The sequence below is a fragment of the Anguilla rostrata genome, chromosome 4 (genome assembly GCF_018555375.3).
Source record: "Anguilla rostrata isolate EN2019 chromosome 4, ASM1855537v3, whole genome shotgun sequence".
Classification (NCBI taxonomy): Eukaryota; Metazoa; Chordata; class Actinopteri; order Anguilliformes; family Anguillidae; genus Anguilla; species Anguilla rostrata.
The window spans coordinates 33,844,230-33,988,408 of NC_057936.1; the positions used below are offsets into that span (position 1 = coordinate 33,844,230).

The following is a 144,179-nucleotide window of genomic DNA, read 5'->3' on the forward strand; positions in this document are numbered from 1 at the left end:
GATGTGAGTAGTGTGTGGTCAATTTATTAAGCAATGGCAAAGTTAAGAAATACAAATAAATAATGTAGTGAATATGAGCAAATTACTTCAGAACAGAACTGAACCAATGTAACAAAACACCTTAAGAAAAATTGATTGACTTATCCTGTTACTCCGCCCCTGCCGTTCAATGATTAGACAACCAGGCGTGGGGGAGTGACTCCACCGCCTCCTCTATAAATATTCAAAGACCCGTTCTACAGCAGACCGTTTCGTTGGGAAGTAGTAAGATAGAAGCGCGCCGAGAATCTAGTGTAATTAAGCGGCGTCGGGTACCAACTTTAGACTTCCATCTCATCTGAAACGGACTAAATGAATCCACAGAAAAGCAAGCGGCTGTTCGAGGATTCTGTTTATCACACCAATTTAAAGGAAAGTAATCAGTACTCCGAGTCGCCAGCGTTTCCTCAGCCATTTTGACTGCACGCCTGGAGGCTATTTTTTCTCCTGCTCGTCCTCCGTGAGTATACACGGTTTGCAAATTTGTTGCAACTCCGTGCCAAATAAGTACAGCGAAATGGGTTCGCTGTCCAGAATCTAACTGGACTGGGCTCCTTAGCGAAACAAACAAAAGAGACTAAGCGTTGTTTCTTTGACAGAGGAGAGACCAGTCTCTCTTTAAGGATGGAGTGCTACCTGTTGGGGATATACCTGCTTCTTGCACTCGTTGTGTTACAGAGATCGAGCTGCACCACAGCCAAGGAGATAACATGCCAGGAGATATCCGTACCTCTTTGCAAAGGAATCGGCTACAACTACACCTACATGCCGAACCAGTTCAATCACGACACGCAGGACGAAGCTGGCCTGGAGGTGCATCAGTTCTGGCCTCTGGTGGAAATCCAGTGTTCTCCGGACCTGAAGTTCTTTCTCTGTAGCATGTATACTCCTATTTGCTTGGAGGACTACAAGAAGCCGCTGCCGCCTTGCCGAAGTGTGTGCGAGAGAGCTCGAGCAGGCTGTGCGCCTCTAATGAGACAGTACGGCTTTCCCTGGCCCGACAGGATGAAATGCGACTTGCTGCCAGTGCAAGGCACCCCAGACACACTTTGTATGGACTACAACAGAACCGATTCAACGACAGTTTCTCCGGTCCTATCAAAGCCCACAAATTATCCGGTTAAGCCATTTAATCCTCACAGAAACAAAAATGAACATGGTAGACCTGGTGTACCTGGTAGTAAACACAGACCGGCGGTTTCTCCTTGTGAGCCGGGCTGCCAGTGCCGCGAGCCCATGGTACAGGTAAACAGTGACCGACACCCGCTTTACAACCGAGTGAAGACCGGACAGATTCCGAACTGCGCAATGCCGTGCCATAACCCATATTTTACCCAGGACGAAAGAACGTTCACTGTTTTCTGGATTGGACTGTGGTCTGTGTTGTGTTTTGTCTCCACGTTCGCGACAGTGGCCACTTTTTTAATCGACATGGAGAGATTCAAGTACCCGGAGAGGCCCATCATTTTTCTCTCCGCTTGCTACATGTTTGTTTCTGTTGGTTATATTGTGCGACTAATTGCCGGTCACGAAAAGGTGGCATGCAACCGAGAGTATGACGTGGAGCATATTCACTACGAGACCACTGGCCCCGCGCTTTGTACCGTTGTTTTTCTCCTGATATACTTTTTCGGCATGGCAAGTTCTATCTGGTGGGTGATTTTGTCACTGACTTGGTTCCTGGCCGCCGGTATGAAGTGGGGTAACGAGGCTATTGCAAGTTACTCTCAGTATTTTCACCTGGCTGCATGGCTTATCCCGAGCATGAAATCCATTGCGGTTTTGGCACTGAGCTCAGTGGATGGGGACCCTGTGGCTGGAATCTGCTATGTTGGCAATCAGAATTTGGACAATCTTAGAGGTTTCGTCTTGGCGCCATTGGTCATCTATTTGTTTATCGGCACAATGTTCCTTTTAGCGGGATTTGTTTCACTGTTTAGGATCCGGAGTGTCATCAAGCAAGGAGGGACGAAAACGGACAAGCTTGAAAAACTGATGATTAGGATAGGGATTTTTACAGTGCTTTACACTGTACCTGCAACAATCATAGTTGCGTGTTACTTTTATGAACAGCACAACAGGCAGACTTGGGAGATTACACACAACTGCCACTGCCTGTTGGAACAGGGGCTCAATAAACCGGACTACGCTGTCTTCATGTTGAAGTACTTTATGTGCCTTCTCGTGGGCATCACATCGGGGGTGTGGATTTGGTCTGGGAAAACGCTGGAGTCCTGGCGAACCTTTTGCACAAGGTGTTGCTGGGGCAGCAAAGGCACGAGCGGGTCCATGTACAGTGACGTTAGTACAGGACTGACTTGGAGATCGGGTACAGCGAGCTCAGTGTCTTGCCCCAAACAGATGCCATTGTCGCAGGTTTGAAGAAAGCCCGTGGGCGGCGAATTGCGCTGAGAATTTCTGTCCTGCTAATTACCACACTAATAAACTTTCTCCAGGAGTTCTATTAGACAGGAGTATAGGAACCGGTTTGATCAATTAGCAACACTGAATTCAACCCATTTATATGCACATGACTAGCAATGGGTCGCTCATTGGAAAGTACAGGGCATTGTCATTTCCTGGCTTCGAGCACAGAAGCAGTTGTTTTTACTTGGTGTTCCTCTCAGCAAACGTGGTATTGTTTAACCCTAAAAAGTGTCAACAATCATTATCAAAGATGGTCGAATTAAGCCTTAATGTCTTAGTACCCAAATATTATACGGGTTTTTATTGCAAAATGTATTTATATAATTATTATGTACAAACTTGTAAATTGTGTATAGATTGAAATTTATAGGATATTGTAAATATGTATAAAGTGTAGATGTCACTTTGTGAGAACAAATATGACTTTATTTTGACAATAAAACCATTTTTGATAAATGTACATTCACGTGTAAATTATTTGTTTTAGAAAATTCATAACTTCTGTCACATGGTTGGGGTTTTTTTATTTTAAGAAGGAATTCTGCAATCTTGGGAATAACACCAATTGTTTGCGAGTATAACTTGTTTTTTTATCGAAAACCTTGACCTGCCTTTTTGGCGGTGGCTCAGCACTAATCGGGAGTGGTCTTTGACAAGTACCATTTAGTTGACAAAAGAGAGATTATTTGGTTTAACCGTTTTATACACCAACTGTTCTCTGCAAAATTTAATGCTCAATATTATGTCCAGTCTGCGCCTTTGAACCTTCGTTAAAGTTAATTTATTAAAGAATCCGTTTGACCCATGTGTGTTTTTAGAAGTTTTCAAGGGCTACTTTCGGAAGATTTCAGCGGCTGTCTTTATATTGTCGACGGAGCTGCAAGGGTTCGGGCAGAAACAATATTGCAATGGCCATTAAAGCCCCATTAAAGGTCTGGTTCGCGTAATCCCCCTTAAGAAGAACCGTTTTGTAAGACAATTGTTTTAAAAGCTGTGGTCTTGTCCCCTAATTGTTCTGAAATACTGTGGTGCGTTTTTTTTAATTTTTGTTTAAAACAAACACCTGTTTGCGTTTTCATCTCCTTGCATTGTACATTATCCTGGATCGTAAGGGTTCAAGTTTTAAACTGAGTAATTTGGAGGGCGGTATATGTAGGCATGGTTATTAAGATGTCAGTCAAATGTAGTGGACAACTGCCTACTCAGTTCAAGATAATAACCCCCGTTCGGCCTGGCTACTGTTTCGAAGTCGCACGTGTCAACCACTGCACTTAAATCCCAGTAATCAAGCATGGGCAATGGCCAAAACCAATAGCCTCCAATCAAGTTTATAGTGCATCTAAAAATGTCAATAAGCTCAAACCAATAATACAAACCAATTGTAGGCTACTCAAAAAGCTTGATCCTCCTTCAGCTCTGTGTCTTTTGGTTAACAAATAAATTGTTTACTGCGATATTGTCGATGGTCAGTATCTTCGTAATAGGTAGGATTATACAAGTTGATTACATTTTATTATTATTAGCCTATTATTTTTATTTTGCAGTAGCTTTATAATATTATATGTACCAGGGCTTATTAGATCTTATCCAGTTTTCATTTCGTTAGAGTAAGGTTGTCCACAGTTCTGCACATCAGAGTATTTGGAAACAGTCAAACAGACTTGAAGTCCAAATCCCCACAAGCCACAATTTGCATTATCCTTTGCTTTGTGACCATGAATTTTAAACGGAATAAAATTGCAGAACCAAGGTAGAAATGTGCAATTAGTCAAGGCTATGCTTGTTTTCAACAACACATTTTTTGCAATATGCGATGACCTCCAAGAACAAAGTCGGGTGTTACTGTTTAACCAACTTGATGTGGGGGTACGAATAATTTCTGTCACGTATTTTAAGATCGCGTGTTAACGCAGATTTAGAGAACACTATGTCTTAGAATTTCTACACGCATATTCACTTTTTGCAGTAACTTGTTTACTTTACGTTTACTTTACTTTGCGTCCGTTACACTTGCATTTGCAATGCATTTGAGACTTGGTGGAGAATGTAATTTTTATCATTCACAATGCTGTGAAACTTTCGCAGGGGAAATGTGGAATTTAACTTGAATACCGGGGTTAATTTGCTCCCTGTGTTACAATCCAAATACATCTGTGCAGGTCGCCTTGAGGTAGCCTAGAGGCAGATTTGCTGAAAAGGTTTGAATTACTACTGCCATCTGGTGGCTACAATAAGCTGTTTGTCGTCCTATCAGGTTTTTGTTAGACAAGTTACCACGATTAAGATAGGGAAACGGAAATCGTGTAGGTATAACAGTAAAAAAAAAAAAACTGCGAACGTAAGGTTCGGCATGGACATGTAATTTGTCAGGGCCAAAGTTACTGCTGGCTGGACTAAGTAAAGTGTCACCACGCCAAAGATTTAATGAACAAAGGAAATGCACGAGGATGTAAAGCACTATCCCGACCTGTGGTAAACGTGTTTTCTATTTGACGATGCCAGTCTGTACACAATCTCACGGTTGTTTATATTGGGGTCTTAAATAAACCAGTGTTGTTAATTGATTTCTTGTGTCATCAATTCCTGCAGCATTTGTATTTCACTGATGTATGTACTGTTTAATTCAGGTATGAAATGCAGGTGAATGAACACTTGGTACCCCTGTACCTTTACATCGTTTGACACACTCAAGCAGCAGTGGCTACCGTCAAAATTATTTTAGGCTCACGATCATCCAAATGTGAGAACTTTGCTTTCTACTGTCAATACCCTTGTATTACACCATCAATAGATTGTCGATTGAGAGCTCAACTAAAGGAATTTCCCACATGTTCAACAAGCCGAAAACACTTTTTTAATATACTGGCGTGATTGACCCGCAGTAAAGTACATTCTATCCACACACTCGCGGACGAATTCTGACAGCCAACAGCCATCAAATATTAATCGGCCCGATGGAGTGAAACAAGGCAAGGCTGCCGGGCGATGGATGGGGTCATGCCTATTCATGCCATCGATCCAGCGGCAGCGTGTGGTTTTCATCCTTGCATTCGGCAACGAAAGCCAGCCCTGCCCCGTCCCTGTTCAGAAGGGGGTGCTGCTCTTAGTTCTCCGCATAGCCTGCATCTGTTCACATCCCTGCACACCCGAGACGATACGATTCAGACCAGATTTCCCCTGAAGCAGGGCCAGATGAATAACCCTCTTTCAAGCACCCTGGAAAAGGTTATTATTCTGCATACGAGATACTTCCATTTATACTGGTGACTGATAACAGTATGCCTGTCGCATGTCAGTTTCAGTTTATTAGTTCAGATTTTAGACAGGCTAAAATGCGTGCAAGCGTCACTCCTGATTTTATCATTGGTTGTAATGGTCGATATCCAGAACAGAGCACAAATTGTCATGATTTTCTGATTTTATGTTAATTTGTTTTTTTGTGTGTGTGCATGCGTGTGTGTGTGCATGTTTCTGAAGAGAAGCTATGAAATTCTTTCAGAAGCTAGCATTGCTGGAACATTATTATTCATGCATTATTTTTAATTTACACTATAATGGAGAGCAAACTGAATTTCATGAACATGACCAGTGTTCTGACTGTAGTACATCTCTAGATATAGACTTTGGGTGTTAATGTTGTAAAAGGTTGATCGAGGCCACAGAAATCAAGGATATCATCAGTTGCAAAACTTCAGTGGTCTATTTTAATACTTAGGGATATGCTTTTCATTGCAGAGGAAACTGTTTTACATTATTTTCAAGTCAATCAAATAGGGATGTGAGAAAATAAACAGAAGTAAAATGTAAAAATGTATTGCAATATAAAGCTATCACTTAAGGCATAAAAGTTTGAAACCTGTCCCTGCCTATCATGCATAGTCCCTTTATCCACACACCAGAATGTATGGGTGAGACGTAGTTAAAACACTGTCTACCCTGCACAAACCTTGCAGGCTGGTAAAGTTCTTAGCTGTTTTGTGGTGGGACCCTACACCTCTTGGGTGGGTGGTGAGTTGGGGGAGGTGAGTTGGGGGATGCTGCTGCTGGTGGTAGGCAGCGTTGGTGTTGTTGGTCAAATCAAAACTAATTGCCATCCCTGTAAACTGCTTTGTCAAGCAAATGGGTTATTAGGAACCAGTGGGGTGGTGCAAAACCAGTTGGCCTGCCAGAACAATAGCAATCTGACTGATTTCCAGGCCAATAGAATTTCCTTTGAATAAATGTCAATACAAATGACGGGCCTCCGACTGCTCGGCAACAATGAACCTGCCGTGGACAAGGGCTGAATGGTGTACTGCCTCTTTTCAGGGTTCCCATGCTATACCACATCCCTCCCCCAACCCCCCCTCCCCCCGTGCACAAGGAACACTGCGTTCTGTCTGTCTGTGGGTGACTCACTGATACAGACAAAAGAATCATGTTTCCTTTTGAGGAAGCCTTCACTTTTTATCTCCTGACTGAGCTGTTTCCCAGCCACTGCCACTGCACTTCAGGCTTTGTGACACCAGGGGGCACCGTGTGCTCTGCACTGTGTGGCGTGGGAAGGCACTCCTCTCCTCGGTGTTCCACTGTGCCCTGTAAAGTTCTCCTTTCATGACAGCTGATCTGAGATCAGTGGGGAGAAGAGTGGAGGGTCCCTAACAGAAGAGGAAAAGGAACAGTCTTAAACAGTGATTGGGCTGCCTGTTGGTTGAGGGATAGCTGCTTCATCTATTAACAGACAATAATATGCTTATTGTTACAGTATACTTGCCATAAGGACACATAAAGTGTGATGTAATTTGAACAATGTCATTTGTTTATGGTTTTATAAGAGTGCTTCAGAGCTGTAAGATTCATTTTATGAAGTGTACCATAAATTGTGTTTTCTGCTTTAGTCATGTTTAGTCCAATCTTGGGGGAAAGTGATATTGAATACAATTTTGACAAATAATGTGGATAAAATACTGGTATCTTATTGTGATCAAAGTGCTGTTGATAGGCTGTTAACAACCCTGAGTCACAGGAAGGTTACCAATCATTCTGCCCTAAATGCTCCTTTACACAATTGTGCCACTAGAGGGGAGTGTATCTTTTTAGTTATTTAGTTAGTTTTGCTATTTTTCACAATTGGTAAAACATATTGCACTCAGAAACTGAGAACTATAAAAAACAGACCTTATCTATGTGTATATAAAAAAGGAAACTTAACTGTTAAATGTATTGTCTTGCATTTTACTAACATTAAAAGCTATGAACACAAAACTTATATTAGTACCTGCAAAAAGAAAGTTATGGGCTCATAGACATAAAACAGAAACACTTTGGACAGCATTGCTTAATTGAGTGATTGTGCTATTGAACAGTTGAGGATGAGACTGATTTAAATTTTGTTGTTGTTGTTTTTTAATTGTTGAAGATGTTTTATATCATTGGATGACTATTGTGTACTGCCTCAGATAAGATGGCATGGGAATCTATATTTTCACGGCATTATTATTATTTTATTAAAACAGCATTATGCCTTATATTATTATAATTGTCTAACTTTATATTATTGTTGGATTTTCACAAAGTACACCATATAAATTGCAATGCCTTTCTCAAAAAATATTAAAAATGCAACAAAGAAATTAAATATAGGTACATCACAGAAACATAAACAATCACGTATCTGTTTTATGAGCAATAGCTTGCGGTCTTATTTAGTGAATATGCATTATATACTAGAGATTAAAAAAAGAAAAATTATAAAATAGGTTATCATACCATAATAATTCCAAAATAAACTAGAAAACATTTGAACCCAGAAAGGTCTTGCAAGATTGAAACAAGTGTTATCAAGGCAGCCTGGCTCCTGTATAAATTGCTATTTAAGACAACCACCATTTTAAAAGAATTCAATGAACAAAGCATTTTCCTTCACATAATATACAGTACCGGCCAAAAGTATTAGGACATCTGGAGTTAAAAAAAAAAAAAGTCAAACTGTAACTATAATCTTCTGGTCTAAAAGGATGTTTATCTGCAAAAAAGCCCTTGCTATGTGCTGTTAACAAAAAAAGTCTGCAGTTGGCCAAGAACCATCATTGTTGCTGTTTCACTGTAGTTAGGGCAACTGGTTTCTCTTTAGCTGCATTGAGTTCTTCCTGTAGTTGTGGAGCAATTTTACAATGGTTTCTTTTGTTAGACACCACAAGATATTTATCTACTGTTACTTGATCTTCTTGGTCTTCTCCTGTTTATATTATTGCTCATCAGTTGGATTTTTCTGAATGTATACTGAACACTGCACCTGGACATCTTGAGCTTTTTTGCAATATCTCACAGGGAATTACCTTGCCACAACATATTTACTTGGCTAAGGCCTTCTTCTTTGTCATATTTCTTGCAGCTTTAGTGCCTATTTTACTCACACTGCAGGCCAATGGTATTAGGCTACCTGTGGTAATGTAGATAAGATTTCAGTTTAATTACCCATTGTCGGACCTCCCATTATCCATTTGCAAAACGATTGGATAGACTTCCAATAATTTGTTTAATTGAAATTAAAGCCAAAGGAAGCATCAGATTATTTTTCAGTCAAACTGTTATTGTAGGTAGAAATAGAAAAAATGTTTATACTTTTTGTTATTCAATACATGCACATATATCAACTGAATTCTTCTGTACCTAAGGTTTTTTAAAAGAAAATCACTGGTGGCCCAATACTTTTGGTCTGTACTGTATATCTGATATCAAAAATTCTGTTTCCACCGGTCTGAACTGACAATAAACTGAAGACAGTGAAGAGAAACAGTACTTTGGCTGCAGCATCTGAAATCTTCTAGAAAACAACTAGTATGTTAACGAAGATAATGCTTCAGTGTTTTTAGAGACCTGACATTATCATGAATATAGCCCCTGTAATCTCAGCAGATGATGGTAATCATGTTTCTGCTGTTGAAAAGTAATGGAATACACATTGATACACAGTAATAATACAATTTGCTGATGATACAACTTCAGCCAATTGCACAAAAGTCCTTCCCCACAATAACAACTGCAATTTCTCATCATTTAAAACCTTGCCATTTTTGAAAATTAAGAAATTAAAATGATTAAGCGCAAGTAAAACATCTTCTTGAAACATTCATACTAGTACAATATTCATAAAATATTCATTGCTGTTTCTTCTGACTGACACAACTTTGACTCAAATAAAAAACAAAATTGTAGGGCATTCAGAAAGGTAATTTGGCAGAGGCGAAATGAATACCACGATGTCTGGCATCCCACAGCTTGAAGGGCAGATATCGAGGCAGTCTCCCCTTACAGCTGAACGGTTGCGCTCTATTTTCGTTGTCATATATGTCTAAAGCACACTCCTTAATCCCCCTGGGTCCTTAAAATAGTGTGACAAGCCAGCTCCATAAATACTGAGCATGCTCTGGCAGTAATTGCTTAGGGAGCTGGTGTCCACCAGGAGATGGCCTGTCCTTGATGGCAAAGGGCTCTGCTCAGTTCTGCGGGGCGCTAAGGCTGTGGAACAAGCCGTCCCTCACCCAGGACGCCTGCTTCACGCGAGGCTCAGCCCAGGTTCACAGGGTTCCGTGTGCTGGCCCTCGCCCCAGGGCCCGGGTCCACAGAACCGGTATGGGGCCTGGTGTCTGGGCAACAAGGGGCCCGACCTTGTTTGCTGACCCGGTGACAGAGCTGACCCGGGCTTATGACTCAGAGAACAGCTGAGGCTCATAACAGTTGCTATGGCGAAGGTCAGGACAGCCGTCTGTCACTCCAGGTAGCCATTTTCCGGGACGTACAGTACAGGACACTGCCTCAGAGGGGAATTCACCTCACGGCGCATACTTCCGTATTACTCCAGCCTCAGCACTGCAGGTTCTGGCTCAATGCACATGTTTCAACAACCCCCTGTTCAGTACTGAAACTCTGCATAGTACTGAGCCAGCAGTGCTGCTCACACCCACTCAGACCTCTTCTCCTGCATGTCGCTGCTGTTGGACTGCAGCTCTGAGGCCAGCTCCACCAGAGTGTACTGGCCCACCCTCCGACCGCACAGCTCCGGGGTGGGCGGGGCCGCGGCCTTGTCCCGCCGGGGGGGCGGGGGCGGCTTCAGGCGGCTGTGCTTGCAGACGCGGATGGACCGCGGCGTCCCCCTGGCGTCGGTCGGGCAGAGCGGGGCGTCGCTGCCCTCGCGTTCGGGCGCATCCTCCTGGGCCTGCACGTACACGTTGTTGCCGTTGGCGTTGGCGCCGTTGCCTGGCAGCGGCAGCGGCGGCGGTGGAGGCGGGAAACCGTCGCAGGCGGCGGTCTGGCGGCCGGGCGCCTCCAGGTGGACGGACGCCGCCTCGTCGGTGCTGGACTTGCTGGCCGCCCTCTTGCGGAAGGCGGCGGAGGTCACGAGGTCGCGGGCGAGCGGGAGCGGGAGCTCCGCCCCCACGCTCCTCCCGCTCGGGGGCGAGAGGTAGTACTGCTCCTCCTCGTACGGCTTCTCCACCACCGTCTTGCTCCCGCTCCTCTGCTGGACCGACCACTCGATGGCGCAGACGAGGTCGGCGAAGTTGAGCAGGAAGGACAGGGCGCTCACCGCCAGCATGAAGTTGAGCATGACCGTCTTCTCCGTGGGCCGGGAGATGTAGCAGTCCACGGTGGTGGTGCAGGGCGCCTGCTGGCACAGGAACTGCTTGGGGATGTGGAAGCCGAACAGGTAGTAGTGCGCCACGCCGAAGCCGGCCTCCAGCACCATGCGCAGCAGCAGGTGGACCACGTAGGCGGCCGTGAAGCTGCGGGCCCCGTCCCTCTCCGTCCCGCTCGGAGAGGCGGCCTTCCCGCCAGGCTCCTGCCGGGCCTTGTACGGGGGCGCGGCTTTGGCCCTGCCGGGGGCGCGGCCCTCCGCGGCGAGGCCCCGGGACACTTTGTGGACGACGTGGACCACGAACACCAGGTAGGGCAGGCAGAGCGTGGTGAGCTGCACCAGCCAGAACCTGAAGAGGGAGAGCGGGGAGAAGACGTCGTAGCACACGTTGGCGCAGCCCGGCTGGATGGTGTTGCAGACGAAGCGCTCCTGCTCGTCCTGGTACAGGGGGTACCCCGCCAGCAGGAGCACCAGGACCCTCAGCAGGACCATCAGCACCAGCCAGATCTTCCCTATCCGACCCAATCACAAATAGAGATATTCAGGCACACTCCCATGGTCAGTCGATAACACGCACGTGGACATTCAGTTACACATTTCCCTATCTGAGCCAATCACGGACATAGTGACATTCAGGTACACTTCCCTGACTGAGCCAATCACAGTCACAGAGACATTCAGGCGCACATGCTTCACACGCTTCAGAAGCATTTTCAAGGACAGAGACAGCGGCCAGCCAGGAAGCTCTTGGTTTAATGCCCCCCCCCCCCCCCCCCATACCCTGAGGATGTACAAAATGAAAGGCAACACACTGCGCCTCCCTTGAATTTCTTTTACTGTTAGTGACATGCCCCAACATTTGCATAGAGTGCTTCCCCAGACCGCCTTCGAGACACATCAAAGTCAAAGAGGAGTTCATTTTATCTTTTTCATGAGACCTACTTTAAAGGCAGATTCAGTCCAACAATCAGACCCCGTTGCTTTTTGTTAAATTTTAATTTCCCCCTCATTTGTGGCTGTTCAGATTGATTATGATCATGAACGTACAGAAATGATCGTTTTTGTCTCTGTTTAAACGAGTGAGTGCCCTTTAGCATAATGGCTGTTTGCCTTTGGGAACTTTTTACAATAAGCACCTTGCTGCGAGACTGCGGTTTTTTAAATGTTCCTTTGAAACAAAACACCTGACAGACTCGAACATTTTCAACTCAATATCTTGAAAGGAATGTTTCAAAAATATATGAAAGATTCTCCCTGGTGCATCACATGTTTAAAGTGGCCTTTTGAATTTTCACAGCAGACCTTTCGCAGTGGAGTCACTAAGCAATGTTTTTATGAGTATTGTAATTTCCCCTGTGTATTCTGTTAACTGAGTTTTCTTAAAATATTGATATATTTCATAGCGTCTAAAGAGAATGTTTTCTGGTAATCCTACTTTCCAAGCCTTATGCATTAAAACCATTTTTGTTAATAGCTAAAATATTAAGTACATTGAACTACCCTTTAAAACAAAAAGAGCCTTGACCTTAATCTTTAAAGTATCAACTAAGTCCAAGGATAATGGAATATTCCAAGAACTCCAAATTGCTATGCTATAGGTAGAGTATCTACTTAAGCTCAAACTTAATGCTGCACTAGGTAAGATTCAGTTTCTTCTTCACAAAGTGATATGGCAGAAAGACCCATGTAATTTCACTCTCCTTTGGGGTGTCAATTCAAAGCTACAACAGTCGTAATTGGGATTTTCTTTGGTGATGAGTGGGCTCATTGCAAACAGTAAATGTGTATCGTACTGACAAAAAAAGCAAGGCAAAATCATTCATGATGCAGTATGTACACCAGAACAGAAATGCCCATACACATACGTACTAGCTATGATCAAAAGTAATTTAATGTAGTGATGCAATTATCTTATTGTGGATTTCACATAATTACTGGGTGTCAGTATGACTGTTGCAAAATGTGAAATGACAGTCTCGTTTGATGTGCAGTGGCGTGTGGTCAGAATACGCACCCACAATGGTGATGTTGTGGTTCAGAGCGAGGAAGAGGACCTCAGCGGTGCTCTGTCTCCCCATGCTGCAGGCGCAGACCTCCAGGACAGCGGTAGCCGCGCCGCGGGCTAAGCTCTTAGGTTACCGGGACGGTGGCCGCCTGGGTCGAGCGAGAAGAGGCGGCAGGCTTACGGGAGCAGGTGATAAGTCAGGTGACACAAAGACCTCTGGGAACGAAAACCACGGACTCCGAGCCCTGTCGTACCGCCGCCCTTTTTTTCCGTAAGGTGTACCCAGGACTGAACCCCCAGTTCAGGAGAACACCCCCTCCCTCCGAAAAACTGCTCCCGTCTTAGCTCTCTGCTTCTTTGTCTCCCCTCTCTTCTAGTAACAACTGCTCTCAGACAACAGAAGACAGGAGACGTGAGCCCCATTGTGGCTATTCTTACTGTCCAACGGCATGTGAGCATCCTGGCATTGCTGAGATATTTTGGGGCCTGTTGTCCTTGCAGGAGAATAGCAAGCCTCCGGATTACTCATTAAATTCAGGTATTAAGTTCTCACAGACAATGGAAAATATTCAATGCTGAATGACTCAACGAGTGTCTGACACAAGCCTCTCTGTATAATTACAATCTTCATGTCTTTTGAAATATTTCCATGCAGCATTCGATTGATCAATAACAAAATCTGAAACACAGATGGATGCTTATAATATCAAGCAAATGTTGAAAAGTCTGGTCCTTAAAACCCACACCCCAAAAAATCCAATAATGTTTGGCAAGTTAGACACAGGCAGAGAAGTCATTAAAATGTCACTCAGCTAGTTTCATGGCTCAGGATTGGCAAACGGTATGGGCATTAAGCCATTGATATGCATTTAGCTGATGGCCACCGCAGCATCGCTAGGTTACAAGTGGACCAAGTGGCAGAGTGGGTGATTATCGGACCCAGAATTCCCTGTGGATGCCGCTTTTTGGAGAGACAACTGGGCATCCAAGTAAACATGCAGCGTGCCCCACTAATGTGCCGAGATTTATGGTTGTTGAAATGAGTAAATGCCCAGCAATAATCACTCAGGGAGCTTATAAAGGGCTCAAACAATATTACATAACCAAGCAACCTGCGCCGCTTAGCCAACAGCTGAATTGTAGGGATTGCTCATAGTGTGTAGCAGAACCTTGGTGCTAGCAGCACACGCAGCGCAACAGAAATGATTTATAAGTGAGAACTCTATTGTCACCAGGGTGAGCGCTTTAAAGCTATGGTTGACATCGCTGAAATGCACAGTGAATGAGGTCTCTTTGTGTGACACAATTACCAGTACCTTGATTGTGTAATTATGGTTGTCTAATGTGTGCATAGACTATCTGCTCAGGCTTGGTGATTTGTTGCTGATAGTCAATAGACGCAATTAGATTTGTTTTGACTAGCAGAGCCACATAGCTGTCGTGATTTACAGACCAGCGTTAGAGTATGCACTGTTAAAATACGAAATATCAGTCCCGCGGTTCCGTACACAGTTACTGGGCTGCACAAGTTATATGCGAACTGACAGGTGAATAAACCTCCTGTGTTATCCTGTATGTGGAGTGTCAGATTAGCCATTCAAGGCCAGAGTGGTGCTGGAGCTGTGGGTGGCTCTGAGACAGGAGTGTTGACAGATAACAACAACAACAGCACGCACAGAAAAATCACTTAATACGCTATCACCACCTACGCATACACAAACAATTATCCATGCATGCACACACCTATTGGGCCTTTTTTTATTAATCACTAATAGGAATGGTGCAAACTTAATATCTGGTATGTCATATTTCTAACCACACACTATACACACTTTATCTACAGAAAAGAGGTGTGAGGATGGTTTTGTTTCCATTAGACTACAAAAAATGACTCAGCCCTGTTAACAAAACAAAACGCTGGAGCTGAAAATCAACTGACGAGCAAGGTAATTACTACTTGAAATATTAAATGAAAAATCTGGGTTAATGCATCAGATTAAACATAGTCTTTAGAGCTAATATGGCAATGTGGATATAGCTAGAGGTTTCTTTTCTTTTTCTTTTTTGCTTTGTGTAGGCAGATCAAATCTGTATGATAGGGGAAAAAAACAACTAAGTAAAGCATTTTCACCCCGCCAGGCACCAGTGGAATAAAGTCGCTCCTTTTACAATAAGAACAGCAGTTTGGAGATGCAGGAGGGGACTACTGGGAACTCCTGTCCCAGGGAATTTAACTACATTTTACAGCAATAAGGTAAGCTTGAGGAACACTGAATAGTGTCACATTTGGTGGCTGTGTCCGCCAAATTAATCACACAATCTACATTTCATGTTTGTATATTTGTATGAAAGGTTTTTATATACATGTAGTATTGAATTCCTTCTGGTTCCCACTGTTTAATGTTGCCTCTTCAGAAGTCCTGTTGGATTACAATGCACTGCCTATTAACAGGTGTTAACCCAGAGCTGCCTGCTAATGAAGGCCCCTCCTCCTGTTGAGCATGACGGTGAGGACATTTCGCCCCTCCTCCAGGCATGTTACCTTAAAGGTACATTTAGAGGATGTGAGGAGCTGGCAGAGGGGGCTCTATTGGCAGTTAATCGCCTATTTAATGGGTAAATACCAGGTGAAATGGGCTTTTAAAGAAGCCTTCTACACCCAAACGCTAAAGGGCACTTCATGTGCTATTACTTGGATTCCAACCAATAAAGGTTGAACTTTTATTCTGATTTTGAATGCTTTGTTTAATGTTTTGTTTAATGTTCAAAAAATTAAATTTCTATGCTTGAATTGTATTAGGGTGTATTCAAAAACAATGTATGGTGTCTCCATCTCGCACATGTAAGTATACAGAATAGCTTAATATTCTCCATATACTCAGAAAAAAAGGTTTTGAAAGTATTTAAATTTTTGACATAATACAAGTGCCTTGAATGACAAAAACATTGTGGAAAAAACATTTTCAAAAACAGTATTTTCCTTTTATTGAATGTCCCTTGTAGTGTAGTTTTCAGCATAGTAGAATATACGGTTCTTGAGATTAAAACAAGAGACGCACGTCCCCTCCAGGGGACAAAAATGAATTGCTGGGTATTAGGATACCATAAAAAAATGAAAAGTAATGATTAGCAGCATCACTGCTCAAACAACAGTTCCCCATGATCTCTTCTTGAACACAGCCCCATATAAACATGTTTAACTGACTAAACATGCTTATCCAGACCAATCCTACACTGGAAATTACTGCCATACATAAAACATAAGACGCTCCTTCATTCGCGAGCAAGGCCGAAGGACATTCACACAAAATACAGATAGTTCTTCAATGAAAGCAGAGAAGGCCTTTTTATTGCAAGTTTGAAATGTTTATTTCTTGTGTAGTTTTCTAAACATCTTTTATGAAACTGGACTGTCAGTAAAATGATAGTTTAAAAAGGACAGCATGCAGCAACTCCCCAGTCCCAATGAAATGCAGGACCAAGACCACTATGCAAACAGACCAAGAAAGAAAGAAATAAAAGAGAGAGATACAATCAGAGAGAATACCCAAGAACCACTGCTCTGCATTTGGCAAACTGAGAACAGGAGCGGAGCGAAGGCTAGCATACAGATCGAACCCAGAGGAGTGAACAGAAAACTGAAGCAGAATAGCACAAGTAAGGATAGAAGGCTAAACAGAATCCACCTTTACAGCAGTCATTTTGTTAGCACAGGAAACCACAAATAGTATAAAGACATTAAAAATTTTAATTTGTAAATCCTAAATTTAAAAAAGAAAGGAAACGACTCTATGCAGAGGTAGAGTTCAGTGCACAATGCTATAACACCAATCACCAGTCTACCACAGGCTTAGCCCTGACGGACTGAGTTTACTTTAGTTCTGAGATTAACACCAGGCTGTATGTACACACATACGATAAATAAGATATACAATCTTCAAATAATTCAAACATTTCACAAGAATATCTCCACTTTTTCCCAAGGACAAATTCTTATGTCTTTCACAGCTTCATGCAGTTGTTTCATTTCCAGATTCTCAGTCATTCCAGATGGTGTGCAGAAAGGACCACAATGCACTGCAATTCTCCTCCACTCATTACCAGGGCCGGTCCTTCATTATATTTATACTCCAATACAGCACCATCACTTTTTACATATTGGCAATGAACATCATATTGTCTTTGTCCTGCCACTGACATATGCATGAGCTCAACAGTGTTTGAGGGTACAAACGTGACTAACCAAGCTAGACCATATTTCCAGTTCCTTCAGCTTCATTAGTACAAAAAACCAGGGACTGAATTCAACTTCAGCATAAATCCTTAATATAACTTGTGCAAGGGTGTCTTAATTTCAAATGTGTGTGTGTGTGTGTGTGTGTGTGTGTGTGTGTGAAAGAGAGTATGGGGGGTGAGTATGTGAGAGAAAGTAAGAGAGAGAGTGTAGGTTAAGACAACATAGGGACATGAATCAACATGTGGGCAATTGAAAATGTCCCTTTACTTGGATAACAACCACAGATGTAGAAACATGAGCCAAAATGCAAATATATCACCTAATTAAGTCTCAGTGTAAGCTTCAGTAACACCACCTCAGGCTGCTGACGTATTAATGATAACATGCAGTCATTAAATCACATTGCAAATGAAGCACAAATAATTAGGCCATGATTATATGAAACAATTATATGAAACGAGTTTGAAACGATATGGCTGTCCACAATGATTTCACCATTCATTTTGTAAATGCAATTATCTTCGACTGGACAAAGCAAGTGCATCAATTTTGAGTACAAGTGGTTTCCTTGCAATGTGAACTGAACTGACAACACTACTTTGAAATAAAATAATGGCAGCGCACCACTGTAGTTCAATTATATCAGCCTGGATTTTTATTGGAAGTACTTAGCTAATCAGCTAATTGGTTATTTTGTGTCAAAATCTTGAATTCAATGTACTAAAGTAATTTCTCTATGTTATATACATTTCTTTGGTCGTGAGAATATTTTTCAATTTTTTATAACTAATGATTTTATGATTCAGGTACAATAAGGGGCTTTATCATAATATTGCTCATTTAACAGGTGTAAGAGCAAAATGGTATCACATTATTTGTACATACTTTCCTTAGTCCTGATTCTATATTTCAATGCAAATCAGATGGTACAGTAAGTACCAATCACTGATTGTGCACGGAAGATGGGTTACAAGAATGAAAAATTGGGTTTAAAACTTAAAACACCTTTTGGACACTTTCATAAACATTTATGCATTTACTCTGAGCCAGATAATTCACCCTTCCTTATCATATTCAAGAATGTTTAGACTTACAGAAATGAAATGGAGAAATGTTCACAGAAAAATCAATGGAACCATTGCTCATAATGTGAAGTATAATAAAATACTGCTAATTCTTTTTTTTATCAAACAATAAATTACCAATATAAAACATTTTTGCTGAGTTTGTAATTTCTGTTCAATTCATTACAACTGATCCGGACTAAAATAAGGGGGAAAATGAAACCATCATCATTTTCCATCACATAAATACTGACCAGTTATTGGCTATAAATATTTCAATGTTTCAGCACATTTTTAAGTTATAGTCTCAACACCGAGATTTTATGTACACTGTACAAAATTAATTTCCAAAATACCTACTTTGTTCTATTTCATATCATTGTCTTTAATCTTAGGGGTTCGAGATTGGAGACCACTTATCTCTCTAGTGCTGCATGATGTACTCGGAAAATAAATATTTAAGAGAGCGGATGCTAATCGCACAGAGTGCTCCTTGTGTTCTGTCACATACGGAAGAACAGGATGCAACGGGATCTTAGTACAGGCATCAGCGAATTCAAAAGCTAAATAAGCCTGCCATCCCGTTCTCCTACAAGCGTGATCATTTATATTCTTCCTGATAGAATAAGAAATAAAACCGCATCTCTTGAGCATTTGAAAATGGAAAATTCCAGAGTCCAGCCAGTCAAAAATCCAGGAACATGTACGCAAACACTCCCAGGGGTTATTATTCTCTTTTTGGACTGCGTGTACTTCCTCTTACTCTAGATGCACCACATGCTATGATAACCAACATGCATATCTTTCAAGGGACAACCAAGCTTTTGGGCGTCAGGGTCATATTTGGATGTCATGGGTTGACTGGTGGTACTGAACCTCCACTGCTAGGTGAATGGCCACACTGTGCTTTCACAGCCTCTCCACACATGCTTCTTGTGGTTTACTTGATTGGCTAATTGTTACATTGTAAACATGGTTGTTGAGGGAGTATGTTAATTACTTTGGGTGACTGGTTCGGTTTAGGCTGAGAATCAGCTTATGAGAGCCAGGTTAAGAACAAATTAATCTCCCTCCCTCCCTCATAAAAAAAAACAAAAAAATGGAATAAATAAAAAGGATATTAAAATGCATAACAATAATCAAAGAGCAAATCATTTTTTAAAATAATTATAAAATAAAGCAATGGAAATTCAACATGACTTTTGGGCACATTGGATGGACCATTTTTTCCTTCGAAGTAGACAATTATTTCCTCTTCAAATTTAGCCTCTCTGTGCCTTTCGCCATCATTTGCCTTCTTTTCAAATTTACCTCTCTGACTCCACATCTCTTTTTTTATTCTCTTTCTCACCGAGTGCCCTCTCTCGTTCTGTCCGTCTGTAGCTCCTCGTCTCTCTCTCGGGTTCTCGGGGTTTCGGGTGCTGTTCCAGTGGCACTGTACGGGCGCGGCCCAGGAGAGACCCGCACTGATCAGGAACACAGGACGGCTGCCATGACCACACCCTGAGAGGGAGGCTGGTTCTGAAGGTGGTATACCGACCCTTTAAAGGGTCACCCGAGGGAGGATAGCTATCAGAAGCAGAGGAGGAGGGAATCTAACAGACTCCATACGGTCACCCTTTCTCCCCACCGATTCTTTCACAGCAACACTCACAATTCTCTTCCTGGAAACGCGTGTTTGTAAACAACCTGAGCAGGACGAACGACTGCGAAGGAAAGCCGGTCTGTTTAGGTAGGCAATGTCAGAGCTTCTCCCTCATTACTGTCCATTCTCGTCAGTGGTCTGCCATATCTGAAGGTCCGATTCTCATAAGACAAGCCATACTCAAGTAATAAGAACATTGCAGCGATGATGAAATAATCTATACAGGAAACTGTTAGGTCCTCTTCCCTAGTCTCAAGGCCCGTGGTTCTCGGAGGTAAGAAAAGTCGCTGTCCAAAGGGCGTTCTTCGTCATCTTCCACAGAAACGCTCTTGGTTTTCTGCATTACGGCAAGAGCTCAGCTGCGCGAAGAATGGAAATAGACATTAAATATAAACTTGGCATGTTGGGGGCGTGTCAGCCCAAGAAACCGCAGCACCGTCCATTGGTCGCAGCCATTGTTTGAGAGCGGTAGAGGGAAAATATTAGGAATGTACAAAGGGAAACATTGCACATTTTATCTCATTTGTGCTTGGGAGAGGAATTTCTTCAAATCAATTAGTACTAAAACCATAGGAATGTACAAAATGTATCTGCCAAACATAAGAAACCATTGTAAATGTCTGCAAATCATTTTCTTTTCTTTTCTTTTTAAATACCAGCCATACAAGTCAGAGAAATAGGAATAAAAGTCTGGCAAAGAATGTTCTTTGCCGCCACGGCAATTCTTTGTTGTCATTTTGCTTTTTTTCTTTTCGAACGGTGCCCTCTGTTCGTGGGTCTGCAGATGCACCATCTCCTGTCTGACTGTCCTTGGCCCAGCGACTTCACAGCCACAGATTCATACTTGTGCCAACAGGAGAGAAATCTGTACAGCAACAACAGCGGTAATAACAATGCACAGACACACACACACACACGCACGCACGCACACACACACACACACACACACAAATGAAAAGGTGGTCTTTTGTGCTGCAGCACACACAGGCACTGTGAAGGCATCTAGCTGAGTTTGAAAAGTTCCCCGGGGTGGACGACCCCTTCTCCTGACCCCCCCCAGGGCCTGTTAGGATATGATGGCGGGCGCCCATCGCACCGTGGTCAGATTGTCCGCGCTCACCGACCGCTTTTTGGCGGCTTTTCTCAAGTCCTTATATTTGTCGTCACACAATCTGGAGATTGCCTGAAAAAAAAGGATGAAGGCAATTATTTTACGATCCACACAAATCACACAAACTGATGACACATACCGCATGTTAAACTTTTATGAGGCCAAGCTGCTCATGTATGTAACGGCAAACTGTTCTTTTGCAAAGGGGGAGGGGTTACATTGATCAAATGAACCTGCAACTGCCAGGCCTCAGTGTCTCTTTGATGTTTCACTTCAGATAGCCCGGCAGTTTTATATACAAGACTGCAATCACTGACAGTGCACCCAAAGATCACAGGCCCTGGTAAGACAGAAGGACATTTACTGTGTCTCTGATACAAAACTGAAAAAACATCATTATCGTTGGAGTCCAGTACAGTCTATAATTACCTATGGTACAGGCAGAACAACAGTGGGGGGTGTGGGGGGGCTGCTGCTTTTGGGACATAATTATACAGAATTTATATTTTCATCCAGCACTACACTTCAGAGCTGGCCTTGTTACCAAAAGGTTGCAAGTAAACAGGTCAGAAAAACTTAAATAAATATAATTTCCACTAAAATGACTGAATTCAGCATCTTAAATTTGGTCTGCGACAGCCTTAAGCAAATTGGTAGTGCAATGTCTTTTTCTGCCCATGTACTGCCACAATTTTTAATTCCTAAACATTACATTTTAATAAAGTTTAATTCCTTCAATGCAGAAAGACTTTTGTCTCCTCATTGGTCCAGAAGTGATTGCTGCAACATTTCTACAATAAACTATCTGGCTGACACCCAAGACACCTTGTGAAAGCATTTGCAGACCATGTTTAAGAGTTATAAATGGAATCACATAGTTTGGTAGTTTTCATTTTCAGATTATTATCAGCATATTCAGCCTACGTTATTCAGATTTTCATATTCAAAATAAGACCAGAACCAGGTTTTGCAGTTTGGAATAAGGCCTTTACATGGGCTGTATCGTAACCGGAATACTGCAGTATTCCAAATAAGATCGGAATAATGACGTGTATGTAAATGTGCTCAATGATGTCCCACTGCTACCACAGTATCACCCCTTAAACCTAAGCTGTGAAACTGCAGAGGTAACAGTGTACATTGTTTTATGAAGAGAAGCCATTTTAATCCTGTCAGAGGCGCGTAAAATAATATTGTTACAGTTTGTTTTAATCGACATCACAACGCGCATACGTCACTGTTTCGACTTTACTCAAACAATATATGGCATGTCATGAGGATTGTAGCCCCCTGAGTAGTGCCGATTTGCTGTGTCAGGGCAGATGGCGTTCGGGCCGCACCTCCAGTTTCTGGGCCTTCTCCCGACTGAGCGGCTCCAGGGGGAAGCTCAGGTTGTTGGCCTCGGACAGGGACCGCAGGTCAAAGTAGTATTTGGCGTAAACACTCGACGGCACGTTGATATTGAACTGCAACAGCTCAAGGAACTGCCGCTCCAGTTCATTCCTATGGAAACCAAAAGAAAAACATCGGAAAACAAATGAAATCCATCCCATTATACTTAAAGGGGCAGTTCACCCAAAAATGAAATAAAGCATAATGTTTTCACTTAGTTTCCCTGGGATTTGACGAGTTCTAGATATCTGCCGCAGCTCACCCCGATACAATAGACCTCAAAGGGATTTTTTGTGGCACTCAAAGCACCAAAAATCTACATTTGAAAAACTCATCAGCAACATCCCTTTGCAAATATAATTACATGGGTACTCACGAACATCCACTGACCCTGTTGTGCAGTTTTATCAAAAACTACTTTCTACCAAAGTACAAAAACTGTATATCCACACAATCTCATCCAAAGTAAGGCAGTATTCTGGAGCGCACTTTTTTTTAAAAATTTTTTCAAAGTTTTTTTATATCAGGGTGAGCTGCAGGTGATAACTAGAAAACTTCAAAGCTCAGCAATACTATCTGAATGGATAGACAGCACTCCGGGTAAGTGGAAGCATAGGGTTATTTCATTTTTGGATAAAATGCCCCTATAATACAAGCCTTCTCACAAAGAGCTGCAGAGCACTTTGTTGGATGCAATACATAAAATTCAGTGCAGGGTACAAGGGATATAATATGAACTGTACAAAAAAAGTAGAGCAATCATAAAATCACAACTACTTCCCTACCCTACTACATACAGTGACAACTACCTCACGTCTTTATGGAATATCTCATTTTTCTTGTAAGGTCCTGTACACATTATTTTATAAAACTTTATAAAACTTTGCATGTGGCATAAATTAGGTAAACGTGATGAAAAGAATATGACAAACCAATAGGCCCATATCTTTTTTCTGGACTCAGACAATACAAGCATGTGAAATCCTTAGCATCAACAAATTTTGTGATTTCATTCAGCCATTTCACTCAATAGCCAGTCATTAATAGTATTGATAAGATTTAGCAAAATCAAAACTGTATGATGTTGCATCAGCAAATCTGACAAACTGAACAAAATGATTCCAAGAATCTTCACAATACATTTAGGATGTCAGAATATTGTAAATTTGTCAGTTAGACACACGCAATCACCCCAGGGTTGTAGAACACAATTGTAGAGCACTGAAAAACTGTAGGATCGTCAGCAGATGCTCGCTTACAGGACTGTTGCGTTTGAAAGCCGTGATATTCATTGCAGTAGGTGAAGGTTTAAACTCCATCAACAAGGTCCACCTTTCTGCCAGAAGCCTCTTTGACTTGGAAGGTTAAACAGAGCAAGCCAGAACACAAAGCTGTTTTTCTGCCTACACAGATATTCAAATTCCTGTAGCAACAGACCAGCTAAATTTAGCCAGCAGGGGAGGCACTGAAAAAACTTCCTCCGACGGGAGAATCTCACACATTCGGTTTACTGTTGTGGTGTGTCACCCGAGCTAAGAATGCCGCGAAGACAACTGCTCCTGATGCTAACTGCACGCGCGGAGCGAGCCAAAGGGCTTGTGGGAAATGCCCTAGTCATGCTGCGCATCGCCCCTTCCAGCCGGATCATTCCTGGTTTCGATGACTCGTGCGAGCAGGAGCAGCTGGCCCATTTCCCCGGTTTGACCGTTCCCCTGGGCACCGGTGCAGATTGTTCGGAACAGCGGCGAAGGCGGAGCTTCCCGGGCCCTGCTCTGTACGCCCGGCCACACTGCCGGCAGTTGCTACGGCAACGGGGGCTGCGTTGGCAGGCTCCCCCAGACCGCCCCGTGTCACAGCTGACTCTCACATGGACCTCAGCCATAACGTCCAATCTACTTAGCCTAATACCATATCCTTGTGTATGAGAATAGCATCTGTACTATCTCATAGTAAGCATTCCCATTCCACAAAATGCGTCAGTGAGCCTTAAGGCCAAGGGACAGATCATGGAGGCTTGATAGAAGCAAATAATAAGAGGAGCTTCCATGGGCTGTCCACTGCTGACCTGCGAGAATTTTCATTGGTCCAAATCAGCAAGTCATCAGTAGAACCTCAGACCCCCACCCATTTTGAGTTGAGCCTTTGGCTGCAGAATCCTTGTTCCCCCATACTTGTTTGGAGCTGCTGAGGTAACTCAAACGCAGACTCACATGTCCTCCACGGTGATGTCTTTAAGGATCTGGCAGTAGTCCACGTTCCACACGGCCTGGTCGTCCCACACCTTGGAGGCCAGCAGGATGGCACCGAGGACGATCCGCTTCCAGTTGGCGGGACAGATGTCGATCTCTGCGTACGTTAAAAGCCTTTCAAGGTACACCTACGAAACGAGGCGAGAGCACGGCGTTGTTAAGGGACAAAAAAATCAATAATAAAAATCAATGCAAACCAACAGCAAACCAAGATGATTGTTTTTACAGTACAGTGAACAAGCGCCATGTGGAAAGGTTAAAATCATGGTGCAGTTTCATTTTAACATTACCTTTAACTTTTACCTTTAACTTCATTTGCAAACTCTATTCTTTTTGTACTGGTGGAGAATACAAGGGACTGTGTAGCCAATCAGAGGCAGTTTTTTAAATAATTTGGCCAAGTCCCTGGGATGCACACCCGTATTCTTTCAATAATAGTCCTGGGATCTTTAATGACCATGTTGAGACAAAAAACAAAAACTTCTCCCAAGGACTTTAATTTCTCGCATAAAAGATGGCACCTTCGACAGCATAGTGCTCCCCCTTTTTTAGAGGAACCACAGAATGCCATTCATTGTCAAATAACAGCAAAATAAAGGACTGGATACCTAGAAGATTTTAAACAAAGAGAACAGCTTAAAGTCTTCTAAAACTCTGACAATTACAGTTGCCTTGTCTTTGAAAGTGTTTCGAATAACACCGTGCTGTGCTGATTTTGCCCTTGAAAAGAGTAGAACCAGGACTATGACAAACCAATTCTTTTGTACATGAAAAATACCTTCAAGAAACATGTAGCTACAAGAATGTTTCTGAAGGGTAAATGGCTCTATTAGTAAATTACACAGAATCCTCATCTGATAGAAGTAAAGCAACAAGGTAAAAATATAGCATCTAAAATATTCATTCCTTTTCAAACGAGGCTGGACTGGATTGTTTCAACGCACATAATTCTGCACTGAAAAAACTGGAAGTGCAGGGGATTAGGTGAGGTAATGGAGCAAGAGGGAAAGTGGTCAGGGGGGAAACTAAATACTGCAGAGCTGACGTAATTAGGAGCCTTTTGTGTCCTTAAAAACATAAAAGCCATTCACCACATCAATGGCAAACCTTAAGCTGAAGGAATCTTCCAAAAGGCCAGTGTAGAGCTCCACCTTTTCCACAGTGAAATAAAATAAGACACTGACACCTGTCAGAATACAACCACCGAGCTTTCACAATGCCCGTGTTCAATTAAAAAAACCTCCCATTCCTGCCTACTTCTGTATTCACCCTTTCGTATGACTGCTAAACCAGAAGCTGGATTTAAAAAATGTAGAAAATAAAAATGTATTTCTTGGCTGCAGCACATGGCATTCTAATCATTGTGTTGTATTTAATCAAGACTGATTTGGAACAGGCTATGTGCGACACCAACATAGATACAGGTTTGAACGACACAACAGCTACCTCTGGCCTGATATAAAGCATTACATTACATTACAGACATTTAGCAAATGCTCCAGAGTGACTTACACAACTTATTTTTACATTGCATCCATTTATACAGCTGGATATGTACTGAAGCAGGTTAAATACCTTGCTTAAGGGTACAATGGCAGTGTCCAAACTGGGAATCGAACCGGTGACCTTTAGGATACAAGACCAGTTCCTTACCCATTATACTACACTGCCGCACATTTCCCCTCCTTATATGTGTTACACGTATTCTGTAAGTGTGCATTAAGTGGGTGTCAGCAGGTCACGCTGTCTCCACAGGCTGCTAATAATATGCACCTGGAGCTGTGAGCCAAACCCAGCCCTCACATTCACACATCTGCTGACACGAACAAGGCTGTGTTATCCAGCTTCATTTAAATAACTGCTTATGCAACAGAGCCAGCAGGTACAACAGTGCAGTCGTTTTCCAACTTCCATCTATTGACCCGTTCCTCCCCATTCCTTCTTTAGAGGGTAGTATTTACTGCACATCAGGCCTTATGGGAATGGGCCCTCCCACTGCGTAGACCTGTTATCACCCGTCAGCTTTTCCCCTGCTGGCCCCTCTGAAAGTGAGGGACTAGTGGTGGTAGTAGGTATTACCACAAGTTAGCTGGATTAAGATACTTCAAATGCTATGCTCTCCGATAGCCCTGTGTGAATTTTATTTTACTAACTGAACTGCGCCTTGCTTTAGCATATTTTAGGGGTGCACATTACAGAATATCAATAACCGAGATGTGCAAAGATGCCAACTTATTAAGGAAATCATATTTGATTATTATAACAAAAATTATTTAACACAGGGCATGAGTCTAGAGAACCGAGTCTATAGCTATAGCTGTATAGCTTTGCTTATGAGTTTGACTAGTAAAAATGATTCAATAAAAAATGATAAAAATAAAAGAGGTCCAGATGAGCATGAACAGGCTACTTTTTGAGGCAAAACATTTTCACTTAATTTACAGCCTCAGCAGTGCATCACATGCATCACCCCACTGGTGTTCGAGTCGCATCATCCTATCAGCCCATCATATTATCACATCAAGACTGCTATGGAGAAACGAAACTGGTGAGATGATTGTTTTCGCACATTGGCACAGAAAGTGATGGCGGTGGGGCGGAGGGGAGCACTCTATCCTCTGGCAGAAATTAAACTATTGTCCCAGTGTAGTGATGGAGACACTGATGGAGGCCACTGTTCTTTCTATGAGATGTTAAACCAAAGTCCTGTCACTAGCCGTTACTTATCCCCAACATATTTCCCCAAGACACCATTAGTCAACCTACCCGGATGAAACGAACCTAAATAAATATATAGTGCATATAATCCATTTATTTACTGCATATTTCCATTGCACAATAACAAATACGTTACAGAGGGATCACACAAGTCACCACAGTACAAAGTAGGAAGTAATGCTGTATGCACTAACACAGTGAAACAACAGGAGCAATTACTTTCTTGGACAGAGAGAAATGTCAACACTAAAGAGGACAGCGTGTAGTTTGCTGCAGTTCTGTCGCAGAGGCCTGGTTACCGGTTAGTGGCATTCGCATGCTGTTCAGCTGGTTAATTGGACGGCACACGCCAGGAACGACAGGACGTCTCTCAGCCTCTATAAATGAACATTGTGTGCGCCTTTGCTACAGCAGCTTTTTCAGAAGCGCTGCCAAAGGAAGGCAGCAGGGGGCCTTCACACACACAAAGGCAAATTTGCCATGAGGAAAACACCCACAGCCAGCCACGTATTATTATTCAAATATAAATACAAGTAAGGCCTTATACAAGACTTCTACTGAAGTTCTACTAACTGCGCAAAGAAGTGGAATTCGCTTGTGAGCTAGATTCTGGATAACAATGTGAACACATGAAAACAAAGCAGCTGTACATTTGGTACCGAGGATTTATGGATCTCTATCATTTGTCTGGGTTTATCAGTATGGAGATTTGTCTTGAGGTGTAATATATCAGGTAAGATGTCTGTCTTCAGGTGTGTTAAGTTCATCAGGTTAGTAGATGTCTTTTTAGATGTATTGTGTTTATAAGGTAAGTAGGTCAGTCAACAGGTGTATTCTGTTTATCAAGTCCACAGGTCAGTCTGTAGATGCTTCGGATTTATTAGGCAAGCGGAGCTATCTTTAAGTGAGTTGAGTTTATCAAATGAGCTGGCTAAGAGAGCCCCGCTTTCAAATGACAGATAATAAAACGGTCAACTGAAAAGAGATACCGCAACTCTGAATTCATTTCATTTTACACTGGTATTAAAATTGCTGTTCAGGACTGCAGGATCCCTCCGGACTCATTAAGGCTTTCCTCGAACACCAAGTGATTCATTCTGGGTACATATCCAGCTGACAGTCCTGCTGTAAAGGGATCTTCGCTGTTACTAAGAGACATTAGAAAGTATTAAGCACTGTCGAGCATATAAGAACAAGCCTATGGCTGAGGTGGCGCTGTCCTCAACACCACTGACGTTCCAGCCCCGGCTCGGACACATGGCCTTCCAATACACATTTGGCTGTGGAGTTGCTGATTATTACCCTGAGCTAAATCTCTTTCAGGTAAATTATCTTCACCAAATAACTAGGCCCTGCTCCCAGCAATTAGCCACAATCCCTCTCTTTCGGTTATTGAGCTTCAACATACGTTTCCAACAAAGGAGTACGTTTACAAGAAGACCGTGTTTCCACAACAGGAGTATGTTTACAAAAGCGTTTACAACAGGAGTATGTTTACAAAAGACTTTACAACAGGAATATGTTTACAACAGGAACATGTTTACAAGGAGAGTATGTTTACAACGGGAGTATGTTTAAGGAGTTTGTTTACAAGAGGAGTAAGTTCACAACAAGGCTACACTTCCAACACAGTTTCTTACTTCCTAGTTTAAACTAATTTCCAAATTAAATACTAAATGTTGACAATACTGGTCCTATACCTGACTGCATTCGTGTTTGACATACAGAAAAACATATTTTCTTTCAGTTTTTCAAATTTCAATATGAATATTATTCTAGATAAAACTACATCCATCTCTGGACAGCAGCACAAAGAGGAGTTTGGCCTTGTGCAGGGGCTCCGTATGAAATGTCACGCTCCTGAATGTGCCGTGGCGACAGCGGTGGCAGGGGGCGGGCACCAGGGAAACCGGCGGGAATCTCCACGTCACACTGCTGCTACCCTCCCAGAGCAGCGCCGAGGTGCCCACCCAGACGGCTCCCATAATGAGGGCCACGGCGCAGTGACAGACACGCAGCGCGAGACGGGCTCCGCCCAGGCATGAGGCGCGGCCCTCAGCACCTCCGCACTCCCCATCACCGCCACCGCCGCCCAGGGGGATGGACCAGACGCGCTCAGGGACCTGCCAGTCTCACAAACTCATCTCCCGAATGCCAAGTCTCCCCAAAGGCAGTACACAACCACACACTGCACACCACTCGCAAAGAAAAGGTCAGCGACAGAGTGCTGGGGGGAGTGAAGGAAGTTAAAGATTTTTAACACCTCCAGGGCACACCACACAGGCATTAGACCCGAAAGCATCGATAGTAACAAACACACCAGAGGCAAATGGTGCCACTTGTCCATCCAAAGACCCATACTGAGAAAGAATTCATGAAAAGCGTCAGACAAAAGAGCCATGTCGACATCCTGTTATAGATAAGAATGGGAATAAGGACGGAGTGTAGCACAGTGGGTAAGGAACTAGACTTGTAACCGAAAGGTCGCAGGTTCGATTCCCGGGTAAGGACACTGCCGTTGTACCCTTGAGCAAGGTACTTAACCTGCATTGCTTCAGCATATATCCAGCTGTATAAATGGATACAATGTAAAAAATGCTTTGTAAAAGTTCTGTAAGTCGCTCTGGATAAGAGCGTCTGCTAAATGCCTGTAATGTAATGTAATGTAATGAATAAGCTCTCTTCTGTCAATGAGCTGTCGTGCCATCAAATGCCGTGCAAATGCAAAAGTTTGGAAGGAAGAGAGGGAGATTTCTGGCACGGCAGACACAGGGCCCTAATGAGAGAGGAGGGAGGACGAACAGGAAGCCCGAAACTCGTCACTATAATTAGCCTCGGGGCGCGCGCACGTCGCCAGCATTCCCCAGCTGTATTCAATTACAGACGGCATTTGGCCACCCGGGGAGTCCCCGGGGCGCTCGGACAATACGCCGGGCCAGATTACAGCCACTCAGACACACCTGTGCATCTGTCGGGGTCGTTCCGCGGCGGTGGCCGCAGATACGCAGCCGCCTCAGCCGGGGACATCCGAGCGCGGGGCCAGCTGGAGCGGCGGCGAGGCCAGGCTCCCTCCGGACCTGCAGCTAATCTGTGACTGCGGAGGCGCTGACGCCAGGGCCCTCCGCAACGACGAGGCGCACGACTCAACAGCAGTGCGTGCGCCGCTTCCCCCCGCAGCCCAAAACCCCGTCCTGGGTCCCCTGCTTCTCAGGAGACTGAGGAGGAGAGCGAACTGCACACGCTCACTGCTCAGTACAAGACCAAAACCGCCATTCAATATGAACCGGTGCGGAACAGAAGCCTTTAAATTCATAGTTTTTGGCTACCAAGCTTTTTCCTCATCTCTCATCCTTCTCACATCACCCGCTCTCACCCCAGCAGTTCCCTTCTTTCACTCATTACCGCTCTTCTCTGAAGACCAGGCCAGACTAACCAGACATCGCAGTGGCATAGTATGAATGAATAAATGAATGAATGAATCGTTGCATTTATATAGTGCTTTTCCGAACACTCAAAGTGCTTTACAGTGATGAGTGGGAACTCACCTCACCCACCATCAAGTAATCACCAGATCGTCACAGCTGTGGGACCAGAGACTCAAACTGCCCCTGCCTGGCCCGCACTGAGATCTTATGGAGGGCTTGCCATTTCCAAGCCACAGGAGAGACCTGAAGTGTGACAAATCTGACGGCTCCAGGGAACACTGAAGGGAAGGACCGCCGGCTGAGGAAGGCTATCGATTGATAATTACAAAACACTGACAAACTGCGCAAACAGCCGTTGGCAACTGAAGTGGCGGCTGCAGTGAGTCACTAAACACTCCTCAAGCACTCCGTATGAAAGAGGCAGACTGTTTGAGCCAGGTGCTGCAATGAGATGATAAATCTGTTCCCCCGACCCCCCCCCGCTCCCTCACCAGTGTTACGATGGCACATTCCGCAGTCAGCTGGGCCGCGCTGAAGAGGGTTCGAACGAAGCGGTAGATCTGCTTCTGCTCCGGGTCGTGCTTATCGTAGTCCGATGGAACTTCAGACTTCTGAGGAACGGAGGAGGGAGGTTCGAACAGGGTTCGCGTGTGTTATCACAGCATGCGCGCAACAACAACCGTCCTTTTATATGCCCCCATACAATCCAATGCACAATACACTGGTACATCCAGATGAGCTCATAACACTGAAAGATTGAGGGAATTACACTAATGACTCAAATATTAGTTTATTAACTAATAAAGACATCCACCAGTATTAAGTCATCATAAACTGCAAACAGACAATGTAAAAAATATTTACCGAAAGTGGATGAAGTTTCTCATCGAAAATATCTAACAACATTCTTCCTTCTGTATCTCTGAAAAGGAAATACACAGAAAGATCAGAAAGATATTGCTGTTGAGGCACTGCAAGCATTTACTAAGCATTTATACTGATGCAATTACAGCACTACTGCAGTAACTCTGAGCAGACCCAGTTTTAATTAATTACACTCATTGTTGATTGAGTTGGAGGTAACAAGTCACACTGTGCAGGAAACACTGCCAAGAGTACACCCTGAGCTCTTGGGGAATGAGGCCAAACCTTGTAGAATAGAGGAGAGGGGTGCCTATCACCCAAATGGCCAAAAGCCAAGTGCTAGCTGGCACTTTTTGCTATGCTATCAGCGCCTTAAATCATCTCACCACTGGTATTGAATGGCGGACTATCGATTGTCCAGGGTTTGGTTAACCTCCATGTCAGGGTTCAAAGGAGCATGACATTTTGAACTTGGTCTGTGTGTACGTGTGTGTGTGTGTGTGTGTCTGTGTCTCAGTGTGGGGGAGAGGGGTTGCTATGGACGCCTTTGATGTCCCCCAGCACTGCTGCCTTTTCTCCAAACTCCATGAGGCAGTGAAAACCACAGCCAGCCTTTTTCATGAGTTTAACACATGGAGGAAAATTCTACAGATGTTTCAAGAGAACACAGAATGTTCAACTGAAAATTCACAGCAACCCAAAAATAATTCAGCAAGTTTCATTTACAAATTTTACAAAAAATGCAGTCCATTTACCATTACCATTTACAAATCGAATTGATCTTCTTACAATTAGCATACATTTCAGTCCACACACACACACACACACACATACTGTTCTAATTATATTTTGGGGATACATGACTGGCCACTAAGGCTGTCAAAAGTGTCATGAAATTAAGTTTGAATATTAGCTTTTGTAATTAGTTAGAACTTAGTAAAACCAGACGAATTAGTAAAACCAGACGACCCACTTGCCCTGGGTCCAGGGCAGAACATTTTTTGTTGACAGAGGAAGTAACGTTAGCACAGGAAATGAACTTTGCATGCATGAACATGATTCGCCGCATGAAATTAAAGCCTGCATGTTAATTACAATACACGGGATCCAAAACTAATATTCGAGTGCTCAAATTTAACTTCGAACTTTAAAACAAGAAAGATTTTCGAATAGTTTTCGAACTTCAAATATTTTTTGACAGCCCTACCGGCCACCCACACACACGCACACACGCGCACACATGGACACGCACAGACACACAGACGGCTGTCCTAACCAGTCAAGGGTTAACACAGAATATCACTTACCTCTTCTTTATGTGGTAATATATTGCAAGTGATACACTGTAAAGAGAAAAGGTTGTTAGTGACTGATTGCCGACCTCTGTATTAGTGTGCTCAACTTTGTTATGCTTCAAATTGATTCAAAAATAAAGAAAAATTATTATTATTCAATAATTATTAAAGGCAATCATTTTAAGTACAATTAAGTGAAAAGACCAACTCTCCTGAAGACACACTAAATGTAATTTTTATTTTTTTCTGGTGGCCCAAGTGTTATAGATGCAGCACTCACCACTTAATGGTGTACTTAAGGTTGGGCTGGCTGACTGTGCTGTCATCTAAGAATATGGTTGAGCAGGAGCTGTACTTCCGTCTTGTTTGCCCAGGCGGATGCTGAAACACAGGAACATTAGACACCATTACACTCGCTCCATCTCACATTAAGGCTGAGAAGAAGACACTGAAAACTGGGCTACAGTGCCGTGAAAAAGTAACTGCCCCCTTCCTGTTTTCCTTGGGGATCTTACAGGTGCATTTTTGAAAATGTGAGACAGCCATTGATGTTTCTCTTGGTTAGTAGAGGTTTCTGTCTTGCTACAATCTCGCGAATCCCATTTTTGCCAAATATCTTTCATGAACACTGAGCTCAGCTGAGTCTAGAGTTGCCAGCAGTTCTTTGGATGTTCTTCTAGGATCTTTTTTGACTACCTGGATGAGTTGTCGAGGCAGCCTTGGAGGAACTTTGGCAGGCAAGCCACTCCTGAGAATATTCACCACTGTTTCAAGTGTTCTCCATTTGGAGATAATGGCTCTCACTGTGGTTCAGTGGAGTCCCGGAGCCTTAGAAATGGCTTTGTTAGTAAATAAATGAAATAATTTTTAAAACATGCTTTGTGTTTCCCTTTGTTTAATATTCCACGTGGCTAAAGATCTGAAACCATTTTGTGTGATAAATATGCAATAATGGAGGAAATCAGAAAGAGGGCAAATACTTTTTCATGACACTGTGCCTTCCACAGCTACAAGTTATTTATTGCTCTTTTAGACCTCACCTACTCCAGATGGCTTTCCAAAATTAAGTACCATCAGCAGAAATGCTCTTCCAAATGTTTTTGTTCTATAATACCTTACTATTCTGCACTTTTTATGTGGCTATTTCGACTCCCAACAGCAAATCACCTGCCACAATTTATGCCCAATAATAATCTCCCTCAGCAAGGAAGTGGCAAAGCCAAGCCTGGGAGCTCTGGTAAGGTGAGGGACTTCTCACCTCTCTCCCCAGCTGGGTGATGTATAACCAGCTATGTTAGATCATTAAAGCTGAACCCCCTGGACACGGGACACCTGGTGAATCGTGGCAGCAAATTGTGATGTGCTCAGGTGGGCAGTGGCCTTCCCTTTCCACAGCCCTAATTTGTCCTGACAGTGCTGAGAGGGAGGGAGGGGCCGGGGCGAGAGTGAGAGCAAGACAAGGAGAGCGCGAGAGAGAGGGAGGGAGAGAGGGAGAGACAGGGAGGGAGAGGGAAAGGGATGGAGGGAGGGGAGAGAGAGAGAGAGAGAGAGAGAGAGAGAGAGGGAGGATATCCCAGAAGGCAGCTACTTTCTCTATTACTCATCATTAGCTTGTCTTGGCTAAAATAAGGTTGGAAGGGGAGTGTCAGAGTGAGAGAGATTCACTCTGACAGCTCACAGTTCTCTGCTGCTCCACCACACAGCCATGATTTATTTAGGCCTGCTCTGGGAATGGAATTCCTGGCTCAGAGCTGATTTCTCAGTTCACAATGTGCTCAGGGCAGGCGTCGAATTGACAAAAGCTAGAGAACTGGATTATAATGAGCACCTGCATCCTAACCATTGCATGAACTTGCAAAAATGATATAAGGGCATACAAATGTTAATCTTTTTTTCCTAACGCACTTAAAATACTGATCATTTCAGATGGTACTGATGTTTTGTATTTCTTTATCCTTTATTTACCCAGGAAAACTCCATTGAGATTTGCACCTCATTTTCAAGGGGGACCTGACATATACACACAATTAATGAATATATTTTTTGCACAGCCATATAAAAAATAAAATGAAAATCATGACGCTATTCACAAACACGTATTTAATTAAATTCAGAAATTCAGAACTGTCAAAAAAGGATAATGGTTCATGCAATTCACACATATTAAAGTAAATACCTTGGACTTACATGGTTAATGTAGAGGCTCTTGCGTTTTTCTCTCACTGTAAAGACAGACCTGGTGTCAGTGTAACAAAATAACATGAAAAACTGAGGAAAACTGCTTTCATGCAAAACAAGAGTAGAACACAGAAACAGCAGACACAAGCGGGGGGGGGGCATGCCTGCCCTCTCCACAAATCAGAGAAAAGAGAGGGACTGGCTTCTCCAGAATGGTAGGTGTAAGTCAAGCCAGCAGCATGGACACAATCACAAAGACAAACCCTGATGATGACTCCATCTCGGCAAGGTGCAGACTCGTGCTCTTCAAGACCATGGGCAAATATCAGTGGACTATCAGCTACCCATTTCAAGGTAAAGCTTTTCTACCTCTGTTCACCCCACGAGGCTATTTCCGGACTATTGCCGATTTTCACCAGATTTAACATCCTTAACAGGAAAAATGACACACAAGCCATCTGCTCTTTCTCACCAAAGAGCTGGCCCCAGTCATATACACACCAGTCAAAATCACTCAACTACATCAATCAGCTATGACTGAATGATTAATCAAACCAATGGTACATTTTATTTTATTTTATTAATCAATACATAAAAATGTATGCTTAATTCTTCTCAAACAATGCAATAGAGGTGTATGGGTCTTATTACAACCAATGTGTACAACAGAAAATGTATAAAATGGTGTAACATTAAAAAAATTTCAGAAAAAATCTGACATTGGGCAACAACCATAGCACTGCTCTATACTAATACAAATACAATCTGGGTGCACATAATTCATTCTAAATGAATTCATTTGAGTGTTATTGTGCCAAAACACAAATGTATGGTTAATGAAATCGGTGTTACCCCATAAAACTTTTGCATTAATGGATTAAAAGGGGTTTTTTCATGTCAAAACAGACAGTATGTTTCATTCACCAGTGCACATTCACTACCTCCCAGAATCATGCTGTTACAGAATGTCAATAATTTTCCCTGGAAGTTACAGCAACACTTTTGTATTATTCATACACACAATGGCTCTGAAATAGATCTCAGAAGACAGCTGCAAATACTGCATAAAGGTGATGTCATCCGAGACATAAAATCTTACAAAACAAGTAACAGCTTGCAGGATCATTATTTACACACCCTACTGGCACCATTACGGTGGCTTTCACTGTGACCAATGCCAAGTGGTCTTAGAAAAGGCACGGACTCAGCCAATAGGCTAAGGGACAGAATAAGAGCCTGACTCCGCCCAAGGAAACGGTGTTACCTTCATTTTACCACTAGATGGCAAACAAGACACTAATGAAGCATGGGCAGTCTGAACAGGGCCTGTTCCTGTTCTACAGGACAGCGGCAGTGGAAGCCGGAGGACGCTTACGTAGCCAGCGCTAACGTTACAGGATAATTACTCCCATTGATTGCTGAAGTCCGGGGCCACGGGCGGGCACAAATGGCAGGACTCCCTGGCACTGTGCCAGTGACGCGGCGGCGTGTAGGCATGGCAACCGGTGAGCCAACACGAGCTCAGGCACACTACCCTGACAGTCCCGCCCCTCCCCCCACCCCGTCTGACACCTTTCTGCCTCGCTCCGAAAGCGATGCGTCCGCTCGAGCATTAACAAGATTCGTGGGAACCGCGATTCCACCTACCACTAGCCGGTTAGCGCACAGTTCAGCGCAGTCGTCGGCAAATGAACTCCGACGCTACTCACGTCCACCTGTTTCTGCAGCCTAGCGAGGAAGACGAGCCACGTATCTGCTTGTCAGCGCATAATCTCCCTCATTAATAACACAGAAAATGCAGCTGAGGGCCTGGTCGCAGACACCTACACACCTGTTAATATGCACGCCGGAAACGGCTCACGTTTAAATTCAGATCGATTGCCACACCTTCGAAAGCACGTAAAAGTTGAAAGGCCCTTCACGGAAGAACATGGCGAACTGCTAAAGCTGTGCACAAATAACATGTAAAGCGCAAACATGTACTCCAGAGCTGAGGTTCAGCCCCCTGACACGGACGCGTGACACTGGAAACACTGGACTCTGAGAAGCGGGCTGTGGGAAACAAACGGCGGCCAGCGCTCACAGGAGACCGTCCACAGCTGCGGAAGCAGAGCTACCGTACGATGGGGGACCCACTCACACGGCTGCACCCACTGAAACAAAGACTCTTACCTTTCTTCTTGGGAACGGCAACTGGAAAAAGAGTTACATCTGTTTTTGCCCAGTACTTGAAATCGACACCAAAAAAAAATTAATCTCAGCAGGTACTGAACATCACAGTCGTTAAAGGCCTTGCACAGGTGCTCGTGTTGAAATATTAGGCAGCAAAGTCCGTGATTTAAATTATTTTTAATTAAATGAAAAGATCTCTTGCAACCGAAGTAAAACCACAAATAGGAAGAGGAAGTAGGAGAGCTTAGTGAGTTTCCTGCCGCAAAACAATTCAGGGCTGGCCGAACCAGGCCCGTGCGTTTTCCTGCCAAGCTGGTTCTGAGATTGTTTGCAAACTATAAATACAGCATATGTGCTAAATTGTGAAAAGTTATCAAATGCCTTGACACAGGAAATGGAGACTCAATTCTGCTTGTGATATAACAGCCAATCAGAAAGGACTGTGTTTACATCTGAACCACCTGTTTTCAATGAGGAGAAGGACAGTCATTTTTCAGTTAAGAGTTCATTGAAAATAAGTAATATTTACAAAATTTAATAAATAAGTAATAGGACATTTAAAATAAATAAACAAGCCCAGTTCTTGGGCGTGACATTAAATACTATACAAGACAACATTTCACAAAAACTGTAGCAATATACTTTAAGGCAGGACTTGATGCAAAAAAATAAAAATACTTCTCTCCTGAAAATATCCGAGGTCTTATTCTCCCTTACATTTCAGACGTGATGCAGCTGGAAGCGAACGTGAGAAGCATGATTCAACACCGTTGCCACGTAAACTCAGGAAAAACTCACCATCGGTCTGAGACTTGCTGAGGAATATTGTGCTGGCTCGCGGGTGGTCCGAGGGGTTGTATTCCATATTCAGATCTGCGAACAAAAGCAAAATAAAATCAGGTTCACACAGGAACGCTACAGTAAGTATGGCAGCGCCGTGAGGGAATCGGACCTCTCAATCCGATTGGGCAGAAAAACACGAGTCACGCATACACCAATAGGATTTTTCACATAAAAACCTCAGAAACTGGTGGACCTTCACCCTGACCCTTCCGTTGGAATGGTGGACATGACACGTGTCTTTCCTATAGTTCTCTCTGAGGAAAATAACAGATCACACTCACAGTTTATCTGCGCTGTTACCACGGTAATGCACTCACGCGGTCAGAGCGCACCATATAGGCCTAATGCACCTGTGAAGGAGGCTGTACCCCTAATGCACCTGTGAAGGAGGCTGTACCCCACTATACAAAATGTCATGACTGACATATAAACTTAGTACACACTCATACTGTCCATTGAAGATGACTTAATCCATGCTAATCCATTCTGACAAATATTATAATACATTTTCCCTGGGAGACGGCATAGTTTAAGGGAAAAACTGTAGCTTGCCTGTTTCCCAAAGCAGTGGCTTGCACCAAAAGCCAAAGCTTCTTTGCTGCGAGTGACAATTACAGGTCAATACACAGTAAATATGTGGAACAACAGTGTTAAAATGTGAATTATGGATCTGCTTTTTCACAGTACACAGTATTGAACCACAGCAGGCCAAGCACGCATGCTGGCACAACTGTATGGCACTGCTGATGATTCCAACCAGCAGGAAGATAGAACATGTTTTCAACCAGGTGCAGTTGCGCTTTTCCAACACCAGGTGGAACATGCTCTGCTCTCTGGCTTCTGCACTGTTACAGCAAAGGTGATGGAAATATGTACTAACACAAATCTAAAGCTTATATTAAAAGACAGCCAATTAAATGTCCACTCTAGTTCCGGAGCAGTGTTGACAGGTGGTATGGGTGTAGTTTGGAAAGACGGACCCCTGAAGTTAACAAGAATAGACTGTGGCGACTTCATTCTTGCTTTAATTTGTACTGGACACACAGGATTTATGTTAAAGCATTGCACTGATATTACTTCTAAAGCACTGCAGAAGAGCTGAATTAATAAAATGCACAGTAACTGTTATAATTCTAATTATTACAACTATTAAATAAGTATTATATAGCTATTACATCAGCCAAGAACAGAATGATTAACTGAAATGTGGAACATGGTCTTGCTTTCATTTATTTAAAGGGATACAATGTGTAGAAACACATTTTACTTCCCCACCACTCTTTTTCACACATGAGGGTATTTACTGTCCTAATGCCTGCAGCCTGACTATTTTAATAGCACTAGGCCTATATGCACGGTGCTGTATGGGCCAGGGTGCACAGCCAGATTGCTGCAGAACCTTTGAACCTGCTTCATCCCTCGTGCCCCCAAAAAAACCTTCGGTGTGCATTAACGTGCTGTAATGAGCACTATAAATGTCACAATAGCTTATATAACTGCATAATAGGGTGTTGCTCACAACTCAGGAACAATACGCATCGCCAGCGAGTGACAATACATCCACATTTTAAAACCTGTCCGTACAGGTCTCCTGACCACACGCACGTGTAACTGCAAACTGATTCCCGTGCGTACGTGCGTGTGTGTGTGTGTGTGTGTGTGTGTGTGTCTGCACATGCGCAGATTCTCCCGTGTGCTTGTGTGCGTGCACGTGCGTACGACTGTGTGTACGCACGTCATATCTTAATCTCGGAGGACGGCGGCACCCCTTCCACGGGGCGGGAGGCGGTGGATAAACAATCGAGTTTACCCTCGGCGTAAGAGAGAGCTCCAGACACGCCGATTAAGAATCGGAGGAAGCCGCTGGGTCCCTGAGACAATCCCTCCCTCTGACGGGCCCTAACCTGCCCTCCCGCCATCCTGATTTACGACACTTTCCTCTGGAACGGCCCGCTTCCTCCGGCTCCTTCGCCCTGCTCCGGCACCGGCTCCCAGGGAGGGGGGAGAGCCAGAGGGGCTTGGCTTCCTCCCAATCAGGAAACTCAGCAGGAAGAGCCAGGCACCATTACGTCAGCGTCCCCACGAAAGGCGGGCAGAGTCTCCATTGTTTCTCCACGCCAACGAGAGCCGGCCCTTTTCCTCCCGGTTCAAAGTGTTCGGCTTTGGCTGCTAATCTGGAGCCATCAGACACCACTTCACAGCCAGCAGAGCAGCCACCCACCCACCGAATAGCCACTACCCCTATCACTACTGGGGATTTATGAGGCTTAGCTAACCCATCGCTAATCATACACTAATCTAACTCCCATACCTGTCTGTTTGCTGCTGTCATTCATAGTTCATTTTTCTTTTCAGCCACTGGAAGGAACTCAAAGTCTTTGGTATTAATAATAATAATAATAATAATAATAATAATAATAATGCTGTCTTTTCGCTGTGACTGTGACTAAGTGAGGCCCATGTGAAGGTGCCTCCTCTCTTCACGTTGGTCTGCCATGTAGTACTGCTGCACTGGCAGCACTGCTCTGTCCTCCGTCCTCATATCACTTCATCAGCGCAGGGGCTGGCACCAGAGAGCGGCGCTGTCTGCCCGACGGCCTGGCGCTCCGCCACGGCAGCCCCGCCGCGGCCAGGGCCCATTCATCAGCGCCGCGGCCAGAGCCGCCGTCCAGGAACTCGCCGTGGGGCTTGTAAAGAGATCTGCATGCGGGGAGGGAGACACCTCGCTCAGCGCATCACACCCAAAAACTGATGGGCTCAAATGGCATTAGGAGTGTTCATGATGTGCATACGCATTCTCTCTCCTTTTCTTTCTCTCCCTTACTTCCTTCCAATCCATCTCTCTATCCAGGGATTACATGAAATGAAGACATACATTAAAAACGATATTCACCACTGAACGGTATTCACCATGAGGAACAACAGAGGATTATGGGGGAAACTGTCTTTAATGTTACCCCTCTCACCGTAACACCAATTTCACCTCCACTCCATCTCATATAATGAATCCCTGAGCTACAGTAACTTTTATAGTAAAGCTTTTGAACTTAAATGCTTTTTTAAAAGTACCATTCAATCAGAATTGCCAGGTTCTGTATGGTTGGAAATCACAAACAGTTCTGTGTCATTGACATCTCAGTTTCAGCTACAATAAATTTGCTGTAAAAGGACATTTTTAGCAACCAAGACTTAAAGACGAAGATCTGGTTTTATCCAGGGAGCTCACTGCTCATTTGCATGAGTGCTATTTGTAATAGCTTCTCAGAGCTGAGAAGCAATAACACGGTTGCCTACAGCCACAGTTTCACCTCCAGTTTTCTGACACCTCTTAAAAATAAAACGATTAATGCTCACCTTCTCAAATGCCTAAATGGGAAAAAATGAGGAATGAGGGGGCATGTTCCATCTCTAATGAATATTCACAAGTTTGCTCTTGACAGACAGCCCACTAAATGGATTCACACTAGCAGTTTGTTAGCCAGCTAGGTGAACATGGAAAACTATATGGAAAACACCAAAACCAACCATATAAGCGGTATAGCTAATCGAAGCAAGTCAGCCAAAAGTGCATGAGCCAATAGGAGTCAACCTCAGTGATGGGAACATTGCCACTACTGAAGCTCTGAGGCTGTCGGTCTGGTAAATCAAAATGGTAACTAACCTCCATTAGCCTAACCTCCACTGTTTGTGCAGCCAGCTATCAAGCTTAGCAAGCTACCAACAGCTGGCAAATAAGTTTGCCATCAAGTCTTCCAGCAAATTTTCAGTCGAAAGACTGAGATGCTAGATAGCTCATTAAATGTCTAGTATCTGTTAACATAAAACCTTATCATCTGTTTCGATCTCTTTTTGAAGGTAATTTCACTGCTCAGACTTAGCTAGTTACTCAACTTGACCAACAATCATTCCTCTCTGCACGGCTGCTATACAACAAGTCATGATGCCCATACAGTCCCTATGGTGCAGTCAGTACTGGCAAAGGGACAAGCAGGCACACCAACACATTCCTATAATGAGCCGGTTTTCTGTCACTGCTCCCTGGTGAAACATTTTATGCAAATTTACTTGACATTTACTTTATTTAAACAAGGCCATATACTAACAAATACTCCAGCAGTGGGCAGTGTAACAACATTTCTACTAGGCTATTTCCAGGATAAAAAATCTAAATCCAAAAAGAACATCCACCCATCCATCCAACATCTATACACGCTCATTTAGTTCAGAGTGCTACAGCCTATCCCAGCATGCATTGGGCAAGAGGCAGGAATACATCCTGGACAGGTCGCCAATCTATTACAAGGCACACACACCATTCCCTCACCATTCACTCACACATCCAAACAGAATAACAACAGCATAATATCATAGTATTTATTTTATTTGTTCTTTTTTATTTTATAGCCATTTAAAATGTATTTTGATTGCAGCACTATGGTAGAAGGACTGCATTTCTCCCTTCATCTGCCCACATGAGAAGCAAGAGATTTACACATTTCCATCCAGTAAGACCCCATATTAGGTTCCTTCAATTACGTTTGATTGAGACAGATGAGGGTTTGATAAGATCATGTCATTTCCAAAGAGACAAGTGCTGAATCAATCCCGCGGTCACGTATCTCTGGTTTATTCCACGAAAAAATAAATGACTAACAATTTCCTTTTTCCATGACTTCAGCAAAAGACGCCTCGGTAAGTGATAAATTCATCGCTGTATGCTTTTCACTGTGGTACGAGTCCGGAGTCAAACGGTCTCGATTGAAGCCCTGTTCATAGCAAGATTAAACACACCGTTGTTCACTTCGCAATGAAGGTTTGTGTTATTGATTCGGAGAAAGTCTTACAAATAGCTGTAGCTGTCTGCGACACGAGGGTGTGAGCGATGTTTCATTTTCCCAGCGCAACTGCAGTCCGCGTGGGAACCTTTCAATGGGCAAACTGAGAGATCCAACGAATGCTGCAGCAGTGTACTGGTTTGACAGCTCGCCATGTAAAAGAAGGGGGTCAGATTTGAATGTTCCCGTCAGAGAGGAATCACTTGAGTGATTGGCCAGCCGTTATGCTCGATACGCAAGCACCACAGCACCTTTTAGACAAATAAATAATGTGACACAGCTTCATTCAGGTATCAAACCAGCACACGAGATGATCTTAATACAAAGACGGCCATTCTGATTAACAGAAGCAACCTACAATGAACACAAACCACAGCCAAACTGAAATGCAATATGAAGTACCAAGTTTGTACACCCAATCAGAATATCACTGCAATGTTTTCATAGCATGCTGTTTTCCTTGTAACACTGGATATTTGATTGAATCCACAAAGTCAGCAGTATGGTGGAAATAAAAGCGAAACACGTGGACTATACAGTTTGGAATTGCAGTCTAGTGTGAGATAACAAACAGAGCTCAAAGAAAAAGAGGCGTTTTTGTCAAGATTGTGGACTAGGACTGACAAGATGGTCCCTGCCCAGAACTGCCGGGTCACTCATTTGGTTAAGGCCTCACGCTGTGCATAACTGCTTCTGCTAAGTAAACAGATTTTTTAAATAGGAAAATAGCAATGGTTTATTTATTTGTGATGAATTATTCTGGCTGAGTCGTTACAATTTTAGATGTGAAGTAGGCTGCTCCAGGCCAGCAGGAAAGAGCACGACATGGTAGTGACGTTCAAAGCGTTGCTGCAAGAACGCAAGTGGATCTTGCAGCTGACGCATCAACTGGAGATGTGTGAAATTGTGTTGGGAATTTATGTGTTGTGTGTGCCCTGCCTTGTGAAGAATTGCACATGTCGGGGAAGGTTGCTGTTCACTAATTTGGGAAACGAAGGCAAGCAATTATGTGTTTGTTTTACCGTTGCTTTTCTTGTGTAGTTCGAGTTGTATTTTTAAATCCATTAGGACTGTTTAAAAGGGGCAAAGTCTATTTTTAAAATTTCCATACATCTTTGCTAATCACATGCTAAAAACAGTCAGGGCTTATACAAAACCTAAAAAATTTTCAACAATCTGCCACAATTTCATGAAAAGGTTTGCAATGCTTTTCTTCGAACAGAATGAAATACTATTGCGTACAAACTGCCAAATTTGTGATCACTCCACAAAATGTGGCAGTTATGCAGCACAAATGCTAAGGATCTCACAAGGGAGAAACTTCAACACATTTACAACTCAAGCCCAATACGTATGCAAGCTCTCAGGCGGAAGGGCCCGATTCTGCTTTCGTGAGCCTTTTCATTTTAAGAGCACAGTTCAGAACAGTGAGAAATAAAGTGTGGCTTGCGACAGACGGGGCTGCTTAGTTTCGGCTGAGGGGCCGTGCGCATTCTCTCCATGCAGTGAGGCAGGGAGTCACGGGTCTGTCAGGAAGCAGCCTGAAGCTGGAGGCTAATCCTGGTCGACATCACCTCCGCTGCCCCTGATGGGCCACGCCCAAGAGAAGGTCAGCGCCCAGCTCCCTAAGAACAATGGGCACCCAGCACAGCCAACCGCAGGAAAAACACTTCAGCGGCGGGCGTGGTTTCTACTTCCCCAGGCCAGTATGGCTGGCCCATCTGCTGTTCAGTGTGCCACAGCTAGACCAAAATTATCAGCAGGTCATTAGCCCCACAGGTCACATGATGAACACGGTTACCATGAAAACCATGGCACTACTATCAAAAATTACAAGTTGAGTATACTCAAGATTTCTCTGAATGCATCCGGGAGTTACTGTATATTTTATCTTCAAAATGTCTGTTTTGACACGTTTTCACAAAATGCATCTTGGATGTCAGTGTACAACTAGCAGAGAAACAGATCCTTAGCTTTCATTAAATTATCCAAAATACAAAAAGCACACAAAAGAGACTATAGAATCTCTAACCATCCACTACAACAACTATGAAAATGACTGGCAGTGACAAGCTGAAATCAATTAGCACACTTTTCGGTTTTGACTATAAACATAGCTACTGCATGTCAATCAGATGAAAGCTGATCACTGCCATGGGGAAACGTGATTTTGCGATTGGATTCCAGAAACACGTGCTGAGAGTTAGCTAGCTACCACATTACAGAATATTTGGAAATCTAACAAGCATAAAGCTTACCTAACTTTCCAAAATGGAGGCTTCCACATAACTGCCAATGTGTTCATTCTTCACTGTTACCTCATATTACTAATGCACAAAAAAGGAAATGGTTGCTGCTCTAAGCCATTCTGGTGTGTAGGCCTATTAAAAAAACTACCAAGGTCATGAACACAGTGTCCTCAATGGTAGTTTTGGTGTTGCTGACCTAAATTAGCAAATCTCAGGATATGACCAAAAACTGGTTGCTGGTCGCTGTGCTCCACAGTAGATCAGTGCAATGTTCCAGTCTAAGTTTGACATGGTTTGTGTTTCTTGAGAGGGAATATGAACATTTTAAAATCAAAAGTAAGTCTTTTTGTCAACTTGAACAGCTACTGTCATATCAACTCAAGCCGATCCATCTTTGAAGAGGTAAAATGTGCATGCTGTTTCTTAAGATTCAACCTTACTGATAAATTACTGATACATTAGTTAGATGAATACAGAATTGCATTACGGTAAACGTCCCTATTAAGCCCACGTACCATATAAGCCCACTTGCAACTTCTGAGTTAAATAAAAAAAAACTACATCATCATTTTTTGCTGTGTGATGTTTTTTCGAATGAAGCTGCTTGTTACGTAAATGACACTTTTTATTGTAAGTCAATCACATTTGTCGATATTGAGTTATCGAAGCATATGTGTGGCATGTGCCTGCTGATCCCAGAAGAAGTTGCAAAAAAACTTAGGTGATTTTGGTACCCTCAGAAAATAACATTTTTTGTATATTTCTACTCCTGTTTTTGGAAAGTACTCACTTGTTATCAAAATTTAAGAGATTAGTGTTTTGAATGAGACATATGTTAGAATATTACCTGAATTAGAAATATAGTGTCTTTTGAAATCAAAATATGAGTTTTAGCACACTAGCAAACAGACCACATGCTGCATCAATACAGTAGCTACATAGTATGGTTCATTGCAATGACATAAAGCATGATAAGCATGTATAGTTTATATTTTTGTATGCAGTTTATATTATTATACTGTTAAATAGACAATAAATGTGTATGTTTATCTTTATTTATTTTTTAATTAACATTTTTACCTGGTGGGCTTAAAGGGGACTCTAGCAAAAAAATCACACTGACTGAGGTGGATGTAAATGAGTATAGCTAATTACTTCTCTACATGATCAATTTATACTTTTCATATTATGTTAGTGCACCATATATAGATTTATTTCATACAGTTGTTTTTTAATGTCATGTGAGTAGAATCAAATATTCAGTCTTTAACCATAAATTCACTGATGTTCCCTTTAAGCCCACCTGTTCCCATTAAGCCCACTTTACTGTGTTTCAATGGGGATTTTCTCCCTTTTGACCTCTGAACCATTTTCCTCCCTAATTTTGACCTCACCTGATGAATCAGCTCCATAATTCAGATAATTAATACCCATATTTAAATATCAGTGATATTGCATAGGTCAATTCATTCTGGATAGGCCTGTGTTCTATCTTAACATTAGCAATAATTTTTAATCTTTACTTTTCAGATGAGTTTTAGTTTAAGATGACTAAAACACAAAGAACTACAGTTAATGCCCACGCATGATAGAAGCGCAAGTTCATCCTCTGCAAAGCAGGGCTGTAGGGACCTGGACCATTCTATTTGCGCAATCATGAGGTCATTGAAAATCTACAAAAATAAGATGAAAGCCATGAACGACTTTCTAGCGTAAGACTAAGACAACCACAACGTGGGCAAAAGATTGAAACAAACAAATAAAATAAAGCTTAGACCACCCTATAACCTGTTATGTTACACTACTAAGATGGAGCATGGAGCAAATAATAGCCTTACTAAAACGATACAATCACCTCAAAGAGCATAGGCCTATTGCAAATTGCAGAAATGTTGACATCTTTCTTGTTTATTTTGTTTAAGTTATAGGCTAATGATACATGAGCTTCAATATGTTATGACTGATGTCTCCTCATAATGAACTGTATGTTTTAATGTTACTCCACAATGAACTGAATGGTTTTAAAATGTGTTTTTACAATGTTTTCAAACTACTATCCTAAATCTGTTTAACATTTAAAAATGTATTGTTTAATTGTAAATCATGAAATTGACTCATTTACTATCCTTAGAACATTAGTATTGAACTTGAAATTGTTTTTCATTCAGTCAGTCGGTCTTCAGAAATCTTCATAAAAACACCTGCACTTTCAACCAGCTGACTGAACCAGAAATTATGACCAATTTCAAATGCCAACAGCACAACATAGGATAGAGATACAGACAAAATGACAACACATATTGAAAGATGAAGTATTGAAGAGTAATATCCACTATAGTTTTGATTTTGTTTGTAAATATTTTTTTGGCTACATTCCAAAGAAGACATGTTGTAAGTTTAACTTTTTCCGTGTTGACAACACAGCAAAAAGGCTGGTCATGCCTATTTCAAATGCCATTTACAGGCCATAGGATAGGAGTGGAGACAAAATGAAAATAGCTATTGAGAGCTAAGAGATTACAGATTTGAATAGAACACGTTTGTATTGTTAGGATTTTTTAAATATATATTTATTTATCAACAAATCATGAAGTGGGCTTATTTGGAACACCCATGGGCTTAAAGGGTACGTTAGGTACCCATTAAGCCCATGCCAGACTTTTGACATATTTTGACAAATTAAACAATAAAAACATTAGAAATTGGTATAAATGAATTATTGACACTTCAAGTGAGATTAGACTTTCATTATAACTAAAATGTTCTCACTTAAATTGGGGCAGTATACATGAAAAATGTCTGAAAAGCGGATTTGGTGGGCTTAATAGGGACGTTTACCCTAATTAAATTCATGAAGGAGAACCATAGGAACCTGCATAAAATAAAATAATTAACATTATTCATGAATGAGTCAGTGAATTCAGATCTTATTATATAGTCTACATAGCAAGAACAGGAGTTGTGCTTAAAAAATGATTCTGGGAGATTTGAAATAAATATTCAGTAGAAAAAGATAGGAAGGCCTAAATAAAGTATAACAAAATAACAGGCCAAGAAAAAGTTCTGTTAGATAAAAAAGGAATCTGATTATTTAGTTATAAAGATGCATTGCATTGCATATTTATATCAATAATACATGTAAAATAATGTTGTTGTTCTTAATAACATACTTTATAATGGTGGGAAGAATCTCATTGCAAGTACCACCAACAGTGTGGATAATGTACACTACATGGCCAAAAGTATGTGGATCACCCCTCCAATAAGTGGGTTCAGCTACTTCAGCCACACCCACTTCTAACAGGTGAATAAAATCAAGCATACAGCCATGCTATCTCCATAGGCAAACATTGGCAGCAGAATGGGCCATACTGAAGAGCTCAGTGACTTTCAACGAGGCACTGTGATAGGACGCCACCTTTCCAACAAGTCAAGTTCAACAAATTTCTGCCCTGCTAGATCTGCCCCAGTCAAGTACGAGTCCTGTTATTGTGAAGTGAGCAACAACAGCTCAGCCGTGAAGCGGTAGGCCACACAAGCTTGCAGAACGGGACCGCAGAGTGCTGAAGCATGTAGTGTGTTAAAATCATTTCTCCTCGGTTGAAACACTCACTACAGAGTTCCAGACTACCCCTGGAAGCAATGTCAGCAGAAGAACTGTTTGTCGGGAGCTTCATCAAATGGGTTTCCATGGCCGGCTGCCACACACAAGGCTAAGATCACCATGCGCAATGCCAAGTGTTGACTGCAGTGGTGTAAAGCACACCGCCATTGGACTCTGGAGCAGTGGAAACGCGTTCTTTGGAGTGATGAAGCACGCTTCACTATCTGGCAGTATGGCGGATGAATCTGTGTTTGGCGAATGCCAGAACTCTATCTGACAGAATGCATAGTGCCAACTGTAAAGTTTGCTGGGACTGTTTTTCATGGTTTGGGCTAGGCCCCTTAGTTCTAGTGAAGGGAAATCTTACAATGAAATTCTAGAGAACTGAGTGCTTCCAATTTTGTGGCAATGGCATGAAATCATAAGTCAATCAAATTCATCTCCCTAGCACTGTCTTGCTTTTTAAGTGGTGTGGTTATGTAGACATAACGTCTTTCTAAGACCCTCTGAAATGGGTTTTGAATGCCAGCTAGCTTTATGATAGGTTCGCCGTCACAAGGCAGCTGCTATGTGCCGGAGTTCCAGATACTCTTTCTCTCTGCCCGTGTAACGTTAGATAGAGGCTATGAGAACTCGACATGGAGCTGACTTTTTTCCCCAAATCCGAATAATAACAAGCAACTTCGGGTAGACGAATATCTGTTTCCATCACATTATTTGTGCTTTCCCGAATACCGTATTCGGATTTGGATACATCTCTACTCACTAATGCTTGTGTGGATGAATGGAAGCAAATCCCCACAGCCATGTTCCAAAATCTAGTGGAAAGCCTTCCCAGGAGAGTGGAGGCTGTTATACCACCAAAAGGGGGACCAACTCCATATTAATGCCCATGGTTTTGGAATGAGATGCTCAACAAGCACAAATGAGTGTCCGCATACTTTTGGCCATGTAGCGCGTGTCCTAATTGTGAATCAGGTTTCCTGTCAGCATGGATGAGCTAATGCTTCCCCCACAGTGACGTTTCCTGGGGTGAGCTAGTCGGCTGCTCTGCAGGGCACTGAGGGCGGGGAAGCTCACAGCCACACTGCCAAAAATACCCCCACCAAACGCTGTGACACACCAGCGCATGATACTGCTCTCTGGCCTTCCTGAACCCTGATGCAGATGCGATAACCCCACCGCAAGACTAGAAGAATTACCCCAAAATGTCACTGAAACTGATAACTAAGGCTACAAAAATGGTTCCATTCACCTTAAATTGTGGCTGTGAGAAGTCTACTGTAGTCATGAATTAACAGCTTTGATTGAATGTATGAACCACCATTTCCTGAAAAGAAAGAGGAAGAGGACAACTGAAAGAGACTGAACAAAGTCTTTAAGAGTCCAAGAATGTCAACAGCAAAAAGCAGTAGCTTGACTGCTACTTCTTTACTTCTTTAAAGCACCATGGGAAGTCACAAGGCAACTGTATTTGGAAATAGCCTGTAGCATTATTGAGACACATCCAAAAAAATACTCATTTTTACAGAGGCAAACTGAGGAATAACGAAAGCAGAGTGAGGACTGCACCAGAACATGATCAATTGAATGCCTCGTTCTTTGATAGAGACCTTTCTTTGATACGCTCTGGAGCTTCCCTCAAACAGCGTTCCAGGACACGCGTCTCATTCAAGGATACGGCAGCATGCCGATCCCCCGCAACTTTCTGGGTTCATTACGTACAATCGTTACGCCCGTATTTAAATCAAAATCTGCGCAACTGTGTCGGGGCAGGCTTTCATTTGTGTGCACGCGTGGCTGAGTGTGATGTGCTGACAGCAGTGTTATTTATAACAACGGACGCAACGCCAGGCATACTGACACAGTGTCAACAGCAGAGAGGCAGTCGCACATCCGAGGAGAAAACTGCTGCGAATCTGAGACGCTACGGCTGAGCCAGTGAATCTGGATCAACTGAAGGGTGGCATGTAGACTTATAAAGCCACGATATGATCGCATTTTTCATCAATTAATTCAAACCAAAAATTATTATTTTTGGCTGGGCCGCAACAGCGGGGCCAGCCCTACAAACGTGAATGCCTGTGAGTGACTGACTGACTGACTGAGTGGTGAAGTTACACCATTAGTCGGCCGGATCACATGTGTTAGGTCCAACCGTATACCAGAGGTTTCAACCTGGTCTTGTTTTTGAACATGCAGAAATAAACAATACAGGCTTGTGTGAAAGGGAAAACAAAATAAAACATAAAATAACACAAAAGCGCACTTATGAGTTCAGCAGCCCAGAATGCCGTGAATAAATCCCTTTTTTGCCAACAGTACTAGTTTGTCATTACATTTTTTTGGAGAGATCTGATATTATCTGCATGACATTTAAAAAGGTGCAGCACTTAATCTTGAAACATTTAGTGTAATGTTTAATTAAATGTACAAAATTCAGCGCGTGTTAGTCCCCTGAGTACATTTTTTAACATTTTAATAACATTTCAATTCATCACTAACAACTAATGCAAAAGCATAATTTACTTTTCTACTGCCATACAGAGAACCAACAGGGTAAACAAATTGATACAATTAGCCTCATAGCTAAAACAGTTAGAAGTATCCATTCACTGCTGGGTGCTGACAGCACCATGAAAATGCAGGATAATTAAGTATGCCAAAAAGGGCTCACAGACAGCAGAGTTCACAAGCAAACTGTCACAGAATCAAGCTAGCTATTAAATGATTTACATTTGAGATCCAAACCACTGATGAACTGCAAAGAGCCCTCCTAACATTTAAAATCATCGACTGGTTATACGTTTGTAAAAACAGAAAAACCCCACCAACTCTAAAATAAGAGTGATGCTTCAAACCCCTGTTCCCCCCCTCCCCCAAAAAAGCAATGGTTTACTACTAGTTTTAACCATTCACTACAGTAATGCAAAGAAAGAGCACAGAGGTCAGTGGCACATTATAGCTCGACCCATTATGTTTTTCTTAGATGAAGCCAAACTTTCTAAACTTCAGTCAGGAGTTCTGTCCTTTCCTGAAACTGGCAGGCATCTCAGGTCATCCAGCAAATGTAACAAGGTACTTAACATTCCTAATCATTTGTATTTTGGACAAAAAAAAAAGAGAATTCAAAGGTACTTCGCCAGTTTCTATCACAATTAAATAGCTTAAAAAAAGAGGACAATGGGCACATTAAACACATCAACAAAACAAAAAATGAAAGGGAAAAAAAGAGTTGTTAAGCATATTGGCTCATTTCAGAGAACAGACGTATTTGTGTTTCATCTATCTGTATTTCCTGCCCCACTCCTGATATGTTTATGCTACCTGGAAAAGCTTCATTGAATGAATCAATTACATGAATGGATGGTGCAGTTTACAGATCTCTGTTCTCCGGCCAGACCCATTTCATATTTCTGTAAAGCTGTTAGAATTGAATGAATGCTAGCATTCCCTGTTGAAAAGGGTACATAAAGCTGCTGGTTGGCTCTTTCAGCTAAGGCACCACGCTGTGGTGCATGGATGAGCCCCACAGTCTCAAAACAAATTAGACTGTGGACCATGCCAGTGTCGACTGTGGCCAGTAGCCCCATAGGGCGGCTAGTAATCGGCAACTACGCTGCCCAGGGTACGGGAGGGTTCAGATGGTTAGGGGTCTCCATTTCACCACTCTCTGGTCAGGTACGCGAGCCCGGCTGTGGGCTGGGACTGTGGCCCACTGCCAGAAAAGAAATAGACCAGTGGTACCGTGTGCTTCGGAGGAGAACCATGGATGTCATTACTGTCCTGAATCAGAAGTGAAGGGTCTTAGTCATAAGCTACTCATAATAGTGACTTCAGGAATATAAAAATTCACGTACAGATCCTTTGCTACCTTTGGTTTGCTTGCCATTAGCCTATACCAAACAATTATCTTGTGTTCCATTCAGATAGCATTAGAGAAGGCTGGCTTCGCAATGAACAAAAATGTTCCATTTTCTTGTGGCCTGGGAGTAACTGACAACTGCCTGTCTGACAGGACATGAGACTGGCCACTTCAGTGTTCTGGACTAATAGACTCAGCACTCACTATTCCAGCCCAGATCCAATTTTCTGACCGTTGTAACTAGGCAATCCGTCCAAAAATAGCAGCAGCTTCAAAGACGTCAAGATTTTTTAAAACTTTATACGGACGCACGAGCACACGCGTATACACACAGTGACATTCCATTGGAATCTGGTTTCAACATGGCGGAGAACATGAAAAACCTGCTGTCCAAATGCACAGCCGTCTTCCTCCTCAGATGGAGATGATGTCAACAGTCTCTGGTGCCCCGAACACACGCCATGATCTAATGCCAACACAGCTCTGAGGCACAGAGGCTGCTGGGAAAAGAGCAACCCTGTCAGTCAGTCAGCACAGCATGGGGGAGTATTACTAGGAGTGAGTGGGTGGCATGTTTTCCCAGAATGCACTGAGACTCACATCAGTGAACAGTTAAGGGTGAGGGGGGAGTTGTAATGAGGGGGTAAAGGTGCTGATACTTTTAACAGCCTGCCAATTACAGCCCCACCCTAACCATCAGACCAATAGTAAAGGAGGAATGCTTTACCAGAAACTGGCTTGAGCTAAGCACCTGCTCAGGATTTACAGGAAAGAAATCTTGTTTTCAAAGTCAGCATCAGAATGCTTAACCGGACCATGTGACATCATGCTCAGACACAAGATGAGGGTCTTGTAAGCTGTGAAAACATGTCCTTTAATGTACAAAATAATTGGGACTGAGGGAAAATGAGAAAATCGGAAGATCAATCGGTTAAGTTTCATCATTCATCATCACCATTTCTTCCAAACAGCCTTTGAACATGTTCCCTTATTGGGGCGTTTTCTGAGGGAGAAACAAAATTTACTCGCTTAAAATTAGGCCTAAGCACTGCAATGTGACTGGGTTCCTTGAGCAAAATAAAAACTTGAGTGCAGAGTTAAACAAAATCCGCGAGGCAATTTTTCCCCCAGTAACATGGGTGCTCCATATGTAGAAGCACAAAACATGCAACTAAATTCTGCTTTATTTACATATTCGTACAGAGCTTTTATTGGTTGGTATTCAACCAATAATTCCATTGTCATTTTCCACATTCATTCCCAATGTATTACAGTGCAAGACAGCCCTATTATCAGATTTCCTCCCTCATATCGTCCCTTTCCCCGTATGTCCAACCTCATTTAATCATGCCCTCATCAAAAATATAAGGATTTTGTCTCTCGTGTGATTACTGATACCTTTTTAAAATGCACAACTGAATAATGGTTCATTCTCCTCTCAGGTTAAAGAGCTGTCATCTGGAAACCTATTTGTAAGCTCTAAGTGGGGGCCCCAAAACCGTTTGAATGCGAAAGCAAGTGTAAATAATGCTCGCATTCACAGCAAGCAAACAAGGGGACGCAGACAGCACAGAAACTTAATGAGGCCCCAAAACCGCCTGCGATCAAAGAAACGGCAAGGAACGCGCATCAATTTCAAACGGCCCCCATGCCTTCAGAACCAGTCATGTAATCGGAAATGACAGCCGCATGCAGTCTGGGAGTTTTTGTCTGCCGTCACGGAAACCTGGTGTCTGATGATGGCCACTGACATGGCCTATATGGGTCTGCACACATTCTCTCTCTTCATCCTGTATGTGAAGGAAATGAGGTATGTATCCCAATTAAGACTTTTTCACAATAATGATGGTCAAAGATATATTTTGGCCAGGGGATAGTAGTTGAGAAACAGATGCCACTGTGCACAGATTCATTGCTCCTGTACCGTTCTGCTTATACAGATTCATTGCTCCTGTACAGTTCTGCTTGCACAGATTCATTGTTCCTGTACAGTTCTGCTTGTACAGGTTCATTGCTCATGTACAGTTACGGTTGTGCAGATTCATTGCTCCTGTACAGTTCTACTTGTGCAGATTCGTTGCTCGTGGACAGTTCTGTTGGACAGATTCATTGCTCATGTACAATTCTGTTGAGCAGATTCATTACTGACCTACAGTTCTGCTAGTGAAAATTCATTGATTCATCAATTTGATCTGAACAAGTTTACCCCGTCATAATAAAACACATTTATTAGAGATGAATCCCAGTTAAATCAGTTCATATAAATATTAGCTAGCATGTAATATCCACACTGGCCACATATTCATGAACTACAAAGATGGCTGCATTAAGCATTTTCAAGTCTTGCCATTTCCTATGAATGTATTGTAGAGACAAACCTCCACATGTTATTGTACATGTCCACAAAAGCGGAATACAAAGAGAGTACATCATTATTTATGATTTATACAGCAGATTGGCTAAACTGTATTGCACATACTATTTGCCATCTGTATTCTGCAGTGAAACCTCAAAGGCCAGTTTGGTCATTTTTAATAAACTATTCCAAATGTATTACTTATTAAATTATTCTTATAAATGTTTAGACTCCCTTTCTGAATTGACAGGGAAACTGCGAGACACCCCAGGTCCTGCCCTTGGCTGTGACTGTTCTTTACCATCACAGCGGTCCTGGAACGGGCTGCTCTGGGCTCACGCAGTGGAGAAGACCACGTTCAGCAGAGCAGCCATCTGTGGCAGGTCCACCTCTGACTGCGTGACATTTCTCCACAGAACACTCCACGCAAGCACACGCCGCCTGCACACATGCTCACAAGCACACACATACAAGCCCACACAAACATGCACATACACACACATACACATGCTCACAAGCACACACATACAAGCCCACACAAACATGCGCATACACATGCACACACACAAACATACACATACACATGCACACACACACATAAGCACACACAGACATACACATATACATTCACACACACACATAAGCACACACAAACATACACATATACACAGCATAAGCACACACACATATACACACATAAAAAACGCACACAAATACACACACAGACACGCATTGACACATGCACACACACACACATACATATGTAAACATCAGTGGAATTCTAAAAAGAGCTAGGACAGACGAGCATGGTACAGTCAGCCCTACACATAAGTACACATGTATACACATGCACACGTACACACAAGTACACACACACACACAGCTAAGGGCCCAATGACAGAGCAGAATGACGCTTGTGACTTGGGAATGATGTCAGTGGCTGCTCTGCAAGCTGTCACTTACGTGCTAAACCATGCTGCAGACCTAAAGATATCAAAATCTGTTGGCGGCGTGAACATTTCACTTCACTTGGGTGTTGACAGGAGGCCATGTTGCCTGGCCGACACAGTGTAAATTCAAGGTAGCAGGGGGACACTGACAAGCCAGATGGAAGACTTTAATATCCTTACTGTCCCTTGCCTATGCTTCATCACCAGGCTTTGTGACTGATGTTGTGCATTCATGTTGTGTGTCTGTGGAGACAAATCTACGTTCTAAATTCATGACCGGCTGGGAAATCTCGTAAAGTGGGGACCGACAGCCACGGAGTACAGAATGAGACATGGTGATACACTAGTGGAATAATTTATTTAAAGACATACTACGCAAGAGTTTTACCTTGAAAATATGATTAAATAGCATACTAAGGCACATCTATGATGCACTGGCAATCTGTGTCTTTATGCATTTTCACCAAATCTGTGCACCTTTGTGCATTTGTGATTCAAAATGTGTTCGGGATTTTTCTGGGTGTTGTGCTGTTTTCTGCAAGGGGTGGGGGGGAGGGGTGCTGCAGAGCTAGCTAGCGAAGAAGTATAGATAGATATAGAAAAGTAAAAAGACAAGCTGAGAGGGCTGGTTCAAGAGCTACAGCAAACCTTGGAATTGCTTTTCCTCTGGCGTCAGCTGAACTTTGCCAAGCGGATTAAAAGCATTGCGGAGTTGGCGTGTTTTCTGTTGGACCTATAAGTGAACGTTACCGGCAGTGTGAAACTGGGGACAATAAGGACTTTATTGCCCCAGTTGGGACAATAAGGGTCTGAAATTTTCAAATTTAAAGTTCCAACAATAAAGCCACCATTACGTTCAACAAAATGTAATTAATTAAGCTATAATCAAATCTGCCTTCTTACAGTTGCTCATTTAAAGGTACTAATGTTACCTCTAGCTATCCAGCTAGCTGCATTTAGGTGGGGTAACTTCCTTGGCATGAATGATGTTGAAGACAGAGGAGGAGACTTCTTTGATTGTAAACACATGCTGAGAAATCCTGCATAGTATGCCTTTAATACCCATCTAAGTAAATGTCCAACAGATTTAAAACAGGAGTAAATGTCTTTTCATTTAAATCAAGTACCATGCTGCACAATGGTATTTGAATAAAAAAACTACAGTCAAAGTATCTCACTGCCCTTGCCAAATGATCTGGAGCTGCTTAATAATGCCTGAACCTAATTACAGAGAATCACCGCAACGAAAGGGAGTCAGGTTGTCTGTCAACTACATCTGTCTTCGGAACACCACTGATGGCCATTTCAAAAAATCTCACTTTATTATTTATGTATAAGTGGTATCCTGAATAGTGCACTTAAAGTGCCCTTAGGGATACCCACCACCAGTTCATCCCTCCCTACCTTATTATTTCACATACGTATTTCAGTTTTAGCTTCGAAATGCCATCCGCAGACCCATTTACAATATACAGTCAAAAAAAGGATGAGATTAAATGCAACACACCAAAAACTGCCCAAATGCGCTTGGTCTTTACTGAGCTGATCTTTCGATGTAAAATTTGTCCATTTAAAAACTTTCCCTGGGGTTTTTCTCCCTTGCTGTCCATTAACTTTGCATATTTTCAGTGGGCGCTTGAGCTCAGCTCTTACACAGAGTGGAAAGTATTCTGTCGACGTATGCAATACTGGCTAACGGCGTGCCCACCACAGCAGCTGCAGACATGATGTCATGGGAATGCTCTCTTGTGGGCAGCTAGTAGCTGAATGTAAAAGAACGCTTGTTAGATGGCCCTCTCCCCCCCAACCCCCTCCAAAAATAAAAATAAAAGAAAAAAGACACTATGATGTCATTTCCTGTGAAAAGTCAGGGATGGGTGAGTAACATACATGGTCAGTTAAAGTTCTGCAGTGACATCATTAGCCACTCTATAGCAATGCTGTTAACTTGTCCACTGGTATATTCTGCCTTGTAGTCAAGGAAGCTCCCTACTCTATACAGCTAAGCATGCATAAGTAATTAAGAAAATAGAAAAAATTACCACAGGGAAGGATTAAAATCTGAACAGTAGATGACAAAAATTGCAGGTGGCAGCCCTGAATTTCCAAGCATATCTGCTGTTCAAAAGGAATTTAAAAAAGCCGGTCTGGTATGCAGCCCAACTAAGCCTAAAAGGTTTTATTACCATCTAATCATTTATGCTGTCTCTCTTTGCAGACGTAATCCCAGTGACTGCCATTACAATAGTCATTTGGCCTTGATTCCATCCCAATTACACCCTGCTAAATGTCTACATGTTACTGAAAAACTGAGGGAAAAATGTCAAGTTGGGTTGCACAATCAGGAAAATAACCAATCCAGCAGGAGAGGGGAGCTGATACCTAGGCCACAGTACATCTTCCTTGGACTGTTCAACTTCACTGATTGGACCAATGGAAATTTGGTTTGAAAGAATGATGAGGTGTTGAAGAACAGCCAACACAGAGAACACAGAGGGTCTGAAGATTTCGTGAATTCCATTGCCTGGAAAGACGTGGGCACAAAGGTGCAAACCTTATACGTTTGTTGAAATAAACAACTGATGACAAGCCTATCAGGGCCTTCACAGACATTGCCTGCAGTGGAGAACTTCCATCCACTCATTTGCTTTCAAATCCAAGCAAGGTAATAAATACAAACCGAAAAATAACTGTTCACACACACAACAAATTGAGCAATGAATAAACAAGGAGGCATAATGTCAGATATCCCCATTATGGTCCTACTAGCTTTGATTATCTTAATTCAAAGTGAGTTTGTTTCCATCCAGAGATGCAATATACTTGATGGACTATTTGATACTCGGCTCGCACTAATGAAACTGGAGAGCTTTTTAGAACTTGCGTATGATGTAATGACAATCAGCCCCAATGATGTCAGTGCTTCCAGGGAGTACTCTTCAGATGATTGCAGATCGAAAGCTTTACTTTCAAAAACCTCCCAAGCTGTAGGAGTCCATTGTGTCACTAAATTCATCTGCAATGCACTCCTCCATCTAGACAAGAGTTGCTTCAGAAAGGGGAGAAAAGATGCTAAGAATGAAAGAAAGAAAAAAAAGATGTAGTGGGCCAAAATCAAAGCAAAATTCACTCTTTGAAAAATGAGTCCTTATCTGTCTGATTATTGAATCTCCATTCCTCCTCTTAATGATTTACAAGGACTCAATTGGAAGAATCCATGCTCCATGCTCAACAACTGTGTTTGAAATTGTGCAGGTTATTTGTGGTGAGCCCTTTCTTGCACTCAGTGGCCTAATTTCAGAGACCAGAGAGAGAGAGAGCGCGCAAAGAGAGCAAGAGGGAGAAAGAGTGAGAGAGAAAGAGATTGAGTGAGGGAGAGAGTGAGAAAGAGAGGGAGTGAGAGAGTTAGGCAGTGAATGAAAGAGATAAATTGTTTTATACACTGGCAAAATATACTGTATGTACATCATGTCAATAAAGATTACTGAGCTGAACTAAACTGACAGAGACATAGAGTGAGTGAGAGAGAGAGAGAGAGAGAAAAAAAGAGAGCTAGAGTGTGAGAGATAGAGAGTGAGCAAGAGTGAGAGAGAGAGAGAGCTAGATGGCTTTTGTCGGCCTTTGAGGCGATACAGGAAGCGCTCTATTCTTTGCCACATGAAAAGCCTCCCAATTTCAGTGCGCCCAGCACTCCTCCAGCCTCGACTCCTTCGCCATGGGAACAATGGCATGGAAAACATCATGACAGAGCTTTTGATGCCTTGGTTGTCATCTGTTGCTTTTCATCTCATGGTTCCCTCATTAGCAACAATCTGTGGAATAAACCCGGCGCGGGTGTCAGGATTGCCTTAAGTGTACACCGCAAGGGACTTCAATAAACCACTTAAGAGCTGCAAAATGCTAAAGGTTGTGCACTCCTGTTGTTTCAGAAATGAAGCAGGCCACAAACAGATTTCAGTGGACAAATGAGCCAGCATGGGGGAAGGACAGATACACCTCAGACTAGCAGCTTCTACAGGGGCTTCAGCAAACCCCAAGTGTTACTAGTGCTAGGCCCAGCACCCAAAAAAGCATTTAAATAACACCTTTCACACATGTTGCCTTACCCTGAAAGGTTACAGAATTTTATGGTTTAGGGGTCAAGTATTAAAGGCATCTCAGCATGTTAAAATAACATATAGTCATTGGTTGTGAGAACAAGAGAAGTGCCTACAGTAGCATTGCTAGGAAAGTTAATACAGCAAGGTTAAGTGTTCCAAGTGTGAAAGCGACTAGAGAGTAGAAAGAGGAAAACCACAAGAGAACCAAGTGAGAGGTTTTTCATTTAACCTCTCACTAAAATATATCAGCATGAAGTGTATTTAAAGAGCCTATTTGGTACACAGCCCAATTAAATGACTTGCAAAACTGGAAAACAGTGATTAATTAACAATTCACTGTACCACAGGGTATTCAAGAGAAGACAGGACTGGGACTTAAAGAGAACATACATGGGACTGCAGATAAACCAGTTATGACAAATTGAATACGCTTCTACTTGTTTATTTTTTATTGCAGGGACTACTGGCATAGTTTTAAGACACTGTTTTGTTTATGTTACCTATTTGCATTTTAATTGCTCAATATTTTCATTATAACTGAATGAGTAAAATGACAAACTTTTCTTTTTTTAAAGGAGACCATTTAAAATCCTATGATCACTGTCCACAAAAACTACACACGATGATGCGGCAATCTTGTTTACTGTGTATGCTATATATCAAGCATAATAAACTTAGACGCACATTGGCACTCACTGGTCCATTTCAGCATCCTACAGTAGCTAGTGTAGAAGCCTTCCCAAGGAACAAATGTATGTTGGCTCAGATAGAGTGAGCCGTTGCACCCTTAACCTCAACTTCTTCAGTAAATATCCAGGTGCATGAATGGGTATCCAAAATGTAAGATGTGTAGGTCACCCCAGATAGGGGCTTCCACAGAGCAAACGCATGATATGACGACCTGCTTTTCAGAGATGCGGCCCCATGTTATCAGTTAGGCGTTGACTCAGTTACTCCCAGGGACAAGTATCAAGTGAGAGCTTTTTTTTAAACAGCACTATCCTAATATTTCTACACTCAAACCCTATGGGAGAACTGCAGCTGCAGCTCGGACCTGTTTTTCAGCACGCTGGGCAATCGACACGTGATTTTTAGCATCACGAAGCCTCCCGCCCACCATCTACATACCCCAGAGGCTGCCGCAGCAATCGGCCACTGACAAGGTAGCCGTACTTGCAACTGGAGGTTTACAGTTTTTAATCATGGACCGGGGAGCCTGTGACTGGTTTTGACCAAAATTGCTTCAAAAATTCACCCTCCAGTACAACTAGGGAAGAAAAGCTCAAATGAAAGCAAACTGTACTATAATGTTCCTAAGAACAATGTGTCTGAAAACATGCAGTGCTGGTATATCAGGTGTTCTTAAACCAACAATAGTACCAATTGCTCAACACATTAGACCTAGTTAGGTTGTCAGAACTTTAAGAGCAACTGACCTGTGTGTGTCAGGTGGCAGATCGCAGCAGTTTTGCTAGATCTCATTCACCAAAAGCATTCAAGAGAGGCAGAGCTCAGGTTTCCCATATCGGCTACAGGAGCTCATTCAACAGTATATTCAGTCTAGAGGTGCTGCCAATATGCACACTTTGTTACTATACCAATCTGTAAAAATCCATCAGTGAGGCCTGTCGCTAAATACAAAGATGGTACAGCTGCAACCTTTTGGTGCTGGTTGTTCACTGGTATAAATTACACACGGGTTAATTATAATGAGATGGGTTGCTCATCTACAACGCTGCCGTCACTGTTCCTAACAGAGGCCGGCAGTAATACCTTCAGAAAAACACCAGCCTTGGCGTTTTCCGTGCTCATCGTAGCGTTCTACAAACGCTAATTAATTATGCATTAACACGCGTTAATCAACAATGAGTAACGTAAGACAACCGTAAAGTCTACAGCCGAGTGGGTCGCGAGTGCGCCAGAGAGAATGTACAGTACAGTACACGTCTGCGTGACTGAATTTCCCAGGTCCTCTCTGAAAATAACTGCTCAACAGCTGTGTGAAAGCCGTAGAATCTCTCAAACGAATGAGAAAGAGTTTCCGTTTGTCCAATAAATAAAAGGGAGAATTCTAAATTGGTGAAAGTAGCCCGAGGTCGCTGTGACATCTCTCAGAAGGCAGCTGTCTGCGCTGCCCCGACATCGCAAAATCCCACCAATGCTTTTATGCTTCTCGCTTGGAGCGGAACACAAAGAACCGTGTCCAGACTGGCTTGATTAACCTCCTACCTGGGCCTTCCCCTTGAATTGGGGGCTAATCTCTCCCATACTCAATCACACAGGGGGACTATCCTCAGGTTGTTCCTGTTTCCACAAATGACCAGCATGAAGTCAGCTCCCCCTGAGGAAACCAAAAATTTGCTTAAGGTCAAAAGAGAGCCTTCTCAAGAGGTCGGGTTGATGACGAAAGGCTTCAAACAGGACAAAGCGCACAGACACAGAGACACACATATACACAGACACACACACACACAAAAACCTTCACACATATAAACACACACAGACACAGGCAGACACACACACAAAAATATTCACACACACACACACACACAAACACACACACACACTGACACCAACACACCCATACACACACACACACACACACAATGGACAGCCATGTAACTCTGGATTTCATTTCTACTTCTTGCGACGCATTTTGAGGTCTGCTTCTTCTTTATTTTTAAGGCCAAGGAAACTCATTACACTTACCACACCAAACATACCAAGGGGAACCGTTGTGGGATCTAGGGCAACCCTGAATCATTACTGTAGACAATGATTCAACAGACGTTTTCCATTGTTCTGTCAAGTATATAGGCTATATGCAACTGTTCAGTTGGGAATTGCTGTTTTATGGAATACAATCAATATTGCAGTGTTTAGTTTTTATATGAAAACTGAGATATATGACTGAGCCACATCGGCAGGATTTACAGCATCAGTTTTCAAGGCATGATATAGGCTACAGGAAGCCCATATCATTGCCCTAGCACACAATAAACTTGCTGGAGGCCAAGCAAAGTAAAGATGCAATTTTGCATCCAGGGACCCATTTCAAACCTTGGTCCAGTATAATACCAAGGTTTGTTTAAAAAAAAAAAAAACAATAATAATAATTTTTAAAAAACATTAAACCTTAAAAAAAGGCAGAAGATTTGTATTAAGTTGCTCTGAGTGTAACTGAAAATTGCATGTTTGTCAGTGATGTGGACAAGACTAGTTAAAAGCAAGCTTAGAAACAGGCTTCTCAAAGCAATTGTTTTTTGACACAGTGTTTCAGTTTTCAGCTTGCAATTTACCTTGGGTTCGTACAGGTGTTTATAAACTGAATGAAAGGGTCTTAAATTTAGGTGTCTTAATTAGTTTTCACACAAGTGAAACACATGTTAACATTAAGTTAGGATTCAGATCCAGAAGGTGCCCACAAGCTGTTGTACTGCTTGTGTATTAGCCTAAATGTTTTTTTTTTTTTTTTAAACCCTCGACAGCCAAGTCCCCAGGGTCAGACCATCATGCCCAATAACCAAACCACTGCACAGATGCCCTTGTTAAGCATTAGCCTACATTATTCTGATTACAAGCAAGAAATAAAGACAGCAACGTAAAAAGCAGACAGTTTTGCAGTTTTTGCTAAGTATGTGCTGTGCTACCATAAGACGATAAGAAAAATAAAAAGGGGGCATATTTCAAAGCCTGATACAATACAGTGAGTAAAAGATATTAATTTTTACCCATTCCATTTAACTGAGTTATGAAGCAGCGGATACTTCAAGAGCAGGGTCTACTTCTGACAAATAGTTTACCACACACAGCTATTATATACACATACATAGAGTACATTTTGCTGATATTCACAAATCCTAAACCTGCCAAACTATCCTGAATGTCCTCTCCATCATATCATAAAATCAAGCAGTTTAAAACTCTGATATAGGGGGTGTAGAGATAAAACCATCAGGGCTTCTTGTCAAAAGCAGACTGCATGTTTTCATGATAGTGATAAAACAAAGTTCAGTCAAAACAAAAAAAAAAAACTGTTTAAATGGCGACTTAATGCGGCACGCCAGATTGCTGGTCGTCCAAACGTCCATAATTTGCTCCTGAAAACCATATCCCTAGGAACGGCCTTCAAACATCAGCTCTACTCAGGGGCTCAACATTTTTTCAGCCTGAAGTTACACATTCCTAATTATTTACACAAGAGAAATGCCCTTATCATAGAATTTGAGCTAGCACGCTAGAACTTGAGTTCTAGTGCTGACAGAAGACGTGGGACCTACAATGAGTTTGGCACGCATTTTCCATCCTGCTCTAAAGGTCCTTCCCATTGACGAGAAACCAATACCATTCTGAACTTGACTGTGCAACTTATTTGGGTTCGGATTGGATACAAACTGCACAGATACAGAATGTAACACTGGATTTTACCAGAGGCAATATTCTTGCCACATCAGTGAGAGAGATATTGGAGCGTCTCTGCATGGCACACTTACGAAGTGCCTTAATAAAATGCCTGGTGCTTGAAATGACGATACCTGTTACATACACCCTATTACTGGCCAAGAGGCCAGTCAGACAAAGCAGTTTCTCTAAAAAGCATACCTGGACATAAGACACATCACAGGTTTACTAGTTATTATTTTATATAAGTCAACGTAGCTTGAAATCGATTTGGAGTTCCGTGGAGAAATACAAGACGCATTTGCAAAATGCGCCACAGGAAGAACTTATACAGTTCTGTGCTAACCGTACACAGCAGCCCCCATCGCATGTTATAAGGACTGCGATTCGCAGTGCGCTCCGCTTCTGAAACAGGCCTCATTATTGCAGGCGCCGGTCACAGCTTTGTCAAGGCGACACTGAAAATGATCAAGGGCGGCTGCCTCGGAAGTCTCTGTGCAGAAAATAAAACCCGGCACAGAAATGTTTGGTGGGGGATGGGTCTGGCTGTCTTTTGCAAAGGTTTGCTGGCTTGTTTTTGGAAAAAAAAAAAAATGTTTATCTTGCGCATACAAATCACTCAAATCATCTCTTTCCGCCCTCTTGGGGGACCTCTGCAGCACGATGTTAAATATTCATGCAGCGACAATTTACAGTCAATTGCTTTTATTTGGAAAGCTTGTGCACAAATGACTTCATTTCGTTCCGCGGAGAACACACACGCCCGAGACAGTTTCAGGCACATTTTTCCACCCCTCTACCTGATGTTATAACGAGATGGCTAATTGGTTATAATCAATTTTGCATTAGACTGCACGCAGTTGCTTGTTCCAGGCTGTAGAGTGACGACGATACGATGGTAACAACTCCCCAAGGTGCAACAGGTTATCCTTTTGGAGTCCTCAAAGGCCTATCGACATTACACGTCCTCCCAGTGCCTGTTGTGACTCTCACTCTCTCCACCTCTCACTCCCTCCGCCTCTCTCTTTCTCTGCCTCTCTCTCTCTCTCTCTCTCTCAAGAAGAACTCGACAAGCACTGCGATCATTAATATTCATCTCTTTCTTCCCTCCGTAAATTAGGTATGTAAAAGATTGATGCCGATTTGAGGGGTAATTGAGGTTTCTATTTAATATGCAGGGGCTCACAAAAACGAGGGGAACGGCAGCTGATAAAGTCCCATGTTGCAATGCGTGAAAAACATGCCTCAAAAAGGTGTTACAGGTCTAAAATGAGTGTGGAGGGTTGCAGGAAAGCTGCTGTCATGAGGAACAGTTTGGCACCCAATTTCCTGGGGACAACCACTGCATCTGTTTGACATTAAAGAAAACACAACACCCCCAATTTAAATAGTTGCAGCTTGAGCCCTGATGATTGGGCAAAGGCAACTAGACAGCGCCTAGTTACGAGAGAGATGGGGAGGTAAGTGGGCGTGGGTGGGTGGGTGGACTGGCATTAATATCTGGATGTAGCCATAGAAGATTAAAATGAGATCAAAGGGGTAGGGGCATGAAATCATAAAAGCAAAAACAGCACAGATGATTAGGTATTCATGAGCTTATTAAAATCCACTGAATTACAGGCCAGAAATAGAACAGTGAAGGCCTATGAAGGCTATCTACCCAAGTAAATAGCCCCAGAAATGTGTGCTTCTAACTGAATAACGTCTAAAACATCATTATGTCTATTATTATGACATCATTATGACAACAGACCCATTTTGTTCCCATGCCACCAGCATTCTACTACTGTGGGGGGGACTGTTATTGCAAAGGCATTCCATTCACTGTAATATAAAGATGAGAAGTCTCATCAGGAATCAGTAACACAGCATGGCAATGAACATGTGGGGCTGGTTTCCCAGACAGGGATTAAGTTTAAGGGATTAAGATTAAGATTAAAGGAAAAATTCAATCTCCATTTAAATAAAGTTTTAGTCAAGGACTAGACTTATCCAAGTATGGGAAACCAACCCATATAGTACTAACTGCTGTGGCAGTTGCTACCTGTTGATTGTAGGTTGTGTTGTAGGCTACTTACAGCACACATTATACAGCATATGTATAGGTAGTGGCAAAAAGGTGCATGCGCCAATATGACGTCATGCAAGTCTTTTTTTGATAATGACTTTCCATTGTCCATGTCGCCATCACCTTAAACACTGCCCTTTTGAAACATCAGCACAATACTCTGCTAGAGTAAAGCAGTGATCCTCTAATGTAGGCACCTCCCAGCCAATGGGTTTCTGCAGTCAAACACACAAAGCCTCATTAAACTCTCTCTCTCTCTCATCAGTATGAGGTATGGCTCAATAATAAGTCTGAGGTCTCCTTTACTTCACTCTCCTCCCACACAGTTCACGTTCATCCATGACCTGATTCTGCATCAGGAGGATCTTCCTATCTCACATGAAAGCTTATATAGAGGATTTATTAAATGGCTCCAGAGTTTTAACAATACGGTAGCAGGTCAGTTAAAAATAGCAAGTGGTTCGACTTCTTAGTTGGAAGCTTAGGGAAAGAATTCCTTCAAAACCAGGCTTGGGCTAATCATAATGCCCGGAGAAGAGCTTTCCCTCCATTGTCAACAAGTGAAGCCGGGTCATCCTTCCTGACAGTCATCAAATGGGGCTTCACTGTGAACTCCCCAAGAGCACCAAAGGGAAGTAAACACTCTTCGCAACACAGCACATGGGACAACACCATCAAACAAGCACATCTACTGTAATCAGTTTTACTGAATAGTTAATGTGTCCTTATTCCTAAAGTGCACAGTATAGGCTTTAATTGTGTAGCCTTTATGGTTTTTAAAATCTTTTTATCCTGTATACGCTGAAAAAGAACTATAAAAGGCACACATAAAATGTTCAACATTAAATCAATTCTTCCATATGAGTCCACTATGGCCAGAGTAGACTTATATAAACTCTGCTAGAGTTGAACTAACACTGGACATTTTACTGTGTACATATGTGTCTTGCTAAGTTTATGTAAGTCTACATTAAGGGTCCAGTTGACTTCTATATAATTGCTATTAGGCTATTTTTGGTAAGTTTATGGCCATTCACTTATGCCTTTACCCAAGAATATATGCTAATAATGCTCTTGTACTGTACATATGCATATTAATTATGCAGTATGCAAGGGACTATAAAGTAGGGTGGAAAAAAAACAGAAATGGAAGCCACAGACTGAAATTCAATCTGATCTCGTAAGACTGAAATCAAATTACAACGTAATTGCGTGACGGAGTGCTTATTGTTCAATCAGATTATTCTGCCACGTAGACATTTTAGCTAGTGGACGCCAGATTGATGGATAACACCATGTGTCCCGTGTCCAATCAGATATGATCATTAAAATTCTTGAGGGGTGCATGGGATAAATGTGCAACGCTCCAAGGAGTCCCCCTGACCTCTTTCAGAGCGACGGCCATCCCATTGCTTCAGCCCTAATGCCTAATTTGCTCCCAGTCACACGTCAGGGACATGGTTACATGTAGGCCTATTATAAACTGAAACCCAATAATCCAATCCAGACAGAGCTGATGCAAATTTCACCGTGGGCCCCATTCAGACCCATTCAAAGCTTCCGATCAAGGACCGACCTCCATTTCACACTCCACGAGCGGGAAGGAGTCGTGAATAAATGAACAGTCTCCCACAGTTCGCAATCTGTCAGAAGTCCAAATCGCGCTTTCATCATTCAAAATCTGAATCACAATGCCTTATGGGAAACCCAGAGCTGTCAATCTCAACACAGGTTGTGACTTGATATCTCTTTTCAAAAAGGCTCCAGCTGAGAGGGGGAGAAGACCAAAGGGCCACTCACCTTTACAGAAAGAGGCAGGCTTGACTGTTATTTTTCCCCACAAGCGTGGAAGCTAATGTTTTTCCCCATGTGCGGAAGTCAAGCTAGCATGCTTGAGAATGGCTATGCAAAATGGATGGGTGACAATAGCAACTTTGGAAAGATGACATACAATGTGATGGGTACAGCAATCACAAAAGCACAACTGACATGTGAGTAAACAGTATACAAAAAGGGGATGCCGAAAGTATATTAGTATTTGTTTACTATGACCACAAAGCATAGCCAAGAGAGCCATTTGTTTTCAGTTTGATAAAGCTACAAGCTTTCTTTTTGTGCTGTCACATCCAGGATAAAGCTCGCAATTCTGCCATGAACACCAGAGTTAAAGTGGCTGAGGCTTCCAATTCTGCATCATGATGGCCCCTTGACTTACTTTAAGATTGTCCAACTGTTGCCTTTGTGTTTGAGTTTACCTGTAAAACCACCTTTCTCACAGAATATTAAAATTCCTCACCCTGTCCTCTTCTGAGAAGGGTAGCAATCATCCCAGTAACTCTATAAATTGAGAAATCATAGAGGAAGGCTCTTCCCTAGTAGCTAAAACATGCTACTTGTTCATGGGGGTATTATTGTCTCAAAAATAAATAAATAAATAAATAAAACTGATCCACAAATATTTATCTGTGCATCCGCTACATTTATTTGTGGATTCACTGCATTTATTTGTGGATCGGCTGCATTTAATTGTGGATCCGCAGCATTTATTTATTTATTTATTTATTTTTGAGAGAATAAAACCCCTATTCATTCGCTGCTGGATGGCACGTAGCTGCTGCTACTGTTATTCCTGTCCCTAGCTAGATTTTGTACCTGACGGCAAAACAGTAGAGGCCAGAGTGGATTGAGCCATTCTTCCATCCACTACAACACCTGAGTCAATAAATCATGATTGAAATTCATCATTAGTTGAATCTGTTGTTTTAGTGTTAGGGCGGAAGCAAGAGCTTGCTTCCACATCAACCATTCTTAGATAAGTCTGGGCACCCCTGATTTAGAAGGTTTGCACAGCCAACCTTGATCTTATACTTTCAGATTATTCACTCTCTTAAAAAACTTTTTAAACTTGCATGTTATTTATTTTTCCAAGCAAGTTTGAAACTTGCTGAAATACTCTGTTCAAATGTTCAAGGTAGCTCCTCTTAGTTTAAGCTCAGAACTAGTTAACATTTTAACAGCTTAAAGTATGCAATTATGATAGCTAACAAAGTAAAAAATCTAAGTAATATTTTGGCACTTAAAACAATTCACACTTTAAAATAGGAGGCATAGTATTCATAGGTGTTTTTTTATTTAAATAAGCATGACAATTATGCTTACATTTGTCATATACTGACATTTATGAGTAAAAGCTGAAAATATAAGGTGAACAGATTAAATATAATTACGACAAGTTTTTATGTGCAGATATGTGGAAATGGTGTGGGTTGGCCTGCCTTGCATCAGCAGGTTTCAACATGTGAAGCCACTCATGCAGCACATCAGACAATGTTCTACTGTTGCAAGTGGCTAATTCCTCCGTTTCTGTTAATCCTTTCTTTATAGCACAGTCAGACACCCCTCCATCACTGCCTGCAGCGCTATGCCAGTTATTCTGCAGGCTGCTTAGCAAGTTGCTGACTGTCCATTCTGAGCAGAGCCAGTAACTTTCATCTCCGCCTTATTGCTATGCTTGATGCTGAGGCTGACAGAGAGAGCGGCTTCCCGACAGCTTTTTCTGTTGAAAATACCAGCACTGAGGTTCTTCAAGAGAAGCAGCCAGACACGCCTGTGCTGGTTTCCCACCCAGGAGATCAGCTGATATTAAAAAAGGCCAGAGCAGGCATCACGGGAGTGAGGAATATCCATCCCTTAGCTGGAGGAAGGAGTAGTTCCAGTATTCCTAAGTACAAAAGCCAAGCACCCCATAGCAATGGCATGATCCACCTACAGATCACATTTTTAGAGCCGTTCTGACAGTATGCAAGTTTGAATGATGCATATGGGCCTTTAGCCAAGTAGAGATGCAACGATATGATCATTTAAAACAGATAACGATTCCAATTATATGGGGGGGGGGGAACATCTGCCAATACCGATTGTTTGGTGGTTCTGTTTCCACAAGTTCCATAAGTAACTATTTAAAACCTTGCCATTCTAATAAACACAATCTGAATTGCACAACTTTAAAGTAATGCAACAAAGTTAACCATTTATTTTTTATGACCGGTCTTCACATTCATCCAACTTGAAATGCATTCTTCCCACCGGAAGATAATTCCTGAAATATAAGTGTTACCCCTAGAATTTTTCAGGCTTGGTGGCACGCACTGAAAAACCCCCTAAACAGACGCACTGAAAAACCCCCTAAACAGACACATTGAAAACCCCTCTAAACAGAGGTGGCACGTAGGGCAGTATATTGATGTGGTTGGATGATGCAGCACGCAGTCTGCAATTTATATTTGCTTTCAAATTTCTGTTTGCTCTGCATATTCAAGACTTAAAATGATCACAAGGAAAGGATAACTTAATATACTGCGTTTATTGCATAAACATAAGCTGTGTAACCTCTGCCACATTATAATGAAGACTTCAAAATTCCATACAGAGCATCTTTGGCAATGGTACACACTTGTGACAAAGAACATTCAGTAAAAAATATATTAGATTAATTAATTTGCATTATATTAAAGTGGCAGGGAGTTGGGTCAGAAGCATTGCTATTGGAGTAAAAAAAGAAATAGGGACACACCTGGCATTACTATGTAGGTTTACCCAGGTTTTATGCACCTTATGCATTAATTAGGCTAATCCTCGAACCTTTACAAAATATTAAGTACATCATGAACATGATTCAGATCAATCCTTCCAGCGTTGCTTGCATCAAAAACTGCTGCGAGGGGTAACAGCGAGAGATTCACTGGCAGTCACATCTGTCCACAATGCAAACAAGTGAGGGATTCTTCACTGTAAGAAGAAATTTAACATTCAACCATACCTACACAATGTGGTAACACTAGGTTGACAGTGAAAACAAGAGACATACAATGAGACTGCGGTTCCACAAGAAAATATGAAATATCAGAAACTTACTTTGACTTCGTTCAGCAGGGATAAGTAAAGTAAGGGGACTGTGACCACAGTTACAAGAACAAGTTATTATACAAGTTCTAATACAGTTAATTGACAGAACACTGCAGTGACGCTCTTATAGCATCAAGTTTCCCAGGCAAAAACAGAGGTCGTCATTTTTCAGAACAGCGCCCCGCAGAGGCTCCCAAGCCAAATGATTATTGATTTCCAATTTAGTAGATATTTGGTGTCATTTTTGACATTATAAAAAACATTTTGGTGCCTGGCAGCCCACCAGGTCTGTACAATTACAGGGGAAACATCGAATATGGAAAACGAAGTGAAATTACTTTGTATCTGACAGGCAAATTAAAACCACCATTTTAATTACAAATAAACAACAGACTTTTGATTGACAAGTCATAATCGGAACTGACCACCAGTTATTTTCAAACTATTAGCCGATGGCCGATGACAGATTGCTAGTATTATCGGCCGATAACAATCGGTGGTCAATCAATCGGTGCCTCCCTACAGCTAAGTTTCACCAATTTGTCCTAAATGATGCCATCATTGTGCCTCATGACACTCCTTGCAAAACCCTCTGACAGATTCCATACAAGGCTACACCTACACAGTCCACGTGAATAAGTACTACGCAATGTTCTCATTGTGGCACTTATTCAAAGTCTCAATGACACCCAGAGATGGGCTCTGAGCAGATGCATTGTTCAGATTAACTGAGAGAAGGTGTAGAGCACAAGATATATTTTACAGCGATATAGCCAAACCGATTTTAAGTGATTCAAGTCATTTCAGTGCACCTCTGCAGCTGTGATTCTGCACTGCAGACAGAAGCTCCGGAACACGGATAATCCTAGCTGGATTAACCTAAAGGTAAGAACAAAAATACAACCACAGACAAGGACACCAAAACAAATATCCTCTGGGTTAAGAGATTAATCACTTAAGAGGCCAGATATGACTACAGTAAAAGCTAAAAACAAATGGCCACAGATTTCAACTTAATGGTTCGACTTTAGGTCTTCTGGCTGGCTAGGAAAGGCCTCCCACTATGATAATTACTCAGACGCATCAGTGCAGGGCTCTATGCTGACATTTTCTCCATGGAGTTGTGTGCTCCTAAATTTAAAAAATTTAGGAGCACGATAATGCATCCCAATTAGTAGATGTGCTCCTAAATTATTTTTGCAGTTAGCACATGCCAGAGTTCAGGAGCAAATTCTCCTAAAATGAAAGCACTGTAAAGCCCCTGCAAACATTAGTATAACAGTAAAGTGCGGCTTCATAAAACCATAAGAACCTACGACGTTCAGTCAATCACCTGACTCATAACAACCAATGAAATGCTTTTGCTCCCGACATGAATAGCCATGAGTGATTTCTTCATACCATCGAGTCGCTGAAATGTACGATAGCTTCACCAATTTTGGGGTTCTTGAAGCCACACCCCAATCAGTAGTGCACATGCCTACGCTCCACTACGCTAATTTCTGTGTGTGGATTTGCAGTAAATTATTCAGGAGCCTGTAACCGCAGCTAACACCAAACGTACCAATAAAAAAACTGACAAGCACTGCTGTGTTCAAGTTCCACGAGATTTTAACACGCCCACTTTATATCACAGCATGTCAGTGTCCCCAGTGCCGTGCGTCTTATTCTACACACAAGCTGTGAACCACGAGGGGTTTGAGCATCTCCGGGTAAAAAACAGACAGTGGGACACATCTCGACAGCGCGTGGCCAGCGCGTGGACAGTGGTTTCCAACAAACAAACAGGTTAAGGCAGAGCTGTCTAAAAGCCGCGGTGTGCCCATCACTCAGTGCTCACTCAAGCAACAGCAATATAATATAGGGTTTCCTGTAACAAGCTTCTCCTTCCAGTGCTATAATCATGAGGCAGTTACTGTGACACCATCCGCATGCCATGCCTCTCATAAGAGTGGGTGTACTCAGTCCGTGCAGGGAATAACAGCTGTACCAACGGATGCAGTATCTCTACCTGCTCCCGAATAATTACAATGAACCGCACCATAAGAAAATATTACCAAAAATGATTTTGTAACTAAAAAAAACAACTAAAGAAAACGGAACAAAGGTTTACTGCAAACAGTTTACATTTATGGATCAAGCAATCAAACAAAAGTCCTGTGTTTCAATACAGGGAAATAAAAGATGTTTTCCCAGTTGGACCAAGGAAATATCTGCTTGTAATAGGTTTCTGCATTTGTGCTCCAGAAGGCCTGGGCCTCATGGTAAACAGATGCTACATTATTGAAACCTTGAAAGGAGAAGTTTAATAGAGAGTCTTTCTTTCCAGACAATGGTTCCTGTTATTGGGACTCCCTGTTGCGCTCACAATGACTGCGTTAATTCCCAGGGGTGACTCAGCACATGATCCAGCCCTGTCTGCCTCGGCTGGCTCCAGCTGAACACTGTGTGAACAGACCTCTGTCCAGACTGGTACAGCCTTCCAGAATCACATTTACATTAAGCATCTGCTTGGCAGACGTCCGTAACCAGAGGAAACTTACTGTATACAGATCACATTTTTTAAGAATTATCCATTCGTGCCTACGGATGTCTGCTGGAGCTACTTGGATTATGGACCTAACTCAAAAGTGCAATCGCCATACACCCATTCAGAGCTTGAAACTGTAACCTGCCAGTTGAGAGGTTGCAGATTCACTGTCATCCAAGTATAAGCATCGTCCCAATTTACTGATGATAAGGTTTTCACAGACTGGCCAAAACATCCCCCAGTCGATTACGAGAAGCAAAGCTGCCTCCATGCTAGTGTGACACAAACACAAAAACAATTACTCTCCCTTTTGCTCTCTTTTTTGATCACTCCCCCTCTCCTCTCCATCTCTCTGCATTAAATTGTCAAGCATAGGGAGGTACCCATAGACACATGACACTTCACACTTGTTGTTTCTCATCTTCCAGCTAAATTGAATTAGCAGAGGGGACGGCAGCACTTCTTTAAAATGCTAAGTTGCTTCACAACAAGCTGCCTGCATTGAGCTCTAGATTCTAGAAGGCCAATCCGGCATGCTCCTCAAAAAGAAAGAAAAAACGCCAAATGGGATGTGATGGTTGTTGTCCTTTACCACCCAGTATGTCAGCCATGCTAAAGGATAGCGCACCTCCTTCTCAGGCTAAGACACGGACACAGACTACTGGGATATCACCTAGTGTAGCTGTAGCAGTGCTTCTTACTTCAAAGCAATGGCCACACATTGAGGGTGTTGGATTCACACACACATTGCACACAGAGGAAACATGATTCCTCACTCCTCACTCACACATAGATGAGTTACAGCTCCACTTGGCACAGTAGAGCCTTCTGCTTTCACAAGTGCATACAACAAAATAATTACACAGTACATACCGGGACTTCAAAAGAGGAGTAAATCAAAGATACGGGGTAGGCTCCAGGCTCTTCCAAAATCTCTCGGAAATATTACCTTCTTAATTCCATTCTCTCTCCAAGACAATCTCCACAAGCTTGCTACAGTTGTGGCTGCTAAAATTCATAGTAGCGTCTGTCCTCACACACTTGATTCCAGACAGAATTAAGACAACATCTATGAGGCAGACCAGTCCGAGTCTCAAAACACTCCACTCACATTCTGAGCTCAAGCAACCCTGTCACAGGCATGCTTATTTTGCATGTAATAGAAAAATAATTGGAAAAAAAAATTGATTCAGTGTCCAAAGGAGCTATGCATAAAACCTTAAGTCCATCAAGGACTAGAAATGCATCTAGCCTATGTCTTTCAGTTTCTCTCTGCTTAGCAAGTTAGCAGGTGCCAGAGCACAAGCTTTCCCAAATGGGCAGGTAAATTGAGAAATATACAAATACCAATATACCAATACCAATTTACCTTTACTTAATATCAGCGTTTCAGTTTATCAATTACTAAATTGAATGTACAACATTTTCTGGAACAATCTGACAATTATTCTAGAATGCTGCATAGCAACATAGAAATATTGTGTTCCTTATTGTTTAATTAGTTAGTCAGTAGTGTAGTACTGAAACCTGAAGTAAAGATTCCAGCTTAGAATTTTATGCGACTTTCCCTCTATTTCACAGTACGTCTTCCCAAGAGAATGCAAGATTAAAGCTTTGTTTATTTCCAGTAGAGTAGATGATACACTCTCAACAAAGTGTGCAATGATGGATTCTACTTTTATATTTAATTCCAAATCTTCTAATATTTTGAACCAGCTTGTAGCCACACAATTATCAGTCTTCATTATTTTCATGCTCTGAACCTTGCATTTTTTAAAATAATATGTGTTAGTATGGTTGTAATTATTTAATGCATGAGTTTCTTGCTAGTAGGCTTATTTATGGAGTGTCCAATCTTATCCAAAAAAGGCCGGTGTGGGTGCAGGTCTTTGTTATAGCCCAGTACTACAACATCTAATTCAAGTAGGCTAAATGAACTAATCATGGCTTTCAATCAAGGCCTTGACAATTAGAATCAAGTGTCGTAGTACTACTAGGCTAAAACAAAAACCTGCACCCGCACCGGCCCTTTTCGGATTGGCCACCCCTGGTCTATTTGATCCAAAAATGGTTCTTTCAAGCCTGGGTATTGAAACTCGGTCCTGGGGACCCTCTGTGTATGCAGTTTTTCATTCCAATCCGAATTTAAATTCCAGAATTTTAATAAGCTGTTAATTTATCTAAATTAGGTGCTTTTTGTGTTTAGAGGGATTACTTACCCGCTTAAGACACGTTATGTCATAAAAAGCTATGCATGCCATGAAGGATAAAAATCCATGTTCACATTCTGCTTATTGTGAATAACTGCATAATAACTGCAAGTTACAAAATGATTTAATGGATCAAGTTAAAGACTCATGTGAATCAACAGGCTCCTAATTGGCAAAAGTGGAGCCTGTGGCCACTAAAATGAACCATTTGGTAGATAATGAATTCAAAGACAGAGCAAATGATAACAAACCAAAGCAGCATTGTGTTAATAAGTGTTAATAAGTGTAAGAGAAAATGGATGTTTTTCTTTTTTTTTTTTTTTGCATTATTTAGTTAAACATGTGTTCAACAACCTAATTAGGAGCCTATTGGTTCCCCTCAGTCCGTAATTTGATAAGTTTGTTTTTGTTCACTTTTTTATACGGAGTTGTTTGCAATATAGCACAATGTGAACACAGGACTTTTATCTTAATAGCATGCATAGCTATTTCTGGCATAGTGTGGTTTACATTAAAATGGCATATAATCCCCAAAAACATAAAAAGCATCTAATTAAGAGAAATTAACAGCTTGTTTAAATTCTGGGATTGCAATAGATAGATAGATCGTGGTTGGAACAAAAACCAGCATCACAGAGGCTCCAGAGGACCGAGTTTGAATGCCTAGGCTGTATAGAGCCCCAAATGTAGTCTGCTAATGCATTTTTATTCAGCATCCGCGATATGCAAAAGATACCGATTACTCCATATAGCCAGAGCGCATGTGCTTAAAACGCAGATACTCCAAGCACTTGAGTACACACAAAACAACCCACTTGCTCGCCTACTATTTGCATGGCCTTTGACCACTGGACGTCGCGGGAAAATAACAGGATCAAGAATAATTGTAGCTTGGTTTACCGAAACGCACTTCTTTCCCCCCACACAGCTGTTGGACACGCCCACGAACTCCTTGCCCCTCACGTAGCCTGTGGTAATCATGCAGGCTAATGGAGGAGATTTAACCTTTCGAAAACACTTAACTAGTTGTTACTGCGTCCTTCATTTAGCCACGCTTGTCGGTACATGTTTCTATACAACATCGGGCAATCTGTACAACATAGCCTTCCCCAGGCTAAGCCGCGCATGCATTAGTGAAAATAGGGTGCAGGAATACGCTCTCTAAATTTAAGTAGCCAGCTAGTAGCTAATGCTGTGAAATAGATTTGCTTCTGTATAGCCTATGTAAGATTTTCCCCTTGGCATTTCATCTACCTTGTCTTCAGGTTTTACTAGTAAAATGTTACAATTAAAACAACAGTGCTGCAATGTCTGTGTTTTATTTAACAAACAGTGCACATTTTTGATCAGCAAAAATATATTTTTAAAATGTAGCCTATAATGTACAGTTAGTAGGCTACCGGTGTAGTGTAGCCATGGTCATCTACTGTCCCCCCATTAGTTTCACAGTTACTTCACGTTTTACATGGTTTTACTGTAACGACATCAGCGATTAATCTCTTACCGTCAATATTCTCCCTGTCGCTGATGTGCTGTAGGTTACAGCCCGTATCCTCCCTGCTCAGCTCCGGCTCAGGGCGGTAGGGCTCAAGTCTGGAATGTGCGTTTCTCCGGAGCTTGGGGCTAGAGGATACGCAGCAAGAGGTCGTGTTCCCCATCTTTCAGTTTCTTTTTTTACGCAACCTGCAATATATCCACCTTCCTTTAGCGTACACACGGAGACACGTCCAATTCCGGCTGGAACGTCGCTAGCTAAAGACTTCAGCAGTGAGAGTGGAACTGCTATACCGAATGCCCGATCGGTTATACACCCTCGTCCGGTCCTAGCTTGCAGCGGTAGTAATGCAAAGCCATTTACAAACTGAGGGGGGAAAAAAACAAATCAGAAAGGTTTCCCCCTTCTCAATCGTCTCCCGGCTCTCCCAGGCTATTAGAGAGACGCTGAAGTGTGTTCAGCCACCCCACGCAGTAAGCTGGCTGTCGTTATTTCTCATAAAATGAAAGTGAAGGAAATCTGCTATTGTGTCCCCTTCATTTTGGCCCATAAACATGGGAATGACACTAACCTTAAATGTTAACGAAACATCGTGAGCAGCACCGCTCCTGTCACTGTAGAAGAGACAGAGGCTGCACTGTGTAAGCTGTTTGATTGAAAAGGTTCCGGTTCAAGTGGGTGGTAACACACTAGTTCACAGAATGAGGCTTTTTTTTTTTTTTTTTGGTCGCTATTTGGCTAAAAATTGCACCCATGGTCAGAAAATCATCATTTAGATGTGTTTTGTTTGAGGAACTGACGAGCCGATTGTTTGTTTTTCTTACAGTCTTTTAATTATAGGCCTCAATGGCTTAATGATTAAATGCTAGCTGGCTTAATCAAAAAGCCATGGCTTCATTCTGTGACCACCAAAGGCTGTATGCCATTACTGTTAATTATTTGAAGTTATTATTTTAGCTTAGACATGCAGATTTATTATTATTATTATTATTATGGGTGGATTACAACTAGATTGTCAACAATTGTCAGCAGTTGGCCCTCTCAAAAATGTAGTAGCAATGATTTTTATTTATTTAATGCTTTAATACTCATGTAGAATTTTCACAAAGCATTATAAATAATTTTAGCTATTGCTAAAAAATAATGAAAGGTACTCAGTTGTGCAGTTGTTGAAGCAAACCGTCATGTACTCAATGGAAAATAATAGTTCAGGTCTAACGGTGGCCCATTTGTGCTTTGTAACACACATTGTTTTACTTTACCCTTTAAGATGTAAGATCAAAAATGTGATACGAATGTTCTCAACTGAACATTCTAATTCTGATACAACAATTGATACTTTTAAAAGAAATGGAGTTCTAAAAGCACTGACTTATAATTTTGAAGAAAAAAAAAACATTCCAAAAACTACCCTTCAAAGGATTAAACCCCCAAAAATAAAAGTGGAACATTTAGGAAGAGATGTCAAATTAAATACAGCTGAACCGTCAAAATACAGACTTCTGAGTTGTGGACTGACCGGTCAACCAGAAAGGGCACAAATTTGGATGTAGAATAAGCAATTACGTATTTTCAAGCTCAAGCTAATAAGACAATATATAGATTTTTCTTTTATCACTGATGCCCAAAAGTGAACATTATATAGAACAGAAACAAGTCACACTTTCAGTTGATAAAAACCGGGAAAACACTCTTCCCTCTTATGACATTATTAATCCATCTGAAATAAGCACATTTCAAAGCAAGTAAGTTCTTTTGTAAAATATCACACATTTTAAATATGTTGCTCAAAGTTCACTTTGACACATGTATTTTATAGCCTAATACATTGATCTTGAAGCAGGTGAAATTGAGCTGGGTTGTCTGAAGCCACTTGCTCATCAGTAGATCACTACTCTTTCTGTGTTCACTCACTGATGGCTTGTCTTTTAGGGTACAATTAGAATCATCCATCATTTGATTTGAACTCTCAGCCTGGTCTGTCACCAGCTCTTCTCTTTGTCAGTAGTTTTCTCTGCAATTGTCACATTCATTCTTCATAACATTTCAGCTTAATTTGTCATGTTTTTCATCTTTTGGGACGGCAAAACATGTTTATAACAGCGGTCCACTACAAACAAACTATTATTCTGTGCTTTTGGAAAGTTGCCATGAAAAATCTTCTAATGACATCCTAAGAATTTTTATGTATTTCAGCTTAGTTTGTGGTGTTTGTTTTTGACAGTGCAGTGTCGTCATGAGTTTTTATCTCAGCGTCCTTATCACCATAGCACTCTCATGACCTTTCTACCAATGAAAGAACCTCCTTTTCCTCTCAATGAAATGAGCAACACAAAATACTACTACACTACTACATATGTTCTCCATTTACTCTTGATGTCTTCAACAGGAAGGGTCGGAAGGAAGGGTGGGTTGTCTGTTCTGTAGGATGCCCAAGCGATGCATTAAGCAGGGAGTCCTGCCGGAACACTGGCACCCGACTCCAAACAGGGTTTCAGTATGGCTCTTCATCAGTGACACTAGCAGCGTTCTTACTTCCAAATCTCCCACGTGTTTTGGCTTTTTTTCACTCCCAACAGCTGGACCTTGGGACTTCAGACAACCTCTTGGACAGACTCTGGACTTACAAGCTTCATTCTCTGACAAGCCCCTCACTTCAATGACTACAGCCCCCCCACTGACAACTGGTTAACGGTTGAGTGTGTTTGCAGTGGGTTACCATTCCGAGAAATGACTCGATCTTGGTAAACGAGGGTGTTTGCTCATCATTATCAATCAGGTCTTTTGCTGTGATGTCATTGATTGTGGATGCTTTTTCGAAGTCTGGAAATGCCCTCTGCAGTGATTGTGCAGGAGGCCCAGGAACTTTGCTGATGCCTAGTGCATAAAGATGTAACTTTCTTTCGGGTCCTAGTTTCAGATTCAGATGTCTGTTAGGAAAACATTATAGGACGCATAATCTGTTGCCCGCACCTGACTTATTAGCCGCTGCGTTCAGCTTCGTAGCGTTGCTACTGTGTGTCACCCTGCCCCTGTTGCTACCTCGGTACCATTTGGATGAACTGCTGGATCATCTTCATGCCCTCTCTGGACTTAAGAGCTCCTCTGTTCTTCCACTGCCTGCATGCATTTATGGGAATATCGAACCAAATCATTTGCCTCATGCTGAGCAGTCTATCCACAGCTGATTTTAAGTTAAGAAATGACCGTAGTCTTTTACAAATGAACATCAGAAGTCTCTTTCCAAAATTGGATTGAATTAATATTTAGCTCCCTACTGCTGATCCTGGTGTTCTCATCTTGCCTGGATATTGGATCAGTGAATCTACCCCCAATAATATTATTTAAATGGTTACAGAATGTTAGATAGGCCAAGAAACATAAAAAAGCCAAGACTAATTTGGTGGTGATAAAATTTTACACAATAGCCTACTGCAATTATGTGAGCTCCTTGCCATTAAAATTAGCTTAGCAAATTCTGTTCAGTGAGTTTAATGATACTGAATTTCTCTTAATGGGCCATTTTAACTGAGATTGGTTCACCTGATCTGTGGTCTCTTCAAATGTGGCTGTAACTCCCTCAACCTCTTCCAAATTGTCAGTTTGCTCACCCAACCAAATTCCCAGATAAATCATCTCGTCTCTTGTCCCAGTGATATTAGTTACCATTGTGCCATTGTGTTACAGAGACTTGTGTGGCCAGAACAAAGTCCCACTTTAATGCATTTTAAGAATTTTATTGAACAAGCATTTCTACTATGATTGACATGAGTGTGACATTCATCTAGTAAGTTTTATTCCCGATGTTCTTATTGCATGTGATTAGTTTAAAACACAATTTCCATCAGTCACTACTATACATGCTTCTATTAAGATAGAATAAAAGGAAATATAATCTGTGGTTTACCTCAGATCAGTTTTGCATGGGCTGAAGGTACGCAGTTCCATTTCCAATGGAATATATATATTTCAAAAGTTAGGAAATCAAAGTTTTATATAAACCAATTAATTGATAATCTAAATAACCCTGCTATATTCTGTAAAACTGTCCAGTCATTAGCAGCAAATAATGTGATCTTTGGCCTTCTGGAGGAATTAGATGTTTTGTTTTAGTCCTATTTCATCTGTTCTCAAAGCATAGACAAACTGAACCTAGACATCCAGATGTTTCTCGACTTCTAGTCCCTAGTCCACATAAGGCTCTAGGATTTAACTTCCAAAGCCCTCACCCACCTTTTAAACATGTCACTTTATCCAATATGAACCCTAATTACTGGAAAGTAGGCTATGTACTCCACCTATTAAAAGGTGGTGGCCCTTCCAAGCTCAAAAATCAACGTCAGATATCAAAACTTCCTATTTTGAAAGAATATGATAAGATTCTTTGGATTTTGGAATTCTGAATCAACACTCAGATTCAACTTTTTTACACAATAATATACTTGCAAGATGTAAGCAGAGTCTTGTTTCAGATCTGGTCATAGTACAATTGTTGCAGTCTCATTAGTAGTTAATGACATTGCCCAACCCCTTCATAATAAATAGCATTGCTCTACCATTTTATTGACCTTTCCAAGTCCCTCAGTTAACCAAACCTTCTTAATTAAAAGATTAAGTGAAACTGGTTTGGGTCTGCAGCATCCAGCTGGTTTTTCAATGATCTTTGGACAGAAATCAATGTGCATATGTAGACCGACATAGGTCCCCTTTTTGGGAATTATAAAAGGGGTCTGTCAAAGGTACATGGATTAAATAACTGTGATGTCTACTTTGTGTCATTTGCATCCACATGTGATTGACACAGTTCCTTACTGCTGTGCCCCTACCCTTGGCCAAGGGTTCCAGAATGCTTTTAATTCTATTCAGTCTGCTCTCCTTTGATTTCATTTAGTCCTCAGTGTAGGCAAAATTAAATGGAGTATTCAAGCTCTGTGATTCATTTAAAAATACACTTTTTTATGGCAAATGCATAGAAAGAGTGTCTTCTCACAAATATTTAATCTTACAAATGATTAGGGATTGATTGAAAAATTCTAATTGAAAATCGAATTTAAAATATTTAATTGATCATTTTCTTTTCCAAGTTTAATTTCTTTTAGTTTTGAGACTTGAAGAGATGACTCATGGTAGATGCATTTGGAAAGATTTCTTTTCTACACCATACAGCTGGAACAATTTACAAAAGACCCTTAAATGCACACGTCATGACCCAACAACTAAAATATGCTCCTGCTTTCAAATCCCTGTTGTTAATTCCTGTTTACACAACTCTCTCATGTATGTTTATTGTCCTTTAAATTGTTGACTTTGTCTTTGTAGTCATTGTTTGATGCCAGCCCCCCCTAATAAAACAGATTTTTATCTCAATGGATTTTTTAGTGGTATTATAAAGAATTAAAAAATGATTGTTTTTGTCTTTTCCAACACTAGCATCCCATTCAAGTAATACAGCAGTGATAGGTTGCTCAGGGCCCTGTTTGATGAAGCAGGGTTACTGAGTTAGCTGGGTGGCTGCAATGAGTAAAACCCAGAACAGATTTGGGAGGGTTCCAGGTTTTACTCAGAGCAGTCATCCAGGTAACTCAGTAATCCTGCTTTGTGATACAGGGCCCTGATCACCGACTATTGATGTCATCATCATGGGAAATATTACCATACTTTTAAACAAATCTTGCACTTGCCCAGCCCTGCAGGGGTCATGCATGTTGTGTTCTTATGACTCGGGATGCTTTAAATCCTAAAGTCTGTGGTGCTGAAATAACAGGTCTGTCCCAGAAGAGCCAGGGCATTGACCTGGTGGGATAGTAGTTATGCTCCACTCTCTGGTTCAGCTGTGTAAAGTCTGTGCTGATCCCCAGCTCCTCCAGTGGCTTCCAGGCCTGGATGATGGGCAATGCCCTTGTTGTCATCTAGTCTACGCTATATGACCAAAAGTCTTTGGACACCCCTCAGTCTGAGGCTGTTTTTCATGGTTTGGGCTAGGCCCCTTAGTTCCACAAAGGCAAATATTAATGCTACAGCATACAATGACATTATAGATGATTCTGTGCTTCCCCGACAGTTTGGGGAAGACCCTTTCCTGTTTCAGCATAACAATGCCCCCAGGCATGCGGCAAGGTCCATATAGAAATTATTTTGTTGAGAATAGTGTGGAAGAACTTGAGCCCTGACCTCAACCCCATCTAACACCTTTGAGATCAATTGGAAAGCTAACTGCGAGCCAGGCCTAATCACCAATCAGTGCCCGACCTCACTCATGCTCTTCTGGCTGAATGGAAGCAAATCCCTGCAGCAATGCTCCAACATCTACTACTAGGATGGCAGACCAGCACACAGGATAAATCTGAAAGGTCTTTCACCCTTGAGCCAGATCCTGTAGATGACATCTCTCAATCCCTTGCATGCTAATCTATTTTGAGAGATGATCTTGTACTAACCAATAAAATCAGTCAGTTTCTCCCTCCAGAAGTTCAACACTTCACATGACTTGGGGCGAACCTCTGATAATTCTAGTTTTCCCACGTTTGAGAGTACTCCGATTCTGCTTCCTCTTGGCAGGTTCTGGCTGCTCTGGGTAACCTTTGGAATAATATCTAGCAGCTTACTCTGGTAGTACTTCTGTTTAACAGGGGTACAACACATCATCATCATCATCATCATCATCTTCACTACAGCACAATCGGACAAGTTAATTTCTTCAATGGGGGCTCACCGTCCACTCCACAGTAGACACACTGTCCATCCTACTAGAGGTGGAAAAATCCAGGTTCACAAATTAAAAGTCCTTCCCAGTGCTACTGATTGGGACTGTATTCACACTTGACTCTCAGGTAAAGGGAGGATGGAAAACCAGCAGTTCTTGGACCTTGAGGGCCGTGATTTCAGTAACAGGGCACTAGATGCTTGCGCTCAGACATGAGGGGCACCCTCAGCTCCAGTACTACATTTCCCACCCTACCTGGTATCACTTCACCGGACAGGAGCGCTAACAGATATGCTAACATGCCTTGTGAAAGCCCCTATGCTTTTGCATTCCTCTTGCCTAGATGAGACAGGCTGTCCCAAAATAAACACTGTTCTTTTCAAATGCTGAATCATATGTATAACAGCTTTGGAATCCATGGTCCTTTTTCTGTTTGACCAGGCATGAATAAAACGGGTACAGAGATTAAACAGTTCAGAAAGACAATGTTATGTTTGTTCTCTTAATATTTGGGTCATACTGTACCTTGTTGCCACCACATGAATACATTGACTCTGTTAAATAATTGTATTATTGAAGGCTATTGCACACCCTTTTGCAACAAAAATACCAACAAACATTAGTTGAACTTTTGATAAGACTAAGTACTTTGTTCTCTGTCCCAGTTCTGGTTCAGCATCACTTCTCAGGAGAGACTCATCAGCCACCACCACAAATTGTGGGCTGCATTTTAGATTTTTATCTCTTTGTAGAGGTTTACTTCAGCGGTTCATGTGGTTGTACATTTACTGATGTTATAGCAATGTTACTCATTACTTTTTTTTTTTTTGTGTCTATGTTTGCTTCATCTAGCTTTATTGTTCACATTACTTTATAAGGTGCCTAGGATATGATGTTGAATAGATGTTGATGTAAATGTTTAAACGGATCATGAAAGGGAAGGGAAATAATGGAGACAGCTGAAAAATATCCCCTCTGACTTCTGTACCTGAACTGAACACACAGCAATTTTTTAGCAGTTAACATTTCAGCAGCACACAACATTTCACTGAATGGTTTGAGAAAGGTTTAGACTCCATCGTATCATAAAATGTCTAATGCAAAGAAAAAAGTAATTGTACTAAACACCTGCAGTTTTATCTGACAGGGAAATATCAAACATTATTTTAAAATTATATCTGAGAATGGACCTAAACTAATTTCTCATAACACCTTTCTCCTGGAAGATACATGTTTCATCCATAATCAGTAACACTGGTAGTACACTGGGCACAATATCTTCAGATTAACACACTCATTTGGAGGTTAAAAGACGGTGGCAAAGTCTGTACATCCCTAACAAGCAGCCAGTGCTTTGATTGCTATGGTAATTAATGTTTAAATTACAATGGTATTTTCAATGCAATAAGAAACACGTAAAAACTTCACCACATGGTGGAGACAAACACTCATATAAGTAATTTGCAAATAATAACCACACATATGAATTCTAGTTAATTTAAATGATTGCAGTGGTTACATATTTACACCAGTTCTTACTTTTAGGTAGCATATCCAGAATGGGAGTTTCAGACAGCACAAAATTAAATTTGTGTCTTGATTCACTCTGTTTATTGAACATTATTGACATAAAATGCATATAACAAAGAAGATACATGTATTTTGCGCTTGATAAGCGTTAATATGTTACGACCACTAGATGTCAGTGTTACAGAGACAAGGCCAAGGATTAACATTTCTTTCTGAGGCCGCCGGCTACTAAAGGCAGCTCACCACTTGAGGGCGCACTAGCCTGAAGCGGAAAATTCCACTTCAAGAGTGTTTTGGGCCAGAAATAGATGCATCCATGCAGCAAATCAAATATTAAACAAACACCCATATTCATTTCCTCAACTTCTCCTCCTTTTACAAAAGGTTTGATAAATGTGTTGAATACCAAACATTGTCATTGTGCGAGGATAAAGCCTGCTATTCTTTACCTGGGTATGAGTTACATTGTTCATCTATGTTTTCTCTGTCCTTGACATACATGCAGATGTTCAATACATCTGAAGAGGAACAATTTCAGTGTTTTTTAAGACAAGGTGATTGTTACGCAGTGTGCTTTTTCAAGGACATCAGTTATAAGCAGGCAGTGCACAGAGACTAAGCATTATATTGCACGGCAGTATTCGTCTCATCATATAGTTCATCGCATGCAACACACTCCAGTTAAAAACTGCGCATTCTTGTCTGCCACGCTGTCTGAAATATTTTCCCTACCTACCTTCTGTTTCCAGATCCTTATTATATAATATATCCAAGTAGATGTACATCTGATGTAACTTACATTAAGATCTAATGAGGGACTTATTGTCTTTGTGAATTTACTCCATTAGTTTCTATTTGTGTGTGCAGTGCTGTGTGGAAAACGCAACCAAAGCTGGCGCTGTAATTGACGTAAGTGACCAGGGATTCCAGAGCTAGGGCCCAGAGCGGGAGTCGAGTTGCCTCGGGCACGTGTGTGAAAAGCAGCCTCCCGGCAGCTGCGCCCGGCCGTCTGCGCAGCCGGGGGTATGGCACGCCTCAGATGGCTTCTCACTTTACACCCATCACTGCCCAATGCAGCGTTCTGCTGCGTTACCAACAACTGAGCTTTAGAGAAATGTAGAAGTGTGTACATTGACATTATGAGTACATTTTATTTGTGCCTTCAGATTTCAGATTGTAGGTTGGGGGGGGGGGGGGTGGTTGGCTCTGGGGGGAGGGAGCAGTTGTAGTAGGTGCAGTTAGAATCATAGCATTTCGAGGACAGAGTGAAAATGGCCAATCAGTCATTGAACTTTCTTACATAACTTTGAGATGGTTAAGAACAGTAGTTGCTTCAGATTAAGGGGAATGTTTCTGAAAGGAAACTGGTGAGAATCACTGACTGGCATGTACTATTGTCCAACAGATGGTTACACCCAACTGTTTTAATGAAGCAGCTGCAAGACAGTGCAGCTTGGAGGGATAATTATTTCTTTGCTTAGCTACTCATTTTAAGACATAAATTTGATCTGTCCTTGATACTGATAAAATTGGACAATTCAACTTTCACTGCTTTGTCTTATCCAACACCGATCCCCAATGGATCAATATGACATTGGTTTTAATCTGTTTAGGAAATGGTATTTTTCTCATTGCAATTGACCTTTCAGAGATATTGGCAAAATAGCCCAGTCTATTTTATTTACCTGGTTGTCCTTTGGTCCACAAAATTTCTAAAAGTATTAGGAGACCTGAACATCACACCCATATGTACTTGTTGAACCATCTCATTCCAGAACCATGGGCATTAATATATTAATATGGCATTGGATCAACACCCCCCCCCTCTTTTTTTTTTTTTTTTTTTTGTAATAGCCTCTGCTCTTCTGGGAAGGCTTTCCACTAGATTTTGGCTCTGTGCAGGCCAGTCAAGTTCTTCCCCACCAAACTCAGCAAACCATTTCTTCACGGACCTTGCTTTCTGCACGGGGGCATTGTCAAGCTGAAACAGGAAAGGGCCTTTCCCAGACTGTTGCCACAATTCTCTAGAATGTCATTATATGCTGCAGCATTAGGATTTCCCTTCACTAGAACTAAGGGGCCTAGCCCAAACCACAAAAAACAGCCATTCTTTATCCTCCATCAAACTTTACAGTTGGCACTATTCGAGCCAGTACAGTTGGCACTATGCATTCTGCCAAACCCAGATTCGCCCGTCAGACTGCCAGAAATTTGATTCATACCTCCAGAGAACACGTTTCCACTGCTTCAGAGTCCAATGGCGGTGTGCTTTACACCACTCCAGTCGACTTTTGGCATTGTGCATGGTGATCTTAGGTTGTGTATGGCTGCTTGGCCATGGAAACTCATTTAATGAAGCTTTTGGCAAACAGTTCTTGTGCTGACGTTTCCAGAGGTTGTTGGAAATCTGTAGTGAGTGCTGCAACCGAGGACAGAGGATTTTTACACATTACATGCTTCAGCACTCCGCGGTTCTGTGAGTTTGTGTGGCCTACCGCTTCACGACTGAGCTGTTGTTGCTCCTATATGTTTCCACTTCACAATAACAGCATTTGGAGTTGACTGGGGAAGCTCTAGCAAGGCAGAAATTTGACTAACTGACTCGTTGGGAAGGTGGCATTCTATGACAGTGCCACTTGCCAATGTTTGTCTATGGAGATTACATGGCTGTATGCTTGATGTTATGCCCCTGTTAGCAATGGGTGTGGCTGCTATAGCCAAAACCATTCATTAGAAGGGGAATCCACATACTTTTGGAAAGTGAGAACTTGATCCTTCTCATTATTTTTTACAGTACATATGTGCCACTGTGCATCTCAATACACCAATCAGGATTATTCATTATCCTTTGAGGAAATCACACATTTCCCATCAGTGCACTCACCAGAAACATGCTTCCTCCTGTAATCAGATCCATTAATTAAAATATTGAACCCACCAACAGGATTCTGGAAGATTTTTAAGTTGTATTTTTAAGAGCTCACTCGTTCAGAAAAAGACCTGTTTGGGTTAATATGGAAATCATAGTAACACGGATTATCAGAGAAACCAAAATACATCTGTTTACACAAATATAGATACATTTTTCAGAAGAATTCATTATTTTCTAATTGCCCCTTTGTACAGGATTTCTGGAACTGAAAGTGTCTTTATTTTATTACTACTGAGATACTTCAAATAAACATCAAACAATACATGCTACAGGCTTCTGAGTGTATTTGCAATTACATGAATAAAGACAGGCAATGAAAAGTATTATGAGAGACATATTGTTTAATCAACATTTTTTGCTCATTTGAAAGCACAAACCATTGAAAGTGGTTAAAACGTAAATATAAGATATAAGGGACACTTACCGCATACCTTTTTTTTTTTTTTTTTTGAGAGTTGTACAAATATATCTTCAGCGGTTTGTTAGAAAGACGTGTTCTAGACTTGACGAGGCAGCATTTTGGTGTGATGAGGTGCCAGGGAAGGGCAGCAGCGAGGGGCCGGCGGGTGTGGCGGGGGCGGGAGATGAACGTTCCATCCTCCGAAGACACGCTGGTTCTGCTGCCTCGCTCAAGAAGCGATCGCACATCCAAACCATGGTGTTTTGGGTTTCATTCGGTCAGAGCCCGCGAGGGCAAACGGAGCCGGCAGAACGAGTGTCCGAGTGCAAGTCAAAACTGGAAAGTACAGCGGCAACCTTAGATTGTGCGTATTCAGACGGTTCTGCGCGGTACAAGCGTGAAACTCTGCTTACTGGCAAAAAGCAACACATGCAAAACAACTACCGATTTCAAAGATGGCTTCAAATTAAGTCAGGGCTCTTGTTATGATTTTGAGGCTTACATATTTTTTCCCAGATCTGACATTCACCTACCGAGACAAATTAATGTCAGAAATGTTCCGCACAAATATGTGAAAATAAAACATGAAAATAAAACCACAAAATAACACTATTGTGACATAACAGTAGAACAAAGCATTTTACATGACAGGCACAATGTGATGCATTTTACACCATTTTTCTGAAAAGATTGTGTTTTTTTATTAGTTTATTTTTTTTTGAAAGAACGTATAACTAATGAAATGCACTTAAACTTGGAAAACAAGGTCGTCAGTAAAAATGTGAAAATGCCGCCATCATTTAAGCAACAAGGCCACAGCAATTTCCGCACAACAAATTCACACATCTACTAAAAGCCCCGGAAGCAAATGTTCATGGAGACGTATGTGCGTAACTCCCTTTTTCCTCGTGGCCGAATGCAAACACATTTACGCACGCTGCAAACGTTCAATCTGTTCTTCCTTACAGAAATACTGTGATTTCACGTAACACCTACAGTACATACAGCATTAGCAGAGCCACTATTCTATTAATCATTAACCCAACCAAATAAATAAATGTTAAATGCATGTTAAAATAATACTTTTGAATAGAAAATTCCTCTCAGAGGTGCAATGTGCTGGTTGTTTACCATAAAGTAGAAAGATGCCATGGAAAGTTTTGCTGAGATTCCTCTACATTCTGGGGGTCCCATATAGCATGCTAACTCTAACATCCAGTGCAGTGAGGACACTGTAGTCGACTTAAGAAGCCCTTTTTGGGGTAAACTCATTTAACAAACAAAAAAATTGTTTTCTCATATTTGTGATCATTCTGCAAGCGAAGAACATCAAGAAAATTCCTTTTGGTGCTGAAACAAAGCATATAAAGAGGGGACATTTCACAAAGTGTACTGTCTTAATTTACAGTGGGGGATTTTTGTTGTTTTTCATTTTAGCATAAGTTAAAAAATGTTTACAATCAGTGGAATGATACGTTATAGAGACCAACAGGGAAAACAGAGAGGGTGCCTGTCCGGTATTCCAATTGGACTGACCTATTCTGATTCTGAGTCACGTGCATGCCCCAAAGCTCATCTCTTAACGCCTTGTTGTGGAACTCTAGTGAGGCGAGGTGGGACTGCAGGTGGGGTACTGTAATAGCTCCTGAGGGCCACTCGGATTGGCCGTGGGGCGCAACAGCCGGGGCGACTACGCAGTTTTTTTTCACGTGGAGACACAAGTGTGCGAGACAAGGCGCGGCATGACTGTCACACACACACGGAAGCTACGGAGCTTCAACACGTGGACCCGGGGTTCACAACGCTTCTGTTAAAAACACTGAGGCCACAAGCAGGGACATGACACAGGATTACAAGCTCTTTCTGCCCCAAATGCTTTTGGCGAACTATGAAACCACACTCTTATTTGCCTTTAGCTGTCCGTTTGGCTCCCACGCCTGACCAATGGCTATTCTGTTTTGTGGCAATAGAGGTCTTTCAGTGCTTTGAGTTCCTGGATGAGAGTCTTGTTTTGGTTCTCCAGCACGGCCACCCGGTTTTCGAGACACTTGACGTATTCTTTCTTCTTCCTGCGACACTCCCTGGCAGCCTCCCTGAAACCGACGAGAGAGTAAACTTAAAACCATGAGCGAGATCTCGATCCCCAAAACTGAAGAGGTTAGTGTCCACTGGCCACGTAGGGACATGATACAAGATGAGGCTCAAGAAAATTCAACATAGGTGTAGCCACATAGCTTTCAATGTTACTTCCCAGTGTTACTTACTTCAATGTTCCTTAATTTAGCCAGCTGGCTTAGCATATGAAAAACAACAGAAATTACAACTTCATTCATTTAATTCAACTCCGGATTAATGTATGTAAGCGGGTTTTCTCTATGTTTAATCAACAGGTAGATCACACACATTGGGGAGACAGTGTTGTGTATACAGTAGGTGTATTAGTGTGAGGTTTGTGTGAGACAGCATTGTGTATAGGTGTGTTAGTGTGAGGTTGTTGGGAGACAGTGTTGTGTATATGTATGTTAGTGTGTGGTTGGTGGGAGACAGTGTTGTGCACAGGTGTGTTAGCGTGTGGTTTGTGGGAGACAGTGTTGTGTATAGGTATGTTAGTGTGTGGTTGGTGGGAGGCAGTGTTGTGTATACAGTAGGTGTATTAGCGTGAGGTTAGTGGAAGACAGTGTTGTGTATAGGTGTATTAGTGTGAGGTTGGTGGGAGACAGTGTTGTGCACAGGTGTGTTAGCATGTGATTGGTGGGAGACAGTGTTGTGCACAGGTGTGTTAGCGTGTGGTTGTTGGGAGACAGTGTTGTGTATATGTATGTTAGTGTGTGGTTGGTGGGAGACAGTGTTGTGTATATGTATGTTAGTGTGTGGTTGGTGGGAGACAGTGTTGTGTATATGTATGTTAGTGTGTGGTTGGTGGGAGACAGTGAGGTGTATAGGTATGTTAGTGTGTGGTTGTTGGGAGACAGTGTTGTGTATATGTATGTTAGTGTGTGGTTGGTGGGAGACAGTGAGGTGTATAGGTATGTTAGTGTGAGGTTGTTGGGAGACAGTGTTGTGTATATGTATGTTAGTGTGTGGTTGGTGGGAGACAGTGAGGTGTATAGGTATGTTAGTGTGAGGTTGTTGGGAGACAGTGTTGTGTATATGTATGTTAGCGTGTGGTTGGTGGGAGACAGGTGTTCTGTACAGGTGTGTTATTGTGGATTCTGTCACGGCCTGTGAGGAGGGACTGTACCGTACCTGTTCTTCAGGAGTCTGAGCTCCCGTTTCCGTGTGGCCTCCTCGGCCAGCTGCTGTGGGCTGTGCAGGGAGGCCGGCGACACCGCCATCATCACGCCCTGCGGCAGGCTGGACGTGGGGCTGCAGAGCTGGTAGGCTGACATGTCTCCCGTGGCGGCTATCAAATCAGTGTGTTCACAGTCAGTAACTGGAGCAGCGAAAGGTAGCCTGTGCAGCTAATGTGTGTCATACCTGTAATGCCAAGCGATAAACAGGGAAGACGGTGCATACATGGTGCCTTTATACCTGCTGTGTTCTAGCATTACAGAAATGTTCATTCGTCTGAAGTGGTACACTGTAAAGCTGTGCACGTATCAAAAAAATGGGATGGACTACCAGTACCCCAGTAGTGGAAAAGGAAATGAAATTAAGTCAAATGAGACACAGTCTCAAGCATCAATCTGGAAATATCTCATTTGCATTTGAGGCAGATTTGGTCAACATTTTTTTCTTCCCCTAAAATCATCTTACAAAAAAGCCATTTGTTTGAATTGTGTGTGGGTGGGTGTGTGCAGGTTCTGGGAGGTGTTGCAATGAGAGCGACCAACTCCCAAAATTTTCATGAAAAGTGAACCTGTCGTTTTAAGAGCCCTGGTACGAATGACGTCAAAGCACAATGCGGTCATAGCTCTACAACATTAGAGGTAGAGTTCAGCTGCTGGCTTACTGCAATTTCAACAGCCTCGGGAAAGACAATAGCTCCACTGAGGGAAACTAACACGGTACATGCTGCGAGCTCAGCATTAAAGCAGCAGAAGACTCACTTTAATCGCAAGGTACAAGACGATCCCGACACGGAAAACAAAATAATAAAAATGTGATATTCTGATACCCTGTCTGTACAGCAGACCCTTATCGCCTCACGTATAGGCATGTTGAAACGCTACATTTGTATCATAAGCCAATCGAGTTGATGGAACTCAAATAGAAGACGCGCACGTTACTAGGAAACACGGTCCGTACCGAAACCGGGCTCAGTTGTAATTCGCTTAAAGGAGGGTCGAGGGAATATTAGGAGCGCTTCTGCGCTCCCATTATCACACAGATAATCACTTATGTGCGCGATGACACGAACGAGGAAATTATCTCTTTGCCTTTTCAGCTGGGGCATGTCAGCATGACGCTTTTCCTGTTACAACAGACAATGCCTCAGCCCTCATTTTAATCTACAGCCGATTGTGACTGATAACATTTACTGAACGGTAAATATGGGGAACGGAAATATACTCAAATGCAAAAATAAACACGCATTTGCTGCGGAAATGCTAACATTTTACTGTAAATCTTTTCTTCATCAGTTTAAGCAAAAAATTGCTTTCAAAAAGAAGAAACTTTGGTTTGTGAATGACATTCAGTTAGAAGTCAAATAAACATGGGAAATCGCCAAGGACGGAAATGTACAAAATACACAATAATTCTGCAGTGTGTGATGCACATGCAACGCCCTGTGCCTTTTTAAAGGGCCAAATCAGTCAGATGTACAAATGATAAAAATCCAATTCGGGTGACAACCCCTTCAAAGTCTCAGAGACTGTAGATTCAGTCACTGTATCTTCAAAGTCTGGCTTGAGACAACAGCCGCATGTGACCCTGCAAAGGATTAAACGGACACCGTCTTGCTCCCGCAAAAGGAACTGCCTGTAATCACAGCATGACTGTGGACTGACGTCAATGTACATCTTGTTTGGCGTTCGCATTTACATTTCCCTGCTGGTGTCTGATTCCAGGAAATATCGTGACGTCAGCCCCTGCACTCTGAATGGACTGAGCATTCAAGCGTTGCGAAGAGCGAGAGAGAGAGCGAGGGAGACGGAGAGAGAGGAAAGAGCATGAGCGAGAGAGAGGAAGAGAGAGAGAGAGAGCGTGAGCGAGCAACAGAAGATCTAAGCCGAGAAACACTCTGTAAACACTACAACTGTGAATTAAATAACCCAGCCTGAGGTTGTTAGACTAGAGGTAAAGATGATTTTTAAGGGGACCCTGGCATTTTGTTTCCCGTAAATGTGCGGCTGTTTAAGCCTTCAGAAGAGCAGAAAACTGAACATGTTTTCAAGGCTTAAGCTCAACCCACTCATGCTCTCTTCTGCATGAAAAAGACTCCCAGATGACCACTAAACTACCATCTGTGGACATTCTCATGCATTTGTTTTCAACAGCTTCTAAAATATGTGGGTAAGTTATTTTTTTACTTCAACTATTTCATGTTCATCAATTGGAATTAAAAAAAAAAAACGAATAACAATCAAAGAATAAACAGAACTAACTTTGAATATCACACTTTAGAAAGCATCACAGTTGAGTATGTATGCCACAACATTATAGCTTCTAATTCAATAACATGTTGCATTAGAATATTTTAACACTGCAACTTAAAGAGCTTCAAAAAAGACAAGCTGGCATACCTGATTCAGTCTCATCTCCTGTAACAGCCATGCCTGTTCCTGAATAATCCTGGAGAAACACTCTTTCTCTCTCTGCTATCTACATGAAATGCTCACCCATCACCAACTACGTGTGTGATTACAATTAAGGGCATTGACATCACTATGACATCATTGGCTTCCAGTCAAAAGCAGTGGCTGGTCCCGGTGCCCTCCCCCTGCACTTGTATCAGCTGCTTTTGTTTTGGCACCCTGGAGACAGCGTGGCTGGAGCACAAGCTCGCTCAGGGGTGCCTCTCAAAGGCATTTTTAACACCAAATCACACAACCGGTAATCAGTCTCATATTCACACTGCAAAAAAACAAAAAATCAGACCAACTTAATACTTAAAACTTAAGTATTTTAGTCTTATATTTAGACTAAAATCTTACTTCTTCAACTTTTTTTGGGTAAATAAGACAGAGATTGCCAATGAGGTGAGACAGTTTTACATCTTTCAAGATTTGCCAATGGGGTAAAACCAATTTGCTTGTCAATCAAAAAGTAACTTAAGGCAAGCTAATATTTTCTACTTGAGAAAAAGTAAATGACAAGTCTAAAACACTTTTTGAGACAGACTATTTTTGCAGTGCATAGATATAACATCCAACTGTTTCATCAATGTTTGCTGTTGCAAAGAAAGACATCACAACAGACCAGTGTAATCTTATCCCCAAAGTCTGTGAATTTCCTCATGCAAAACACATTTTAATGTGAACCCCTACTGAGTATCCAAAGCTGTGTTAAAACACTCCCTACACTTAGATGAAACGGTACGTTGTAACTTGTTCAACCCCAGTCCCGCCCGGGTTCTTGCAGAAAAAGTCACCTTCTGTTTTCAGTTCTACTGAAAATTAGCTGCATAGCGCATCAATGCAAATGTCACACTGCACACTTCCACACGTGTCTCGGGTTATGACACGCCTTAAATAATCCTGAATAGATACCATGCAGACTGAGTAACACACCCTGTGTCTGTTTGGTCACAGCATGACCTGTAATGGCACGCTGACCTGCCAACTCTGAGGCTAATAGCTGAGGGTTCCAAGTCCCATGCAGGCAAAAGCCAGAACGCAACACACCTTGACCTGACGTAATGCCTACATCCAATCCCAAAATGCCATTTCAGGCATTTAAAACTTAGGATTGTCATGAAAATATGTAACCATTCTAGAAGCAAATCCATTTATTTGGCTATTTTGTCATATACTAAATTTCATATATCAGTCAAAAGGTGATATACTGTACTGTATTCACGCAAAGTCATACAATCACATTCTATGAATGCCATGTCTTATTTTATATTTTCTTTTCTTTTCAGCATTGTGAATAAGCTAATAAAAATGAGCTAATGAAATACGTGTAGTCTTTTATCTCAGTATTTGATTTCCTTATGTGAAATGCTTAAGGAAATAAGGCAATATGACAAAAAGCCTTCATGCTTAAACGTGACAGATAAAAGAATGGTTAGTTCTGTTGATAAAAAATGTTGAATTGTGTTACAGCCTTAATTTTAACAAAGAATTGCTGAAACTGAAGCAAACATAAAATCAGGTACTAAGCTTAGCAAAGACAAAGGAGACACAAACTATCAAGGCACAGATGGCTGAGGAGTCACTTGCTAAATGGACAGAAAATGCAAGAGCAAGAAATGTTTTTGTTTCAGTGAACAGTTTTCCATGTACAACCCTATACTGTACTAACTGCATTTCTTAAAAAGCTGAGTTATTTAAACAAGTGTGAAACATGTCTGTATTTTTTTAACTTTCTCAACTCAAATTTATGCTCCATTCACTTGAACGCATTCTGCTTCAAGTAATAATGCCCTTGCAATAATAAAATCAAACAGGTTGGATGCTATTCTTACAAGCAGGCTGCGCTATTGTATGAAGCAATAGAGGGTACCAGTAACACGTGTTGGACTGAGGTGAGAGATATGACTGAAAAAACGTGGCGCAATGAGATTCATTGCAAGTTTCTTTAATCGCTAAGTATTTGGTCAAAAGTCCTTCCTCAGGAGAGACAGGCCGGGTACCTTGAACAACCATTTTTCTTCCTGGCATGAAATACTGATGTGCCATGTCTCCGGACTGGCCAGTGTGCTGCAGGGCGGTGGCAGCAGGCGGTGGCATTCCTGAATTCAGCATAGCCACAGCCTGCCGACCCTGCATGCCATCTCTCCCAGGACTGGCGAGCTGGGTGGGTCCGCCTTGGTTAACAGAGACTGAAGAACACAAACAGCGTGTCACCACAGCGCAGACTTATAAGTTCATTAGAGCCTTCACAGCTCCTGAGATGCACTTTGCAACGTTACACAGTCTAGTAAGTGTCACACACAATTTCGTCATTTCAGTCATGTCCTTTGTAGCACTGCCAGCAGACATATCACTTGCTGTGTAGTCGGTTACAGATCAATGGCTGATAATGAAGCTGGGCTTGGTTAGTACTTGGATGGGAAACCAAGTGGCAAAACTAAGCTGCCGCTGCTGCTGAAAGTAGCGCCATTAGGCCATTCTTCCCTCTGAACCAGAGGGACACTGTGTTTGAGGAGATTCCATCTTCTGGATGAGACATTAAACTGAGGTTCTAAATGTAGTCTTTAAAGGAAATAAAGATAAGGGGGAGCTCTCTGATGTCCTGAAAACTTCCTAACATGGCCACCAAATCATCCACTCCATTTACTTAGTTTAATATATTTAATTCACTCCCACTCCATTTCAGCTGATGATGTCATTTATACTAGGGTAGATAAGTAAGGAAATGCTAATCTGGGGAAGCAATACATTTAACTGCAGTATAACTGTGACAAAAAGTGTTTTTTGTTTAAAAGCTCCTGCCATTAAAACAACAAAGAAGGCTTGATTGGCATGTTATGGCTAATATAAAATCCAAACATATTAAATAAATAGAGAAATTCTAGTGAAACTCACTGTACTGCCCTGAGTTGGTCTAAATGATAGAAGGCGGCGCTGTTGTAAAATTCGGAGAAACCTCCTTTTCAGTTGGTGCTTCCTCGATTTTTGTGACAGGGAAAGACTACATTAAACATGCATACACCAGGTTAATGCATTCTCAGATGAAGTCACAGACACGAGCAGTACACTTCCCTTCCAGCTCCAGTCTCCCTCCCCCACACTGCATATTAAACCACTCATTTTCTCACTCAGTTTCGTAAAAGCATTCCCAAAGCGACCCCTTAACAACACATTATCACTGTAACCCATAAGGTATATTTAAGTCTTTTGAAAGCCACTGGTTAATTCAATCAGAAGTTCCATTTGTTGCAAATCACTTAGACCTACATAAGAGAGAGACATTTCATTTTATGTGTGTTTAACCAGGGTGGGAACTGTTCTCTTTTGCAGTAACAACCTGGGAGTCAAAGTGGACAGGAATGCAAGGGATCGTGTAGCCAATCGGATATAGGGACCATTAGGTGGCCGGGTGTAGAGAGCCAGTTTTTGTGGGAGTTTGATTAGGACACTGATCTTTAATGACCACAGTCAGCCAGGGCCCTTAGTTTAACAGCTCATCCTCCTACAGCACTGTGCTGAAGTACTGGGTTTCTTTTCGGTCCAATGGGAAAAGTTTCCCCGATTGACCCACAAACTAGCAGCAATTTCATTTTCCCAGGAGGTCTCCCGCCCAAAGACAAACCAAGCCCAGACCTGCTTAGGTTATCCATTTAGCCATAAGAATGGTACAGGGTGACATGGCTGCTAGCAACATGGAACTCTACTTGCATGCCTGTAGTACCATTTAAAATATTGTATGGTGCAATGGCTCTCTGACCTGTATGATGGTCTTCTGGAGAGAGCCATTTTGTTTTTCTGTGAGTAAGAGATATCCTCAGTTGATTCTCCATTCTCTGCTGGTACCTATAGAAACTATTTTTCATTCTCATCAAACTACACTCAAAAAACAAGCTTATTTCTGAGGAAATGCTCTAAAAACTATAATGTGTTTGTAAAATAAAGAAATATCTACTTATAGTGTTTTTAACAGTATGGCATCTTCTTTAAGCATTCACATAATCATGTGTTTCTTCAGCATTCCTTCATAGTGATGTAGGTACAGTCTTGTAATCCTATATAGTGTAGATTAGATACTAGATAATGTTAATGCTTGACATACAAGAAAATGTTTCATAATACATTGCTAATTGTTGACTCTAATAGCATGTTGTGCACTGAAAGAGACAAATCCTGCATGTGAAGGTGAAACTGATAAGCATAAATCTTCTTAAATCCATCCTCTCTGACAAATCCAATTAAAGCCTAAACAGCTAGTACATGTGATTTAATCATTTCCACTCCACAAGCAATGAACACTTAACCCTTTTTTCATACTTCAAACAGAAGCGCACAATCATGGCGAATATAGAACAAGTGCAGCAGGACAACTGCTTGGAAAATTCTCAGTGTGTGCTGTTGGTAATATAGATTTACCTGATTAGTTCGTGCCTTAGGTGATTGAATGACACATGGCGAAGGAAACTTGATAACTCCCTAAACCTGAGATCCTGGGCCACTGGGTAAATGCACCCTACTTACAGCTGGAGATACACTACATGGCCAAAAGTATGTGGACACCTGACATCCAACATCTCATCCAAAATTATGGGCCTTAATATGGAGTTGGTCCATGCTTTGTTGCTATAACAACCTCCACACTTCTGGGAAGGCTTTATACTAGATGTTGGAGTGTTGCTACAGGGATTTGCTTCCATTCAGCCCAAAGAGCATTAGTGAGTTTTGGCACTGATTGGGCAATTATGCCTGGCTCACAGTTGGCTTTCCAATTGATCCCAAAGGTGATGGATGGGTTTGAGGTCAAGACTCTGTGCAGACCAGTCAAAATCTTCCACACCAATCTTGATAAAACCATTTCTATATGGATTTTGCTGTGTGCTCAGGGGTACTGTCATGATGAAACAGGAAAGGGCCTTCCCCAAACTGTTGCCACAAAGTTGGAAGCACAAAATTGTCCATATTTGCCTTCACTGGAACTAAGGGGCCTAGCCCAAACCATGAAATACAGCCCCAGACTAAGGGGTGTCTGGATACTTTTGGTCATATAGTGTACACCTGAGACCTATAAGTGACTGTTGACTAGAGTCTATGACAATTACAATACAGTATATTAAGGATTTTTAAAAATCTTTTCAGGAATTAGATAATGACAGGAGAAACGTACTGTCTCAAACTGCATGTTCTGCATTGTGAGTAAACCATTGGCTAGAATATTTGAAGGTTTAGGGTGGTCAATCAGAACAGTTAATGCCAGAGTGAATTTCATTTCTACATGCACATTTCAGAGTATATAACACACTGTAAATGATTTGTCACTCTACTGCCCCTAAACCAAATTCACAAATACCACTATATGTAACCGTTTTAATTCATTTTGAGATACATTCGATCTACTGTTGCTGATGATTTCTATATGCAGCCTTTGCATCAAAGTCAGACATGCTGTGGGAGTGTTTAGCCTTCATGACAAATACATGCACATCCCAGAAAGCTTGATTCCAAATAATAAAGAAAAAATAAGCAAAGACTTCTTTCTAAAATGTAGGGATCTGCTGAAGTTTCAGTGATGACATTTACCTGCATAACTGTGGAGTTTATGGACTTGTTATGAATGTGAATTTGCGGAGGAGCAACCACTGTTTCCATGGTCACTGGGCTGAAAAGAGCGAAGACAGTTATTCTACACCTAAGAGAAACCTGGCTCTAAAGCAAAGAAACAGACCTACAAGCAATATTCCAGAAAGCCAAATCAAAGATGAATAAATACCTGCATTCCTGTTTCTTTATTTTTTATTATGCAAGTATAAGCACTTAAATTCAAACCATATGTCCCAGGTGAGAGGAAATCTTTACCAGAAACAATATTTTGGAAATATAATAACAGATACAGATTTCAATTTTACTGAAAGAATGACCAGTCTTTGAAAATGGAACTTATTAAATATACACCCACAAAATCACAAGCGTTTTACATTTTCCTCTGGTTTTCACATAATAGGCTACAAATACATGAGCATTAAGCATTTCCCCTTACAGTTTAATGTTGACAATATAGATTTCACTGGAAAAAAAATATATTATGAAATAACATGTAGGCCTACTGCACATAAATATGTATAGACTGTTCATAGTAATATAATAAATTATTTGTTTTTTACTAAAGTTTTTCTTGGAAACACTGTTTCTCTGAAACTTACAGAATTCTTTGACCAGGGATAAATCAAATCATTCAAGTTTATCAATATGTTGCATCTCATCTAAAAATATAGCACTATACATGCAGGCCTTCAGATTTCAAAATGAACATGAACTTCGGAAGTAGGCTATTCATCGGTCATCTGACACTTTCTAAATAAATGTATTATACTACCTTACAACACCCAGATTCATAATGTTATTCATACATTTTGGTTAGCTACGGTGATGTATTCTGATTAGCTTGTTAGTTGTGTCCACGTTAGCTAGGTAAGGATTTTTGGACACTCGAAATCTGATTTACGTTTTGATAGACAACTAGGTTTAACAGCCAAAGGGCCGCTGACGTGGTCTTCTGGCCTCGATCCTTACTCCTCTAGTGTTTCTTCGCTCACATCATGAAACCTATGCACTTGTTGTACGTCGCTCTGGATAAGAGCGTCTGCTAAATGCCTGTAATGTAATGTAATGTGTACATTAAGTCCCTGACACAGCAGCTACTGTAACTGGCTACATCCCAAGCAAAGTCGACCCATGAATCTTACGGCAACAATGTGCCAGCTTAACGTCCTGCAATTTACCAAGCCCTAGAACAGATAACGTTAATGGTTACGTTTGATCTACAGTATGTGATAGTTTTCAGCCCCCAAAATTCCAAAATTTGCACATTCTACTATAGCAGAGCCTGCCCCCTAACATTGTCTTCATGTAGTGACTAAAAATGATTATTTTTAAATTTATTTTATCCAATACAATAAAAGGAAGGGAATTGTAAAAAAAAAAAAAAAAAAAAAAATATTTTAAAAAACTATATAGCCTACATCAATTACAAAGGAGTTCATATTCAAAGCACAGTTGTTCTGGGGTTTCAAAATGATAAGAGCACAACACTTGAATAAGTATTGTTTTTCTTATTGTGTATTAATCGAGGGCAGTGGTTCAAACACCTCTCCTTGGATACCCCAAGTCGGATCAAGGTATTTGATTTGTTCCACCTGAGTAGTTGGATCATGTGTGCTTGAGGTGGAACACATCAAATAGGCTACCTGGTTCTGGCTGGGGGTACAAGAGGAGAGGTATGGGAACCACTGATATAAGGATTTGATAAGGCTATTCTTTTATACAGAATTAGAAATTCTCTTTTTGTGGATGAAGCAGCCTATTTTCAGAAAGAATGAAGCAATTGACAACATACTGAAGAGAGCTATCCTTATTGGAGTAAAAGCAATTTTCATAATAAAGTTTTTGTCCAAGTGTTTGTGTCTGAAGATGTAAAATTATACTTCATCCCAAAAACAACAAAGAGCAAAATAGTGAATTATCATTCTATCTTTTACATAAGATACACACATCCTCCAAATCAAGTGACTGTAAAAACTATTTTGACTGTAAAAACTTACCAATGTTTTTACGCAGGCCCAGTGAAAGGCGTCACCGGCTACGACAGCACAGGCTGCCTCCGCTGCTGCACGCGTAGCAGAAACGTCAGCGCTGATGTTGCTGTGCTGTGTGAAATATTGACGAGCTGGTCGGCGGCGATTCCAGCTGCACTAAGAAGAAAACAATGAACCCACACAGGGGTGGAGTTAAATCTGCAGAGTATGAAGACTAATGATGCATTTACTATACAGTCTCAATAGTTCAGGAAACCAGGGGATCTATTTATGGCGGTGTCGAGCCAAGAATTTAACGGTATAACGTTGTCAGTTTGAAACGAACATGAAATTGTAGCCTACAGTATGCAAAATGGCAACAAAAAAAAATATGATTGGGCAGGAAATTAAAACGGACAAACTGTCTTAGAGTTGATTTTCGAGTAATTCATGCTGCGTGCAACGTTTTTCGATTTTTGTCAACATTTTGTTTTGCTGGTTCAAAAGTAGATACACCTTACAGTATGAAGAAGGATTTTGTTATCTCTGTAGGCCTAGTTAATGATATGAATACACATATTTCTTTCAGACATGTTTAGTACTAATGATATGATTATGTATACAGTTAAAAGTGTATATCATGATGTAGACTGTTAGTCTATCGACAAGTTGCCCATCTTTGACTATGTTCCTTTGGCGCCATCTGGTGCCTGTTAAGCGAAATGCTAGTCCGCAAGAAATTGCTTCATTGATCTTTGTGTACAGCACAGTAATGAAATGTTAGTGGAGCCAACTGGTAATGAGAATGACCGCCGTTAATAAGCACCCTTAAACTGTCCCCTAGAACCTAGGCACTCATGAAGGGCCACTTAGAATAAATGTTCAGCTGTGAAGGCCATATGTAAATGACAAATGAAACGCGCCTTCCGTTTGTTGTAGTGGCCCTACACATTAAGATCATTTGGCATCTTCAGTTGGGCGGTGGAAAGTCCAGGGGCCAGAAAGTAAAAGTCCTGCCATGTGTTTCTTCTGCCCATCTCTTGGCTAAAAAAATGTGCTGATTAACAAATACATGTGATTGGAACAAAATACTGGAGAGGACTTTTACTTTCTGAAGCTGGATTATCCACCTCAGGCATCTAGAGATTCCGCAGGGATTATATAAATTTTTCATTATCTACATTTACCTTAACATAGCTACCTATATTTTGTTAAATAGTTCTATTGTTTTTATATTTTCAAGTATGATATTTAATGCTAAAAATGCAATTATTTATACAAAAAAAAAAACATAAGGGTATCATGCACCTGGCTGACAACATTCCCAGACCAACAAGTATACTATGCAGGAGCACTAAGGCACGTCTACAAGTTAATTATGCTAAACAAGAAAAAACCATAAAATATAAATTCTGAATACATACAGAATGCATCTATAACATTAGAACAGAAACATAAAACCATAATACTGCAACATCAAACCATAAAATACCATACCCTGAATTTGTATAAAAGGTGCGAGTGCTAGGGGATGGGACGGGAATAAAGGTGCAGTCAGAAGAGACAGGTCTTCAGTCTACATTGGAAGGTGACAAATTATTTTGCTGCCCTGACCACCATGAGAAATTTTTTCCACCACTGGGTGGTCAGTACAGACAGGCATTTTGACTGAGAGAAGCAATCAAACAGGGAAGGGATATACCATGATATTTTGTGATATTTAAAGAACTGGCTGCAGTATAAGGTTTGAAAATTGATGTTCTAGCTGTTCTATTTGCAGCCCTGTAGGCTAATACCAGTGTTTTAAATTTGTGTGACCACTGACCCACTATTGCCTCAATACTAGTTATTGTAAAGTTGGCAAGTGTCAGATATTTCATTAAATATCTAAAATATCCTTCATCACACACAAAAACTGTGTGGGCCAATTTAAAACATTCACCAAAAGTCCCTATAGAAGCATGGTGGTTGCAGTATCATGATAAAGGAATTCTTAGCTTCCGCAGGGATTGGGAAACATCAGAAGTGAAAGTGAAATCAGGCAGCACACTCTACAAGCCAGTACTGGAGAAAAACTGTTTCAGTTTTGTTTTAGCTGTGGCAAAAAAATCACCTTTAAGCATGAAAACTATTCAAGGCACAGAGCTACATTGAATTGGCTCAAAAATAAAAAGGTGAAAGTCCTTGAGTTGTCCAGTCAAACTCCTGGCTTCAACTGCACTGAACATATTTAGAGCAAATGGAAAATTACAGTCCTTAAGCCATGACCAAGCAACTTGAGAGAGTTGGAGCAAATATGCCTAGAGAAATACACGAAAATCACCTATATCCAGCTTCTAAATTGGTAAGGACTAACCCAATAAGACTTAAAGTTGTTATAGTGGCAAAGGGTGCACTAATGGGAGAGAACTGAATACTCATGCAAGCACAATATTTCAGTTAAATTTTTATTTCACATATCTGTTGACATAAGTTGGAGCATGTCAATTTTTAATAAAAACTTACATGGATAACAAATTGAATAGTGGCCTCCAAAATTAGTTTGGGCTTCCTACTAGTAGGGGGATATTAGGTTTTTGGCCAAAAAGGCTTGGTTGTTGTTGGAGCACATGATTCCATTGCCCCTACCAAGGACTACTAGATGTAAAACAATCCCATAATATCAAAGATCCAACACCATACCGCACCATAGGCTCCAAGTCTATGTTGCGGTACGGTGTTGGATATAGGTGCCCTCCTTCTCACACTATAACCTCCATTGCTGACCATAACACCCAGATGCAATGACTAGACAGTTCAGCATTGGATATATTAAACTCATATTGTTACAATTATAGAGGTGAGCCTGTCCTAGTATTGTGTACCTGTGCGCATTTAGAAATCCACAGGGTCTTGCATTGAGGCAGTGCTAAACCCAAAAACGGGACAAATGTCACAGATAGCTGTACAGGAGTTTTTCCAACAAAAGGCAAAAAAGGGAACTGTCTGGAGTCCCAAAATAGAAAACAAAACCAGAGTCAAACAATCTTACGAAAAAGCTGCCGATGTTCACTGAACATTTATTACTGTAATCAGAGTATGACACTCTGCATTTACTTCCTTCTGTTTCTTTTAAACCCTTGGGGAAAGGGGCTGGATGTTCATACTCAAGAAAAGAAAAGAAAAAAAACAAGGACAGTGTACTGTTTGTGTTCCTACAACTACATATTGTACAATATAATATAGACCAAGTACAAATATTTAATTGCTGACTTTAGAGAGGAGTGTAATTAATAAACAACTGAACTTTGCAACTAACAGACAACTGACCGAGGGACAGTCAGGTGGAAGAGCAGTGGAGATATTTCCATTGCACTACTGAACTAAAAAAAATAAAATGATTTGACACTGATTTGATTCCTGATGATTACTTCTGACAGTCGTTCAATGAAAATGGGTCATTTTGGCAAAACTGCATGACTTTCCATGTTAAAACAAATTTGACAGAAAAACTGTGTTTTTGCCTGTCAAGTCATAATCTTGAATTCAGATGCATACAATAAGAATTTACATAAAATAAAGGGTTTTAAAATATTACATTTCCACTGATTTTCAGAGGTTACGCCAAATTATGCAGGATTTTATCAAAAGCATATCTAGGCTTTGAAATGTGTGTGTTCGCCTTGGACAATATTGCATTTGAACAGCAATCTTACATTTAAAAAGGTTAGTCTAGATGCTTAGTTAATAATGGTCTGTGTTACATTTTTTTTAGCTTGATAATAGTAAAATGACTATACTTTTTCTTTGCAGTCTCCACTCATGATGTCATAGACTACCTATTAGCCACACACAACCAGAACGCGAGACAAACGAGTTCTCTAAAAAGTTTGCGATGTTAGAGCTTAATGGGCACCCATAGTTTACGGTGATACCATCGAAAAATAGGGAAATCGCACTTACGTTTCTTCGGACTGTAAATACTATGATTAGCAATTATTTTACTATTTAACCATAATGTTTAATGTAGGATACTTACATGATATAGGATGACTTTTAAAAAATCCAAGGGTGTTTATTACTACACAAATGTGATTGCAATTATTTTGTATACCCCTCCAGCTGATGTAATGGTAAATTCTGTGAGGTAAGCTAATGGAAGAGGTGTAGTGAAAGATCAAGCCTGTGACAGCAGAGGAACATATCTAAGTTTTTAAGAATATAGTAACGTTTTACACAGGTAATTGCCATTCAGATCACTTCATTGGTGTTCGAGTTTATGTTTTGGTTTACCGAGTGAACTGTACCAAACCGTACCCTCTGTCAATTCTAAATACTGCGGAACCGAAGCTAGCAAGCTCGCTAACTGCCTTCTTGTATCGAAGTAGCCAGCTAGCCTACTGCTTCAGCAATATCTTACCGATACATTCGTAGCTGGCTGGCTAGCTGGATAGCTAGCTCACTAGTCATTCTCCTTATTTTGCTGTAACCGCAGCTTTACAGAACAGTTAGCTAGTTGACAAAACGATTTTATTGATAGTTTGGTTGATTGTAAACCATCGAGACGTGTGCGAAACGCCGTTTCCTCAGTGGTACCTGCTACTATTTATTGCTTTTCGACGCTAGCAACACGGCTAACTAGCTATTTAGCAATGTACTAACGTTAGTCTATGGTGATTTCAAGATTAAATGGGCTGTCTCTGTCGGGCTACGTTAACTAGGCCTATTTCTGGACTTATCAACCAAGGGCTCTTAACTGGGTAACCTTGTCTGAAATCAATGGGGAGAGTTCCTTGACAGCACATTTCCTAGTTTCGCGATAGGTATGCGCTGCTTGCCCAGAACAAGTGCTATCGATAGCTAATCTTTATAGCTTCGCTTGTTGTTAGCTCACGAGATAACGTTAGCCGGTCACCTAGAAGAGGGATCTAAGGTAGCGACAGTAGTCTAATTACTCAGCTAGTTATTATTTTCAAAACGTTTTACTGATCGTTGGCTTTAGCTACGTTATATTAGCCTGTTGGCTAACGCTTCCCTTCATTTTGAGTTCGGCTGTCCACGTTAGGTGGACAGCCGAAGACAGAGGCGACTATTTCATGAACTGTAATGAAATTAGCTAACTGTCCAAATCAATTAGTCTATATATTTCAACCAAGTTAGCAAGCTTGCAACAGTTGCTTACAACACAAGGCAACTACTTTGCCAATCAGCCAGCTCGACTGCTAAATTCGATTACATTATCGTGACACAGAATTACAATTGGGGGTTTTTGCAGGGAAGTTCTTGTTACCGTTACATTAACATTAGCTAAGGCAGAACTACACACGTTCTGTCATTATCGGGCAGTTTGTTATGACAATGAAAGCCAGATTTGTGTATGATTAGAGTTTTGCACGGTCATATTATTTACCTAGGTCTGAAGTTAATGACTATGTTAAGATGCTCCGACCTGTCGGTACCCGAAGAACTGAAACTGAACCTGTTCTTTTTTTTTTTTTTGTCATCTCACTCTTCACAATGTGTGTGAAGAAGTAGGTACAATGTCCCTAAAGCCGCGGGTGGTGGATTTTGACGAGACGTGGAACAAGCTTCTGACGACAATCAAAGCAGTGGTGATGCTTGATTATGTGGAGAGGGCCACCTGGAACGACCGCTTCTCGTATCCTTCTTGGGCTTTCCGTGTAAAAATCACAAACCCCAGAGAACAGTTCTAAAATGCCAATTAAAAAATTAAAATAAAATATGAACATTCATAAAAAAACATTATTTTCACTTGTTAAAAGTTTTCTCCCTGTTTGTTGAGGCATGTTGACATTGGCTCACCTGTACCTTCACATGCACATGTTTCCATGCTCCTAGAAAATTATACTCTTAAATTAATAAAAAAAATAATTAAGTACTTAAAATGACATGGTTTTGGCATGAGTCCTTTTGGAATTTCTTTGACCTTGAAATTCTTAATTCTAGGGTTTATTTTAATTATGATAATTGAAAGTGATCCTGGATCACAATCTATTTTGGGGAATATTATGGCCTTCTTAAATTAAGAGACCATATTAGCCTATCCCCCAAATTGGATTCTGAGCAAGGATCTGTTTCTGTTATCTTAGCATTCTTACAAAGTGTATGATAGGTGTTACTGGGAGTATTGTGCAGTTTGTAAGAATCCTTGTGGGACATTAAAAAGACTTGAAGTGATTGAAGTGGTGGCATCTGTATGGAACCTTGTAATATGTTCTGAAAAAATTATAACATGATGAACATTGTGTTGATCGGCAGACGAGTTATGGGATGTGTTTAATACACCATGTAGTGCTTAAAAAAATCAAAATCATGGTGAACATTTATTGTACTGTAGGACATGATGTGGCTGTGTCAGCTGTACTGTTTGACTTGTATTGTCCTTAACTCACGCACCAGTGACATATATGCATTGTGTGTAGCTTACCCTGAGCCCCTGGGGGAAAGATTATACACCGAGACAAAAATATTCCTGGAAAACCATGTTCGGCAGTTGTACAAGGTAGGCATATTTTGGTCTCAAAGGGAGCTTTTAAGAGCCTGCTACATGGATTTCTCTGTGCGTAGTCATACTTCCAGGACATAGTTATGAGGGGGTGTGGCCAATTCCAGGAAACCTGTATCATGATTGCTGTAGCTGTAACATTACGTTAAATGTGTCTAATCATTTTTTCAGTAGAGATTTTATTCCACATGTTGGCAATTGCTAAGTCATAGTTTGAGAAATAATTCACTGCCACATAATTTGGAAACATAAGGCTTTAAATGTTTGCGGCTTTTTAAAAATGATCTGACTAGTTTAGATGGGGGAATTGTGTAAAGTGAAAACTATTTGGCACACTGCCCTCCAGTAATGGAGTTTGATGTCCCTGTTCCTGGAGAAGTACGAAATGCGTTTCTGAAAATGTGAAGATGGTACATTACTATTTAAAAAAAACTTTTCATTTCAGAAAGTGCTGGAGTCGGAGGAGAAGGTTCTGGGGATGTATCACAGATACTGGGAGGAGTACAGCAAAGGAGCAGACTACATGGATTGTTTGTACAGGTGAGCGTTCTTCATGGCGCCACTGTTTAATTGACTTCTGTTGGACCTGCTTCCATTGGGTAAAGGTTTACAGAAGGATATGAGCAGCACAGTAATCTTGGGTCATAAAGGAGTCTTTGGCATGGAGTTAACTGACATAATTTCCATTGAACTGGGAATTGGTAAGACCAGATTTATTTGCAGAATGAAACTATCTGGCTGCACTTTAAAATGCATTGTTGGCTTTGTTGCTCATGTTAATATCTGATGTCGCAGTAGGCAGACAATTCAACAGCCTTAGTGTCACAAATGGGTGGTCCTGCGGTGGTTCTGAGATTGGAGTTGTATCGCTTGATATCGCAGAGGTGCGCTTCATGCTGTCCTTAGCGCTGTCCATGTTCTGCACCAGCTGGAGACACTGTCCTGTGAATGTAAGAGCAGGTCACGCTGGTTGTTTTGTTTGAAATCGATACCTCTCTGAGAAGCACACCGTCTATTTTTACATACGGCCCCTGTCTGGTACCTTCTGCACGGCCTTAGATGTCCCAGGGCCTCCGTGGAGCAGGAGCGCAGGGAAGCGCCTGCCCCGATTGGGCGCTTTTTTGGCCGGATTTCCCGCCTCGCGCGGCGCGCTCCGACGCTGGCGCACGCCGAGCCTGGCCCGCGGCGCCAGCTTTGCGCCGCCAGGCCGTAAGTCCTCCGTGTTGGCTAGCGTCGCGCGTGTCGCTCGGCGTCACGTGCCACAGCTTCTGAACACAAATCCAAGGCTCGGGGAGCACGTGCGCTAGAGCCACAGCACTCATTTATTTAAGTGAGAGCAACGCAGTGCTACACAATAACCTTCCATACATTTAGCGGAAAGGGACCAGTGCAGTGTTACAGAATAGCACCAGGTACGTTCACTGGGAGTGAGATTGTTATTTTGTAATATCGTGGAAAAGCCAACTGTAGGTATATCGGAGTGGGAGAAGCTCTGTTCTGCTGAATAAGAGATCAAGCAAATATGACGGAAGTGGGTGTGACTGCTTCGAAAAGCAATTTGTTTTGACAATCTTCTTTGTTAGGCTGTGCAGGAAACGTGTCAAAAGTTTGTCTGCAGGGCGGCCAACTCAAGCGGTGTACGAGTCTCCTGGGCGGGGTATTGATTCCCCGCTTTAGCACATTCTGATCTGTGATCGCTTTTCTCTATGTTACCAACTCTGCTCTCTGCCTGTCCGTCTAAAGCAAAAACATATATCTATATTAAGAACTGAGGGCAAACTGTCTACTCACTTTCAAAACAAGTAAGTACATTTTGAGTGGTATAGTATGATAGACGTAAGCTCAGCAGAGGCCCACCTGCTTACAGTAATAAATGTTTACATATTTATGGCCGTCCTCATCTCCAAATCAAAATACGAAGTGAAGCCAGAAGATGCAGCCATTTTGTTTCAGGCCTTTATGAAGGAGCGAATCATATACGGTAGCAGGGACGTGATTGAGGTGAGATGTGTCGTTCGACTTTCACTGACGAAATGGCGTTGTTCTGTTCTGTGAACACAGGTACCTCAACACACAGTTCATCAAGAAAAACAAACTGACTGAGGCAGACCTGCAATACGGTTACGGAGGGGTGGACATGAACGAGCCGCTGATGGAGATAGGAGAGGTAAGGGCCTTGGGAGTGTCTGAAAATTACCTTCCCTTTGTGAAGAGTAGACAAAGTACAGTCCCGAAAGCTTCTTCATTCTCCTGGGAGATGTTGCCTCTTATAATGTTTTTATAGTGTTGTTTTGGATGAATTGTTTAAAAATAGAATTTGATAGCTTATAGAATTATAGCTTATATTTCATTGTAATATAATGCATTTATAACGATTGTTTCTCCTCCTCAAAAATAGCTCATGCAATTGTTTTGGCTAAATTAAAAAAGATGGTAGTCTTGTGTATGATGTTGTAGACTTGGTTTGATGGCTTGGAATGGGAAAAATTGTTCAATTCCCTGCAATCATCAAATGGACTGATCGCCAGCATTGGAAAATGTTCTGTGGGGATCATAGTGAGCGGGATGCTCAAAGAGCTTTTGGCTGGCACCATGTAAACACGTGGTTAAGTGCATACTGAAAACAGCTACATGCAAAAGTCCAGGTAAAACTGGGTGTAGGAAAGGAAAATAAACAGAACAGAATAAAACAGAATGACGATGTAAAACCTGTAAGAATAAATAAATTAATGTGTCTGTAGGAACTTATAACTGGAAACTGTATATCTGTAATGTATCACAGAAAGGCATTCACCAAGCCATTTGACCTTAAACCCCATGGCATTTCACTGAATGTTCTTTTCGCTCTTTGCCCTGACAGTGACCCCTGCAGTGAGTGCCTGAAACTCAGAGTTATGCATGGAGTCATTGACTGTTGTCATCCACTGTTAGGCGTGAAATAAAGTTTGTGTGTGATCAACTCGAAAAGCGGTAACCGCGCTGTGCGAAATCGTGCTTGTCATGAGCGAATGACACGGCCTGTGCCCTACAGCCTGAGCCAATGGCGTGTGTCCCTGTGTCTCTCCAGCTCGCTCTGGACATGTGGAGGAAATTGATGATCGAGCCCCTGCAGGCCGTCCTGATCCGGATGCTGCTGAACGAGATCAAAAAGTAGGTTGGGTACTGTGGGCGTATTTGGGGGGTTTTCTCCATGTGCTCTAAAATGGGCTCTAAGGCCCTTCTGCTGCCAGGGCCTGTGGTGCCAATTTTGTAGAATTAGGCAGAAACTGCGCAGTCACACAGTAGAACAATAGATAATGAAATAGACTCCAAAACCAGAAGCGTCCAGGTTCAGATCACTGTCTTACCCTAACTAGACTCCAAAACCAGAAGCTTCCAGGTTCAAATCACTGTCTTACCCTAACTAGACTCCGAAACCAGATGGTTGCAGGTTCAAATCGCTGTCTTACCCTTGAGCAAGGCAAATGTCCAGCTGTGTCAGTACACAATATGGAGAACACAGTCAGTGTGTGATGGGGACTAAATTCTATTGACATAACATAACATAACGTAAGACGAGAACAGGCCATTCAGCTCAACACTGCTTGTCTATTCCACTAAACTATACTTAATGCATAGTTTACCTAAAAGCTAGATAGTATCTAGTTTTTAGGTAAACTAAGCATCTATTAAGAATGGAGAGAGTCAGAGTACAATGTTTGACTTGAAAAGTGAAAAGGCCTTTCAGTATTTATGGCTGCATTTACCTTCATAGACTTAAAAATGTCCCTTGAAACACATTTTTCAGACGTTGTCCAGCCTGTCATCAGTATGAAAGTTACTACTGTGAGTCTAGCTCTGTTAATGTAATCTAAAACTAACAAGGCTTGTGATACATTGCTATTAAGCCCCATTATGGCTCTAAGCACCACACTTTCAGTTAGTTAATTCATTGTTGTCTTATATTTTACTTTTAATTGGCATTTGCCGTAATAGAGTTTGCCGTGGATGTACCAAAGCAAGCTAAACGGCTGGTATTGGATGTATTTCTGACTCTTCCTGTCATTTTGTCACTGCCCCTGGGCTCTGTTCTCTTGAAGGGCAATTTTTTGTTTTCTTCACTCAGAAGGCTCTAGAAGGGTATGCTCATTCCCACGTAAACGCAGCAATAAGGAGGGGTGTACCATTTGCCCGTGCTCTACTGCCTGTAATATCTTGATGGAACAAACTTGAGTGCTCCCCCCACTCGGTGCTGATGGAGCACTCTTTCACCCGGGTGGCAGAAAACGTGTAAAAACCTGCTTTCTGGCCTGGATTACATCTTCAGACCTTTCCTGTAGATGTTTTTTTTTTTTTTTTTTTGCATCAAGTTGTTATGGGAAATTGATATTCCATAAAGTGCACTGAGCACTTGCGAGCGATTTTTAGGCTACGACATGTCTTTGCTTGGCAGGCACCCTTATAGAGCTTATTATCAATGCTTGCTATTTTACTTTGGCCGTTTTTACTACTGGATATTCACTGGAGCACTCTGTATCCGTGACTGATAACCGATAACCAATCGATACAGTACAGTAAATATCAGTGTAAGCTCCTCGCTCACAGGTTCCCCAGCTTTGACTGGGAGTCCAGGAGTCTTCCACTCATGTTTTGGGAGCCTGTTTTCTTTTGTTTTTTTAACAACTGTTTATTGATTTTCCAAGAACAAACAAATATAAAAAAGGAATATGATTACAATGAATATAGGGGCGACATAGCTCAGGGGGTAAGAGCGGTTGTCTGGCAGTCGGAGGGTTGCCGGTTCGATCCCCCGCCCTGGGCATGTCGAAGTGTCCCTGAGCAAGACACTTAACCCCTAATTGCTCTGGTGAATGCGAGGCATCAATTGTAAAGCGCTTTGGATAAAAGCGCTATATAAATGCAGTCCATTTACCATTTACCAATATGCAACAAAAATGAGGGAGAGGGGGCGGGTGGGGCTGGTTTAAACCTGCTAGGGTAATGAAAAAATAAACAAGAAAAAAAGTCACATTCATAATAAATAAAAGGTGCATACGGTAACCTGTTTTGAAAGGGCCTAAAGAAAACTATGATTAAAGAGAAATAATACAATTAAAAACCAACACTTGTGTGTGTTTGTACCTTGCTGTGAGTTAACAACTCAGTTATAAAAAAGCACTTTTGCCAAGTGCCTTTCAAACCAGGTCCCTCAGAGGTTTTTACTGAAAATAAAATTGAACAGTATGAATTAAATGTGGTTTATAAAAGTCTTGGTAAGATTGTATGAAGAACAGATAGTCTTTTAAAGGGCCTAAAAAGTGCAGAGTCTGTTGGTCGCTTTTGTAATCGGGGAATGTTTTCGTTACGTGTGCGAGTGTTGAACAGGGAAGGTCAGAGAAAGGCATGTTGCGCTGTTATCAACGATACAATAGAGATGAGACAGCCGCGATGTCGCCTTACTCGTCGAAAACAGAGAGGAGCTTCTCCAATCACGGAGCTCGTTGGTAATGACCAATAGAGCAATGCCAGTGGTGGTTGGTGGATGCTTTCTGCTTGTGCTTCCGGGATCCCTGTAGGAATTACCACATCGTGGCCAGAAGGTATCCGTCAGTCACCACCTGCATTGTCCTATTGGTTGTTACCGGCATACTCCATGATTAGTGATGCCTTTCTGTTTTCTATTGGTAAGGTGAGATCACCATGTCTTATCACTGCTATCTCTGGCTGTTTTGTGTGGTCTCCTTTGCCTTGTGTAGAGGCAGTGTTGTGTAGTGGTTAGGGAACTGGGCTTGCCACTCAAAGGTTGTGGGTTTGATTCCCTGCTGATTTTGCCCTTCATAAATTGACTTCTAAGAAAAAAATGTAACCTGCGTCACTTCAGATTAGAGTGTCTGCTAAATGGCAAGATGTAAATGTGGAGGCAGCCATTTGGGCCGCAGTGCCACAGGCCAGCACTGACAGCGCTTGTTGTGTTTTGATCCTGCAGTGACCGCTGTGGTGAAGACCCGAATCAGAAAGTAATCCATGGGGTTATCAACTCCTTTGTTCATGTTGAACAGTACAAGAAAAAGTTTCCTCTCAAGGTAAGTGTGAGGGCTATGAGAATAACCACTTTCCATTCCACTGGCCATCTCCTGTATTCCGTGGTGAAGTAATTACATATGCATTCTGAATCTGCTGAGTCAGTAGTTCTGATATTTTTCATCTGGATATTTGCCATTCTTTCTTCGCCTTGAATGTTTAGGAATCAGTGGATTATAAGGGTGGTATTATCAATGGGGTATGATACGAACACTACCTAAAGGGAATTGATGCGTGCCATTTTCTTGCAATTTCACTCAGTCCTTCTCTTTTGTTTTTTTCTTTTTTTTTAAAAACAGTTTTATCAGGAAATCTTCGAGGGGCCGTTCCTGACGAAAACAGGAGAATATTACAAACAGGAAGCTTCCAATCTACTGCAAGAGTCGAACTGCTCACAGTATATGGAAAAGGTAGGATGGGGAACGTCGCCGGGTCGCCGGCTATAACGCTGTTCAGCTGTGTGGAGTAAGCGGCCTGACTAAGGGGGCTGAGGTCACTGTGACATCACACTCCACTACTCACTGCTTGAGACCGCCCTCATTAGGAACGGCCCACTAAGCAGTGTCGACGCGGCTCGCAAAGCGCCCCCTCGGCCGAGCGAGTGAGACTCGCGCCTCGCCGACGATCGTGTCGCCACTCAGGCCGTCTGTGCCCGCCCACCTCAGCGCAACACGCCAGCCTCGTTTGTAGCGTCGGATTTGACGAGACCTGAGGGAACTGTGAGGGAACGCGGAGAGCCTGAGACGCCAGTCCCAGGTGCTCGTTATGTTGTGAAATAAAGTTCACAGCTTATAAGGCGTTTATTTGTAGTAGTAGCTGCGGAAAAAACGCAGGTGTTGTGAATGTACGTTCCTGCTACTCCTTTTATATGAGCCAACGCGCATAACCACTTCTCCCTGAATCGTAGCATTGCTTCTCAGCTGTAGGGAAGAGAACATTGTCCAGTATCTCAAACGCAGCCAGACTGCTGAAGCAGGACAGGTTAATAGGCTTGCGGGGGAAGTGGGAACAGAGTTGTACATAAATGGGCGTGGGCGGAGTCGTGTGTCCGCACCACGGTAACGGGGGTCTGGTGAGGACGCGGTCGCCCCTGCGTGGCCCCCCCCGCGCGGCGGCCAGCTGTAGCCTGGGCTGAAGGGCTGGCTCCTGCGTGGAGCTCGTCCGCCTGGCGCCGCCGGGGCCCCAGGAAGGCCCCGCCAGCTCCCTCAGCGTGGAGGGACAGGTCCCGCGCCTGCCGACAGACCCCGCCTCTCTCTTCCTGCGGAGAGGCGCCATGTTCTCCTGGCACGGGCTCGCCCCGCACGAACACACTGTGATGGAGAACGCGCGTCCATCTGGTGTAGCTGTGTACCGATTCTCTGCCCGGTTCGGCAGTTCATTTGAGGTACAGGTCGCCCCGACCTACGGGGACAGGCCGGGTGGCTGAACATAGGGCGCTTGCGATTGGCTCGGTGAATGTGACCCCGCCCCCTTCGTTCCCTCCCGCCCCAGGTTTTAGGCCGGTTGAAAGATGAAGAAGTGCGATGTCGGAAGTACCTGCACCCCAGCTCTTATGCCAAAGTGATTCACGAATGCCAGCAGAGGATGGTGGCCGACCACCTGCAGTTCCTGCACGGAGAGTGCCAGAACATCACCCGGCAGGAGAGGAGAGACGGTCAGTCTGGCGTCCGCCATCGCCGCTTCCCTCCTACACACAAGCCCGAGTGCATTACACACGCACAGCGGTTTATGACAAGGGATTTACAGTCACTGAGGTGCTTCATTAGCTGGTAATGTAATAAGGTAGTCTGCCCTATGAGGACCGCCGTATTTGGACACCAGTGAGGAATAATGCTTAGAGTGCAGTCTTTCCCGCCGGTTGAGAATTTATTTGTGGCGTTGGCGTCTGTGTATGTGCTGGTGGGTGGGGGGATTGTTTGTACTGTTTATTAAATTGTAACTATTACGGGGTTATTCAATTTTACTGCACAGACAGAGTTCACATTTTGTATTCGGGCACTTTTTAAAAATAATATTTTGTGTTAGGCCGATTTTATTTTTTTATTTTTACTTTGGCTGTGTCTCCAGATGAAAATGAACGGCACTGAGGACATGTTCTTTTGGAGAAATGATGCATAACGATGGCTAAATTTTGCCAAGTTTTACAGCCCAAATAAATGAATTGTGTGGGAAAGGCTGTACCGCACGGGGCTTGTAGCCCTAATGTGACCGACTTGCTATTTCACCCCCAAACCAAAGCCACAAAAGAGCTCATTCGGTTAAGGCGCTACGCTGTGGTGGATGGATGTGCCCCACAGTCTCTAAACAAACCCGGACCGCGCCAATACCAACTGTGGCCCATTGCACTGTGCGGTGATGTGTGATTGGCGATTACATCACGCAGGGTATGGAAGGGTTCAGTTGGTTAGGGGTCCGCATTTATTTGCTATCTAGCATACCCCGCTCCTCAGTTGGGCTCTTGTGGACTGCATCAGAAAGGTCTTCCTCCGACCCGACGAGCTTGGCTGTAGTCTGCGGTGTGAAAAGAAGCAGCTGGCCACGCTGAGGAGTTAATTGTTAATTAATGAATTAAATAAATTCAGAACTATCGCTAATCGTTCCAACACTTGAATTGAGAACGATTAGCGGTAGTTCTGAATTTATTATAAATTCCTCACAATTTCTAAATGCTTTGTTTGCATTACATCAGCGGTTCACAGTAGATATCTGTGCTAACAGACAGTAGGAAAAATAGAAATGAAAATAAGAGCAGTTTTATGCAGCACAGTTTTATTTTTCCCGGATTGATTTGCATTCATTTGGAAGGCAGCGTGTGAGTGTGCTGAGGCTGCCGTACGTGCTGGTGCTGAGTGAGTGTGTCTGCTCCCCCTACAGACATGGCCAACATGTACACACTGCTGCGGGCAGTCTCCAGCGGGCTACCTCACATGATCCAGGAGCTCCAGATACACATCCACGACGAGGGCCTCCGGGCCACCAGTAACCTCTCTCAGGAAAGCGTGAGTGTCCGCGGCCTCAGAGTCACCACAGATTTCACTAACCTCTTTCAGCTCGAGTGTTCACTAGTCTCTCTCAGGAAACCCTTAGTGTTCACTAGTCTCTCTCAGGACAGCCTGAGTGTTCACTAGTCTCTCTCAGGAAACCCTGAGTGTTCACTAGTCTCTCTCAGGAAACCCTGAGTGATCACTAGTCTCTCTGAGGAAACCCTTAGTGTTCACTAGTCTGTCTCAGGAAACCCTTAGTGTTCACTAGTCTGTCTCAGAACAGTGTGAGTGTTCACTAGTCTGTCTCAGGACAGCGTGAGTGTTCACTAGTCTCTCTCAGGAAACCCTTAGTGTTCACTAGTCTGTCTCAGGACAGCGTGAGTGTTCACTAGTCTGTCTCAGGAAACCCTGAGTGTTCACTAGTCTCTCTCAGGAAACCCTTAGTGTTCACTAGTCTCTCTCAGGAAACCCTTAGTGTTCACTAGTCTCTCTCAGGACAGTGTGAGCGTTCACTAGTCTCTCTCAGGAAACCCTTAGTGTTCACTAGTCTCTCTCAGGACAGTGTGAGTGTTCACTAGTCTCTCTCAGGACAGCGTGTGTGTTCACTAGTCTCTCTCAGGACAGTGTGAGTGTTCACTAGTCTCTCTCAGGACAGTGTGAGTGTTCACTAGTCTCTCTCAGGACAGCGTGAGTGTTCACTAGTCTCTCTCAGGAAACCCTGAGTGTTCACTAGACTCTCAGGAAACCCTGAGTGTTCACTAGTCTCTCTCAGGAAACCCTTAGTGTTCACTAGTCTCTCTCAGGACAGCGTGAGTGTTCACTAGTCTCTCTCAGGACAGCGTGAGTGTTCACTAGTCTCTCTCAGGACAGCGTGAGTGTTCACTAGTCTCTCTCAGGAAACCCTGAGTGTTCACTAGTCTCTCTCAGGAAACCCTGAGTGTTCACTAGTCTCTCTCAGGACAGCGTGAGTGTTCACTAGTCTCTCTCAGGACAGCGTGAGTGTTCACTAGTCTCTCTCAGGACAGCGTGAGTGTTCACTAGTCTCTCTCAGGAAACCCTGAGTGTTCACTAGTCTCTCTCAGGAAACCCTGAGTGTTCACTAGTCTCTCTCAGGAAACCCTTAGTGTTCACTAGTCTCTCTCAGGGCAGCGTGAGTGTTCACTAGTCTCTCTCAGGACAGCGTGAGTGTTCACTAGTCTCTCAGGACAGCGTGAGTGTTCACTAGCCTCTCTCAGGAAAGTATGTCCACTAGCCTTTCTGAAAAGTCTGCATGTCCCCAAGATTTTCTCTTGAAAGACTTAACTTCCAACATGCTTGTTAACCTTGAAGCCACTCTGAAGAGGAGGCATCAGGTAATTTGCACTTTTCCGTTGGGTGACCCTGTGCAATAGGGCCAAGCAGTTTGGTGCCAGTTGCCTTTTTTCACATTTTAAGTTCTGCTTTTCCATTCATTTTCTTCCATATCATAATGATTGTGTTACTTGCCCACACGTGACCTCTGTTTTTGCCTTTCCTAGATGCCAACCCAGTTTGTGGAGTCTGTGTTAGAGGTTCACAGTAAATTTGTTCAGCTCATTAACACCGTCCTGAATGGAGATCAGCACTTTATGAGCGCACTTGATAAGGTGAGACAACCAGCCTGCACACGCTCTCAGGTTCAAACAGCGTTCTCACGTTCAGCCTGCCTGACAGGGTGATTTATGAGCAAAGCCCATGGGATTTTGGCACGGGTACAGCATTAAGATGCCGTAACCTGCCTCTAGAATTCACATTTCTTTCATTGACGGGGCCTGTGTATCAGTGCTGTTCACTGTTGTTGCAAGACGGCCTAGCTGATGTAAATAGGTACTATTATTCATAGTGTGTTATGTACCAGCTAGCCAGCAGTATCCTGAACAGTGTGCCTAGCATTTGTGATAGTTTGCCAGTATGTAACTCACTGTCTTAATAATTTGTTACAGCATGACCTGCGGCATTGCTCTGTAGCTTTGGCAGAAGTTTCGTACAGGAGAGCAATACACTGCACTGCTCTCCTGTATGGACCCGTATGTTGTACATTAGCACTAGTGGCCATAAGTAGCAAAGAGAATACTCACTGTAACAGTTATATTGAACAGTTATGCATTAATGTATCTACAAAGTAAGGGAGCAAACTCTCTTTCACCAATTTTATGCAATGCACCAGTTTTAATGCAGTGCAGCGCATTTTCAGACATTTTCATTTCTACATCAAGTAGCCCGGATAAAGGTATTTTTGACCATGTGATACTATTGAATATATTCTGCAGAAGACTGTGTGGGACTTTCTTTACAACATGTTTTCTTTCTGAAAATTCTCAGTACAGTCCAACAGATGGCAGTAGTGAGGTGTTTGTGGAGAAGTGGAAATTAAACTGTGATAGCTTACAACATATCACCATGTTTCTCTGTCCCATTTTGTATATGGGGAAGAGAGGATGATATTTTTGCTGTTTATCTTACAGACTTTTGGATATATGTATAATTTTTTATTTTATGATTAGTTTATTAAAAATTAATTAATTTACAGTTTTGACTGGAGCTTCCATTAAACAAAGTTAAACTGGCAATTGAAATTTTGAACTGGAAGGTTCAATAAAAAAGGAAAGCTATAGTTAAATGTACATTTTTGAATAGGTATTTCCTATTTTAGGGTTTTTGTGTAACAATGATGTTTGATTTTGTTCCAGGCATTGACGTCAGTGGTGAATTACAGAGAGCCAAAATCCATAAGCAAAGCCCCTGAACTGGTACGTCCTTATATCTGATCCCAGTCAGTTGAAGCGCTTTCATGTGCTGATTGTTTCTTCAAGATAAAAGAAGGGATAAACGTTGTGATTACCTTGTTTTCTTTTGCGTATTGTTTTTATTTTGGCCACCACCGGTGAAAGCAGCTTTTTCTCTCACCCGTTCGTTCGCTGACTGACTTGCCTATGCAGTAATGATGTATCACCACTAGTGGTCACTGTTTCGCACCTGGGCCTGTTTTCAGTTATTGTTTTTTTTTCCCTCCCCTTTCCTTAAGCTCGCCAAGTACTGTGACAATCTGCTAAAGAAGTCCGCTAAGGGAATGACGGAAAACGAGGTGGAGGATAAGCTGACCAGCTTCATCACAGTGTTCAAGTACATCGACGACAAGGACGTCTTTCAGAAGGTGAGAGAGAATTCTGCGGACGACCCTCTGACAGCAGAGACGGGCTGGACTGACGTCTTCCGCCTCTCCAGTCACGATAATGGCTTGACAGCAAAAGCCTCCACATTTGATATCTCCCAACACGTCCTGGCATGAGTTGTTGTCGGTGGCTTTCCAAACGGAAGACTTAAAGTGTATTTTTAATTCTGCCTACAAGGCAAGTACTACCAAGGAATGAATGCTCAAACTAATGTGTTTTAAGATTCTTCTTTTTTCACTTATTAATTTATATAATTTGTTACTAAAACTAATTGTCGAACTGTATTTTTTTCACTGGGAAAAATGGGAGAAACATGATTACTGACATAAAAACTGTGATTTGCCAAATATTATGACTTGGCATTCTCTTTTTTCCTATCTAAATGGAGTGTGAGGCTTGTAGTTCCGAACCTGGAAAGCTGTGGGTGTGTGTGTGTGTGTGTGTGTGTGTGTGTGCATTCATGCACGCATGTACATGTCCTAAACCCTACTTTGTTCTTTTCAGTTTTATGCAAGAATGCTGGCAAAGAGATTGATCCACGGCCTCTCACTCTCCATGGACTCGGAGGAAGCCATGATCAACAAACTGAAGGTAAAATGCCATGCACTGGCAACCGGAAGGTTCCAGAATTTTAGGTGGGACTCGTCTGTCTTTGAGCAGTAAGTTATTTGAAGTGGAGCTGCATCAAAAAAAAATATACCACCCTGAGGGTAGTTATGGACACACCCTTTTAGGATGTGAGCGTCTTTCTTGGAAGCAGCAGCTGTTGAGCACTTAATTGCCTGTATTATTATTTGTATTATTATTATAATGGACAGTGACATCTAAAATGTGATCTATAATAGTTTTGCATACAATTGAAGAAAACTTCAGCCCACTGGAATTTCTTGCAAGTTAATTGCTAAGATTTTGGTCCAGAGACCTTCATTAGAGCGCCCGTCTTACAAAACCGGTCTTACATCCCTCTGACGGTTCGCTGCACTTTGGTACTAAAGCTGACCTGTAGTGCACTCAACAGAGCGGCTGTACAAGCGGATTTTTTTGGACAGAGCAGACCTGGGTCAAATACAAATTTCGTATTTGTATTTGAAAATGTAGTTAAATACTTATTTGAAGCATTTTCAAATACATTTATGCATTAAATACTTTGTATTTGATTTATTAAATTATTTTCATGAAAAACCAAATGCTTTCCCAAATGGTATTTAAAAAATGCATTCCTTTAAATAAATACTTTCCTGGGAAACCAAATACTTTTCCAGATATTATTTAGAGCCTTTTAAAAATACATTAAAATACAAATACAATTTAAAAATATTTCTGTGATAGACAACAGAAATGACTGAGCAATGTAGGCTTCATACTGAAGGGGGTATCCCAGAGTTCTTTGTACAATCTTTGTGAGTGGCCTTCGATGTGATTTCAGCAAGTTATAATACTGAGAGCACTCCAGGGGAACTGCTAGGGGTTGAATTTAGATTATGGACAAGGGTAGCCTATTCTGGCAATTTTAAACAACCCATGTGCTGCCTCTAACAGACAGTAGCCTAAATGCCCGTACATGTCTTTGCATGGGGTGGATGGCAAACTCAGACTCCTTGATAAGATACTTACCAGTTTATTTGTACCCATATAATCTTTTTAACTTTAATCTTTTTAAAGTTATTGGTCTTTACTTTATTTCCACTTTTTTTCTGTTGTCAGAGTGTTCAACAGCCATATGTATTCACTGCCAATTAACAGTGGAAATCAGTACAATTGGACTGGGGCCGTCAGCAGTCACATAACACGTTCTCATCAAAATATGGTCCTCTAATTAGACAAAATGCTCAACTTTCAGAGCTGATAGGTTCTCATATATCCAGTGCTTTTCAAGTTTTTCAACAGCTTGGTACAATTACACATGTTGCACCACTGGCCTTATGTTGTGAAAGTATTTTCAAATAATTCCATTGAATCAAACGCTTTGTATTTGAAAATTCAGTACTTTAAATGTTTTTTAAGACATATTTGGCATATCTGGCAGCATTGGCGTTTAAAGGTCACTTAGCACTCCACAGGCGCAGGCTGTGTGCTGTCTCATCGCATTGTGGCTCAGAGGTTTGTGCCCTCCTCCTCCTCCTCCTCAGCAAGCGTGCGGGTACGAGTTCACGAGCAAACTGCACCGCATGTACACAGACATGAGCGTCAGCGCCGACCTCAACAACAAATTCAACAACTTCATCAAGACGCAAGAGACCGTCGTGGACCTGGGAATCAGCTTCCAGATCTATGTTCTACAGGTGAGCCTCCCTTTGTGTGACGGACCAAGCGTGCGATCACGTTACCTCAAAGAGGTGTTATTGCACCGTGCTTTCTGTACGAGTAAGTGCATAATTTCAGATGAGACACTGGGGACAATATTATTTTACCCCAGCCTATTAACTTAACAGATTGAGTTACGTAGCTGATTATCTTGATCTACATGTGATACTTCCTGAATAAAGCCCTAATTCACAAGCTAATGGGCTGTACTTGAATCCTGGTTCATGCATTAATAGGTGCGTGCTGTGACAAATTCAGGTTTTCTGACAGAAGGTAGAGATGCCATTCGCTGAAAACAAAAAAATGTGACACTCTCAAAATTACATCACATTTGAGTTTTATACATAGACTCTGATTCAGTCACAGTTTTGACTTTGTGTTACCTGCTTGTTGGGCTTCCTGCAAATTAAGGGCCCTATTCAGACTCCGAAGGCTTATGCACTTGCAAAAAAAAAGTTTGGTTTGGTTGAGTGTAGTGGCCATTATTTGTCCCTGCGGTTTGGTCGTATGTGGGCAGAAACTATCGAGCCACAGCATAGTGGCAGGCAAACTAACCGTCACTCACTGCCAGTCATCCCTCAGCGGGAGGATCGGTGATATTACCGGCATGCTGTGCCATTCTGAGCACCACGATGGGCCCATAACCAGCAGAATAAATCTTAAAATTTCCTGTCACAAGATACAGGAATAATGTCTGCTGATTTTAAAAGTGTCCTTTTGGGGGAATGTACGTGAAGTGAAAATAATTTTTATTTATTTAAAAATAATTGAGTATTTTTTAAAAATGTATTTGCATTCTTATCTGAGATCTATAGTACGGTGCTGCATTTCTGCAAGAATAATTTCTGCTTCTTTAGCGTTCATTTCCAAAAAGACAGGATTTCCCTGTCCGTTTTTCATTGGCGAATGAGCATAACACATTTAGACGAAAGCAAAGCCAGGTTTAACAGTCATTTCTTTCTAGAACACAGACAGGGTTTTTAATTTCTAGCAACGCCACGCTTGTAGAAAGACCTGTCTGGCCGCGTTGTCCTCAGCAGCATTAGCAGGCGAGGGTAGCGCAGGTTCATTAGCCTCGCTGCCTCTGGCTGTGTGTTTCTGTGCAGTCGCACCTACGCGTCCTCCTCACCTGCCGTGCCCTGTGCCTGCCTGTGTGCGTGTGTGTGTGCAGTCAGACCCGTGGGTTGTGCTCGTACGCGAGCGGCGCGTGTTTTTCCCCCCTCGGGCGCGCCGAGGCTGACGGGCGGCTGCTCTGTTTTTGCAGGCTGGCGCCTGGCCGCTCACGCACGTCCCGTCTTCAACCTTCGCCATCCCCCAGGAGCTGGAGAAGAGCGTTCACATGGTGAGTCGCCGGGGCCGCGGGCGGGGCGTCAGGAGCTCCTTTACCCTTCGTCAGTCTCCGTAGATACGCGGGCCATGGCTTCCACCCGTCTCTGTTCATTAGGGGTTAAATTAAGATCGCGTTGAATGCAAAATACATTCAAAAGAGGCACTGTGATATCTTTTCTTTTTTTTTTCCCCCCCTCCATTTTCCTGACTTATGCCTGTGAAAACACCTGAACGGGAGCTTTGTCCAATCAACATGCTGTGTTGGAAAAACCTTGTATTTGTAACCGATTGTGGTATAAATGTAATTCCAATATAAATGTAATTCTAATCTTCCCTCTCCAGTTTGAATTATTTTACAACCAGCAATTCTTCAACATGCTGCGTTGGCAAACCCTTGTATTTGTGACCGATTGTGTTGTGAATGTAATCCCCATCTCTTCTCTCCAGTTTGAATTATTTTACAACCAGCACTTCAGTGGGAGGAAGTTGACCTGGCTGCACTATCTCTGCACTGGTGAGCAGGTCTATTACAGCCTCATTTAGCATCATCGTTTAGCGACGTTAGCATCATCTCCGGTTTGCTCTAGGTCGACAGCTGCACGTTTCTTCAATATTTCTGCCTTGTGCAGTCCATCCCATCAAAGGATGTTACAGTTGCACAAGTATAAGTGGCAAAACTTTCTTACAGATTTGTGTGGTACTAGGCAGCATATCTGCTTGTGATTGGCCAGCTGAGATTAACCTCTGTGTAGAAAAAATACTTCAGCACATCTGTCATTGCACACTGCCTGCATATCACAGTTCTTAACTTATGGGGAAGGCAACTAGCTATCAGGATACAGCCATGACAATCAGCCAGTAAATCATGACTGGTTGCACAAATACATTGACTGACGAGATCCCTTACATAATGGCTCCCTTACCTAGCCCACACTTCCGTCACCAAGGAAACGCTCAGAAGGAGAACCGCTCGGGGTCATGTGAATGCTGATGTTGGCGTGCGGTTCCTTAGCTTAGCTTAGCTTAACGGTCATGGTACCGGATAAAGCTCATTCTCTGCTTTTTATTTGCCGGTGTTGACATGCAGCAGGCAGTGGCAGGTTTCTCTTATGATTGGGCCTGGTGTTGGTGACACGCGTTCTTCTCTCTCCCAGGGGAGGTGAAGATGAACTATCTCTCCAAGCCCTACGTGGCCATGGTGACCACCTACCAGATGGCCGTCCTGCTGGCCTTCAACAACGGCGAGACGGTGAGCTACAAGGAGCTCCAGGACAGCACACAGATGAACGAGAAGGAGCTCCTGAAGACCATCAAGTCCCTGCTGGACGTCAAGATGGTCAACCACGACTCTGAAAAGGTTTGGGTTCCATCGCAGCATTTTTGAGCTATTAGCTTTTCAGAGCATCAGGGAGTATTTTGTAAATCCCGTGTTTTTTAACGTCGGTGTGCTTCGTGCTGTTCTGAAAGCAGGCACGCTTGATCCCTGCTAGCTCTTTGCCCTTGACTGTAAGTTTGGGCGAGTGAGGTCACGGAGTCGTTCTCAGTGCGCTTGCTCAGAGGTGATACCTGCTTGAGTTCTTTCTTCAACTGATTGACCCCACAAACCCCACCTCGCCCCAGCTGTGTAATAAAGCCTTTAATCCTGTATATTTTACTACCCATTCTAAATATTGTTGCCTTATTTATGCCTGCGCTTATGTGAGAGCTGGTCCGACGGTTGTATTTATGATGCCATTACTTATTTTCTATCTGCCAGAAAAGTGTTACATTAAAGTCCAACTGCCAGTGTGACTTGATTTATACACTGTCTGATCTTCTGGATGGGATGTGATATATATTCTTTAAACTGTGTTTCATCGTTGTTATTTTTTTCTTATGCTCATACAGGAGGACATAGAGGCAGAATCTACATTTTCTCTAAATATGACCTTCACCAGTAAAAGGACAAAGTTTAAGATCACTACATCCATGCAGAAGGACACACCACAGGTATTCAATGAGAAATAAAACGTCATGTGCTTTCAGCAACGTGCTGCCTGTCATTTCAGTCAGGCCGATAAGGGGAGGAAGTTGCTCTAGGCACTGATGCGTACGTTATGTTGATTTGCCTTGACCTCCGCTGATAAGGGAACCGCTGCGGCTGCCTTGCAGGAAATCGAGCAGACGAGGAGCGCCGTGGACGAGGACCGGAAGATGTACCTACAAGCTGCTATAGTCCGAATCATGAAGGCGCGCAAAGTATTGAGACACAACGCGCTAATACAGGAGGTGAGTCTTCAGCAGCGCACCCGTGTGTGGCCCTGCTTCAGAAACAGGGAAGGGCTCTCTCTCTGTAGAACTGGGACCAAGAAACGCTTCTGTCTGCAGATTCTTCTTCCTCACTCACAGCCTCTCCTTTTTTATCATTGAGTTTCCAACCCTCCTTTTGGACCACCACCCAAGGGTGCTTTCTTTTCTCTCTCTCTCTCTCTCACGCTCTCTCTCCCCCCCATCCACCATCTTGCTCCCTCTCTCTCTCTTTCTTTCTGTCTCTCTATTTCACACACACTCTTTGTCTCTCTCTGCCATCCAGCTGCATCCATTCGACTACACACCACTCGTGCTTTCCTAGTTATGTCTTTTGTCTTGCCTCGTGTTTGTACGGGTTCACTCTCAGATTTGACGTGCGAAGCGTCCGCTGTAGCCTGAGTGAGCTGCGACTCACTCTGTCTTACCGCGCCGTCGCCTCTCCACGGCTGTGCGCCTCGTTATCGGAGGGGCATTCCTGCCGCGCAGCGTTCCTCTCCATTAGCCTCCCGGATTTCACACATACCCAAAAAGAGCCGGTCACTACTGCCCGGGGTAGGCCCGCCATGTTTGTGCCTCGTCCTCCGTGTCCTCCGTAATCAGCGATTGGATACATTAGACGTGAGAATAGAGCTTTCGCATGACAGAGCATTTAAAAATGCTAAAGAAATGAAATGAGACTATTCTCTGGGAGGCTCGCCTAACTGCCGTTAGCCGGTTAGCCGTAATCGTCCGTTGGCACTGACTCGTGTTTCCCCTCCCCTCCCTGCAGGTGATAAACCAGTCCAAAGCCCGGTTCAGCCCCAGCATCAGCATGATAAAGAAGTGCATCGAGGTGCTGATCGACAAGCAGTACATCGAGCGGAGCCAGAGCTCGGCGGACGAGTACAGCTACGTGGCGTGATGCGCCCGGAGGCCCCGCTGGGCCCCACTGGGCCCCACTGGAGAACAGAGAGCATTTATTATCCGGGCTGTCTCTGGTGTGTTCCTGTTGGACGAAGCAGAACTGTGCCTCCATCTTGGGAATGTTCACAGAGTCGCTAGGCAGCCCCCTGCCCCGCCCCCCCCCAAAATCCCCACCCCGACCCCCGTTTTTACGCTGTTTACAACATCACCAGTGCCACGCCGTGTGCGTCAAAATGAAAATGCCTATAGCTACTCGATCGCTGATATTACGTTTTTAGTCTACTTAACAGGAAACCTGAGAGGCGGGTGAGCTTGCGACGCTAAACGCGATGACGGACAATAGATGGAAACCATGCTTTTCTTTTTCTCACGTTTGCAGTTGTTGTGTTTTTTTAAATGTATCAAAGTAAGAAGAACAAAAAAAAAGAAAAGAAAAAAAAAAAAAACATTGTAATAAAACCGGTATACTGATAATTGTATCTACTTTAAAATGTAAAGAAATTGAGGTGACAAAAAAGATCCTGCTGCTTGTCAAATAAATAAATAATAATTAAAAAAAACTAAAGAAAACCGGCGATTTTCTTTATGTAGGTAATTCACAGAGGAATGTGTTTGTCCAGGCGGGCTCGTTGGTGATATGTGATGTGGAATTGACTCATTTGCTTAGGAAATGAAGAACGAGTCATTCTGGGCCCCAAATGCAATGGAGGGCCGAAAGGAAATGCCTGGTTAGTGCACAACGCCTGAGAGAAGCCCACAGACCCAGTACTCCGTTTGTCACATATGTAACACTCCGGTTGTCACAGACCCAATACTTCGGTTGTAATACACCTCTGATGAAGAGAATGATGGATTAATGTTACTTGGGAAAATTTTCAGGTATTGTTGATTAAAAAACCAGCGAGATGATTTTGTAATGATAAATTTATCCAATTTCCTTGATAGAATAGTAAAGGCTTGTGGTGATAAATTTTTTATTTAAGTTTATTAACACTTGATAATGAACCTGATTCTAAATTCTACTGGTGAGATCAATCAGCTTCTATTTCCTATTTTTGTCCTTATTTCCTGTTCCACATTTTCCCTGTTTAAACTTTCATGTGATGAACGGTTTATGACTGGGATGGGTCACAGTGGTGGGACACAATAGGTCTCATCCCCCTGGGGGTAGGGTGGGCTTTTTCATCATGGCCATAATAATCTTACATAGAGAACAAATGAAGCCCATACTGGGAGAAAAAAATCATTAGTTTCAGTTTCACCACAAGGGGGCTCTCTTATCAAACTGACCAATTAATGCATTTCTTTTTTTTTATTTCAAGTGTATTGATTGTAACTAAGCTGGCTTTATTCAAGGTGACTTGCACACCTATGCCAGCTCCCTTGACATTTCAATTATACATATAATTCCTGGTGATATCATGACACTCAATGGAAAAATAGGAGATATTTTCTGCAGAAAACAGCTGTAGTGCAGACTTTACTCTGTGGAGGATATATGTGCATTTATTATAATGGCTTTATTTCACATCATCTTTCATATTTAAATGAACATATTAGCACCAGAGAATTTCTTTACAAAGTGTCCTATTTTTCTTTCAGCGTGAGACGAATCAAATCACAATTTATTCATATAGCGCAAAACGTTGTCACAATACACTTCACAGACAATCCTGGCCTAAACCCCCACAGGAGCAAGCTAGTGGCAAGGAAAAACTCCATGTAGCAGATAGGAAGAAACTTTCTCGAGATTCAGGGAAAAGGCCCTGCCGGCAGCGTGGAGAAGTAAATTGAAGGGGCCATTACTCCCAACAACAGGGAGTAAAGTAACAGGGGTATGAATGGGGGAATTTCAAAGTGGCCCCACCAGGAATAGTCTATGGCTGTATAGCTACTAGGACAGGGGTTGAGAGCCCATGCAGTCATGAGGGGAAGACAGCCATACCCGCCTATCAAGAGCCAGCCCATGTAGAGCAGGGTCACAGCTGATTGACAGGTGACAGTAAGGAAAGAATGCCACCCCACAGTACTCTATGGTCACGGGCTTCTCCCACCCTGTCTCCAGACTATAATTAATTATGTATAAACCTGAGCATAAAGGTGTCTTTTTAATCGCAATTTAAATATTAAGATTGTGTCTGACTCCCTTTTAAAAAAAAAAATTATTCAACCAGGAAAACCCCCATTGAGATCGAAATCTCTTTTGCGAGTTTTGGAAGGGTGTTCCACAGTAGTGGAGCACTGTAGGCGATAGCTCTACCACCCTTCAAGTTTTTTTTGATATTCCTGAGGCTACCAAGTAGCCTGCGTCTTGTGGACTGGGTGACCTTGTGGGCTTATAAGATAAAATCAGGTTAGTTATGTACACAGTGGTGCACGTCCATGAAGAGCTTTCTTCATGAGTCAGGAGCAAAATCTTGAAATCTATCCTATGCTTAATGGGTAGCCAGTGAAGCGATGCTAGCACCGGGGTAAATATGCGCATACTTCATAGTTCTATTCAAGATGCGAGCAGCTGCATTCTGCACAAGCAGGAGATTCTTTAACGAGGTATTAGGGCAGCCAGATGACAGGGCACTACAGTAATCTAGCCTAGACGTAACAAAAGCGCTGATGAATTTCTCTGAATCCCCCACTGACAGGAAGTGATTTTAGCTATGTTCTGTAACTGAAAGAAGTCAGCTCTGGACATGTTTTTTATGTGCGTGTCAAAGGTTCAATCTGGATCAATGGTAGCACCAAGGTCTTTCACAGCCGTATTTGGTTCAGCCAAACAATCATCACAATTTAGAGTAAGAGTACCCATTTTCTCCCTTAGTATTTTGGAACCTAAAACCAACATTACATTACATTACATTACAGGCATTTGGCAGACGCTCTTATCCAGAGCGACGTACAACAAAGTGTATAACCAACATTTCCGTCTTATCTGAGTTCAAAAGCTAAAAATTATAAAGCATCCAAACCTTGATATCTACAATACAGGCCTCTAACTGTGAAAGCGGCAGTGTATTATCCGCATAACAGTGGAACTCTATGCCATGTGCCCGGATAATATTGCCAAGGGGTAGCATATACAATGAGAAAAGTACTGGTCCTAGCACTAATCCTTATGGAATGCTATATTTTATCGTTGAGTAGCATGACTTTTCTTCTTTTAATTTGTCGCATAAGTATGATCTGAACTATGCAAGTGCCTGTCCATGAAGTCCAACACAGGCCTGAAGTCTGGCCACAAGAATTTCATGATCTATTGTATCAAAATATGCACTCAGGTCAAGTAGTACAAGAACAGACACACGGTCGGCTGACAATAGTAAATCATTAATAACCTTAACAAGTGCAGTTTCAGTGCTGTGGTAGGGTCTAAACCCTGACTGGAATATTCCATGGATACCGTTTGAGCTAAGGTATACACTAAGTTGCTTAGCAATAGCTTTCTCCAATAATTTCGATAAAAATGGAAGGTTTATAGTTTTCCATTTTGTCAGGTTTGATATTTGATTGCTTCAGTAATGGCTTAATAACTGCCACTTTTAGTGACTCAGGTACATATCCTGTTACTAGGAATGTGTTAATAAGTTTTAGCATGTGCTGGCCTAGTACAGGAAAGAGTTCTTTAACCAAATTAGAAGGAATTGGATTGAGCAAACAATTAGTCCGTTTTTGAGGACACAACTAGTTTAGATAGCTCCAACATGTTCATGGGCATAAAACAGTTCATTGCCACTGTTTGTACTGTTTCTTCCTGTTGTAGCCAAGCACTGGGCTGTTTATTTATACTGGCAGGAGTAATGTATGAAGTAGGAGACCGTTTGGAGGTCTGATCTCTAATAGCCTCAATCTTCTGATTGGAAAAGTTAATCAAATCATTGCTGCTAATTTTTCATTAATTTGTCCACAGTGCTAAGCAGAAATTTTGGATTATATTTGTTTTGTTTGATAAGTTTAGAGAAAAAGGCAGATCCAGATGCAAGAGCTTGCTTGTACTGAAGGAGAATACAGAAACAATACTTCTAGTTCAGTTTACCGCCATTTTCACTCCAATTTTCTTGTAAACTGCTTCAGGGCGCGTTTGGTGTCATTGGACCAGGGAGTGTGATTTTCAGACTGAAATTTCTTCTTTTTAGAGAGGTAACCATACCAAGTGTGCTTCTGACTGTAAGATTACTCAATTGTTCCAGTGATACTTCATCAGCTTTTTCTTCATTGGAGAGGAATGAAGCATATTTAGAAACTTTGGAATGACCTCAGGGTTTAATGATTGACTGTAATGTGTCTAGGCTCTGATACAGGTGGGTTGGATGTCTTGATTTCAAACATAATAAGGAAATGATCAGATAGCACAGGGTTCTGGAGTGTGACAGTAAGATTTACAACATTGTAAATGTTACGTAAATCTTAACAAAAACATGGTAATTATGGTCATTACATGGATCATACATCTTGATATAAATGTGGTAGGAGGCGATATAAAGCTTATAAAGATCTCATGGGTTTAATGATGTGTTAAATCATGATAATGCTGCAGCAACAGCACACTAAAGTAACAGCATGGATTCAGAAAAAATGGCTAAATGGATCAAATGTCCAAATCCGATTTGCAGAAATTTGCAGAACTCTTTTTACAGCTTGAGTCTGAGTTCATGTGATTGATTGTATGTTTGTGTTTGTGCATGTATGCATGTATACGTCTAGAGAGGGTCTACAGCACCTTTCATCTGAGTATATACTGGTGCATTGTCTTTTAAAACGGCTCTTTCAGTGAAATTAATCTGGTGGCAACAGTCCTGCCGCTGATTGGATGAGCTGCTGGTCACATGGGCGTGTGAGAATCACAGCTCTTGCTCCTCTTCTTATGGGATTGCATCCCCACATCTGTGGTCTGCTGCCCGCCCACTTCAATTATGGCTCCTTATTTTTATTATAAAGCCAACTTGCATTGTAGAAATGTCTTTGATCTGTGTTGAATATTTCATACATATGTTCTCCAGAAGTTTGAGTTAGGGAAAACTGCCTTGAGCCATAATGCCGATAGATGTTCAGTCACCGAAGTTTGAGCCTTAGGGGAAAAACAATTGCCCTAAATAGAGCCACTTATGGATAATGATGAAGTAACAGTTTAGCACTGACCCTAACTAAAATACGGAATTGTAAACTAATTATCTGCCTAGCACTCAACTCTACATAGTAAATCGTAGGGATGGTTGATAATATCAGGTTCGCAGTGGTATTGACTGAAAATAGCCGATTAACTGAATTTATGTTAGCTGATAAACTAGGATTAAAACTGTATTAGAAGGAAACATTGAAAGTATGGCTTAATTTAAGTACTTCCTTTTATAATATTACGTTGACAAAACGTACGAGAATCAGCCATTTTGCAGAGATTCCTTACCAGAACGCTGAGCCATCACCGGTGCACAGACAACACAAGAACGAAGGGTAGATGTCCCCCAGAAACTGAGACGATGCAATTACAGGTTTCTCTTCCATAACTTAAAAACAGGAACCAGGTAAATACTATTAATTAGTCAGGTACATTAAAATTGCAACATTCAAAGAATATAAAGTGGAAAATGGAAACTTGGTGTTTTAGCAGTTATTAAGAACACCACTATCAGTTAACGTAATGCGTAATCACAGTGTATGTGTACCACAGTGTACCTCTTGCTCGTATGAATCAGTGTGAAAAGGCCCACATACTTACTGTAATCGGTTGGATAAACGTGTTTCCAGCTGCTCAGTTAGTGGACCGTGTGCTCGTCTGAAAGCAGTGCGGTCAGGTCTGTGTATGGTCAGCCGGTCATCTGTTACTTCACCTCGGTCAGCTCATTCCCAACAGCCGCTTTGATGCAGGCAGCAGGACCTCGTCTTCACTTTCCCAGGCACATTCTGCTTAGGCCTTGTTATTTATATTTCTTTAAAATCCTTTACATCTCCTGCCAACTTCCGGCCACAGGTCGTGCTATGGTGCCTGCAGTTTGGACTTTAGAAACAGCCAAACTCATGTATCACATTTTCCGTATCGCTTAATTTTCCAGGCCCTCTCTTTTCTCAAAGGAGGTCTGACACCTCTATTTTATATAGTATTTTCTGGCATCTTCCACCACACAAAAGTGTTTACACTGTCATACTTTACCTGAGTCAAGACTTAACCTCAGATTAATTTTAACTGCATTCCATTGTAAACAGGGAGACATGAATGCCTGTTTAATCGCATCTAATGCCATGCCCCAGGATTTATGGTTTTGTCCTAAAACAGTGCAGTTCATCTGGTACATAATCTGTCACAGAATGATAGATTATGGGAAAATGTGAACAAATAAAAAAGACATAGTTGTGAGTTTCATTGTGTGTAAAACTAAGCAGTTGGTAACAGATCAACTACCCTGCAACAAATAAACACTCCATAAGAAATAAATTTATGTGGCATTAAGAATTAAATTGACTTCAGATCTCTCTGCTCTCCATAAAATAAAAAATAAAAAAATAAAAAAATATTCCACAGTTATTTGAAAGTTAAGTGAATTCATAATAAGGATGTGCTGATGATGTATAACTAAGATTACATATACAGCATAATACAACTACATTTTGTACAAAAGGCTGATTACTTTTACACTGTTCACATCGATACCAGGAGGCAACACAATCAAATTTGATTTATTTGGAATTGAACCGCAGACTGACCAGAATGACCCCATTGTACAGCATTTAAAACCCAAAAGGAAAAACAGCACTGCCTCAGGTTGAGTCTCCATATCTCAGTGGAGACTCATTTGCCACTTAGGGTACCACAAACCTCTGCTCTTCAAAGTCCATATGGAGACCACTATGTCGAGCATGAAGAAGCACAGCAGGCCATTGGTGTGGGCCTGGCCATTGTTGTGGACCAGGCTGTTGCTATGGGTCACTCCAGCCAGGAGATCAATAGCAAGATACATGTGTAACCTACGATCTGCTTCATGCCTAAAGCCTGAAACTCAGCCCTGGCTCATGGACTGTGGCAGACATCTTACTCTGGGTAGCATGGTTGCTTTGCAACCTCTTCATCACCAGGAACAGATTCTTGCTACACAGTTCTTTTTAAAAGGTGTCTTCCAACCATACCCAGGTGTCTTCTTTATGCTGGGTGTGATTCATCTCTCCAAAGGGATTTATTACAATAGCAAACACTGGTAGTCACAGCCTGCACTGTGTTATCATGTGTGGATGGCATTATTTACAGAGGCTTATGCTGAGGAATGGCAAGATTCCTTGGCTATATTAGATTCCTGGGCTATATTGAATGATGTTCTCTCACAGGAATAACCTGATCTCCGTTTGTTCTGTGACTGTTCCTTGAATAAAAGAGCAAATATAAATATTGATTTGTATTGTACTGTGCTGTATTGTATGCTGTGGGATGGTTTATGTTGCAACCTCTGGCCCATGAATCCCTTGAAAAACGACTTCTATCACAATGGGACTCAAGGATAAATACAAATAAATATGTACTACACAGTAGCCTTTGAATACAGCACATTCCGCTTTTCTGTTTGATGAGTAAACTATCACCACACACGCGCGCGCGCGCGCACACACAGACACAAAGCCTGTCAGGAGCCTTCGGCCTGTCGCTGCCTGTTAACAATCACTACTTCTAATCTAAACTAATTAATACTATTATAGCTATAAATCATTAAATAGTAAACCACGAATACAATTACTTTAATTATCTGATTCACGAGACTTTACACTGCTAGAACACATTACATTATTTTTATGTGGTCCACAAAATTATCACGCCATATCTTTTCAAATGTACAGTATGTGATTGACATCAAACAACCGGGAGTGTAGCGTCCCAGCGGTGCGTCTTATCAAGTCTCCGGTGACACATAGCCTATTGTAATAAAGGAAGTTTCGGTTTGTGAGTCAGTACTCGTGGTGACCAGCGCGGGGAGACGTTCTCTCAATTCAGTGGATTCCTGGCTCCATGAAGACTGCACGTTAGAGGAGTATCGGTGAAATACTAAACAGGTGGTCGCAAACCAGACGTTCTGAAACATCCAGCATGGAGAAAAGGTGAAGGATATCGCTGTCCGTTTCTTTTTTGGGATATAAGCTTTACAACGCCAAAGACAATTCATGACAAGGGAGGCTGTGCAAAAACAATTCACCTAGGGCTTTCTTCTGGTTCCCGGGGAACACGTCGGGAGCTAAAATATGAAAGTGACAGTGTGTTTTGGACGGACAAGGGTGGTGGTTCCGTGCGGAGATGGAAATATTAAAGTCCACAATCTTATTCAGCAAGCGGTGATGAGATACAAAAAAGCAATTGCCAAGGTAAGTTCTGCTTAGTTTACAAATATACGTGGTCTTGTTCCTTTGAAAAGTAAGCAATGGAAACAGTGTTGCAATCCGAGGAATGGTGCGGCTATAACTCAACATGGCGCTTTTCTTGGGAGAAAGAGGAAAAGAGAGAGTAACTAAGAATACTGACTGGGCTCACTGATTTAATCGATTGAATGGCTATACTGTACTGAAGCCTATGATACTGCGACTGACCCAGTGTTAGAGAGTAGCGCAGTTTACCAGTTTAGTTCATGTTTTTGTCGGAGCTACAGTAGTAGTACCCGGCTGTAGTAAACCCGCAAAACTTCCTATCTAAACGCTTCTTTTAAGTGGCAGCTTTCCGTATCATCCTGCTGTTCGGATTGCAGTAGAAGTGGTGAGAATTGGCTGAATATATTGCATCGATATAAAGCCACTTGTGTAGTCTATTAATAACTTTGATTAGCTTGCAAGCCGAACTAGCCTACTCCACAACATGCATGTGAAGAAGGCTACTTTATAAAAAAACAAGAGTGTTTGGTTGCCTGTATGTGTCATGCCAGCGATTATGATTTTGGTAAAATTGTAAAAGGGCCATTCTGACAGATTGTTTTCCTCTTTACATTGTGCAAACCGGAGCGCTTTTGTTGGCGGTTTCTGTATTGCTTTGTTCTGCAAAAAATTAGCCAACTGTATAGTTGGAACTAGCCAGTCACATTACTTAGCCTACATGCAAAATACGGGGTGGGGATGCACTAGGATGTTGGTGGATTCCTATTATTATAAATGGCAAATGTGGTCTTAAAGTAAACTGATTTGTCCGTAAGGTTATGTTATAGAAGTGTGCTATGTCTTTAGTTGCTCATTTGCTTGTGGGATCGTCCTTGGAAGGTAGAAATCAAACCTAAGTTCTACCTTAGGCTTCCTGGACACACCAGACCCTGGAGGACAAGGAGGGCAACTGCAACAAAATTCCTTAATTGGAGAAAGTCTGTATTGAACACTGAACCGATTTTAAACAGACCCACTAAATTAGTGCATGAATTACGAGTGGCGAACCTGAAGGATTTTGAAAATAGTGCGTCTACAGCTGAGACTAAGTGTAGCCTACTATAACCTGGAATAGGCATAAGGTGTGGATGAACATAGGCTCGTGGTGTTTAGTCTTCATAGACCTACTGTATATAGACTATTGAAAATTATGATCCCTTGATTTTGTTCCAGACAGCGAAATTGTATAGTCTTTGTGCATTAGCTGCATGGCTATCATGACTTGACCAGGAGTTTTCGACTTAAGTTTCGAATAGATTTTTGAACAAAATCTTTGCAGCTTTGTTTGTAAATGGGAAATATCATGGGGTGGAAGAACCAGAGGGAAGAAACATACCTTTTGTTTTCCAGTGTATGCAAATGCCCGTGTGTGTGTGTGTGTGTTTGTGTGTGTGTGAAAGCTTTTACTTATTGCATGAATACTGGAAACTAATAAATTGAGAAACAACACAAGACACGATTGAAAGTATCCAGCCTTTATAGAAGGTTTAACACTTTTGCGGGACATCAGTATTTTTAACATGAAGCGAAAGGCACGTTTTCTTAAGCTTGATTGGTTTTGAAAAAGGCTAGCCTACAAAAAAATGTTTAACAGTGTCAGTTTGTTTTATATTTTATTTGCTGCTGAAACTTCTAAAAAGGTTTAATTTGTTGTAAATGCCTGAAAACCCTGCAGTTTTGACATGAACCTTACGCAAATGGCCCTCATTTTCCAGACTTAAACTGTGATGAAGCCAAAACCAGTATTGCCTGCATATTTTTAGACAGGAAGGAGTATTTGCATGGATAATATTGAACATTTGTTTTTTTAGTAAACAGTTATAGGATGGGAGTCTAGCAAAGTCAATAGTTATCCTGAATGTGAAAAACAGTCTAAACTACTACACAGCCTTGACTTTTATTTAATAAAATATGGTCTGAGTGAATACAGTCTGTAGTCACTTGCCCGTCTTAGGGAACCTCAGTTTGTACAGCTCTCTGTTACACTGGCTGAAGGGGCCTGGCATTTGCTTGCAGTGTATGCAGTGCTGATCGATGACCTATGTCTCCACAAACTGCCTGGCAGCCCCTGGAAAGAGGCTCATCTGCGGAATGGCTGCGTAAATTCATACACGCAGCCCAAGCCAAGGAGTCCACTTTTCACTGCTTCAGCAGAACGCGGCAGCTCCTCCATTGATTGGTCCAATGCGGCTTCCCCTGTGGGGGCTTGCCAGAAAGCCCTCGTGTTCTAAGAAGGGGCCCCTGTTTCTGTCAGTGCTGATTCAGTAGGGGAGAGGGAGCCGATTGGCCTGTTATCGATTTGCGCTGTCGCGCTACGGTGGGAGAGAGGGGACTTCATTAGTAGCTGTGACGGATGCAGGAAGGGACCCGATTTGCCCTGCTAATGTTGACTCCATTGGCTTTCTGTCTAGAAAGTCATAACGGTGGGTTTTTCTGTTGTCAGAAGGATTTCAGTATTTTACTGGCCTTGGACCCACTGTCTAATTACAGCTTCACTCTTGCTCTCATTTGTTGAAAACAAATAAAGTTTTCAGTAAGAGGCTGTGATGGGGTGCTGTTTATTGTCATTTCTCACTGTCATGTTGTTTTGCCACCCACGTTTCAGGGACTGGTTTTAAGGCCCCTTAAAATTCCACTGTCTCTTGCCAAATAATTTAAAATGAACACATGAAAAGCTTTCTTATAAGCTTAATAGTGAAGGGAAGGAGGCTGACCCAGATCTCCAGGAATATTGGATGGAAATCAGACAAATTACTGGATACTTTTTAGGCTGTTGAAAAACTTTTTGCAATGAATCTTACTGTTGGGTTTCTTTTAAATGTGCTTTCTGTGGCTTCTGAAGCTTGCAGTTATGCAACAGTCTTTAATTTGAATCACTGCCATACATATTAGAGTTTCCTGCCACTGCAGTGCACACTTGGCTGAATCAGGCTGAAGACAGGCAAATTTGGGGTTCCTGCATCCTGTCCTCTTTCCTAGTGAACCATGCCATACATAAGGTCACCATTCCCACGGTTGTGCTGAGAGATTATCTACTTGGAAGAAAAGCAAGGCTATATGAAATGACTTGGGCACCTTTAATGCAGCCACGCTGCGCTACCCCTCTATCCTTTATTCAGAATGAAGCAGCATTTAATCACTGGCCAGAAGGACACTGGAGCCTAACATGGGTTTTTCTGTAATGCGGACGCTGGTGTGCGACTGTGGCGGTCCCACGAACAATTGATGAAAAGCAAATTATCGCTCGGAGTAAGACGCTTTAAAGTTCTGCTGAATTTGGGGTGGACTGAAAGTTCTGCTGGTGGTGGACTGAGACCTAATAATGTCAGTGCTGTTATATTTGCCTGCATGTGTACAGGCGTGTTTACCTGCCTCTTCTGTTGGGGATGGAGCAGACAGACAGCTGGAAACATGGCAGATAAAATATGGATGTATTCCAGTGTCACATGACTGAAGCTTTTGGCCAGCAACAGCAAAGGCATGCTGCCGTAGATGGTGCACCAGCCAAAATCGGCACACGCCTTGGCTCTCACCTTTGCGGAGCTGCTACTGTAGCATGACTGCAAACTCAGTTCGTACATCTATTTAAATTCCGGCATAAACACACAAACGTGCGTTCAAACAGAGTGTACTGAAATGGCTTCATGCAAATATCCAGTGTAGATGAGTAATGCATGAAGGTGGTGTCATGAAAACAGATGGAAATGATCCTGATGAAATTTGAAATGGCATTTATGTATTGGCGAAGGAACTTTTGGCAAACACCCACACGGAAACACCCAGCACCCAGTTTAGCTGGCGTGCGTAAGCGTTTGTGCAGTGCACGAATCGCAAATTTCCTCCTCTTTAAACCCGGCGAGCGGGAGGGCGGTTTACAACTTAATGACGGTTTAGTGCTTCTTGCTGAAGTGCTTCTTGAGTTTCAGTCACAAACAAGTACAGTGGTGCTCGCTGGCAGTGATTGCTGTGTGGGAGATCACAGTCCGAGGTCAGCCAGCTGCACCCGGCTGAGGAGTTCGCGTTTAGAGACGAGGGTGTTTCAGGACCTGCTGGGTCTCTTGTGGCGAACTTCCTCTGTAATTACTGTGGAATGCACGATGGAGAGAGAGAAAACCGATCACCTTATGACGCAGGAAAGAGAAATGTTTTGTCAGAGTCGCGCTGAATAGTCTGTCTGTCACAAAGTGAAACGCTATCGTTCATTTTCCCCTTCCACTTGCGACAGTGAGTAGAAGAAGACGTGTTGGAGGGTGAGGGTAAGGAAAAAGGAAACAAAAAAATAAATGAAACAAAGTTTGAGTTTATTCTTTCTCGGAAATGTGAGACTTACACTTGCTCCACCCACAGACTGTGTCTGCTTCAGATTATATAAGTTATATATGGCCTCCATACAGTATGTAGGTATTTAATCTATAAATAAATGCGTTCAACCTGACAATCATGGAAGTGTGGGAGCTGGTTTTATGCTGTTTTCTCTGTTTTCCTTTGTATGTACGAACTTTGCCGCGTTTCAGTCTAAGTCTGAGTCTTGCCTCTCTTGATGTGGAGACGGTATGGTGTGTTTTGTGGGTTTGTGAGTGCTCTCTTTTCAGTGGTTTAGGATGTAGCATGCTCCAACGAGATCATCTCAAGCTCAAGATATTGCTGCAAAATATTTGCTCGCGACTGCAGAAAATAAAAGTTAAAACAAGCCCTTTATAAGGATACATACCCATTACTGTAGGTGTTAGCATTAAGTGCACCTGTAGGCCTAAAAACTCTGGGCGGATTTATGGCTCTCCTGACCTTCATGATTGTTAGTCATTGGAAATGCTTTTGCTTCCTATGCAGAAATCTGTCCACCTTATGAAAGGTGTGTAAATGGTAAATGGACTGATTTATGCGCTTATCAAGCACGATGCCTCTATGCAGAGCAGTTAGGGTTAGGTGTCTTGCTCAGGACATGCATGCCAGGGGTTTGACGACACCCTCCACTGCCAGACAATCAGTCTTACCTCCTGAGCTATGTCGCCCCTGTGTGTGGAATGTCAGAAGTTTTCACAGCTGTCCTTCAGTCATTTGTTTCTTAATTGGAGACCATAAGGAGTCCCTCTCTCCAGTCGGCCCTGAGAGGTGTTGCACGTGTCTCCAGATCTTTCACAAGCTGTCACTGGGGTTCTTTGCAAATGCCCTTACATCTTCTTCATGCTCTCTTCTTCCCCAATAAAAAACATCCACGGCTGATTCTCTTGCATAGTTTTTTCCATCAGTTAAAGTTGTCTTTTCTACCCCTTTCCTACCCCATCTTGTACAAAGATGAAGGCATTTGCAGCTTCATAACTGACATGCTGCAAGCTGCCATTTGTAGTTACATGACTGACAAGCTACGAGCTGCCATTTTTAGTGTCAAACCGTGGAAGTAGCTATTTGGTCGTATGGAAGTTTTTAGGCATCAGTTTAGAAAGTTTGTTTGTTAAGAAAGGACCATCTTGTTTTGTCGCTAAGCCACATAAGAAATGCTTGGCCCCAAGAGTCTAAAATGGAGAAGATATTTTTGAAATCCTGTGGGTTTCTCTAAGGGCATATTAAGAGGGTTTGATTTAAGATTTGACAGACACCATTTGGAAATTGGGAGCAAGCCACATTAATAACATTTTTGAACCTGACACATCTCTGGTACATTTTAGACTGGGTATATAACTGTTAACCTGTTTTTTATGCTACCTTGCGAACCGTGAAATTTTATTTTATTTTGAAACATGCTGGGTCAAGCTGTGAAAAGGATTAATGCAAATTGGTGGTCAGATGAAAGGAACGGTCTTTGCGCGTCACTACGTGGATTGCAGTTAACGAGAGCATTTAAGTTGCGGTAATGAGAAAAGGAGTCCGTTACCCCGGGGAGTTCTGTCTTTAGCCATTACGGTTCCGCTGAGCCGAAATGGTGGGTTGGTTCAGCTTTGCGGATTCTGGCGGGGCTGTGCTGATGCAGTTCATATCGGGCAGGGAGGGCTGTTGTTGTGCCGCTCCCAGCTGTACGTGACATCCCCGCTGTTATTGCACGGAAAAGCCTGAAGCCTGTTGCATCTTCCCGTGCCAAAGGCCTCTAGGGAGCTTCAAGCAAATTTGCCCCTTCATCATCATCATCATTTAGGGGGAAAGAGCCAAGTTATACAGCTATAAAATATGCAAATGCATATCGTGGCTATGCTTAAAAAGCTTTTGTTGAGGGGTGTCTTCTTGGCAGTCCATTAATTTGCAGTAAGTAAATTCAATATTTATTTGCTCCACTCACACCCTACCCACCCTCCCCCCACTCCTAAAAAAAGGCTGTAAAACCAGCTACAATTGCCGACAGTGGCTTCTCATGGCATCTAGTGTTACTGTGGATACTCTCGGAGGCAGCTGTGTTCCAGATGTGACAGTCTCCTTCTAGTTTGGGTGTTAAAGCTTAAAGGAGGGGTCCAGGGTCAAAGAAGAGAATTTCGGGGCAAGATGTGCGGTGCAGTCTGTAGTGTTGCGGGCTCTTGAGCCATATACCAAATCCCTCCCACCCCCCTCACCCCCCATGTTTGGAGTTGCATTTCCCCACCAGGGCACCTTCTGTGCTGCTATGCCATGTCTGTCTATACTCCTCTCTGCTTTACCCCATCTGTCTAAAATAAAAAAAGATTTCAAAGGAGGATGAGCTGTTCACTCTTTTTTGTGCTGTGGATGGTAAATGGGAATCTATCTGATCTACATCTTGTCGCACCACGTCGGCTTTAGTAAACGGAACTCAAATGCAGTCCAGGCTGCTAGAAGAACCTGCATTGTGCTGGGTCATGTTTGGCTCAGGCACGGGGCTTTTCCCGATCAAACCAGGAAATCTCAGTGCGGAGAGCGTGTGACTGCCAGCCAACTGAACTTCGTTCACCTCTCCATTCTTAGAGACGGAATCCTTTTTTTTTTCATTGACTCTCCTTTCATGTGATTTTATTACGGTTTTAGCTTGCGATATAACTATGGCCTAATGTTTTTATGGCTGTCTTCTTAGGGCTTGTGATGATGTAATTGCGCGTAATAAGATTTTGTAATTGTTCCTTGGTTTGTGTAGTTAATCAGCATTAGTGCTTTAGTGATGTTGCGGCTATGCTCACAGGTCTGAGAATGTTGTCAGCCAGGTTTGGCCGTATTGCTCATATCAATCATGGGAATACACTTCTGTTTCTCTTAAATTGTAAGTCGTTCTGGATTAGGGCATGCACTAAATCAATGTAGTGTAATGTACTGCAGCTAAAATATTTAGCAAGTTAACGAAAGCTAATGCTTTGATAACTGTAGAGCAATTCACAGTATATGATATCTGTAAAATCTGTTAGGAGCTGTGAGAAAAATTTGGTCCCTAATGGAATGGTGTCATGTAACACACATGCACTCGCACGCACACACACACCCCACCCATGCATATACACACATGCATGCATGCACAAACGCACAAACACACACACACACACACACGTGCATAAGCACACATGCACGCATGCACACAAACAAATTATGAGGATTAAA

The 144,179-nt window shown here is 42.1% G+C and overlaps 6 protein-coding genes across 22 annotated transcripts in view; 3 read left to right on the forward strand and 3 right to left on the reverse strand.

Moving 5' to 3' along the window:
- The first annotated feature begins 227 nt into the window (after nucleotides 1-227).
- Nucleotides 228-2,926, forward strand: fzd8a (frizzled class receptor 8a). Its single transcript, XM_064332336.1, has one exon. The coding sequence runs from the start codon at nucleotides 664-666 to the stop codon at nucleotides 2,419-2,421; it is 1,758 nt and encodes a 585-aa protein (XP_064188406.1). The 5' UTR covers nucleotides 228-663; the 3' UTR covers nucleotides 2,422-2,926.
- A 2,896-nt stretch (nucleotides 2,927-5,822) lies between these two features.
- gjd4 (gap junction protein delta 4) lies at nucleotides 5,823-13,599 on the reverse strand. Its single transcript, XM_064332337.1, has 2 exons — nucleotides 13,095-13,599; nucleotides 5,823-11,592 (listed from the first exon to the last, which is right to left on the reverse strand). Exons 1-2 carry the CDS (start codon nucleotides 13,156-13,158, stop codon nucleotides 10,403-10,405), a joined length of 1,254 nt encoding a protein of 417 aa, XP_064188407.1. The 5' UTR covers nucleotides 13,159-13,599; the 3' UTR covers nucleotides 5,823-10,402.
- A 2,830-nt stretch (nucleotides 13,600-16,429) lies between these two features.
- On the reverse strand, nucleotides 16,430-78,506 carry ccny (cyclin Y). 4 transcript variants are annotated; one of them, XM_064332339.1, is made up of 12 exons: nucleotides 78,418-78,499; nucleotides 77,856-78,212; nucleotides 38,234-38,308; nucleotides 37,436-37,456; nucleotides 35,273-35,307; nucleotides 33,366-33,466; nucleotides 33,098-33,133; nucleotides 31,791-31,848; nucleotides 31,418-31,537; nucleotides 24,745-24,911; nucleotides 22,483-22,645; nucleotides 16,430-21,214 (listed from the first exon to the last, which is right to left on the reverse strand). In XM_064332339.1, the coding sequence occupies exons 2-12, from the start codon at nucleotides 78,007-78,009 to the stop codon at nucleotides 21,098-21,100; spliced, it is 1,047 nt and encodes a 348-aa protein (XP_064188409.1). In that variant the 5' UTR covers nucleotides 78,010-78,212; nucleotides 78,418-78,499; the 3' UTR covers nucleotides 16,430-21,097. The 4 variants fall into 4 exon arrangements, with proteins under 4 accessions (XP_064188409.1, XP_064188408.1, XP_064188410.1 ...); XM_064332338.1 differs by having other exon boundaries at nucleotides 77,856-78,506; XM_064332340.1 differs by lacking the exon at nucleotides 37,436-37,456 and having other exon boundaries at nucleotides 77,856-78,505.
- Nucleotides 78,507-90,862: 12,356 nt separating this feature from the next.
- LOC135253270 (cAMP-responsive element modulator-like) lies at nucleotides 90,863-102,887 on the reverse strand. 4 transcript variants are annotated; one of them, XM_064332343.1, is made up of 6 exons: nucleotides 102,745-102,887; nucleotides 100,727-100,805; nucleotides 98,910-99,004; nucleotides 97,153-97,341; nucleotides 92,658-92,814; nucleotides 90,863-91,504 (listed from the first exon to the last, which is right to left on the reverse strand). In XM_064332343.1, the coding sequence occupies exons 3-6, from the start codon at nucleotides 98,980-98,982 to the stop codon at nucleotides 91,360-91,362; spliced, it is 564 nt and encodes a 187-aa protein (XP_064188413.1). In that variant the 5' UTR covers nucleotides 98,983-99,004; nucleotides 100,727-100,805; nucleotides 102,745-102,887; the 3' UTR covers nucleotides 90,863-91,359. The 4 variants fall into 4 exon arrangements, with proteins under 4 accessions (XP_064188413.1, XP_064188414.1, XP_064188416.1 ...); XM_064332344.1 differs by lacking the exons at nucleotides 98,910-99,004; nucleotides 100,727-100,805; nucleotides 102,745-102,887 and adding an exon at nucleotides 98,048-98,144; XM_064332346.1 differs by lacking the exons at nucleotides 97,153-97,341; nucleotides 98,910-99,004; nucleotides 100,727-100,805; nucleotides 102,745-102,887 and adding an exon at nucleotides 95,099-95,514 and having other exon boundaries at nucleotides 92,658-92,888.
- A 3,785-nt stretch (nucleotides 102,888-106,672) lies between these two features.
- cul2 (cullin 2) lies at nucleotides 106,673-128,852 on the forward strand. 5 transcript variants are annotated; one of them, XM_064332347.1, is made up of 21 exons: nucleotides 106,673-106,936; nucleotides 108,226-108,355; nucleotides 109,117-109,219; nucleotides 109,668-109,762; nucleotides 111,284-111,389; nucleotides 112,290-112,372; nucleotides 115,188-115,284; nucleotides 115,582-115,692; nucleotides 116,774-116,936; nucleotides 118,157-118,281; nucleotides 119,784-119,891; nucleotides 120,975-121,034; nucleotides 121,310-121,438; nucleotides 121,962-122,048; nucleotides 123,587-123,739; nucleotides 125,026-125,103; nucleotides 125,538-125,604; nucleotides 126,245-126,447; nucleotides 126,978-127,079; nucleotides 127,218-127,358; nucleotides 128,149-128,852. In XM_064332347.1, the coding sequence occupies exons 2-21, from the start codon at nucleotides 108,237-108,239 to the stop codon at nucleotides 128,278-128,280; spliced, it is 2,262 nt and encodes a 753-aa protein (XP_064188417.1). In that variant the 5' UTR covers nucleotides 106,673-106,936; nucleotides 108,226-108,236; the 3' UTR covers nucleotides 128,281-128,852. The 5 variants fall into 5 exon arrangements, with proteins under 5 accessions (XP_064188417.1, XP_064188421.1, XP_064188418.1 ...); XM_064332351.1 differs by having other exon boundaries at nucleotides 106,679-106,936; nucleotides 127,242-127,358; XM_064332348.1 differs by having other exon boundaries at nucleotides 106,802-106,936; nucleotides 108,229-108,355.
- Nucleotides 128,853-136,194: 7,342 nt separating this feature from the next.
- The window catches only part of pard3aa (par-3 family cell polarity regulator alpha, a), a 383,309-nt gene continuing 375,324 nt past the window's right edge, over nucleotides 136,195-144,179 (forward strand). For 5 of the 7 annotated variants that reach the window (XM_064332352.1, XM_064332356.1, XM_064332359.1 and 2 more), the window contains exon 1: nucleotides 136,196-136,613. In XM_064332352.1, the coding sequence (XP_064188422.1) occupies nucleotides 136,494-136,613 (120 nt within the window). In that variant the 5' untranslated portion in view covers nucleotides 136,196-136,493. Of the gene's footprint in view, nucleotides 136,614-144,179 lie in introns of all 7 variants that reach the window. The other 2 variants (XM_064332355.1, XM_064332358.1) reach the window with 1 other exon arrangement.

Bases quoted from the DNA above. Each gene is read 5' to 3' on its own strand.
- fzd8a (XM_064332336.1), top strand. From the start codon at position 664: ATGGAGTGCTACCTGTTGGGGATATACCTGCTTCTTGCACTCGTTGTG.
- gjd4 (XM_064332337.1), bottom strand. From the start codon at position 13,158: ATGGGGAGACAGAGCACCGCTGAGGTCCTCTTCCTCGCTCTGAACCAC. The intron at 11,593-13,094 runs GTGCGTATTCTG...TGGGTCGGATAG, and splicing joins CCACAACATCACCATTGTGG to GGAAGATCTGGCTGGTGCTG.
- ccny (XM_064332338.1), bottom strand. From the start codon at position 78,009: ATGGGGAACACGACCTCTTGCTGCGTATCCTCTAGCCCCAAGCTCCGG. The intron at 33,467-35,272 runs GTAAGTCCAAGG...CCTGTGTTTCAG, and splicing joins AGAGCCTCTACATTAACCAT to CATCCGCCTGGGCAAACAAG. The intron at 22,646-24,744 runs GTGAGTCTGCGT...TGGTTTCCATAG, and splicing joins GACATCACCGTGGAGGACAT to GAATGAACTGGAGCGGCAGT.
- LOC135253270 (XM_064332343.1), bottom strand. From the start codon at position 98,982: ATGGAGAATCAACTGAGGATATCTCTTACTCACAGAAAAACAAAATGG. The intron at 92,815-97,152 runs GTACCCGGCCTG...CTGATTTGATAG, and splicing joins AAGAAAAATGGTTGTTCAAG to CCGCCACGGGAGACATGTCA. The intron at 91,505-92,657 runs GTACGGTACAGT...CGTCGGTTTCAG, and splicing joins CTCAGACTCCTGAAGAACAG to GGAGGCTGCCAGGGAGTGTC.
- cul2 (XM_064332347.1), top strand. From the start codon at position 108,237: ATGTCCCTAAAGCCGCGGGTGGTGGATTTTGACGAGACGTGGAACAAG. The intron at 111,390-112,289 runs GTAAGGGCCTTG...GTGTCTCTCCAG, and splicing joins CGCTGATGGAGATAGGAGAG to CTCGCTCTGGACATGTGGAG. The intron at 118,282-119,783 runs GTGAGTGTCCGC...TGCCTTTCCTAG, and splicing joins GTAACCTCTCTCAGGAAAGC to ATGCCAACCCAGTTTGTGGA.